General features: G+C 43.1%; 8 protein-coding genes across 8 annotated transcripts; 2 read left to right on the top strand and 6 right to left on the bottom strand.

Annotated features, from left to right (window-relative positions):
* The first annotated feature begins 3,127 nt into the window (after positions 1-3,127).
* Positions 3,128-4,069, top strand: LOC122918045 (olfactory receptor 10Z1). The gene has a single exon (XM_044266203.1). It carries the CDS (start codon positions 3,128-3,130, stop codon positions 4,067-4,069), a length of 942 nt encoding a protein of 313 aa, XP_044122138.1.
* Positions 4,070-7,746: 3,677 nt separating this feature from the next.
* Positions 7,747-70,685, bottom strand: SPTA1 (spectrin alpha, erythrocytic 1). Its single transcript, XM_044266204.1, has 51 exons — positions 70,449-70,685; positions 69,351-69,476; positions 67,501-67,641; positions 66,619-66,765; positions 64,549-64,682; positions 63,855-63,999; positions 61,500-61,654; positions 60,409-60,544; positions 60,202-60,303; positions 59,875-60,012; positions 59,133-59,243; positions 57,581-57,658; positions 57,279-57,434; positions 54,992-55,196; positions 53,206-53,387; positions 51,588-51,831; positions 50,218-50,340; positions 46,456-46,673; positions 45,517-45,609; positions 43,709-43,846; positions 42,609-42,760; positions 41,835-42,021; positions 40,489-40,590; positions 39,432-39,523; positions 38,529-38,673; positions 37,560-37,741; positions 33,948-34,047; positions 33,637-33,834; positions 32,716-32,859; positions 32,010-32,113; positions 31,361-31,523; positions 30,973-31,104; positions 30,327-30,464; positions 30,045-30,149; positions 28,775-28,983; positions 27,166-27,286; positions 26,505-26,626; positions 25,582-25,714; positions 21,446-21,559; positions 20,600-20,762; positions 19,939-20,015; positions 16,644-16,853; positions 14,667-14,963; positions 13,655-13,767; positions 12,538-12,555; positions 12,012-12,063; positions 10,722-10,909; positions 9,757-9,810; positions 9,228-9,374; positions 8,444-8,588; positions 7,747-7,937 (listed from the first exon to the last, which is right to left on the bottom strand). The coding sequence occupies exons 1-51, from the start codon at positions 70,683-70,685 to the stop codon at positions 7,788-7,790; spliced, it is 7,266 nt and encodes a 2,421-aa protein (XP_044122139.1). The 3' UTR covers positions 7,747-7,787.
* An 11,923-nt stretch (positions 70,686-82,608) lies between these two features.
* On the bottom strand, positions 82,609-83,574 carry LOC122918047 (olfactory receptor 6K2). Its single transcript, XM_044266205.1, has one exon. The coding sequence runs from the start codon at positions 83,572-83,574 to the stop codon at positions 82,609-82,611; it is 966 nt and encodes a 321-aa protein (XP_044122140.1).
* A 10,441-nt stretch (positions 83,575-94,015) lies between these two features.
* LOC122918048 (olfactory receptor 6K3-like) lies at positions 94,016-94,987 on the bottom strand. The gene has a single exon (XM_044266206.1). It carries the CDS (start codon positions 94,961-94,963, stop codon positions 94,016-94,018), a length of 948 nt encoding a protein of 315 aa, XP_044122141.1. The 5' UTR covers positions 94,964-94,987.
* A 5,203-nt stretch (positions 94,988-100,190) lies between these two features.
* On the bottom strand, positions 100,191-109,735 carry LOC122918875 (olfactory receptor 6K3-like). Its single transcript, XM_044267800.1, has 5 exons — positions 109,583-109,735; positions 105,560-105,610; positions 104,621-105,502; positions 100,753-100,844; positions 100,191-100,365 (listed from the first exon to the last, which is right to left on the bottom strand). The coding sequence occupies exons 1-5, from the start codon at positions 109,733-109,735 to the stop codon at positions 100,191-100,193; spliced, it is 1,353 nt and encodes a 450-aa protein (XP_044123735.1).
* A 6,524-nt stretch (positions 109,736-116,259) lies between these two features.
* LOC122918876 (olfactory receptor 6K3-like) lies at positions 116,260-117,210 on the bottom strand. The gene has a single exon (XM_044267802.1). It carries the CDS (start codon positions 117,208-117,210, stop codon positions 116,260-116,262), a length of 951 nt encoding a protein of 316 aa, XP_044123737.1.
* A 10,570-nt stretch (positions 117,211-127,780) lies between these two features.
* Positions 127,781-133,845, top strand: LOC122918877 (olfactory receptor 6K6). Its single transcript, XM_044267803.1, is given in 2 exon segments — positions 127,781-128,766; positions 133,805-133,845. Coding segments are annotated over 2 exon segments (966 nt in total). The 5' UTR covers positions 127,781-127,841.
* A 4,545-nt stretch (positions 133,846-138,390) lies between these two features.
* On the bottom strand, positions 138,391-139,329 carry LOC122918049 (olfactory receptor 6N1). The gene has a single exon (XM_044266207.1). It carries the CDS (start codon positions 139,327-139,329, stop codon positions 138,391-138,393), a length of 939 nt encoding a protein of 312 aa, XP_044122142.1.
* Positions 139,330-143,688: the final 4,359 nt, after the last annotated feature.

Consider the following 143,688-nt stretch of genomic DNA (forward strand, 5'->3'; position numbering starts at 1 on the left):
CATCCTTTTCAAATCATTAGATCTTTTATATATTTTTCTCACATTATTACACTGGTTTGGACCTCTAGTACAATGTTGTATAGAGTAGCCAGAGTGCTTATTCTAGGGAAAAGAGTTCAATATTTCACAAAGAGGTATGATAGTGGCTTTAATTTTAAATTGAAACAGAGTTTTTTAAAAAAATCAATGGATATTGATTTTTACCAATAATTTTTACACAAATATTGAGATGAGTAGATTACATTTCTTCACTTATTTGACTGATTTGGTGAATTATGTTAACATTTTCAAATAGTAAATTAGTTCTGCATTCTTGGAATAAATCCCTTTTGTTACGAAATATTATTATTATTATTATTTACATATTGCTGGAATATAGATTTTTCATGAAATAGGCTCAAGAACATTTTGGAGATGATAGAAGAAAGGACTGATGACTTGGGAAATAAATCCATAGAAATAAGTTGATCTGAAGAAGAAAAAAGTTAAAATGAGTCAATTCTGTGAGATTTTCAAGACAATATCAAGTAGTCCAATGATTAGAATATCAGAAGGAAATGAAGAGATAAAGAGAAAAATAAAGATGAAGAAGAAAATATTTTAAGAAATAATAGCTGGAAATTTCCTGTACATGGTGGAAGACAATAATGTACAAAGTCAAGGTGTTCAACAAATCGCAAGGAAGAAACGTACAAAAGCTTGTGCAAACACACCATTCTCAAACTGATGCAAGCCACAGGTAGCGAGAAAGCATTGAAACAGGAGGAATCCGACACGTCACGTGGAGTAATGCGACACCCTTAGTGGCAGCACGGGCATCAGAAACTAGGGAGGACAGAGACTCAGTAAGTGGCATGAGGGAAGATGAAGAGACGTATTTTTTATTCACGAAAACTAAATTCCATAAATAAAGGCAAAATGAAGACATTTTCAGGTAAAGAAACATGAAGATAGTGGCTGGCAAGCATGTGCTTTAAGAAACACTAAGGGAAGGCTGACGGAAAACAAAACCCACGGGGACTTGGATGCACAGGAGGGAACGAAGGACATGGTGGGAACACAGGAAAGAATGAGCTGAACGTGGTGAGCGTGAGGTTAAATAGAGAAGAGTATACACACGTACACAAGTATTCTCTACATTTCCCTGAAAAGAGGCACATGTGCTTGTTTGAAAATTATAAGGACGTTGTTAGTGAACTCAAGTAAACGCAGCTCTGTCGTTGCAACTTCCCTATGTTTTACAGGAAATAATTCAGTATTAAGCTGAAGTGGAGTGCAGTTAACAAGCATGCTGTGATCCTCCACCAACAGGTGAAACAGTGTGCAACGAGATCACTAGGAGGCCAGCGGTCGTGCTGCTGTGAGACGAGCTTCCACATCTCCGCTCCGCTTCGGACGGACGTGGGTCCCCACGAACGGCCCGGGAGTGCAGAGAAGCGGTCCTGAGTCCACGTCTCCTCTCCTTCTCCCTCGCCCGGCTGTGTTTGCTCTCTCTCTCCCCAAAATAAATAACCTTAAAAAAAAAATAAAATACAAAAATGCGTCTGAAAGAAGTGGAATGGACAGACGAGGATGTGGGAAGAGGGTAAGGCTGAGGAAGGAGGGTGCTCTCGGCTTTGAACGTGAGTGCGTGTGCCTTTGAGACAGGGCGCGCCCTGGAAAGGGTCATCTCCGCTCTTGAGACAAAAGCAGGGAAGGCGAATCCCTGTGTTCTTACTGTGCATCTCACCGGGAGACTTTAAAACCATGAATCTGAGTTCTGTGATCTGGGGCCGGCGGGGTGGGGGTCGGGTCACTTAAACTCTATGAGGCTCGGTTTCCTCTTCTATAAAATGCAATTATTCACCCTTTTTTAACCAGGTTATTTTAAGTTTTCAAGGAGATTTAACATGTGAAAATTGCAAATATAATATTTAGTACACAATGGGATTATTGTTTCAATCATGATCGCAGCATCTCTGTGTTCCCATTTCTTCTTCTGCTTACCCCCAAGGAGTACTCACAGGTAATGACAGTTGGAAGTGTGTCCTGAAACAGCGCCCCGGGGACTGGGGTCCCTCAGAGACAGAAGCTGTTCCACGGAAGCAGAGATGATTCACCTCGTGGGGCCACAGGTGCAGAGGCTGTCTTGGTATCACCTGGGAGCATCACCTTTTGCTCAGAGAAGCATCTGAGACGGGTCTCAGGGCTCTTCCCCTGCAGGCAGGGCGGCACCGAGGCATCTGGGGCATGGCTGCTGAGAAGCAGGGTTCTCCTCCCTGTGAGCCTCGTCGGGTGAGTGGAGAGCCTCCCCTTGCCCGGTCTCCCAGCCGCAGCACGGCCTCACAGCGGATCTGTGCACCGAGCGGTCCACCACTTCCCCGAGTCTGATGCTTCTGTCCGCGCTCGGCCTGGACTCACACAGAAGAGGCTCCGGGGAGGGCGGCAGAGAAAAGGGACTGTGACAGAGCTCCGTGTTCATGGGTACGGACGTCCCACAGTGTCAGAGGGTTGTCGTTGTTTGGGGGCTGTAATGTTGGATTAGGAGTCAGCACTTTTTCTCTGGTCCTGTCTCTGTCCCCTGACCTAGAAAACAATATCCCAGAAGCTTCGCTGCCTCCTGTTCTAACAGGGTGAGTCCGTGCCCACGTGTGTATTCTTACGTGGGTGGCTGTAGGATGTCGGTATGAACGGGAGTCCGGGGCACCTCCTGCTTGTTGATGTGCTGTCTCGGAAGGCAGGTGTTGGTAACACGTCTGATGGACTTGTGGGTGACGGACACGGTCATCGGGGAAATACGGGTGCACAGGGTTTTGGACCTGTGAACTGGGCGTGGTTGGGGATGAGTGCTTTACCTGTGGCATGCGTGTCTCTCTGTGTAGTGTGTGTGTGTGGGCGTGTGTGTGCACACTGTGTGTCCTCGTACATGGACACGTACCTGCACGCAAGTGAGAGCGGGTCCGTACATCTCTCTGTCTGGTGCTGTCGATCCCTTCCTGAGGTCTGCTTGCTGTCCCAATGAGAGGTTTCTTTCTGAGTTACAGCAGGCACAAAGAAAGGAGAACCCGCCTCATCCTGCCCTCTAAGGAAACCAGGCACCTGCCGCCCAGGCGGAAGGGGTCAGCACGTTGACCGGGGCCCCCTCAGGATGGGCCAGGCCAATGCAACTGCCTGGAAGGGTTTTGTGTTCCTGGGCTTCTCCAGCTTTGGGGAGCTGCAACTCCTGCTCTTTGCCCTCTTCCTACTTCTGTATCTTGCTACCCTGACTGCCAATGTCTTCATTATCGTGGTCATCAGGCTGGACAGCCACCTGCACACCCCCATGTACCTCTTCCTCTCCTTCCTGTCTTTCTCCGAGACCTGCTACACGTTGGGCATCATTCCTCGGATGCTGTCCAGCCTGGTCATGGGGGGCCAGGCCATCTCCTATGTGGGCTGTGCCGCCCAGATGTTCTTCTCTGCTTCCTGGGCCTGCACCGACTGCTTCCTTCTGGCTGTCATGGGCTTCGACAGGTATGTGGCCATCTGTGTCCCACTGCACTACGCCAGCCGCATGAGCCCTGCCTTCTGCTCCCAGCTGGTCGGCACCTCCTTCCTCAGCGGGTACCTCTTCGGGCTGGGAATGACACTAGTCATTTTCCGCCTCCCGTTCTGCGGCTCCCATGAGATCCAGCATTTTTTCTGTGACACGCCTCCGGTGCTGAGCCTGGCCTGCGGGGACACGGGCCCGAGTGAACTGGGCATCCTCATCCTCAGCCTGCTGGTCCTCCTCGTGTCTTTCGCCCTCATCACCGTCTCCTACGCCCACATTCTGACGGCAATCCTGCGGATCCCGTCGGCCGAGGGCCGGAAGAAGGCCTTCTCCACCTGTGTCTCACACCTCACGGTGGTCATTGTCCACTACGGCTGCGCCTCCTTCATGTACTTGAGGCCCAAAGCCAGCTACTCCCTGGAGCGGGACCAGCTCATCGCGGTCACCTACACCGTGGTGACCCCCCTCCTCAACCCCATCGTTTACAGTCTGAGGAATCGGGCCGTGCAGACGGCCCTGAGAAGCGCCTTCCGAGGGAGACTGCTTCGTAGAGGATGAAGGCTCCCCCAGCGGCACCGTCTCTTCTGCGCAGGCTGGACTGAGACCAGGAACCCAGGAAAATGGGCCAGATGCTCAGGGTCTCAGATCAAAGCCGTCCTCCCCCTGCAACCCTCTGGGAGAGCCCTGCCCTGCTGCCTGCACTTGCCCAGGGCTGCTGGGGAATGTGGAGCGGGGAACCCCCTCAGTTCACTGTGTTTAACTCGCACTGGGCTCGGAATCTGAACTCCCACTGAGCTCGGAATTGGAACTCGCACTTTCTCGCCATCACTGCGGAAGTCCAGCTCCTTAAGAATGTCCCAGCTCTGCTGAACGAGGGGAGAGCAGTTTGGCCTGCTCGAGTTCAGAGCCGCTCTGGCTGGAGTCCGATCCAGGGGTATGGTTCAGAGTTTTAAATTACTGCATAGTTAGACCCACCCATCTCTGATGCTCTTCCAAGATCTGAAACTCGGTGGGAATCCTTCTGAATGACTAGCTTGAATGCTCTGTTAAATGAAAAGGCGGGCTGTTTTCTCTCCGCGTGGGGTTCTTTCCCCTTTATTATTATTTTTGTATCACTGTCCTCTGACTCATTGTCACTTTGTGCTCTTCCTTGTCACTGGCTTTCCCAGTTGGTAGATTGTATCTCAGAGAAGACGTAGATCTCCTGTTTTCTTTGATACTCGTCATTGCTCCGTGACGGCCTCATAATCTTGGGTGTTGAGGACCTCCTCGCTTGTCCCCTCCCTAGCATAGATACCGTCCTGTGGGATCTGCTGTGGACATGCAGATATACAGTGCTGCAATATACAGTGCTCGGCCCCAGTGTGCTTAGGGACCAATGAAAGGGTAATGAAGCCACACGGCTGTCAGGCCCTATAACGTATAGTACGATGCTAGGTCTCTGCCCCCATGTCCTCGTCTGTAAAATGGCTGTAACCTTGCAGTTTTGCATTGATTGCTGAACAGGACCATGCATGCAAAGAATTTAGCACCAGACCTGGATCATAATGATCTTCCAATAGATGTGAGCTGAGTTTACTGTGAACGTGCTAAGCAGAGTGATATTGGCTTTTAGTTTAGGGAGAGGTTAATTGCATGGAGAATCAGAGGCTTCGTGTCTAAGGTAGTACTCGAATGTGTTCCTAACAGGTGGGTAAGTCTTGACTGCAGTTAAGTGGGAAGAGTATATTCCGGAAGAGGGAATAGAGTAACTGAAGCTTTGTGGCGAGAGGCCGTCTAGACCTGCTTCCGAGTGTGGTGAGCTCTCCAGAGGGACTGAAACTTGTCCCAAACGATGCTAAGTTAGTTTGGGTGAAGACTTCTTTGCAGAAAGGAGGTTTAATACCTTGCCTCAGACTTGATCCCTTCATCAGGGAGAGTAAGCCTCTGAGCTGAGATTAGAGTGGCATCTGGGAACCGATTTCGGAAGAATAATCCAGCTGCAGAGAGGATGACAGAGCCCGGCAGAGAGGGAACAGGGGCAGGGATCGGTAAGGAATCCACTGCCGTCGTCCTAAGCAAAGACATGGGGACCAGAACATGGAGAGTGGGGCTGGAAGATGAAGAAAATGACAAACAGAAGAGATTTTGAAAATGCAGGATTCACATAATTCAGCAGTGAGGGAGCACTGGGGCACGATTTGAGAGAGAGAACTTACATTCAGGGGGTATTTTTCTCAAATAGGAATCCATTTTTTTTTCCATGCCCTCAGGGAAGAATCATAGCCTCTAGTTAGAGCTTCATGGAAACTAAATTTGGGAGGAAGGAAGCCAGAGCCCAGAGAAGAGAACAGGTTGGAGAGAGGTAGGGGAGTCAGTCAGATGTCAGAAAGGGCCTGGGTCTCAAGCAGTAGGGATCACGAAAAAACTCAGGGACGTAGCTATAGGGTGGGGGCTTCAACACAGGCTCCAATCTATAGATTGTAAAGGAAAAGAATTAGTAAGAAAAAGTCAGGGGTTCCAGTTTAAAGTAAGTGAACAGAAGGTCAAGGGAAGATGAGTACCGGGAGGAGCTTTATCACAAATCACAAGGAACATTTGATAAAAGTGCTAATTGTTAGAAGTTGAATATTTATAGACCTAACCAAGTTACATGTGCTGCTTCTGCATTTCCATTTCTACTTGCATGCCTAGGTGGTCAGGATCTGACTTCAGAGGGAGCTGTATTTGACACCAACGGTGTCATCTTCTTATGGCATTTCGTTGGTTCTTCAGACAAATATTATCTTCTCTGGCCTTTATACTATTAAATCTCTTTCATAAGATGTTAACAGCCCTTTGCCATAAAGAGCATTTCTTCACCTATCACATGCTTAACAATCTGATTTAGGTCTTGCAGATACTTGGTGGGGGTTGGGAGGAGAACACAACCATATTAACCTTGCCTTGGTTATTACAAGCACAAATTTGTTGGAGTCCCCATACTTCTTGGTAAGTGTGATATCAATGACAATGATTTTTGATGTGTTTTTTTTTTCAAATGCAACCATTCTTGGTAATTCATAACCAAGTTTTTAAAAAATACTTTCAATGGTCATGTTCGATAGGATCCAACTGTTCAAGCAAAAATCAGTAAAAGGCACTTATACATTATTAGCAACAGAGACAGCATTTTAGATTTAACCAAAATTCGTTTGAATGGTTCCTGAAAGAATTTGTCCCTGACTGAGGAAGGACTACCTTTTGCCCAAAGGATGAGATTGAGACAAAGTGGTAGTCAGGGAGCAATATTCATGGGCTGGTGGTGAAGGCAGTGCAGGATACCAGTAGTCTCACACAAGGCAGAGATGTGATGGAAGGGTTCTCACTGGCAGACAACACTTCGACTTTTACAAATCCAGACAGAATGTTGGCATTGGCCTGAACACTCTTTGGAGATAGCACTCCCTTTTCTTGTTTGTTTGTTTTTTTCTTAATTCCTCATTTTGTAAATCTAACTCTTAGTCTAAGAGGAGGCGGAAGTCAATCAAAACCTTCTTTTCATCACATTAAAATGTAAGCATGAGTGTGGGGCCAGGGAGGGCAAAGGAAGCTCTGCCCAGCCACAGCCTCGTCGTTCTGAGATTAATGATCTCCTCTCTAATGCAGAAGTATGGAGAAAGGGCAGGTTGAGAAGAACACAAGCGTTGGTCTTCTTCCTCTTCCATAGATAAAATACTGGGGTTCTCCAGATCATCAGATATCTTTTCAAATGATATATTTTCAAATGTAAGAATTTATATGCATTCCAAACCTCAAGAGGAACCATTTGTGAGTTACAGATGTGAGTCTTAGACTTTATCCATTCCGCCATGACCCTTGTTTGTGGTGTGACTAGCTGTCTGCCTCTAGAGAACAATTACTTCTCAGAAATACTGATGCTCACATGTGTCAGTAACATTTGACTTCACAGTGCCCTATTAAAAAGAAATACTTTAAAAAATGAACTCTTTTTTAAAGGAAATGTTTTATTTCAAAACCAAAACAAAACAAAGGAATACAAATGTGTAGAATCCAATGAAGAAAAAATGGAGAGCTTGTCCCCAGAGTAGTGACAGGTTGCATACAAAATGAGCCTGTGATGCTTCCTCTCCCCCAGCTCTGGGAATGCCTTCTATCCCCCAAGCCTGATATGTGTCCAGGTGTTCTAATAAGTGTAATAAATACACACCCACCCACACACACAAGACGGTCTCACTCCTCCCCCATACTTGTTGTCTCCTTCCTCCCCCAGTACTTCCCACCACACCAAGATTTGCTATGATTCAGGAAAAGCTGCTTCTCCGTTTCCAAAGAAGGAATTGGTGAAACCCACATAGTCATAGCCGGCAAGATGGCTTTTGCCTCGTGGGTCCACATACTGCTGCATATGTGAGGCACAGAACTGCACTTGTTCTGGGGTTAGGGCCTGAAAAAAAGCAGAAAGAGATACAGCCATAGGGATTAAAAACAGCTGGCTCCTTGGAGCTGGCAACATACCCCAAACCTGGTACCCAGGGGACAGAGAGACGGGGAGCAGCAGCCTGCCCTGTTCCCATCACAGACCTTCTCAGAAGTCTATAATTTCTAATGCGTACATCCAGCTCGTCTTCTCAACTTAGCCCTTACCTGAGGAGTCCTATCTCACTTGGTCTACACACTTCATCCCATTCCCTAAATTTAGGTTATTCAAGAAGTAGGAAAAGAAATAGCCTTAAAAATTGAGTTTCAGAATTGGAATTGACCCTTACGGTCATTAGAGAATGACTTTAATTTTCAAGCTGGCACAAAGCAAAATGAAATGGTGAGAGAAGCAAATGGTCACTTATGCAGGACAATGTTCGAGCAACAACAACAAGATGTGTGGGGGAGGGTAGTTGCCAACTACCAGGCCCAAGACAAGTTCAGTGACAGTGGACACAACTGGAATCTGACCTGCTTCATGTCCTCTTTGGTAATATAGGCCTTGCCTTCTGCCAGGGCTTGGAAAGCATTCTCGATTTCATCACTGGACTTGATGTTCTCGGACTCCTTGTCGATCAGGAATGAGGTGTAGTCCTCCAGGGAGACATAGCCCTTCCTGTGGGAGAAATGGTCTCCCCACTCTGAGACTGTGGGCTGCGACCTCTACTTTGACCCCACTCCTCATACCCTTGCAGGAAAGTAAATGCTGCTTCCCAAGCCCCAGCCTCCATGCCCACAAGAGCCCTCTGACTGGACTCTCTACACAGTCTGGGGGTCTCCATCAGCACCCATTCCCAGGCACTTCAAGTTTTTCAAGATTCTGTCATCTTTGGCATTAGAAAGAATTCATCCCTAACAGTGGTGTGATCTCTCCATGACTGTACTCCACCCCCACAGGCACACAACCCCACTCTTGTCAGTCAACCTCCAAATCATGCAGGTCTCCTTACAACCTTACACACATGGAAGGATTCTTCTCTCAAGGTCCATTCTCAGAACAAGGTAAGATTCATAGATCAAGCAGAAAACAGGGACTGAGGAAATGACAGAGGCTGGGCCTGAGTTGGAGTCAGTGCCATGGACTTGTGAGCTAATCCTGCAAGGCATCAAAACCTGCCCAACTCACATAGGATAGTCTGTGTCTTCCTATTCTTGTGATGAGTTGGTACGGCGTTTCTTGGATCATTTTACCCTCTGTACTTGTCCCTCCAAACCCCAACCCCTATGATGGTCTGGCCCTTGGTCTTCTTCTTACCTCCCAGGATCGACGACATCCAAGAACTTCTCAAACTTGGGCTCAGGTTCATCCTCCTCCACCATGGGCAGGTAGTAATTGAGCCCTCTCAAGCAGGACCGGAAATCTTTGTGGCTCAGTCGCCCGGTCAGATTCTCATCAAAATGTCTGAAGAACAAAAACATTTTATCAAGTTCCATAGAGAACCAGGTTAGAACAGAAAAGAACAGTTCTTATTGGGTCAGCTGAGGCTTTAACTCATCACATGTAATCAGAGAATGGAGTGGGGAGCTTGCCCCTGTTTCTGAATTATTTTTAACCCAGTGAATGGAACAAAGACAGTAAAATGTTGAGCATGGGAGAAATGTATTTTCTGAAGGCCAGGAATCTCATAGACCTATTGAAAAGCATGACCTGAAGGTAATTAAGACATCTAGGTTTTCATTTAAGATCCCACACCAGCACTGAGGGGAAAAAAATTACTTATTTGGAAATTCATTCTGAATGGGTTGGAAAATAAAGAACTGACCAGCTATGAAGTTATACTCACTTATATGTTGTGCTAAATTCCTTTAGTGTGTCCTCACTCACGCCTATGGTGTCTCTGAAAGGAAAAACATGCATTAACCCAAGAAATATAACAGAAAAGTAGCAAAAGACATGCCATGTGGAACAGAGAGGGATGCTCGTGGGTATTAGGCTACTCGGTCATCTGATTCAGGGGTTGGCAAACTATAGCCTATGGGCCAAATCTAGTCTGCCACTTGCTTTTGTACAGTTTAGTGAGTTATGAATGGGTTTTTACCTCTTTACATGGTTGGAAATGATCAAAAGAGGAAGTGTTCCATTAAACATAAAAATTGCATGAAATTCAAATTTCAGTGTCCATAAATAGAATTTTACTGAAACATGGACATGCTCATGAATTGGTGGGCTGTCCATAGCCTGTTCTCTCTACGACAGTGAGTGAGTAGTCACAGCAGAGACCACAAGACTCACCACAGTTGACACACTTATGATCAGTCAGTCTCTCTACAGGAAAAGTTTGCCAATCCCCGATCTAGACAATAATGCTGCCATTATTACCAAGACCTAAAGCTGCTTTGATGTAATTAATTTATTTAGAAAACAAAACAAAACACGTGAATTCTGCTCTTCTGGCTCTACACCTTAGATATTTCTTGCATTCTAGGCATTTGAGAGGGACTCTACAAAAGGGATGGTCTCCTGAAGGGACCACCTAAGAGGGAGAAGGGACTCTGAGAACTGGGTGGTGAGTAGCTTCAAGGGGATAGGCACATGGTCTCCTGTTTCATAATAGACTCCCAAATAAAAAAAAAATAGTCATTCTGTGGGACAGAAAAGAGAGAAAGAGAATTTTGATTCTGGAGATAGTTCGTGTCCTATCTCTGAAGCAGCTCTTTCATTCAGCACCCTGATCTCTAGATCCTGGGGCTAAGTTCCAACACCTAATCCCACCCACACCCTGCAACCCTGGTCATGGGTCTGCAGTACTTGGCTTGGATCTGCTGTTCTAGGTTGTGCTGCATCCTCATCCCCAGCTGGTGGAGCTGGTCCCACTGTTGGGCCAGCCCAATAGTGCTGTACTTGATGTCTAGGACCAGTGCCTCCTCCAGGCTGTCTCCCAGATCCTCAATCTTGGTCAGCTGGCGCTTCATGGCCTGGATCTCCTTCTGCTTCCGCTAGAAAAGCCAAGAAGGAGAGACCAGTCATGCAGGGTACTGGCTTCAAACCAAGGGATGGTAGAGAAGAAGCCGATGAGCTTGAGTTTCCTCTAATAGTTTTCTTTCTTTCTTTCTTTCTTTCTTTCTTTCTTTCTTTCTTTCTTTCTTTTAATTATTCTCAGAACTCTTCCTGTCCTCTGTGAAAAATGAACCACTCAGGAAATCCACTTCTTTGTTCCTTGCTTATGCAATGGGGGAAGGTTAGGAGATGTGACCTCAGTCATTCTGGTCATGTGTAATATATAAATCTAAGGGTTAGTAGCTACATCTTGCAGCAGAGAGGAAGTGTACTCCCAGGACACCTGAAAGGCTGGCTCCCAGCGTTCTGCGCCTCAGGTTATCTACACTGGGGACTGGCTAGCTCCAGCCGGCTTCCCTGCCACCACATGGACAGACTTCCACAGGACGTACCTGTCCTTAGGCACATCTGATGCCAACTGCCTGCATCCAGGCCATGCTTTCTCCTGAGCAGGGGAGGCAGGAGGGGTTCTGAGGATGAGGGAGGATGGAGATACTGAGTGTACTACATGGTGCAAAGGCTTGTGACCTTCCAGGGATCAGTCCTACCTGATGGCATCTTACTCTTCATTATCCAAGTCCTTTCATATGGGAGCAATTAGATTTAATTAATTAAATGTTCTCCTTGAGGTAGAGCAAAAATGAAAATAAGGTTAAGAAACACTGTTCTAGCCCGTTGCTTCACTCAGCTGTTGAGAGACCATCTGGATTTAATTATATTATCAAGTGATTGTCAATGATGACAGCTTCTGCACCTGTTTTCTTTCTTAATTATCACAGTGACTGTGACACCTATATTATGAACTCCATTGTATAGACATAGAAGTCGAGGTTACTGAGGTAAACCAAAGGCCGTGCCCAGGGAGCGGCAGTGAGAGGCTAGAACACAAGCCACTGGCAGCGCTGGAACTAGACCCTGAGGCCCCTGACCTTCTGCCTGGGGAGTTTACCTAAAAGTACTACGGGGGTTGCCTTTAAAGCGTTTCCCTTGCACTCCTCATAATTCTGCCCATATCTCAGCTAATAAGCAAATGTTACTTACTTTATTTGCTTCCAGCTGGGATTCCAGAGTTCCTGTTTCTTTGAGCAAAGACCTAGTTATGAACCAGAGGGAAATGTTCATGATATCAGAAGTCAGTATTTCACCCAGACAGACCTATTCCAACACCCTACGTTTCTCTACTTCTGTGTCTATTATACGGCTCCTCTGAATTGAATTTTCACACCAGATTTTCAGGAAACTGAACTGTTTTGCCAACTGGCAGGCTGCTCGATGGATGAGAAGAGAAGCAAGGTCTGCCCTTGTTCTTCATGTCTGCAAGACTTCTGTACCTTCTTCATGGCTCTTACTCGGAACATACCCTGAACCTAATGAGGTTCAGACGCCCCCTAGTGGGATGCAGACAGTCTGACACGCGGCGTTCTCTCTCCACCCCACCCTTTCAGTCCGGCACCCTCTGGGTCCGAGGGTGACGGAGGTGATGACGAAGATGCCTGGGCGCTAAGTCCTCCTCATTATTAGTTTTACAGAATAGAACAAAACAAACATAATAACATAAGATACTGACCCGTCCAGAAAATAAGCCCTGGGCATGGAGGTCCGGACAGGAATCAAATGAGAGAAAAGAGAAATCACACATTAACACAAATTACTTCAATGATCTTCTTTCCCTAGATTAATGAAATATTCTATATCTAATAGGAACCTGCTTCGCACTGCTCCCGGAGTCTCTCCATCTTGGAGGAACTCAGAGCCTCTGTGCAGCTGCTGTGTTAGGATCAAGAGGTCTGGTTTCAGGTGATGTGCTCAGTGCTGGGCACATGCTGCCAGGGGATGGATGAGGGACCAAACCAGAGGGAGAGGAGGATGAGCTGTGCTTCCTCTGCCTTCTGCCCCATGACTTTTAGCCGTGACACGGGTTTTCCTTTTGCTCACCATCTGGTTCTTCTTTGTTGGGTTCATAGGAACAGGATACATCACGGATTGTCTAAACCACCCCTTCAACTCTCAAAAGTCCCCATTTCTGACCCAGCTACTGGATAGGGTCTACCAACTTTGACGTTTATTCTAATGTATTACAACCTTCCAAGTCTCCTCTTTTCCAGGTCATTTGCCCCGGAACATGTGACAAATGCTATTTTTGTGTAGAAGACATTCTGCCTCTAATAAAAGCAATTAGCGTAGAGTATCTCACTGATTCTCACCAGGGCTCCATGATCAGGCAGCATGATAGCTTCACTGCAGGTGCTCACAGTAGGCTCATGCCCATAAATACATATGTGACCTTGAGCGAGTCCATTTGTCTAGGGAACTTCTTACCACACTTGGAGGCAGAGGTAATCACATCTGCTCTGTACAATTTTCAAGGTCGCAGGGAGAGTTAGGGAGGCCATGGGTATAGAGGCACTTTGTAAAGTGCAACCATAAGGGACTATGTTATTTCAGACTTAATCACAGGCAACAGGAATAAAAAATGAGAGTATCTAGGTGGTGGACAATGGGCAGTGACATGACATTCTCTTTTCTTGGTTTTGCAAGGACTGCTTTAGAAAACGATCAGTTCCAACTTGAGAAGCACTGACAGGATATGGTGAATTTAGGACCACGTAAGTGCTGTAGGACCCCTTCCCACTCCCTTCAGGCATGTATTTCATCCCCATGGTGATGCAGGGGTCACTGTGCACCTGGTCTCCAAGATCCACTGAAGGAAGGCGCTGGCGTTCTGCTCAAACTCCTGGCGCATCTCAAAGTTCTTGACCTGTCTCGCTTCTTCCCTTTGCAGCTCCTGCTCCCGTTCCTAAAACCCCGAATCACAAATAGTGGCGTGAACATTGAAGACCTTTCTTTGCAGTAAAGTAGCTGGTTCCTACACGCTCCCCTCCCCCCAGTCTAACACGTCTTCCAGAAGCATGTGCTACCTATGCGCTTGTATTTCCTCCCGCCCACCTCTCCTTGCAAAGCGGCGGGAAGCTCCCCTCACACCCCAAAGTGGTTGCAGGTGTCACTAAGACCAAGCCCAGTAACAAATAAGCTAGTAATAAAGGCAAATCATCCTCTTCTCATGTTTTGTTTTTTTTTTTTTCCCTAGGTGAAATCTTCATTTAAATGAACATAAACACAGCCCTAAAGGGAAAAGTAGCAACAAGCTGCCGCCCCCCACACTTCACCACTGTGGTCTCTCTCTGACAAATAAATAAATAAAATCTTTTTAAAAATAAAATAAAATTGGTGGTAGTTTGGTGACGTTTTTCTTTGTGAAACTTTTTAATGTTTTCCATAGCTTCTATGATGAATAATATTATACACATAAAAATTATACATAAACATTAAAAAGGCACTTTGGAGGTAGGTATAAAATAAGGTTGTAGGGAATCTATAGACTGTGAACTTATACACGAACCTCATGAACTTTCATACCCCATGTTTAGAGCCACCTCCTGGAGCCCATGTTTGCTTCCTTGAATCACTGCTCAACAGCCAGAGGCATGAGAGTGTCTGAATGCTGGGGCCGTAGGGTTGTACCCACCATGAGCATATTTCTGACATTTCCTTAGACATTTCCTATTCGTGACTGCTGATGCAGCATAGTTATTAATTGTGTCCTTTCTTTCTCAAAAGATCCCCCCACAACTTGTATAATACATTGGGTTGTCATGCTCACCACTGTGAAAGAAAGCCTCTGTTGTGTGCCATTACCTTGATGATGTCAGACAGGTTCTTCCAGAACTTCTCTAGCACCTCCATCGTTAACCACGTGTAAGGGCTGGAGGGCACATTTAAGGCCTTAATCTGCTGGTCCAGCTCCAGCAGATTGTTGAAGTCAGATTGGGCCCCGGCCAAGGAGGCCAAGAAGGCTTCATGATCCTTCTGCAGCTGCCGGATCGCGTTCAGTGAGACACAGTGCACAGGCTCCGACAGGTCCTCCTCAGCATTCTCACACCAGTGGTTGAAAGCGGAAGCCTTGTGTGCAAATTCCATGAACAGCTCCTCAGCCTGCAGAGAAAAAAGTCATCTCCATCTTTCCTGATAAAGGCCGTCAGCAAGAGAAAAGACTGAGGATTAAAAAGACCATATTCAAGCATTTTCAGGGTCAGCTCTCCAAGAGGGCAGAACTGAAACTACCGAGGACATGAAATCAGTGGGCACACGGGTGCATCTGAGGCACCACCCAGGTCCTGGTCCCCTGATGTGAAACTAGTCAAGTCTTCAACATCTACAAATAAAGAGGCTGAAGGACCCCTAGAGTTGTTTTAGCACCAAGAGTCCAAACGAAGCAAGGTCCATTTCCAGTGATGAGATTTCACAGTTTCTTATTCTGAAGTGTGTGCCCTCGTTCTTCCTAGCACATGGCAAACATGCAAAAGTAGGCATTAAATGAATGAATGGGTGAATCATTCAATCTGAGATCACTGATGGGCTAGGCCAGTCTCTCCCACTCTGCTGGCTTCTTCTTTCTCTCTTCTGAAGACAACGCCTCTCTGGTGTCTTTTTGTCTGTACCAAGTCCTTTTCTTGCTTTCTTTCCAAAATTTATTCAGGGCTCAGTCCAGTTCCTACCCTCTAAACTGTACCCTTATCCCTCTGTTAAGGTCTGGAGTTATCCAGATGCTCTGAATGACTGAACTGTCTGAATTTCTGAACAAGAGAAATAGTATGGATTGCTCCTAACAGTAGGTGACCAAAAATGGTTTTAGATTAAAATGTGCCATAGACTTAGGGTCAGCAGTTTGTATTTCCCAAGAGATTTATCTAAGGCAAATGTGAAAATGAGTTTTAATTCCCAAATATGGAGGTTAAGGAGGAGAAAATTGGTCCAAATGGAAGAGGGATGTCAAAGGTGTTAGACCATTACATCCTGTACTCCCTTCGGCACTCTCTTTGTAAAATGTAAAATACAGAAATAGTTGATATGGCCCCTACACGGGAAAGACGCAAAAACCTATAAGGTACCTAGTATCACTTCCTTAATATTATGCATTGTCTCTGTATTTTACAAAGATTCTATAAGCAGGAAATCAAATGATAAACCTCTTTGCAGAGGTTGAAAGTTGAGCAAAATAGAATAAATATGTAAAACATCTTTCTATGTAGAACGTATATATGTGTGTAAAGCTGCCCATAAATTTATTTAGTTTTTCACTTAGGACTTATTTCTGTAGGTACCAAGCCCTTCAATAATTAGTTAAAGGTCTAGACTGACTGATTTTTATCTGTGTGCTTGTTTCCTAATTCCCTTTCCCGCCTACCCTGACTTGCTGCCTGATACAAGACTTCTTGTGGTCTAGGAATGCTCAGTAATTTCACTGAGCATCTTGACTTCCTTTTATTATAGATTATTTTTTATGATCATCATCGAACCTTAGCAGCCACCAATAGATAGAACATTGTCATCACATAAGCCTATAGAGAGCTTAGTGCCTTGCACTGCATTCTCAGGTCCATGATCTCTCTCAATGGTTGTAACAGAGACCAGCAGGAGACAGTGGTAATATAGTCATATTTCTCAAATGGAGGAATCAAGGCTCAGAGATGTGAAGTGACATATACAAGGTCTCCCAGCTCAGGGCAACACAAGATGAGAACTCAAGTTTCCCTTGTTGAGTGCTCCTTTCATTTGGTTAGAGGACAATGTAAGGAAAGCCTTTTTTTTTTTTTTTTTTTTTTTTTTTTTTACCTGCTGTAGGGGCAGCTGCTTCTCTAGCAACTTCTCTTTGTGGGCTGCAGAGGCTTCCAGCAGCTGTTCCCAGCGCCTCAGCAGAGCGTCATGGCGCTGCTCAATAGCTTTGGTCTGACTGTGCTGAGCAGCCACCAGTTGGTCCTTTAGGTCAGTTATCTCTGACAGTCTGTCTCGCTGGAAACTCTGCAGGCTGGCATCCAGAGTGTCCTGGGAAAGACCCAAAGAGGAGCTGTGAACAGAGAAACAATGTAGGTTCCCAGGGACCGTTCAAACCTGGGTTCCACCAGATGTTCATCATGGACCAGAGAAGGTCTAGGAAAGAATTAGAGGGAGGGCCAAGCAAAAGGAAACATAACTTAGAGACCTACATGAACATTTGTGGCTGGAGTTATAGCTAAGTTCTGGTGGATGCATGTTTTATAATCAAAGCTTAGGTTAGCTATATAATCAATAATAAAGGAATGTTGCAGCATGATATGATCTTCATTTTTGGAGTCCAAACTAAATGCTCCCCACAGCTCACATCCTTCCTCAGTCTCTTACATCCCCTGTTAGATTTTGTGTTCTGAGAAGTAGCGGTGCACTGCTAGAGATCTTGGAAGTATGCACACTAACAACAGATCCCCTAGAGAGCCCAGTTACACATTTAGTGTGGTGTTGATATCAAAATCACAAAATTCTAGATACTATACTTCCAGCTTTTATACGGTGGCTTGTATTTAAATAATTCTTCCTTTGAGAACAACTTTAATTGTTGGATAAAAGTACGACACGTCAGCTGTTTGAACGAGATTGGTACACAGCTAAGGTCACTACACTTCCAGGAATCAAAACTCTAGAAAGGCGAAATAGTAGTAAAATCAGAGTAATAGTCTCTGTCACCCTTCCCTGTGACACGTGAGCTGCACAGGTCAAGAGACTGAGGGAAAGCAGCTGCTCAGAGCTCTTGATAATTTCATGGGACTAAACAGACAGTTTCTGGGGAACCAGGCAGCCAGGATTGGAGCAGTGGTGGAAAAAATTTGGTTCAATATTCTGCCTGTTTTCCCCTCGAGGCATCCATGGGTTCCTAAACTCTATAGGATAGGAGTCCCAGAAGCCAAGCAGAAAACAGGCGCAAAGAGTCAAAGACGCTAAGTAGAGTCCTCAATGGCATCACAGCACTGAACTGAGGACACAGAGGAGCAGCATCAATAAAAGGGATTTAGTTGAACCCTTAAGAGGCCCTAGAAGTAAGAGCTACCTGAAAAGGTCAAGTCCTAAGGGGGGGAAAAAAAAAAAGTCTCTCTCTCTCCCTCTCTCTCTCTATATATATGTATATATAGGTAGATATATATATATATATATATATAATTCACAAGTTACATGACTTTGAATGTAAATGAACTCACTATTCCAATAAAATGATCAAAGTAGACAAACAACACTCAACCCTGAAATTTTAGGAAGCACATGTAAAATATGAAGACACTCCACGTTTTCGTGTTTATTGCAACATCATTCATATTAGCCGTGATATGGAAACAATCTGTGTGTCCATCAACAAATAAATAGAAGAAGATGTGTTGTGTGTGTATTTGTGTATGTGTGAAATGAAATACTATTCTACTATGAAATGGAAGGAAATCCTGCCATTTGTGACAATTTGCATGAAACTTGAGAGCATATATTAAATGAAACAAGTCAGAGAAGCACAATTGCTGTTGATATCACTCACCAGTGGAATCTAGAAAGGTCAAATGTAGAGAAACAGTAGGCTGGTGGTTGCCAAGGGTTGGAAAGAGGGGGAAATGAGGAGATATTGGTCAAAGAATACAAACTTTCAACTAAAAGAATCACTAATTCTGGGAATCTAATGTATAACATGATTACAGCTCAGAGTCCTGTATGATATACTTGAAACTTGGTAAGAGAGTAGATCTGAAATGTTCTCAAAACAAAAAAGAAGTGGTAATTACATAGTGGAATAGAGGTGTCAGCTACTGCTACAATGGCAATCATTTAGCAGTGTATAAATGTATCAAACCAACAACAAAAATATAGGATATAAAGACATAAATGTGAAGAAATAAAAGAAAACAACCAAAGGATGGAAATTAATATATACTTCAGAAAGAAAATAAAATAAAACAAACAAACAAACAAAAAAACCCTGGTACTCTAGTATGTGAAGAAGAAAACTTTAAATCAAAAAATGTTATTAGAGGGGCACCTGGGTGGCTCAGTGGGTTAAAGCCTCTGTCTTTGGCTCAGGTCATGATCCCAGGGTCCTGGGATAGAGACTCGCATTGGCCTCTCTGCTCAGCAGGGAGCCTGCTTCCCACACCCCCCCCACCTGCCTCTCTGCCTACTTGTGATTTATGTCTGTCAAATAAATAAATAAAATCTTTTAAAAATAATAAAGAAATGTTATTAGAAAGAACATTTCATAATTAAAGGTATCAATTCATTAAGATGCTTTATAATTTGAAATGTCAACACAACTGTGAAACTAGCTTCAAAATATATAAAAATAACAAAGTATTTAAACAACATGATTAACCACCAAAATCTGACAGGTAATATAAACCACTGTAAAACACACACATGATTTTCAACTATACATAGACTATTCACAAACAGGCCATTTGCTGGATGTAACTCAAGCTTCCAGAACAATATAGAATGTGTTTTTAAAATAAAGTGGAATTAAGCTAGCCATATACGTCAAAAAAGAGAAAATTCCCAAATGTTTGGAATTTCAGTGAAATAAACTGTGGAATAACCAACGAGTTAAATAATTAATTAGAAACAACAGAAATATCTAATCTGAGGGATTATAACAGAAGTAACATATGAAATTGTGAGGTGCAGCCAAAGCACTGTTAGAGGGAAATTTATAACCCTAAATTTATAACATCAAAATGCTAAAAAGGAGAATGCCTACATATTTGATGTTCTAAATGTTTACCTCAACAGATTTTTTTAAACAACTTAATCTTAAAGAAAGTAAAATAAAATGATAAAAATGTAAAAAGATATTAATGGAAAATAATAAAAAAACAAAGAAAACTTTTAAAAATTGGTTATTTAATAAAAATCATATACTCTTAGCAACAGCAAGACTGGTAGGAGGGAGAGGGAAGAAAAAACTGCAAGTTACCAATATTGGGAAAGGAAAAAGTAACAATATCTCATATCCTACAGATAAGAAAACCACAGACTTGGGGAACAGGATAATCCTAGTGTTTAACTTCCATGTATGTGGGCCACAGACATGCTTGCACCTGCCCAGAAGCTGCCCTTTTCTCACCTGCTTTGCCAGGAGAGTGAGGGAGGCAGCGAGGTCTGTCCCATTGCCATTGGTCTTCAGACTTGCTTCCTTCTCAGCTAGAGAGCAAAGATGATTGGTTAGAAAGGAAAGGTAGCTGCTCTTGAATCAGCCTTGGTAAGGAGAAAATAAATATTTACCCTAGGTCACAAGAGAGCCCCCTAACTTGGGAGTGGATCATTTACTGGAAGATGGGAGTAGTAGGGGCTGATAGATGGGTTGTTTGGACATGTGCAACATAGAACTGACTGAACAGAGCGAGAGCCAAGGGAACTTCTGAGTATCTTGAGAAAAAAAAAAAAAAAGAAAAAAGAAAATTGCAGATTAAACACAAGTTGGGAGTAATCAAACACACTGCTTTTTAAAGAATGTTTTGCCACAGCTCTATCATTTTGAATATCACAGATAAAATCACCAATTTCCCAAAACTGTGTTTTCTGGAATTCTGGTCTGCAGTCAGCCATCAGCATGTTTTCTGAGGTGTGTGTGTGCACACACAAGCACACAAATGTGAGTGTAATTATGTCCCGAAAGTGTAGGAGTCGGTGAGGAGGGAGGATCTCTCTACCCATGGGAAGTGAAAACATCCCAGCACCTATCGGTGGAACCCACCAGCCCTTCTTCTGTCCCTCACACATCATACCTATCCAGGCCTCCACCACGTCAGCCTTCCAGTTAAACTGCTGAAAGGCGTGATCGTCTTCCAGTTGCAACTTCCAAGCTTTTATTGCCATGGACAGAGAAGGGATCTTTTCTTTGAGAGACTCTATCTTGGCAGAAATCTTCTCCTTTTGCTGACTTTTCTCCTGGGACACCAAGGTGGAAGGGAGAAGAAGAGACAGATACATGGGTGGACATCCAGAGCTAAAAGTTGGAATTCTTTACTATGATAAAAGAGGTGTCATTTCCCCCACTCCAAATATGTAACTACTCTCTTCTGGGTCTAATGCATTTATTTTATTTTTCGTCCATGCGTGGGATGGTTATTTCCACTCTAGCATTTGGGAGAGCTTCGCATTGTTTGTCTACCCGAGTGTGGCCTTCTTAGCTGGAATGCCCTCTGTCTAAGGTTCTTTATGTAGCACTTAATCAGTGAGGATTTGTAAAAGCAAGTATTTAAACAAAAGAATGATTTTCAAGTCACAAGGAGGTTTCAGTCTGGTCCTCCTCCCTAGTGGCGTACAAAGAAACCTCTTTAAATTTTTACAATACTCTATAACCAAATCGTGCCATGAGATCTTTATAAATGCCATGTTCTGCACACAGTGAGTAGGAGGGTCAACAAAGGACTAAAGGAAATCTACAGGATATACTTGAAAACTTGAAAAAAGCATTTATTAAAAGCAGCAACCGAAGAGATAACTATTTGCTCAGAACAAAAACAAGGTAGCTAGGCAGAGAGTATTAAAATTTGATGTGTGAGTTTTAGCACTGCTCAGGATTCTATATTTGAAGCAATCCCTTTTGGAAAATGAGCTTGGCCTGGAACCCCCGAGTTGCTCACCTTATTCAAGATGTCTTCTCCTTGAGCACATATATCTTGCACTCGGGTCTCATGGACAGCAAAGTCACTTTCCAGGGTTTCGTGCTTCTTTAGCAAGCTCTACATAAACGAGTCAGTGAGAATCAATACTTCCAAGCCTGGACAATCTAACCCACCCCCATTCTGACTCCCACTGACGCTCCCCACAGGGACGACTGAGCTACATGGACAGAACAGGGGCGTGTCCACTTCTCCCATCGTACCGCTGAACGCTTCTCCTGAAGCTCTTCACTTGCCAAAAGGGGCAATCTTACCAGAAAAGAAAGAGACAAAGGACTACAGTGATATTCTTTCTAACTTACTGTGTGAACTTCAGCTTTTTTTTGAACTTAGGAATGAAAGTGTGGGTCAAGGTAAAATGTAGGAATTCCACCATCTTGAAATTTATATAATTCCATGAAAAGTTGTATCTAGCATATAGATAATAAGTATCATCTTATACCTAGAACAGACCTAGGAGTGCCTGGGTGGCTCAGTGGGTTAAGCATCTGCCTTTGGCTCAGGTTATGATCCCAAGGTCCTGGAATGGAGCCCCACACCAGGCTCCCTGTCCAGTGGGGAGTCTGAGTTTCCCTCTTCACACTGCTCATGCGCTCTCTCCTGGTCACTCACTCTCTCCCTCTTCCTCTCCCTCTCTCTCTCTCTCAAATAAAGAAATAAAATTTAAAAAATAAGGAAAAGAAAAACTGACCTAAAGGTAGCTAAAGAAACTCTGAACTGTTTTGAACCTCAGCACTGAATTTGTCTATGTCTACCTGCTGCTGGAAGGATGGAGAATGGAGTTAGGACAAAGCCCAGAAACACTGTGTCTCCACCTTCTCAGTGTTCTTCTGAGAGTTATCCAGTCCAGCCTGCTCTGCCCACTGCTACCCCCATCCTGAAAGGCCTGGGCTGCCTCTGCTGCCGTTGCCTCGTCTTGTCACAAAGACACCTGTCCACTTTTCCTTCTACATTGCATACTAACCTGGGCCAAAGGAAGAAACAGATATCGTGTGACTATCCTACTTTTAACTACCACATTTTGAAAATAAAAGGATTTCTGTTGTATGGTGTTTTTAGGCATAAAATAAGATGGTTATTTCTTTAAATACAAGATGGGCTACATGACCTTGTATGATTGTATTATATGTCAACTTGATGCAGAAACCATACATGGAGATTGGACACATGATCCACTGTATAAAATAGACTGATTCAGCTAAGTTTTCACATACACATAATGCATGAAATAAAGTATCTTCAATACCATCACCTTCTGTTTCCAGTGTCTTTTCTGTGCTTACCCTTGGACACCTCAGAAGCTCAGGTACCCCACATCAAACACAAATTTCCTTTAATTAAAATTGGATAGGTGTCCCTCTTTCAAATATATTCCTAGGTAGCCTCCTTAATATTGTGTTAAAAGTTGATAAAGCCAAAGCTTAAAACATATTTTAAATATATCTATTATGTGTCTCATGATTGCAAGAAGTAGATCAGAAACCTATTCTCTTCTCCTGACATGTTAAACAAAAGGAGAAGCTGAGATCCCTGGAAAGAATTTGAAATTCAACAGCAGGTAAACAGCTCCCTTTTCTCTTATTAGCCAGTGCATATGAGCTCAGGAAACCAAACACTCAGAAGGTCAGTTTTTTCTTCATGAAAGATGACATAGAAGGGCTAGGTAGACAGATATCTTAAGGTAATAGAAGGATTAGCAAAAAAAAGCTTCATAGGGCGCCTGGGTGGCTCAGTGGGTTAAGCCGCTGCCTTGTGCTCAGGTCATGATCTCAGGGTCCTGGGATCGAGTCCCACATCGGGCTCTCTGCTCAGTGGGGAGCCTGCTTCCTCCTCTCTCTGTCTGCCGCTCTGCCTACTTGTGATCTCTCTCTGTCAAATAAATAAAATCTTTAAAAAAAAAAAAGCTTCATAAAATCTTTTCCTGGAATTCGTACGTTAGTGCAAAAACTTCTCATTAAAATGAGTTTCTGAATGTGATGGTATAAAAATCCCTATTGAACGATCAGGATTGGCAGAATGGGTTCAAAAATCTGATCCAACCCTCCATTGTCTACAAAACCACGCATTATCTACAGTGGTGTGGGCAGTTGTGAAAGCGGCTGGCCGTAGGGGGCGCTGTGGAACAAAGCACTGGAGCCACTGGACGTTCCCACGCAAAAAGATGAAGGGTGCTCTACCTCTCATCTCAGACAACAGTGAGCTCTAAATGGATTATTAAAATTAAAATTCAAAGCTCTAAACTTTTGGAAAAAGACATAGGAAAAGATCTTCAAGATCCAGGACTAGGCAAAAAAAATTTTTTTTACATTTGACACAAAGCACAGAAGGTCAACAGTTAGAGCAAACAATCATTTGGACCAGAAAACGGGCAACAGAGGAGAGGAGGCATACCGCTGAAGAAAATACAGAGATGGCAAATAAGCACATAAAAAATATGCCATAAAGGAAATTCACATTCAAACCACCATGAGCTACCCTGCGCTCCTAGCAGACTGCCTAAGATAAAGATGATGACGGCCTCCGATCCTGCAACGGTGGGAAGGAAGCCAGGGTCACGCACACCCAGCCAGCCAGTGTACAACATGGTACAGCCACTCCAGAAAGATTTTTTATGTATTTTTTAATTTTTTTATATTTTTATGTATGTATGGTTTTTTTATGTATCTATTAACTACTTTTACAAAACCAAACACGCTGCTAATCTATGACCCAGCTGTTGGACTCCTGGACATTTATTCCCGAGAAATGAAATCCATGTTTATGAGGAAGCTTCTGCATGAATATTAAAGGCAGCTCTACTCCTAACAGCTCACACGGGGAAACTCATACCCTTCAACAGATGAGCAGATTGAACTGGTAGGTCCATCCCATGAAATACCAACCAGCAGTCACGAGAAAGGCACTGAGGTTGCCTGAATCAATTCACACAACTGAATCAATTCAATCAGCAGACGATTATGATGTGTGAGAAGCCGACCCTCCAAAATGACATATCATGTGAACTCATTTACACCACATTCTCGAGATGTCAAAAATTGTGGAGGCGTAGAACAGATTGGTGGTTGCCCAGGGCTAAGGATGGGGTGGGGGCTGGAGGGAAGGGGTGCTCTGTAAATGGGGAGAGAATGATGTGCTGCGTCCTGACTGCATCGGGGTCAGGGTCCCAGCAGATGCTGCCATTGAAGGAACCTGGGTAGATGGTAGCATGGGGCCTCCCTTTATTCTTACAACTGCAATGTCTGTCCCCAATTCTCAAGACCAAAGGTTTCATTTAGAAAGGGGAAGCCTTTGGGAATATTTGAGGTGAAACCTTAAACCATTTAAATGTGTCCCATGGGTGCACATGTCCCAAAAGTCTTTTCAGAAGAAAGGGGTCGGTCATGTGACTTGTACGCTATGCAGGTTTTAACCTTTCTCTTGCCAGTGTGAGCCTTTCCTTATGTCATCACCTAAGAGCGAATTAATCCTCACAGAGAATTCTTGGTAAATCCCTAAGTTGTAAGGCCAGTAGGCACAGAAGTCAAGGTCCTAAAAAACATTATTTTCTTATGACCACTCTCAGAAGCTTTAAAAATCCATATTAACTTGAGATCATGTGAAACCATTTGTTCTTGTCTTTATTGGAAACTCTACACTGTATTTACAAGGATGTCTCTAAATTGTGGAACTGGTGCACCGGCCAGGTAGCCCTGCTAAAACTGTATTTTCTAGAAACCACCACCAATGCCCCGGCATAAGAATCTCTCCTATTCGGTGTAATATTAGTATTTGAGGGAATCTTTAGGGAACCTAGCCCTAGGAGGGAAGGTCTGTAACAATGATGACCTGAAGTCACAGAAAGACCCTAAGTCATGGGACTGAGCTTTGAGTCCTGCCTTCACACCTGACTGATTCCACGATCTTGGGCAAGTTACTTAGATCACTGCATCTTGATTTTTCATATTTAAAACTGGCAGGAGTATCCATATTTCCATCGTCTTTTTCTCCCACCAGAGAGTGCTTCTTTTCATAGATGAAGCGTTGACAACTTAAGAAAAGATTCAAACAAAAGGAAGATACTGGCCGCCCAGCCTCCGGCTCACCTGGGTCATGGCCAGTGTGTCTCCAGAGCCCCCGCGGGTAACCATAGCTTCCTTCTCACTGATCCAAGCTTCCTCCTCCTCCGCATTCTGCAGGAATTCCAAGTACTCCAGGGATTCCTCCAGCCGACGCCCTCTGCAACAGGGCAGGGAGCCTCAGTGAGGACGAGAAGACAGCAGGACTCGGGGGAGAACTGCGAGCAGAATGGCTGCATGAGGCAGCTGCAGTGGCCTGAGCCTCAGAACAGTCTGGCCTGAGCTCCTGTAAATGGGGGAGGCTCTGGCCCCAGAAGTTCTGTTTTCTGGCATCATCTGCTCTCTCGGAATCTTTGTTAGGGGAAGGAAGACTTGTCCCAACACGAGGGCCCCGTATCAGAGTTGGAGGACGGCATCAGTGAAGTAGTGTCTCTTTCCACTCAGAGCACTGTGGTTCCTCTTACATGGTGAAGGCACCTCACAGTGCTAGAAGTTTCCTTGTATTTCCCAGAAAGACATGTCTTCCTGCCACCAGTAGGTATGGAATCCTAGACAGAAACTATTCTCTTTGGCTTTGTGGCTTCAGGGTTCTCAATGGCTATGTGGCTCCCCAGAAGAAAATATATCCCCTTGGTCTTTAGTTCTGAGGGGTACACAGTGCTAAACTTGGGGCGGGGGGTTGTACAAAGTAAGACAGACCCAAGGGTGTGACCTGGTGTGAAGGATTGGCACGTGAGGCCCATAATGATAAAGGACAACAGCAAGTATGCGTGGGAGCAGACGTGTGTTTGGACCATGGACACCATGGTCCTCCATGCCTCTCCCTGCGGTTGTGGGGGCAAGCTTCATGACAGACTGGCATCTGAGCAGGGACTTTGATGATAACCAGAGAAGGGGAGCTGGGGGCCAGCAACCCAGGAAGACAGCTTGGCCCACTATCCCCCACTCACCGAGCGGCAGCCAACTCTTTGAGCTCCTCCCAGTGTTGAAAAAGTTGAGTCAGCCGCTTCTGGATCTCCTCTTGCCCTACAGCAGCCTTATCTCCCAGTCTGTCTGCTGCATCCAGCACACTCTGAAGGACACACACACCCACGTCACCTTACCCAGAGGACCTTCCCCATTTAGTTAGAGTGCCCTGGCAAGGCAGTCAGCCCCTCCTGGCCTCTATGTTATTTATAAACTCTATGGTACTTGGGGTGGTCATGAAAATCTTGGGAGAATGAAGTCACCTGCCATCAGGTTCACCATGCTAAATAGCCCCTCATGCAACTTCAGTGTCTGTACTAGGCTACATTCCGTGACCTGCTTTCTGCATTATTCATGGTCACAGGGCAATGCAGAGCTGTCTTCTTCCCCTGTGGCTCGGCTCAAGTACACCTTTCCCAGATGTCCCAGCCTGCACCAGAGTCAGCAACAACTGTGCCTGCAGTGTTGAAAGTGTCCCTTCCAGGGAAAAGCACAGACCCTGGGCAGAATCCCGCTCACAGGAGACAAGGTGCAGAGGTGGGGAGAATGGCTGTGAGCTCGATGCCTAGCTCCCTGCGGCCCTGCATGCCACCACCCTCTCGTGCAGCATCACCCTACGGATCCACAGACCTCGACCCTTCCTACCTGGATGGTGGGTTCGTGGGCAACCAGCTCCCCCTCGAGGCGCTTCTGCTTCTTCAGCAAGTTCTGAACCCCCTGAAGGTCCCTCCCGTAGTCCTGGGAGCTCACACGTAACAACTTCTCCCTGGGACCAAGGAAGGCAATGGATAGTGCTTTAGACACGCGAGGTCATGCTAGAACACAGGTTTTCTAAGAGTGGGTGTGTGGCTGGGGGTGGGGAGGCAGTAAATTCTGGAACACTCAGGTGTCCGTAACCACAAAGATAATTAGCACCAGAGGTCTTCTGCGAAACTTCTGACAACAAATGAAAATGATATACTGGTCCCCACGTCCCATCCGTTCCCTCGCCTGTCTACCTGTGTGTCTTCTTTGCTCAAGAACATGCATTTCTCTTTGGAAAGAGAAATGATTCTCTTTCCAAACATGTGAAAATTATACACACACACATATAAACGACCCTATGTACACATGTGGCCTTCATGGCCTTCATTATTTTGTCTATTAATATCAATAATGAATTTAGGTAGAATGGATATAAAAAGCTGATATGGTAGGAGCCACGGCTGTTGAGTAGTTTCCGAGTGTAAAACGTTTGACCACCGCCACAAAGCACAGACAAGATTCTGTCATCTCACTGTTTCTGAAGTTCCTGAGATGTCCTCCTTGCTGCCCTAAGCACAAGGCTCCCCTCTAATTCACTGATTACCAGAAAGAATCATCAGGCTTATAGAAGGGGAACACAATGAGGCAGGTTAAATGGGAAGTCGGGAAAATAATAGGATCTACTAAGATTTTCCCAATCACACGTTTTACCACAAAAGCGAAATTACTAATGAAACCATGGCAGGTACTGGGTGATGTCCTGTGTGCAGTCTGGTGGCCTCTCAGATTCCCAGGATGGAGCCAGATGGTATTGTGCTGAGCAAAATAAGTCAGAGAAAGGCAAACATTTCGCTCAGATGTGGAATTTAAGAAACAAAACAGATCAACATGGCAGAAGGGGGAAAAAAGAAAAAGAGGGAGGCAAACTCTTAAAGACAGAGACTCTTAAAGACAGAAAACACACTGAGGATTGATGGAGGGAGGTGTGCGGGAGCTGGGCTAGGTGGGTGATGGAGGTTAAGGAGGGTACCTGTTGTGATGAGCGCTGGGTATTATATGAAAGTCAAGAATCACTGAATTCTGGAAACCAGTGTTGCATTGTATTTTTTTTTTTTGCATGTTAACCAACTAGCGTTTCAATATATTTTTTTTAAATGACAAGGATCTCATCAGTTGAGTACGTTATAAAGGCCCAGCTGTCTCATTCAGACATTACACATTCTATGAACTGTTTAGAACAAGCGAGCATACACGGTTACTTAATTTTGTTCCCAGAGTGTACGTGAATTGCTCTCCACTTCTCTAAGCCTGTCTCCTTCTACCTGCATACAGCAAGGTAATTTGAGAAGAATAAAACCCATGTTAACTTTAGGCTAAGGCAAGCGTGGTTAGAGGTAATACCAACTGTAAGAAACAATTACATATTTCATTTCAGCACCAAATGGGAATGTGTTTGGCAGATCATCTGTTCTCTTTGGTTATTGGTGCAGTGTGAGTCGGCCGTACATACTCTATCCATGATTCCTCATCATCTAGGTCCTGGAAGAACTGGAACAAGGCATAGGCCTCCTTGAGTTTCTCATGGTGTGCAGCTGCCAAATCCTGGACATTCAGGAAGCGCTCGTTGACATTATCCCTTTCCTCCACGATCTGGTCAACATTGAAAGTCCCGCTGGAGAGCAGTTCAGCAGCCAACTCATTCAGATCCTTGAGTGCATCCTAGAAATTCCAGGTGTGCTCAGTGAACAGAACAATGCAGGTATGAAAAACAGCCCTGGACTTTAACCACACTGGTGCAGGTTCAAAGACTGTGTCAAATAGACTCTTTTTGAAGATAGTCAATTGATGATATGCTCTTTTATCTCAGCTCGGATGGGGACAAGATCAGAGAGCACGACGCGTAACGTGACTGTAATACTCAACCTGTCCATTCACCTTCTGACATTCTCTCTTGCTTTTTCCTCCTCTTCCCAACTAGAAAATGAGTGTAAGTGCGTGTCTCCAAACAGGACTCTGTTCCTCACAGTACTGAGTCTGGCACAGATTGATGGATAGAAGTATTCAAGAAGACCTATTCTACCATAACATTTCTAGGGTGGCCACATCCAGAGCACACCCAGGCTCTTCTATCTGTTTTTATTCTAAGTCTGCCCTTCCAGTGTTGTCTTGGGAAATGTCATCAAGTCCTAAAGCTCTGGAACTTAGAAAGCCTTTGACTTCTTGTCCTTTCTGTGTCTACCTCTGCCACCAAGTAAAACTGATAATATAAAATTCTCCAGGATGAAATCAATACCTGCCAACATGTTTATCACTGCTCCCAAGACACATTTCTGCTTGATGTTGGAAGGCAAATGGAATTCTTCAGCGAATTTCCAGAGTGTATGTATAGTTCAACTTCATTGTACATGACATCACACTCCGATTTTTTTTTTTGCTCTCTATAATTATGTAAAATAATTCTTCTTTCAAAGGCCAGATCAAATATGAGCTTTGAAGGATAGTGAGTTTATACGAATGCCTCACTAAGAGGTAGACAAGATAGCTTTAGGACCCCCTTCCTGGATCCTCTTCCTTAGAACTGTAGTTTCACGGTAAGTGGCTAACAGTGAAATGTCACAGCTCTGCAGCTCACGGATTTGATCTGGTTATAATGACTGCTGGCTAAGAATGCTAAGGTCAGTTTTGCAAGAAAATATTTTCAAATGGCCTCCTAAGATGAGAGAGGGCAGTCGGAACCATTTCCATTCTGCCCAGAGGAGTGAGATTCCAACACCGCTTACCTCTCGGGCCAACATCTCTGTTTCCAACAGCTGATGTTTCTTGAGCAAGTTTCCTGCTGAAGCTAAGTCCCTGGCCTGGTCTTTCATGGCCAGCAGCGTCTCTGCCTGCAAATAAAGGAAAATGCAATGAAGCTTCCAGATGAAAACTGCCTTTAAGGAGAACATTAGCAACCATGTCCCCGAACTTTTCCCAAGAAAGTCAAGGAAATTGTTCATGCATAATCCATTTACTGGCACATATTTATTAAGCTCACATGCCCCCACCATTCTGAGTATAATTACCTCTGAGAGCCAGAACTTAAAGTCTTGGATGCCCGTGTTGAACCTCTGTTGGCGACTTGCCTCTTCGAGCTTCTGTCCTTTGTCAATCGTCTTCTCAAGCAGGTGCTTCCAGTGGTCTTCCAGGTTTTTCAGTTGATCCTAACCCAAAGAAATTGGGGGATCACTATGGTCTTTAGGATCCTGAGTCCTGTGACAACTTCGAAGGATACTGGAAGGGGCTAGGAGCTAGGGACTAGCCAAAATCCGCCAACCATTGAATGCCATGCATTTTTAACCAGTTAGTTAGTTAGTCTGGGAAACAATAGGAGGTGTTGGAAGGAAGTTTGAGGAAAGGGTCCTGGGCTGCATAGAGAGACTGGTGCTGGCCTAAGTGCTAAAACTCTTGGCAGTAGGGATAGAAAACATCAAACAAGCATGACAACACTTAGGACTTAGGTCTAAAACTTTCTCAGAGTTCTAGGTACTGAGTGTGACAGAAGTGATAAGCTCTGAGCATCATGGTTTCCTGCCTTCTTTATGTGGCAGCCAGAGGGAAGATCGCTAACCAAAGAACACACTCCACATCCCCACCCACGGAAACGTTGAAGGAAGAGGAGGATTATCCTCGCGTGCCTTTAGCCCAAACCACCCCGAGCAGAATCCCCACCTTCATGGTCTCTTCACTGATGTCACATGCCTTCTGGTCAATCAGAGATTCCCCCAGTCTGAGGACTCCCTCTACCTCATCAGCTCGGCCCAGGACCTCTTTTTCAAAAGCCTGGTGCTTCACGAATTTTCTCTGAAGGGAAAGCAGAAACTAAATTAGCCTGTAATCTAGGGAAGCAAGATAGATAAATTCTGTTTCAAAGAAAAAGTAATGTTCTGCCATAACAAACGGGGGCTTCCGAAGGACCCACCCCTTCACATTAGACTCAGAAGCCCCTGAGGACTGGCAGTGGTCTCAACAGTGAGCAAGAGTTTTGTGTAGGGAAGCAACCCTTCATCCAACAATCTGGATATGCTGGAGTTTTCCAAGATTTCTATTTCGAACTTGCCTGAATGTTGGTGGGATCTTTGTAGGATTCATCGCAGGCTACGGGTAGCATCTCACTGATCCATTCCTCCAGGTCTTCAAGGTCATGGTGGAATTTTTTGAGGTCAGCATAGGCACCAAGTTTTTTCAGCTCAGCAGTCAGCAGTTCTTTGAGAGCATTCCATCTGGAGGAAGAGACTAGATCACTCTCTGCCCTCGACCCTTCCAGCAAGCTTTGATGCCATATCTGCAATCTTCTCATTTGCCAACCTGTCCCTTCTCTCATTCTTTACAGATTTGCATGCTATATATAACGTAGCTATATATTATTTAGTTATATACTATATATTATAATATCACGCAGAGTGTGCCTATACATATTATATAACATATATATTGCATCTAATATTACATATTATGCATATAGGTTTAGTTGCTGCATAATCTCATTATTTTCAAATACAAAAAACACTGGTTAAGTCAGTAATTTTTAAGTTGTATTCCATGCCTTTCATTCTGTGAGTCTAGATCAGGAGTGTTTCCAAGTGTCAAGATAGTCTTACGCATTTAGAAATGCAAAGAACTGAGAATGTGACCTCCGTCCTCCATGCTAGCAAAGAGCCACTCTGCTACATCTTCCGTAGCTCACAAAACACCTGCTCAGGCCTGACCTGTCTTGCACCCGTTGGAACCGAGCAGCAATCTCCTCCTTGGCATAGTGGTCATCCGCTATGAGCCGCTCTGCAACATGGTCTAGCTCAGTGATCTTTTTTTCCTAGATAGAGGAAAAGAAAAAAGCCCAGATGTCTGGAGGTTAGGCCTTCAGTGGAATCCCAGACTCTCTCCTAGAAAAGGACAAAGACACCCTTTGTGGCTTCACAAAGGGGAACAAAACAAGGGCCTGAGAATAAATGCCATGGAATTGGCTTTTAACTCAACAGGAGTAGATACATTAGTAGTGACACTAAGATGGGCTCCTGTGGCGTGTGCTCTTCTGTTAGTGACTCCTACGATACTGAGTTCCTGTGGTACTGAGTTCCTGTGGTACTGACCTCCCTAAAGAACAGACTCCTCCCATGACCATGGCAGAGGGTGACTCCTGCATTGGGTGGGATGTTAGCATAAGCAGTATATAAAGTCACTTCCAATTCTAAAAGTTAACTTGTAAAAGGCTGGGCTGGCAGTAAGTTGGTCCGAGACCATGAGTGACTTGAGTTAAGACTAAGCCACCATGTCAACTGCCCTGTCTGCCTCAGAGTTTTCTCTAAGCAAATGGGAATTAAGATACTTGTAAATCACAAAACCACATACATGTATAGGATCTTTGTTATCATTACTAATATTGGTTATTGGAACTCTTGCATTAGTCGTTATTACCTGGGAAGCGATTGCTTCGTCCAAATCATCCCGTTTCTTCTGCAAGGCCGCTAGAGTGTCTAAGGAACTACGGCCTTCTGACCTCAGGAAATTCTCGCGCGCCAGCATCCAGCTGTCAGCCTGATCACAGTTCCCGTGGAACAACTATGGGAAGTGAAGGTAGAAGTTATATCCAATCCAGGGGACAGAGGAAATGATCTATTTTTCTCCTACAACACTAATATAAGAGATCCCATATGGGTTGCTTCTATTCTTCCAAGAAACATTCACACAGTTGATCTTAGCTATTCTGTACCTTTCACTCTTCCCTGAAAACACACTGCTTCTGTTTAAGCTACACTCCATCCCCTAGTGCATTTCCCATATGCTGCCCCTAGTGGATGCTGGCTGGTTATTGCCTTGGGATCATCATAACCACTACCCTCAGGGTCACCAGTGATCCGCTCGTCTCTTCCATCACTGGCACTAATCACTCAGACTTCTTTAGCCTCAGAATGTTCATCATTTTGTTTTATTAATAATCACTTTCTGTTCCTGAATGGTCTGTCTACACATCTAATTTCACTAAATTTCACATCTAACCATTCACTAAAAGGATGTTATGTTACTAATCTCTGTGTTTCCAGGACTCCACACCCAGCCGGTTCTCAACAAGAATCAATCAACCAAACTCTCAATCAATAAATATATTTGAATCACCCTTTCTTGTGCCACAAGCGGATCCCCACTTTGGTCCTTCTAACAGGGATACGAGCAGAGAACACCACGATGTTGAGAGCAGAATGGCAGAGAGCCAAGAAACGCCCTTGTGCCTCCAGGACGGCAAGCCCGGTGACACGAGCCCCTGTAGGAACTGTGCAAACTTGCCCAGAAGGAACAGACGGAGCTTAATCCTTCTTAACGGGGTCAAGTGTGCTTCACCTGCAACTCCAGACACTGATCCAATATCCTCTTGCGTTGATTCCAGGCTTTCTCCAAGTTGTCCTTCTTCAGCCTGACCTCCTCAAGCTTTTCTTCAATTTCAGGACTGGAACGGTGCCCACTGCTTATAAGTTCTGCACCGAAGTCTTCTAAGGCCTGGAAGGTGGGCGCTTCAGCCTCCATGTCAGCACGACGCTCCTGTGTTGGAAAAAGGAAGAGGCTGGTGGCACCAGGGATATCTCAGCAATGTCGCAACGTGAGGGAAAGGTGGGAGGTCATGTGATCAGTGGCTGTGGATTTTGTAGCCAGACCTGGTGTCGCTCCAGCAGGATCTCCGTGCCGATTAAATCTTCAGCCAGCTCCTCTGAGGACACCAAGCCACCAATGTTACTAATCCAGTTCTCCAGGTCCCTAGAGAAATAGACATACTTGGATTGACAAAAATCCGTGCAGCTTACAACAAGGCTATCCGTCCTTGGCTTTTTCCTCCCTAGAAAATATTTCTGGATTCACACCTTCCATCTGGCTTTATATACTTCACGGACCTTAGGTTTGTTGTTCACACTGGTTTTTGTTTGCTTGTTTTAAAAAGCGAATTTACTATTGTAAATTCATTGCACATGAATCTTCTTGTGTATAAGGAATGAAAATAATCTTTAAAATGAAATAGATAAAAATATAAAATTATAGAGATGAAGACAGACAGATACTTTATCGAATTTGATAACAATGCCTAAGGAAAATTCCAAGTAAAAGGAAAATCAGGAAGAAAACAAGTGTGATAATGATGATTTACTATAAACCAGTTGGAAATGTTTGCTTTTTTTATTTTGACAAGCTGTTATTTTTTTTCAAAGCTTTACATAAATTCTAGTTAGTTAATATTAGAAGGGGTACCTGCACCCCAATGTTTTCAACAGCATTATCAACAATAGCCAAACTACGTAGACAGCCCAAATGTCCATTTACTGATAAATGTGGTGTTTATATACAATGGAATATTACTCAGCCATCAAAAAGAATGAAATCTTCCCATTTGCAATGACATGACTGGAACTAGAGTGTATTATGTTAAGCAAATAAGTCAGAGAAAAACATACACCATATGATTTCACTCATACATGGAATTTAAGAAAGAAAACAGATGAGCATTGCAGGGGGAGGAAAGAAAGAAAGAGGGAAGAAAACTGTGAAAGACTCGCAACTATAAAGAACAAACTGAGGGTTGACAGAGGGAGGTGGGTGGGCGGTGGCTAGATGGAGGGTGGGCGATTGCAATGAGCCCTGGGTGTTGTGTGTAAGTGATGGGTCACTGAGTTCTGTTGTTTACACTCTTTGACTTAATTATGGGAATCCCTTATGTTTGAAAATGTCTTCACACATATTGTCTCTTTCCATTCTTGTAATAATCCAGTAGAGAATTCTGGGAACTCTTCCGTTTTCAGTTTGGAGATGAGGAGGTCAGCCTAGAGAATGTAAGTGATTTGTCCACGTGATAGAAATAAAAACAGACGTCTGGGAAGAACCCGGACACTCGAATCCTCGACCAATACATACTCCATTACTCTAAATGATTCTTGTACATAAGGAGTAAATTCTTGGGTTTAAGGATCCATTCTCTATGGAATCTCAGGAAGGTATGTGTTTATTCTTACTTTGATTCCTAGCATGCGTGCACACATACACAAACACACACGCACACACACTCATGCATGTACACACACATTTATGTAAACTCTCTCTCTCTTTTTCCTCTCTCTCTCTCTCTCCATGCTGTTGATGAGACCAGGGCCCACTTCTTTTTTTTTTTTTTAATTTTATTTATTTATTTATTTATTTATTTATTTATTTATTTGACAGAGAGAGATCACAAGTAGGCAGAGAGGCAGGCAGAGAGAGAGAGGAGGAAGCAGGCTCCCTGCTGAGCAGACACCCCCGATCCGGGACTCGATCCCAGGTCCCTGATATCATGACCTGAGCCGAAGGCAGCGGCTTAACCCACTGAGCCACCCAGGCGCCCCAGGGCCCACTTCTTACCGTCAGCAGCCAAGGGGAATGACAAGGAGAGCTAAGGTCCATGACCCAGAGGATAAATATCAGGTAACAATGCACTCATTTGTAATTCGGTGTGATGCCCATATTAGCATCACATACAGAGACTCTTTCCTCTTGCCGAAGAAAAAACAAACATCTACTCTAGGGCAGAAGGGTCTTTTCTTTTATAAACTCATGTATTCACTTAAACAACTAAGTTTCACTGGGTACTTACTAAGTACCAAACATTGCAGAAGAGCGATTCACACTTTAAAGGAAAAAAAAAAATAAAAGCAAAAAACACAAAAGGCTAAAACAGCCTGGAAAGCAGAGGGTCATAAAAAGAGAAAAGCCAGTGTCAGAGTTGCTCGGATGGAGGGAATATTACTGCTGCATACTGAAGAGTAGAGTTCACAAAGGGAAGGAGGCAGCATCTGACTTGAATCTGAAGTCAGAGCAGAATCTGTATGTCCAGAGAGCTGTGAGCAGGTATGATTTGGGGGGTGGCTGTGGACGCTATTTATTTATATTGTATGAAAAACTACAGCGTCCCAGAGATGCCAAAGTGGGGAGGAGGCTACCAAGAGGAACTGCAATTATTTACCAAAAGTAAATAATTTTTTTTTCCCAAAAGTATAACATTGTGAGGAACTACTTCTTGGATCCTTGATTCCAAATGCTCCTCCCGGCAGACGATGGTGATGGGGCAGAACATGGAAGCTGTTCCACAGATAAAGTGTCTGTTTGCTCCACTGTGATAATGTCTAGGGTCTCTAGCAAGGCAACGGAAGTTCTCAGGATTTTATCTTAACATGTCTAAGCTTATGCCCCAACAGTTGCCTTGAGCCCTCTGATATGCAGACTTGTGCTCCGGCTGCCCCCACTTCCTGAACACACTATAACATTCTTTTTGTTTGTTTGTTTGTTTTTTTCTCCAATTTATTTATTTTCAGAAAAACAGTATCATTATTTTTTCACCACACCCAGTGCTCCATGCAAGCTGTGCCGTCTATAATACCCACCACCTGGTACCCCAACCTCCCACCCCCCCGCCACTTCAAACCCCTCAGATTGTTTTTCAGAGTCCATAGTCTCTCATGGTTCACCTCCCCTTCCAATTTACCCAAAAGCACATACCCTCCCCAATGTCCATAACCCTACCCCCCTTCTCACAACCCCCCTCCCCCCAGCAACCCACAGTTTGTTTCGTGAGATTAAGAGTCACTTATGGTTTGTCTCCCTCCCTATCCCATCTTGTTTCATGGATTCTTCTCCTACCCACTTAAGCCCCCATGTTGCATCACCACTTCCTCATATCAGGGAGATCATATGATAGTTGTCTTTCTCCGCTTGACTTATTTCGCTAAGCATGATACGCTCTAGTTCCACCCATGTTGTCGCAAATGGCAAGATTTCATTTCTTTTGATGGCTGCATAGTATTCCATTGTGTATATATACCACATCTTCTCACACTATACCATTCTTAACCTCCTACCTTTCCATGCTAGTTCTGTGCATTTGTTAGAATGCACATTTGGACTGTATCGCGTTCGACCGTGGGTATCTGTGCTCTTCTCTGTCTTTCCAGTAGGAAGAAAACGCCCGTCATCTACACCACTCCACACAGCACGCTATGTAGCATATGTGCTCTAGGCTGACTGGACTGGCCTCAGTGCTGTCACGTTCGTTCAAACTTGGGTATTCTGTGGCTTGAACTACTGGGGCTGTGCTTTCTGTGCCTCCACCAAGGTATGGTCTAGATGTGGACATACCCTCTAAACCAGGAGTAAAGAGCACTTATATCCAGAGACTGCTCCTTGAAGGTCTGCACGGGGCCAGATGTGACATCGCCCACCCCACCTGGCGGAGCCTGCCTTTGGAGCTTTACCTGGCTCGCATAAGGAAGGTGTAGAATTTCTGGGCCTCATTTAAGTTCTCCTTCCGCTCCTCCGAGTCCTTCAGCAGGCTGTCCCATGCCTCCTTCAGCTCCGTCCCCTGCCTCCGCAGGTCATCAGCGGCATCTGGGTGGGACTCACTGAGCCGCTCTGCTGTCTCCACCAGCATGGTCACCTGAGGAGATGCAAGAGCTCTGAAAATCAGCAGTTAGAACCATACCTAATCTTAGCGAAATACCACTTCTGAGCCTGGCAATGCTCACTCTCAAGTAGATGTCAGGGAGGTAAGAGAACATTTGCCACTTCATAAAATAGTGCCAATCCTTTCAGTACACACGGTAACTCCCTCAAGTAGTCAAACTCGACATTACCAAACTTCTTTTTAAGATGACAGGGTGTTGGGCAGATGGTTAAGTGAACCTGTTGATAAGTGGCAAGGTCAACTTTGCACCCAAAAGTCCTGACTTTTAATGTGAAGACCGTTTCAATACAGATATTTTCTGTGCCCTTTCTGCTCTGCAAGATAATGCCAGGCTGCAGGATGCCCCTGATTTATCCCAGAGTGCATCTGGCAAGTTCCAGAGCTTTCTTGTAAGTCAAGTAGGATTAAGCTCTGTTCCTTATTAAGAAAACTGCAACACACCTGGCCCAGGCCATCGTGGGGGTGGTCAGTACCTCCTGGTCTGAGGCTGCAGGCCTTCTATATGGTTTAGGCACTTGGAAGCCACTAAGAGGGGCTTGGACAGTAGGGGTCATTTCAGGATGTTTTCCCTCCATGTTCTGAGGTCCTGGCCATGTCCTTTGGGTGCCCTCATCTTAGGGACAGATACAAGATCAAGCACGGAGTAAGACAAGGAGAAACTTGAGAGGAGGGACTGGGGGATAGAAACACAGAGGAGGCCACACAGAGGCATCGATGTGAAGAGGGATGTGTTGGAACAGCTTGGGAGCAAATGGCCCACCTTTTCTCCCAGAGGCATGAAGTCTCTCTCAAAGATCTCATGCTGCCGCTGAAGGGCCTGAACGCTGAACAGATCTGAACCGGGATCGGCCACCTGGAGGGCCTGGCGCTTCTTCTCAATCTGCTCCTTCACATCATCTGCTTCTCTGGCTCACGAGAGTGAAGGACTGAGGGTGACAGTGTGTTCCACGGGCAACCCAGCTGACTCCAGGGACATCCTTTCTACTCATCCCCACCCCCTTCCTGATGTGCTAGAACATAGGCTCACCTCATCCTCCCAGCTACGACTTGAGGAGTAGCTACTGTGACCACTTTCCACAGGCAAGACCAGAGCCTTAAGGAGGCTATCTGCTCAAGGTTAGACCACTACTAACTGGTGCAGCCTGTCCAGGCCAGAGGACCTGACTGCCCAGCCAAACTCTGCATCTCTGTTTTCCTGCTCCAAACACTCAACACTATGTTTATACCTGGTGACGGTGTTTGGTTACCATTTGCCTGCTTGCTTGCTTGCTTAGCTAGGTGTATGCAGACACAGATTTGGAATCAGACATAAAAAAAGGTTTGAACCAACCTTTGAAACCAATGTGGTATCTGTGGCTGGCTGCTGTCTATGGCTAGTTCTGAAACAAATTACATAAACCTCTTATCTCTACTCCGAGTTTCATTACCTATCATGAAAATGGCTACTTACACATCAGGATCCAAGACCAGGCACTAGAATATTAGAGCTGGCTGCCTGGAAGGACCCCGTGTGCCGAGTAACAAGTTGCCTACAGAATCACCTGACCTCCGCCGATCTAGTCTCTGCATGTTCTAGTAATAGCGATGAGTCTCCTGCAGCAATCGGACTTGGGTTTTCGAGTGGGTTCTAGAGGAGCACTGCCTGTCAGGGTTGCCCTCTCACCTTTGAAACACCTGGACAGCGTGGGCGCTGCCCAGCAGCTGGCGCTGCTCCTCCGCGAGGCTCTGCAAGGAGTTCCAGCGAGTATTCAACTCCTAGAAGAGGCAGACACAATGGGTGTTGGCTAGCAAGCTAACTCAGGTGGCTCAGTGTTGTCCAAAGACCCAATGATGTTTGAATGCTCATTGTTGTTGTGTGATCTACTTCGGAAACTTCAGTAGGTTTCTTTCCTCTCTGGAGTACTTGGCCCTCATTCACACAGTTGACAAAGGGATGTTTCCCTCCCCAAATGATGTTCTGGAATGGAAACCCAACCCTAGAGCAGTAACTGACATTGACTGCTACAGAGACGACATACCAACCTCCAGAAGATGGGTACAGCATGTTGCCTTGGTAGTTAGCGGCTATTATGTTTATGCATCCTGAATGGACCAAACCAAGCCACCACTTAGAGCTCAACTTTCCGCAGAGAGCACATGCATTATTCCTACGCACATCTTTTCTCCCTCCTACTCCACCTCAACCACCTGAGAAGAGGCAGAGAACTCCTCTTCCCTGGTTTATGACAACTCAGAGAGCTGGACTAGACATCCCACTCATGCTCCTTCTATCTTCCATGGAACGAAGGGTCCCAGTCTAAATCAGGTCTAGAACATCCCACCTCTCCTCCGTACTGACCTGTGTTTTTCTTCTTCTTTCATCAGATTTTATCAGCGCCTGTCTCTTCTAGTCAGCTTTCCTGACCAGCCCCTTTCCACTGCTATAGCTTCTTACCTACATTTTCTTTATATTCGTGTGTATGAGCATGAATTTCCTGTGTCTGTAAGTGAATATGTGGGGAGGAGGGAGATATGTGTTGCAATTTATAGATTTCAGATCAGTTTAAATACATACATGGGTGGACTGCTTGAGCTATCGTCTTTGACCTTTCCTGAAGCCAGCTTTCTATCTTCCGCCTGTCTAGCTGATCTGTGGAACATGAGGTTGAGTGTATCAAAGTGCAATGTGGCCCCCGAGCTCAGTCGGGCAGTGAGGAAACCATGGAAGGAGTTCTACTTACCTGCCGTATTTGAGCTCCTTCTGGTGTTAGAAGCTTTTCGAATAGAAGATCATCGGCCACCTTATTGATATCCCTCAGCCGAGGCTCATTGGTCTTCAAATCCTGGGTGGGAAAATTTGTCCAAAGCAGCATAAATCCCCTTCTCAGGAGTCTTCATACCTGCCTGCCCCTCCTGCCCTAAATATTAATAACATTAACCTCACATGCAAGGCACAAGAAGCCGCCCTCCAATTTGCCACTAAGAAGAGGAGCTTTAAACTCCCTGACCCCAGTGGCTATTGAGAACTTGGCAAGAGAGCTGCCATTTTTCTGGAGTGTGGAGCACATCCAATTTCTGAGATATCTGAAAAATCTCTTCTGATTTACTTAAGCTGCAGCCTGTGCTTTCCTACCAACAGAAACTCCTCTGCCCTCTATAGAATTTCACGGACTAAGTTGTAATCTGTTTGTGTTAAGGCATGTTATAAGAAATAGCTCTGAGGAGCTCATCACGATGCTTATGGGGTTGAGATTACCCATTACATTTTACAAAGTCCTCTAAATGAGCTTCCTCACGGGAGTGTCATTCCTGGTGTTCTTTCATAATTTTGTCCTTGCTTCCCTTTATTTCACTTTCCTCTTTCTTTATATATTCTATATGTGTATATAAAATCCCTATTTACCTATCTCTGTCCATCCATCCATCCATCATCTAAGTATCCATCATCTATCCATCCATCCATCTGTCCATCCATCCATCTATCCATATATCAATCATCTACCATCTCTCTATCCATTCGTTTATCTATCTATCTATTTATGTATCATCTACTCATGTGGGTCTTTGAATTCTATGTAGAAAACTTCATAAGGAAAAGAAAGGAAGGAAGAGGTTTATATTCACTGCTAGCTAACGTATGGTATGAGTCTGTGAGAACGGAGGATGGATGGTTTCAGGCTGGTAGAAACTTAGAAACTAGCTGTCAGTTCTTCGCACCTTCCCATCTCAGCTTCTGTCCCATAATTAAGAGCTTCTGAAGAGTCCCAAAGCCTCCCACCTCAACCTGGGATCCCAGAACGAAGCATAGTGTGGGATGAGTGCTAAAGAGCTCAGGGAAACCACCACTTCCAGGAGGGCCTGGGAGTGGCAGAGACTGTAGGCTGCAGAGCCAAGGCCACTAACCCCTCTGTATTTCCCTTCCACGTCTCATACCCAGAGGGAGATCTGAAATGTGGGACTCTCAGCAGCTCTGGGAAGCATATTTAGCAGATGTGGAGTTGAGGAACCACGTAGGAGAACATATGGGATAAACGGAAGCAGGGTCACTGCCCAAAGCCATCTGGAGGAGAAGGTTGCTCATTCTCACCGTTTGGAACTCGTCGAACTTCTTCTGCAGCTCCCAGACATCCTCCAGCTCCACGCCGGTGTTCTCTGCCTTCTTCTCTTGGATCCACTCCAGCATGTCGCCCGCCTCATAGGCCAGCAAAAACTCGTTGTAGCGTTGCAGCAGACGACGCCTGCGCTCCTCTGCCCTATCAAGGAGGGAGCGGTACCTGTGTGCAGAAACAGAGAGCCTGGGAATGGTGTTGTGAAACATGGAAGAAACACTGAGGAGTGGAAGCAGGGAGAGTAAAAGGAACAAGAAGAAGAGGAGGGAAAATCAAACGAAGAACGGAGGAGAGGAGGAAATAAAGTTAGGAGGAAACAGCATTGAGAGCAGAGAGACAAACGCACAGGGTTCCATTAAAAATAATACAAATGTCAGTGTTCCAACAGTGTGACTGGCATCACACCTCCCCTATTCTATAGACGTGAGATGTTCACGTGCCAGCCAACACCTGGGTGAGAAGCTGGTGGAGTAACCAAGTTCACGTGGAAGTCAGAAGACTTCGATAACCTCAGAACGCTGGGCAGGCAACCAGAAGGAGTCGCTCCATGAAGTGCCTGACCTCAGGCAATTCCCTTAATCATTCTCATACAAAAACTGAAGTTTTTCAAGGACCCAAAGTTGACTTTTAGCTCATAAAATCTGATATTTACAATGGCATCATTAATCTAACAGCAGAGTCATGAGAAGTGTCTTTGCCAATAAGAAATACTTAGCCAAGTGCTGTCCAGTTCTCCTGCTTCTAAAACGTACTGGTTTTCAATCTGTTCCTGGCGCTGGATGATGCTGCTCGGGTCTTCTCGCTGCCGCTGCGGGGGCGTGGGCAGTTCACCCTGAGCCAGTTTCCTGACATAGACAGCAGGCACGAAGCCTTGGTGGTCACCAGATTCCACCTTCCACCAGTCCTGGAGAGAGAGAAAGATCCCCACTCCTTCTTTAGTTCTTGAAAAAACACAAATAGGAGAGGTTTCAACTCTTAGAACTAAGTCTGCAGGCACAGGCCGGACTATGGTGGGCGTGGGCCTCTCCTCTCCACCGCTCCCAGAGCACCTAAAAATTGTGCACGGCCTTAAAATTCGCTCGTGGATGTTTTGTGTTCCAGTATCACCCTGGGCCCCACAGAACAATCGGGGTGTTACTGAACAAACACTCCGGATTCAGTGTCCTTGGGGCACGACGTGACGACAGGGGGAAGGCTGAGCAGGGAGAAGATGGGGACCGGCATGTAGCTTATTTGCTCATGGACCGTCCTTCCTGCCTCTCAAAAATTCGCTCGCCCTAGGACAACAATATCCTGGATGCTCTTCTTTTCTTCCCAATAATTTTTGGAAATTATTGCAATGAAAAAAAAATCATCTGAGCGCTTATGAAGAGAGCCGATATTTTGTCCCTATTCTCCCAGGCTCTTTCACAGACCTGTTCCTCACACGTTAAAGAAAACCGAGTTAACAAAAAACTTCTCTTTTTTCCGGGTTCCTCCTCACCCTGGCCATTGTTGTTCCAGCACTGGGACCATTGGCATGAAGGAGGGACAAGCAGAGATGAGGAGAAAAGGATAAATTAGGATCACGGAATTGCATTCATAGCTTCTGTGTCTTTGGGCAACTTACTTAGGCTTCATGAGTCTTCATTTTTTTTTTTCGCTGTAATTAACAGTATCACCCCAAAGGACATACGCAAGACCTTACAAAATACCCGAAGGAAAGATGCTACTTAATAAATTATGGGGATGTCAGAGAGACAGCCATAGAAAAATGTTCTTCCGGCAAAATCTGGATGTGGGGCAGGGCTGGGAGGGTTGACCATGGAGGGGCTGTCTTGCTGTTCGGAAGAAGGTCAGAAGGGAAGGTCACCTTGTTGATGGAGCTGAGCAGAGTTAAGACGTCGCCTTTCTTCATGGTGACTTCGCGGTTGCTGCGGGCCTGGAAGTCGTACAAAGCCACCACCCTCTGTTCTCCAGCGGCTGCCTCCACGGGCGCGGCCTGCTGCTGCTGAACGAGAGCAGGGGGCAGATCCCGTCAGTCACCGGCTCGGAACACGTCTCTCTCCAGCCCCTCGGTGGGGAGCCGTGCTCGGCTGCCGGGAGAGGCGCGCCTCGGGCGGGGCCGTCCCACGCGGCAGCCAGCCAGGGGGAGATTGCAAGGAACCGTTCTCAGACACACGGCGGCGCCCTGACCCTCGAGCGGACAGAGGGGCCGGGAAGCGTGAACACAGAATGAGTCACTGAGTGTGTAGTTTGTCAGAAACCTAGGGAGTGCTCCGAGCTCCAGGGTGTAAAGCAGGTAATAAGGTTCTACGCCCCAACATTTCAGAAGATTCTTCGAGAAAGTGAAAAACCCACTAACTCTCATGGCCTTCTGCCTTTCCCAGGCCTTCACTGACAACCCTTCCAACCCCTTCACCCTTAAATTATTACATCAGTGAAAAATGGAGTTTTTTTTTAAGAGATAGATGACGTAGAGCACAGGAAAGCCCACAGGATTGTAAAAACTGACACCGTAAACTGAGATCAGAGATCTTGGACCTCTCTTTAGCAAGCAACCTGCTCTCCAAGGTGCAGCCTTCTCTGATTTATACTTTATGCAAATGTCAGACCTCTGAGAGAATGAACGGAGTACGACACGCCTCTGTAAGCCATGGCCCATGCCTGCTTCCCCTCAGAGTGGAAGATGTGTGCCTCCCTTATAGACCCTCCTGATTTTATATCCTTGGAACACCGTGTTTCCTCACCAGGCACAAGGCACTCTCCCACCTGTTCCTGAGGAAGGCACGGCACACAGGCTCTGTGCCCGCATGGTGACCTGGCCTGTCCTGCCCACGTCTGCTGTCTACTCCCAGAGTATGAGCCCAGAGCCTCTCTCTTTCCTTCCGCTACCGCAAGGAGGCGTCCCGTCACTCAGTGGGTCCCAGCCTCGCTGCGGTTCGGGACAAGCCCCGAGCGCGGGCTCGTTCCTGACCATCTTCACATTCTCCGGCACTCGCAGGACCCATTTCCCCAACGCACCTGAGTATTCTGGCCTTTAGTGTCTTCGCACTCAAATCTTATTGACTAGAAAAGCCCTTCTCATCTACATGGTAAACCATCTTAAAAAACAACCCAGATAAACTGGTTCACCTCAGCTGTGAGGATCCTCCTACTTTCCAATGGTTTTATTTCTGGTGAGGGGAACTCCTTTCCCTGAGACCCTTCCTCCTGTCCGTATGTCTGTCATGTGCTCTTATTTGCCGAACTTTCGGATCTCCTAATAGACTGGAGTCTTCCTGCAGTCGGGATTCTGCTTCATTCGAGGTTGTGCACGGTCGACGTTTCACAAGTTACACAAACAACCAGGAAGGGAGACGAGGAATCAGGAGGGACTGTGAGAAGGAGAGGTGTGCGTAACGGGGGTGGGCAGGAAAGAAGCAGGAATGGAAATATCAAAGGAAGGAAGGTGGAAAGCAAGAGCACATCCATGGACGTGTGACTGCGTTCACTGAGAGCCCCTTGCAAACTAGGTCTGTGAACGCTACCGAGAGGCTACCATTCCTGCTTAGAAGGCCCAGAGAACTTAGGATTTCCTTTGCAGTTGCTTCCTGGGTTATTGGACGTACAAGCCAGTAAGAAAGAGAATCCTCTCTCGTCAGGCAGGGAGTGTGGCTCCTGGCATCTCCACCTTCTCACCTGGCAAGCCGCCGCCTGGTCCCGCAGGGCTTGCATGCTGTTCCCAAAGGCACTCAGGTCCACCAGGAAGGCCTCGTGCTTCTTCAGAAGAGCCTGGATTTGTTGATGAGGAGCCATTAGAAGTGAGCAGGGGAAGAGCCCTAAGCATTCTGGGGAGTCGTTCGGGTATTATTTGGATTGTATCAATTGTCCTAATTCCTGGTAAGAGACACTCTCCATCTATAATAAAGAGAGGTTTTTGTTTGTTTGTTTGTTTGTTTAACTCTAAATTTGCAAGTATTGGGAAGCTAGGAATTAAATGATCGACAATTTCAATATATTCACCACTTTCGCTTTAATGAAAATGAAGTCAAAATTGTGCAAGTGTTTTATTGACCCACACCACAGCTAGAAGAGGTGCAGAGAATGGTGTCAGTTTTTGGTATTAAATACTAGCATGACTTTAGACGCCCACCACAATTACTTCTAGTGCTGAAGTTACGTTAAACACTAGGCCGGCTTATCATGAGACAATGAACAAAACAAGAAGCAGACATAGAGGGTAATTATGACCTTTGAGGTTCTTGTCCCAACATGTCTGCCTGATTTTATGTCAATAAAGTAATCAAACTGTATATATCTTAGAACCATGGTTGGTTTGTGAAAGCCCAAGGTTATTCTGGGAAATTTAGGATGGACCAAGACAGGCATGGATCTTCGGCCATGCCCTTTGGGGTTTAGATAATCTTTAAGGAAACTATAAACCTCTGTGGGATCAGGAAAATGTAGTGTACATTTTAGGATTTGTGTCAACTCCAAGGTTATCCCAACCAAAGCAAGGCCAAAGATTATCATTCTGGAAACACCCAAATAATCTCACAAGAACCTATAGCCATCTCACAGTCTAATTCGGTACCATTTGGTGAGAACTAGGCAATGTCTACCTCCATGCCCCCTTACCCCAGCTGCTTCTTCATCAGCCCCATAGTTAGTGTTGTCTACGATAGGTTCCTTCTCTTGAATCCATGCTTCTGCTTCATTCAGGTCAGCCAGATACTGCTGGAACTGGACATTGGCCTCAAGATCATTCCGCCGTCTGCTGGCCCGAGCCTGGAGAGACTCCATATTGTCATTCAAACTCTTGACCCTGGAGGCCACATCCTCTGCAGCAAAGTGCCCTGTGGAGGAGTTAGAGAAAGGATGAGTATTGCCCTCAGTAACATCACTTTCCTTTAGTCCTCTTGGTGACCTGGGAGAGAGAAAGGAAGGCATGAGACTCCTGCTTTATGCTGTCAGTGTAGCAATTCACCTAAATTCCTGGGAGTTAGAATGTTCCGAGACGGAACGTCGGGAGGTGGTCAGGGAGGATGGGTGTGTCTGTGTGGTGGAGAAGGGTGTGGCATAGTCTGTGGTACGCAGACTTGAAAACAGAAGACTTCGTGTGGGTCCTGCCCAGGGTTCCAAAAACATGTATTTTCTGGAATAAACAGAAAATCCAACAGATTGCCAGTTCTGCCCAGAAGGGATTTATCATCACACGACCAGTTCTCTCACCCTGACAACTAGAAAACAAGACAGACTGCAACATATGTCGACGCCCAGACCACAGGCAGAAGACTGAGACTCTTCAGAGAAGGAAAGGAAATGAGATGTGCCCCCACGTGCAGGGCAGTCTCTGGGCTATAGGGCCGGGGTGACGCCACACAAAACCAGCTGGTACACTGAGCTGAGCAGGCAGAGTGAGCAGGGCGGGCAAGACCACCCAAGCTCGAGGAGCAGGGGCCAAGGAGGACACCACACACAGACAGAGCCCTGGAGATGTACAGGGGGGTTTCCCCGCATGTTTGAGACTTACAGGCCCATGTCAGGAGACTCCTCAAGGTTAGGACAAGGGGGTGAAAAAACAGGAGGCCCAAATCCCTAAGGCTCAACATAGGGCTGCAAGTAGTTAACATCAGTTCCCACCAAAGTGGACCAGAAGAACGACGCCTCAGTATTGGCCCCATCGTTAAATCAGTTCCAGCTTAAGAGTTGCTCCCTGGAGGTTCCAAGAGCCTCAGTGACCACAAGCTTAACAAGCAAAGACAAGCACATCAAGTTCTACTGTAATCAAATTTCTGAAAGCCAGTGATAAAAAGCTTAAAAGAGTAATAGGGTAAAGAGGATTTTACACAGGGAGGAGCAGAGACAGTAGTGGGAGCGGACTCCACATCAGAAGCCTCACAAGTCGACAGACAAAGCAGCAGCATCATTAATTCCAGAAAGAAACTGTCAACCAAGAATTTGTGTCAGCTAAAAATGTGCTTCAGAATGAAGTCGTTCAGACCAACAAAAGCTTAGAGGATGTGGGGTTCGCAGACCTGCACTACAAGAGCTATTAGGGAAAGCTCTCCATGTAGAAGAAAAATTATGGGGTAAAAATATCAGTGTAGTCAAAGGAACAAAGAACAAAATATGTGAATGTATGTGAATACATATAGAATAAATATAAAAAGGGTTTTTTATTCCATTCTTCCTCTTAAAGCTGATTGACTGGTAGGCAAAATCAGCAACAATCTACAGGGGGATTTATAATGTATGTAAAATTAAAATGTGTGACATCGATATACAAAGGAGAAAATAGGAGAAATGGAAACATACTGCTTACGGATCTTATTCTACACATGAAAGAGTATGCTTTTATGAAGTTAGGATGTGATACATTAAAGATCTATGTATTTAAATCCCAGAACAGTGGCTCTTAAATTTTTGCTCCCAGAATCCTGCTATATTTTTTTAAATTCATTTCGAGTTTTTATTTAAATTCTAGTTAGTTAACATACATGGTAAAATTGGGTTCTAAAATTAGTTTCTTGTGTAGAATTCAGTGGTTCATCACTTATATATAACACCTAGGGCTCATCACAAGTGGCCTCCTTAATCCCCATCATCCATCTAGCCCATCTCCTGCCCACTTCTCTCCAGCAAGTCTTAGCTCATTCCCTATAGTTAAGAATCCCCTTATAATTTCAAAAATTATTGAGGACCCCTAAGAGCTTTTATTCATATGGTGATATCTATTAATAGTCACCATATCAGAAATTGAAACAAAAATTTTTAAAACAAAAGAATATCCAATTTTATTATTCACTAGAGCAAAGGCATTATCAAACATCATGTAGAAAATTTCACTGTGCACTTACAAAAGAATAAATATAAAAAAGGCAAATAATGTCTTAGCATTATCAAAACCATAATTGGAGAATCACTACTCTAGAATAAACACATATGCACACAACTCCCATAGACATGTACCCCACAGAACTATATCTAACAAATATGGAGATAAAATGGAATTGTAGTAAATGCATCATTAATCCAAAGAAAGTGGAAACTGATGGACAAAGAAAAATGAATAACAAGATGTTAGATTTAAGCTTAACCATATTAATAATTGCCTTAAAATTAAATGGTCTAAACAATCCCATAAAAGAGAGAGATTACCGGATTGCATAACATAAAAGTGAAGCCTAACTCTATGCTTTCTATAAGAAATTTGCTTTAAACATAAAGAAATGGACTACAACCAAAAAGATGGAGAAACATATATTGTGCAAACATGAATCAAAGACAGCTGGCATGCGGTACTGATGTAGCACCAAGTAGCTTTCAGGGTATGACCAGGGATAAAGAGGGCTATCTATCGTAATGTGAAAGATTTTAATTCATTAAGAAGACACAACAAGCCTAAAGATGTACGCACACAAAAATACAGTTTCAAAATACATGAAACAAAAACTGATAGAACTGAATGAAATAGATGAAATCCACAATTACAGTTCAAGGAAAGAAATAAGATAGTAAAATAGGAACTGTAAATAGTAAAATAGGAACTATTTTACTATAGTAAAATAGGAACTGTAAATAAACATTTTTCGTTTGAATCCCTCAGTTGAGATCTGAATTTTTCGTCAACAATGTGAATTTTACACTATACTTTTGATAGCTGGACGCTGGCTGGCAACACTTTACTCTTTTCCTTCTTTTCCTCCTACCCTCCCCCTCCCCCTCCTCCTCCTTCTTCTTCTTTTGTTGGCAACAAATTATTCTTGAATCAAAGCAGAGATGATCCAATGTAATCTATGTTGCTTATAGTACAGCCAGAACTTGATGTTTTGATGTTCAGTTTCAAACATCATCTTTAAGCAGTAGGGGGTTTTTAAAGACAAGAAGCCAGGTGGAGGAGAGATCCTGAGACTATACAAATAAGGAATTTAAAGAAATGGTACTAGTAACTATCCAGACTATAACTGCTTTAAATGTAAATGATCAAAATAAATAAATGCAAATGATCTGAGGCAAGTCTTCACAGATCCAGAAATTCCCATGTGGGAAACGGACCTGATTTGTTTTCTGGGGCTTTGTAACTTAAATTCTAAATTCTAAAACTTCTACAGAAGATCATATTGATTATTAGCATAAAAATATTTTATTTAATAATTTTGGCTTAACTGAAGAATACAAATGGTTGATTTATGAGGTAGGGAGTTTCCTGCTATTGGATTATATAAGCAATATTGTATCATCATTGTGTCTGTCAGAAATGCCCAAGGGGAATTTCTGCATTAAAAGGGAATGTGAGTCAGATATCTTTAAATTCCCTTAAAGCCCTAAAACTGAGCAAACTTCTTCCTTTAAGTTTAGCATGTGATTATTGACCAGTTCAACCTGAACCATACATACCTTCCTCTACCATTTTGTTTCCCTTCTCTGTTATCGCTTGGATGCTTGGCTCATGGCTGGCAATGTTATCCTGGATAACTTGGTGTCTGTTCAGAAGCTTCTTGGAGACAATCAGGTCCTTGCCTACAGAGAAAAATAATTCTAAGGTCAGGTATTGTTCTAGTGCATGAAATAAGAAGAGGCTACTCTACTTTTTATTACTCTTGGACCTACAAGTTTTTCCCTTTGAGGCTGTAGTCTCTGTCTGGACTTCCTGAAATTTATATCATTTGTCTGAATTAACTCTGCTCACTGTTGTTCCCCTTGTCTCTTTGTACTGAGAAAGTTCAACTCATTATTTTACAAAAGATAATAAATAAGTCACTATATAGGCAGAAAGGCAAGTAACTCTTCAACCAGAAATTTCAATAGCAGGCAACCAATTTTGTTTCAGCATATTATGGTGTAAAAAGCAGACTCTTCCACTTACTAATTCTTATGGATGTCAGAACGTTATCAAATCCTTGAGCTTCGGTGTTTTTCACCATGAAAATGACGTGTTATATGTTTTAAAGTTTTCTTTGTAAAGATTAGAAATAACATAAAAATATGCCTCCCTTGCTGCTAGCATTAACAAGCACCAACTAAATGCTGTACATCGCTAATTCCCTCCAGTTTCTCAGCACCCCAGTTCCAGATGTCAACTACCTATCTCCCATCCACACGTTCCCCCTCTTCCCTTCAAAAATCCCTTCCCTGTACTTCCCACTAAATGACTTTCCAGAAGCTCTCCATGCCTGTCCACCCTTCAAAATGTCTTTTCTCTTCTAGAAGTTCTCCCAGGCTGGCCCCTCCACTGTCACCATCATCAACACCTCATAGATGCTCCCACTATTGGGTATAAAGTTTGAATTCCGCTTGTACCCCAGCACTGACAATGATGGACAGCTCCCGAAGGAGAGGAAGGTATGTGCTTTTCTCTGCTGTCCTACCACTTTTCTCTTTCCCGTAGCTCAGATCTTCACAGAAGGAGGCACTGACACTATGGACAAAATTATTTGGGACCTCGAGCACCAACCATGATGGCTCAGCCAAGGGCCTTGGCAGTAACTTAAGTTAGAGCAAGTAGCAAATGCTTGAGTCCTCTGGCTCTTCTCAGAGGCCTTCAGTTCATGGCATTGTTCATGGCTTAAATTAGGAGGTAATCTGTTCGGTATGAATTTTAACAAAATCTTCTATGGAAGATGGAAAAATTGTTCCTGAGTGTGAGAGGGAAGAACTGAGAGCAAACTGCATCCCCCACAACTGTGTCTCAGGCTGTCCCAGATCTCTCTGAGAGTCTGCACACCTTGGTCTTCTATGGCTCAACCCACGCATGCTCAGGAACTAACCAAGGTAGGTGGAAGCCACTGAGGGCTCAGTCTCCTGGATCCAGGCTTCCTCATCCTCCGTGTCCCTGCAGATCTGGTGCAGGAGGAGATGGTCAATAAGCGTCTTTTTCCGGGCGCTTAGTGGTTCCTTCAGAGCTTCAAACCGGGAAACTAGGGACTCCTGCCTTGCTTTTATGTCTCCAGCATCGGGATGGTCTATTTTTTCAAAATATACTGCCAGGTCTGTGAGGGTGTCCACCTGATCCTGAGGGAGAGACAGAATAGGTGTCAGGAAATGCCATCGTTTAGTAGAAAGAGGGGGGTGGGGTTCAGCATGAGGAGGCTTTGGGGAGAATCAGCTCCCCCCAGTACTGTGTGATGACTTCTAACCAAATCCATGAGACAGAGTGACAGGGGATGCTGAGCCGAGGGCCACAGCATCACCCAAGAGCTATTTATAGGAAAGTAATTCCTAAACATTTCAGAAAAACATAATATACAGAGAGTGTGCCAAGGAAATTAGGGAAACCACAGACACAGCGCCTTAACTATTAGGAGTATTAATAAACCACAAGTAACTGTCAGAGAGTGTTAATAAACCATGGCCTGGAGGAAAACGGGGGGGGGGGCACTTTCTGTCCGATTCCCCTCCCACACTCCTCCCTTGCATATGAGCTGCAGGTGTGACTAACACGGAAACTCCCCAGGCTGAAGTTTGTGGCATCCCAGGAACAATGCCCAGGAGATGAAATGGGGTGTTTCCAAAAAGAAACTCATTATTTTGTTACCTTGTTTGCACCCTCATCAAGCCATGCCTGGAGTTATCTAAGAGACTTGCCTTGTTTCCTGTTTTCTGTTTCCTGTAGATTATTCTGTCTTTCCCATTTAACCCAAGAAGCAGGCATCATAAAAGTGGATTTTAACAAGATAGATCAGTAGGACTTTCTAGGGAACAACAGAGTCATCCTTAAGTACAAGCTAGGAGCCCGTGGATGAGAAAGTGAGTCAGCTGGAAGTGTGTTCTCCAGAAAATCACCCAGTGTCCACAGTCTCACAACTGACTAGATAAACTCAATCTGGTGGGATGCTGCACTCCAGAGTGCACATCCTACACATCCACATCCTAGTCCTCGCCCTGCTGCCCATTCTTTCTGTGACCTCATGGAAGTCACTTCACAGCTATGGGCTTCAATGTTCTTAACCAAAAAATAAAGCAGTAGGATTAAAGATAATTGCAAGCTTTGACCCATGGAATGCCAGGACAGGAAGAGGCCATGTTGTGCAAACTTTGCAGTACAGATGAGCATATAGAGATGTGAGAAGGTGAAAAGATGCATCAAAGGTCACATCAGCAGCAGGTGACGAGCAGGAATACAAGTCCAAGTTTCTGGAGTCAGAGTGCGACACCAGATACAGGGGAGCCCACAAAGATCCCCTGGCCATGGGGTTCCGACAACCACACCCAGGACAATGACTGCACCACAGAAGGTCTTAGGAAGGGACAGCTGACTAACTAAAATTCTGGAAGTTTTGCCTTCGATCCCTTGCTCTCTTTTTCTGTCAGTAGTTACTTATTACAAGTGTGCTCAGAGCATGGGCGGGAGCTCGGTCTACCATGGCCAGAGAGCTGGCAACCGACCTGATGGGCTCCCACAGCAGACACCAGGAAGCCGTGTTTCCTGAGTAGGTTCTGTACATCAGACAGGCCTTTCCCGTAGTCCTCGGAGGCCACCTGCTGCTCCGCGTCCCCCAGCCAGCGCTCCAGGTCTTCTGCGGTGTTCTTGAACTGCAGCTCCTGGTTGGCTTCGTGCAGCTGGTTCCCTGGAGTGAGGCAGTAAGAATGCGACAGACACCGTGACCCTTCCTCACTACGCAGTAATACACCTTCCGTAAGACTTAAGGGGAAATACAATATTTTGATATCCGAATGAGAAAAAATATCCATTCCATATGTGATTATACAAAAAAATCTTAAATTTGTGCAATTTAGATGGTATCTGTTTTTAAATATAGTAACTTTCATTCCCAAAACAAAGATAAATAATGTTTATTCTCTGCTGAGGAGGTATAGTCCTATTGTGTAAGATCTGACCATCTTGGGTGTTTAATATGTCAACCGTAACTCTCTATCAAGACCTCCTTTTCAAAGGGATTCAAACCCAAACTCTGCATTTCCCAAGAGAAGTATAAAAATCAGGATGGGTTTCCATTTGAAATTTTGAATTACCTTTTTACAAATGTCTTTCTCAGAACATTACCAGCCCTTCCTGGAACCTGCCCTTCATCAGCAGCCCTGCCTCACAATTTTCCACCATTCTCAGCTAAATTCTTTATTCTTTGAATGATCATTTATATTATTTCTGCTAAGTAATTGCTGTATCTCCTGATACTGGGAAGTAGCAGTACCACCTTATTGTTACTGTAAATTTGGATTTTGTTTTCCTAAACCCCAAATTGGGTTGATATCTAAAGGAATCAGCATGGTATATCTATTCTATAACCAGGCCAAAGTTGTGTCTATAAATGGAGTCTCTGTCTCACAAGAAGAATATTGACAGGAAGACCTCATTATTTGTGTTAATTACCACAACTAACTGATTTTCCAGAGAGGGGAGGTTACATGGAAGTAGAGGTTATTCAAGCAGACATGTGGGGATTTTTTTAAGAGCTTACAGCAGGGCCTGAACACTTTTAGATATGTGGGAAAAAAGCATCATCAATCTCCATTTATAAGAATAAAAGTTTGTTTTTTTTTTAATGGGATTGGGAGAGAAGTAAACCATAAGAGACTCTTAATCTCACAAAACAAACTGAGGGTTGCGGGGGGTGAGGGGCAGGGATAGGGTGGCTGGGGGATGGACAGTGGGGATGGTATGTGCTATGGTGAGTGCTGTGAAATGTGTAAGCCTGATGATTCACAGACCTGTACCCTTGGGGCAAATAATACATTATATGTTAATAAAAATAATCTTTAAAAAGAATAAACTATTGTAAGAACATCACATGTGGTGCTGACAATCTTGTGATGTCTACTTTAATAACCTGGGGCAAAATATCTTGTCTCATCTATAGAACCCAAGTAAGGAAAATCTAACTTAAGAACACCAGTTTCAGGTGCATAGCCAATACTGGATTCATGGTTCTGGAATATTTGTTAAGGAGACAGAAAAAAAAAAAAAAGTGGGAGCAAAGTGAAGAAAACGGAAGTAATTTCACTTAAACCTATGTGCCTGAAGAAAACATAAAATTGTATGTGTATAATGTGGTAAACTTATATTAAGTTACAAAAATTCTGTTCAATACAGGAAGAAATGAGTAGCCTCACTTCTTATGGAGGTCACCAGGAAAATTCAAAGTGGTAGAGATTAAAATGCTAGGTTTCAGAACTTAGGAGATAGACGTTCACCAAAACCTCTGCTTCTCACCTTTCTGCTCTGTAGCTGCCAGCAGCTCCTTCCAGAGGCTGATCACCTCGTCCATACGCTCGGCCACCTTGTCCGAGGCGTAGTGATCAGCCTCAATCATCTCCTGGCCAGTTTTCTCCAGTGTGTCGAGCAGGCGTTGATAATCTTCCAATTCATTTTTAAACTCCTCCTGCTTTTGAACGCGGCTCTTCAAGTTCTGTATGTCCTAAATCCAAATGATAAAGGAAACTTATCCGAAGAATGGGGAGCAGAAATTTTGAGGATTGGGGTTACTTCTCACTATAAATACAACTGCATTAAGGAGAGGAAACAAAGGAACTATCCTAGTTCAACTACTGAGCCAGAGAACATGAACAAACTCATGTGGCGAACCCCTCCTTCTAGCCACATATCACACATGGCTAATGGATTCGTGCAGCCTAGACAGCTCCTAAAGATCATTTTGAATATGGCACCCCATGCAAGAATTAACAACCAGACATGATCAACAATAGCCAAACTACAGGGAGAACCCGATATCCATCGTCTGATGAATGGATAAGTAACAGGTGGTATATATAAGCAATGGAATATTACTCAGCCATCAAAAAGAATGACATCTTGCCATTGGCAATGACATGGATGGATCTAGAGTGTAGTATGCTAAAAGGAATAAATCTCTCAGAGATAGACAAGTACCATATGATCTCATTCATATATATGGAATTTAGGAAACAAAAACAGATACACATGGGGGGGCAGGAAGAGGAAGGCAAACCATAAGGAGACCCTTAATGATAGAGAACAAACTGAGGGATGATGAAGGGACGTGGGCAGGGGGAAGGGCGAGAAGGGGAATGGGGATAAAGGAGGGCACTTGCGATGAGCAGTAGGTGTTATAGGAAAGTGATTGCCCTCTACTCCTGGAACCCATTTTACCACATAGGTTCATTAATTAAATTTTAAATAAAAATTTGAAATTTAAAAAAAGAAGGAAAAACAAAAACAGGGAGCTGTCATGAATGATGACAAATTTTTTCCCATTTCTGTCCTGATGCATGATCTCTTCCTCTAGAGAAGATCTGTATACCTTCTGTACGCAGGAACCACACCTCCTCCCAAGAACACAAACACATATTTCCAAGTTTAACAAGATGAAAGGTACAGATAAGGTGCCCATAGCTCTATAAAGATATGAAACAAAAGTAAATATTGTGAATACGTATTGGCCTCGAAATTAGGAGACTCATTCTAGCCTCAACTAAGTGTGAAAGTGTATGAGCGTATATATGTGGGTATAATAGTTTGTAGTATGTAACACTTGTGAATGAAACACCCATGTTTTACACAACCCCAAGGTAGAGAAATCTATGACTTAGAGAGAAGTCAAGGGTTTCCCAAAGTCACATAAATAAGACAGAACTAAGAGAATTCAAGCCCAGGTTCACCTTCTCCAGAATTCATGCTCTAACACTTATGTTAAACTGCCTTCCAAATAACTGAGTAACTCACCACAAGTCACTTCCCAATTCAAATCCTTGGTTTCCTCATCAATAAAATGAGGGGTTGTTCCCTTCTAGCTACAAAACTGTGTAACTCTGCATTATGTCAAACCTTGAGGTTACCTTTGGGTTCCGAGGAGCTTTGAGTAAATTTGAACCTACAACGGGATCAGACATAATGTTTTTCTATTATGAGGTAGAGAGGGAAGCAGCAGAGGTGGTGGAGGGACAAGAAGCAGCTAAATAAGGAGCCATGCCTCCCTTCCCCCCCTGTTATAAAACGTTAGAAGTTGTGCTGGAGAAGGGTGCCTGGATGCACTAGTCAGTTAAGAGTCTGTCTTTGGTTTAGGTCCTGATTCCAGGATCCTGGGATCAAGCCCCTGTGCCAGGCTCCCTGCTCAGTGGGGAGTCTGCTTCTCCTTCTCCCACTGCCCACCCCCTCATTTTCTCTCTCTTTCAAATAAATAAATAAAATTTTAAAAAAGAAAAAGAAAAGGGATAAAGGAAAAAAAGAGAAAAGAAAAAAAGAAAGGAAAGGAAAGGGAAGGGAAGGGAAGGGAAGGGAAGTAAAGGAAAGGAAAGGGAAAAGAGAATTTGTGCTGAAGAAAATAAATGAGAGGTTGTGGGACACAGAAATCCAGAAACCAGATTCTTTGCTTTTAACCAAGTATCGTGCCTTGAGGGGCTCAGGGCAAGAGGTTCACCAGTCTTTTCTATAAAGAGGTTCACCGGTCCCTTCAGCTCTAGGACTCCAGTCCCCTGAAACAGTCCTGATGAGTGTGCCCAGGGTCCAAAAACCCGCTTACTTTGTAATCTTCATCGTCTGCCAACTTCTTCTTCTTATTGATCCAGTTCTTCAGGTCATCTGAATCTTCATAGAGTTTCTGCAGAAGCCAGGAATCCTCCAGGAGTTTGCGTCGAGTGGCCGCCTTCTCACGTAGGGCATCCCGCCGGGCCAAGAGCTGCAAAATCCAAGATGAAACTCATAGTCATCAAAGCCAAGTATGAACACATGAGATTCTCTGCCCAGCTCAGTCCCTGGGCCCCCCCTCCTCCCCGGGCCCCAGGGCACAGACGGGCAGACACGCATCCGGGGCTTCCGACATACGCTATCCCGCAGAGCAGCAATGTTCTCAGAGTCGTAATGGCCACCATTGATCAGCTTCGTGGCATTGTTGTCTACGGTCTGAAAAACAAAACAACAAAAACTGGAGTGGGTTTCCCTCAGTGTCCCCTGAGTAAGTGGCCACCACTGGGTTAGCTGCTGAAAGAGAAAGCATGGCAATGTGGGAAGTGAACAACTCTCAGGTCGGACATCTGGGACCTAGTTCCGATTTCTATTACAAACTCCGTCTCAGAATGTATAGTTGAGTTAATGACTCTCTTTGATGCCATAATATTTTTAAGATCGAGGTTATAGTAAATGAATTTTGATGTCACTTGAAGGTGAATATTTGATTTATTCTTAGTTCTTTTTTAAGACTCTATTTATTTATTTATTAGAGAGAGTGAGCATGTGTTCAAGTTGGGGGAGAGAATCCCAAGCAGACTCCATGCTGAACACAGAGCCCTGCTCAGGGCTTGATCTCACGACCAGGAGATCAGGTCCTGAGCTGAAACTTAGAGTCAAAGGCTTAACAGACTGAAGCCCCCAGGTGCTCCTGTTCCTAAGTTTTCAAGAGGAAGCACTGTGGATATAGTCTTGTGCAGTGGCCAGCCTCTCGCTCTCCCTCCCTCCCTCTCTCTTCTGCCCGATTCTATGTATTCATATCTCTAGCCTCACAGAAGAAGGGCTAGAATTTTTTACTCATATTCTTACATGAACTTCTCAAATTGTTAGAACGCAGGGTGCATTAAGTGATAAAGAATGGGAAAATAATCTAAAACACATGATAACATTTTATAAATAACAACTTAGTTTATACTGTTTGTTAGTTTTTACCAATAAAAATCAACAGAACAAGCATATGGACGGATAAGGACCATATTAATCCCCGTATTGACTTGGAATTCTTTTGTTCTGGTTGCTGCTGTTGCCAGTGGTAGGATGTATGGGTTAAAAGCCAGAACCGGCCGAGGGGACCGCCAAAGACATATAGTACATTGGACCAATAAAATCCTCCCACACTTGTGTGAGCCCGGCTTATACATTGACCAGTTTCTGGGGCATCGTAGTGTAGGGTTCACAGGAAAGCTGTGGTCACTTTGGAGAACACAAAGCTGAAGATGTACAGGAAAAGAAGAGTGTTGCTTAGACATCTAGATTTTACTAGAGAAAACTAAATGGAGACATTACTGGAGAGGAAAAAATACTGAAAAAGTAAATAATACACTTTAAACTTCCAAGTCATGATTCTGTGTCAGATATGGATCTAATAGTATCTATTTATGCTGCAGAAAAAATAAAACAATCATCAGGTCATTGGGAAAACATAAGTGGCTAAAAAAATTCCTCTTTAAAAATTTTCTAAATATGCTTTGTGGAATAAAAAAAGGGATGGTAAAAATTGGTATGATTACTTTTCTGAATATTTTCTCTTTTGAAAAGAACCCTCATGTTGTGTCTGAAAGTGACAAGTGGTTCTCTCTAAAGATGGGTGTTGTATGAAGTGACACAAACAAACACAGAGCAGGTGCCCACTCCAGAGCCCGCATCTCACTGTGATCTTCTCCTCCTGGGCGGTGAAGGCCTCTTCAAAGTCATCATGCTTCTCAAGAAGGGCTTCCACACTGCCCAGGGAGTTCCCCAAGTCCTCATTCTCCAGGAAGGCCTGTAGAAGACAGAGACACATCTCAGCTCTTCCTCATTGGTGAGAAACGTTGCTTTTGGAGCATCTCTGAGACAAGGACTAAGGATGGAGAGGAGACAATGGGAGAGCAATGTGGGATATGGTGGGATGGTGGGTAGGGGCCAACCTTGAGCAGCAGGAACTTCAGACTCCTCCCCAATCCTCTCACACAACTTGATCACCTTTGTTTCTGGTTCTGTCCACATAGAGTTGTCCTAGCCAATCCCTGCTCCATTCTGACTTCCCAACACTCCCCCAAGAGAACCAGTCACCTCCTCCAGGAAATCTCTGGTTGATGTTCCCTGACTCATCACAACTTTCTATTCCTGATCCCTCAGCAATGTGATATTCATCTGGCCTTATGTTCAGTGGAAGTTAACGCTCCTCTGCTGTGTATGTAGGTATTCTTCTAGTCATCTGTTCATGAGGGGATTGGAAGAGCCTCAAAGAAGGGGCCAACCTCATCTTCTTCCTGTAGATCACCCTCTACTTCCTAAGACAATCTCCAGCCCACAGAAGTGGTTGTGAGGGAGCTGACAGTAGTCATAGGATAAATGAGGGGTGGGGGAAATGGCTTCTGGACACTCGTTTGGCCCTTCTCCCCCCCCATTACCTCTTGTCTGCTCATCCAGCTGTCCACCTGCTCGCTGTCACGATAGAAGAGGTGCAGGTACAGGCACTGCAGGTACTGAAGCTGCCGCTGGTCCCACAGCCCCAGCAGGGCCGCCCAGCTGTTGGCAAGTGCTGTCATCTTTGGAAAGGAAGAGACAACATGAGCATCTAGTAAGTGCGAGGCCTTTGGAAGGATGCACACATGGACAAGAAGTGGGCTTTTCTCTCACAACTTCAAGGTCTGAGTGGGTAGCATGCTTCATATTATGATGAGATTAAGTGGAGCTAAATATGTATCAAAATTCCACCCACTGTTCAACTGGGTTACCTTTTCCCGAACTTCTTCAGAGGCTTCATGACCAGCATCTAGCAGAGCCTGACCAGTCTCATCGACAGATTGGAATCGCTCATCGTAAGAGTCAATCTCGTGCTGTGGCCACAAGACAAAATGTCTTAAAATGCAGCAAGAAACCTTCTGGCACTCCGGCCCCTCCCTCTTCCTCCCCCTGGGTGGCGGGGGGCTCATCCTGTCTACCTTGTGTTGTCGATGCCTGTCCAACAAGGCCTCCCCGCTAGCCACGTCTGTGGGCAGCTCATCAGCACTGATCAGAGCGGCCTTCTCCTTCATCCAGCCTGAGAGCTCCTCATAGTCAGATAAGAACCTCTGGTACCTGCAGGAAAGGTAAGGTAAAGGACAGGAAGGAGAAACCAGGTGTACGTGGACCGAGTCAAGAGTTAAGGTTGGGTTGAGCTGAGATATGCAGTCCTAATCCTACCCCTTCCTACCCCTGCCCTCCCCCTGATGGGCTTCCTGTTCCTTTAGTGGGGCACGTCGGGCAGGTTGTCCTTCACTCCAGGTTGCTGACTCCTGGGATGGGTGTGTCATTGTGTGATGACACATCTGCGCCTTGCTTCTCCAACATCACAAGGTCACACCACCCCAGAGGCCCATGAACTGAAGTCAAGTCCTCCCAATGAGGCCAATAACTAAGACATGACACATGAATAACACAGGGCACCTGGCAGGAAAGGGGACCAGTGTTAAGGTCAGGAGTCCTTGCACACCTTAGCTCACCCTTAACCCTATGACTAAAAACAAGACACTAAAACGTTTACCTATTCAAATAATTAAATGCTCACCAGTTAATTTGGAATTGCAAAAGTAAGATAAACACTGCTCTCTGGTGTTTTGGTGACTAACTATAAACATTAACTACTGAAATGATGCCCAACATTTTGGCAAGCTAACCTACATTCAGGAAGTAATTCTAGATTTATTTTTACACTGTTCAGCTTGGAAATATACTTCAGTTCCTGAGCTAGGGCTGGGGATTTTGATGCTTCTCCAGCTGCTTCTCCAGGTGCGTGGGCCATTTGATAGCATTCTACAGTTTCTAAGTAGAGGAAGACCAATGGGGTACAGTGCGGGGAGGAGCCGCTCTGGGTGTTACGTCTGCCAGCAGAGGGCTTCCCTTAACAAATAAAGCTTCCTTTGCCTCCACCACCAGCAGGCAGGAGGGCTGGGTCCCTCATTATTCGATTCTTTTCACTCTTTATTTCTGCTTTTGATGTCATATCTGAACCCTGTAGAGATAGTCAGAGCAACAGAGAGGAGGGATTTCTGACCCATAAGAAGCCTCCAGCTTCGCATATCTGTTGGTAGCCAAGGCTCGAATGTGCCCCCAGTTGGAGACTAGGTCCTCTTTCATCTGCTGGATCTGAGATGCCTCTGGAGGATGGGAAAGCATCAGCTTGTCTGCTCTGGCACATAACTCCTTCACCTTTGGGATGAAAAAGAAACCTAATGGGAAATCCAAGCATTGTGATTCATCCTGACGAAGTCTTATGGGAGGGATCTTACAAAACAACTAATAACTATTGATAACAGTAACATACTTATTAAATTAAAATAAATAAAGATATTAAATAAAATACATAATAAATATAAAAATAACAAATAGTAAATTAAAATGTTAAAATAATTTTATTTATTTTTTATTGTGTTATGTTAGTCACCATGAAATACATCATTAGTTTTTGATGCAGTGTTCCAAGATTCGTTGTTGATGCACCACACCCAGTGCTCCATGCAATACCTTCCCTCCATAATACCCACTACCAGGCTCACCCAATCCCCCAACCCCCTCCCCTCCAAAACCTTCAGTTTGTTTCTCAGAGTCCACAGTCTCTCCTGTTTCATCTTCCCCTCCAATTTTGCCCAATTCACTTTTCCTTTCCTTCTCCTAATGTCCTCCATGTTATTCCTAATGCTCCACAAGTAAGTGAAACCATATGATACTTGACTCTCTCTGCTTGATTTATTTCACTTAGCATAATCTCCTCCAGTCCCATCCATGTTGATATAAAAGCTGGGTATTCATCCTTTCTGATGGAGGCATAATGCTCCATAGTGTATATGGACCATATCTTCCATATGCATTCGTCTGTTGAAGGGCATCTTGGTTCTTTCCACTGTTTGGTGACTGTGTCCATTGCTGCTATGAACATTGGGGCCTTCTTTTCACTACATCTGTATCTTTGGGGTAAATACCCAATAGTGCAATGGCAGGGCCATAGGGAAGCTCTGTTTTTAATTTTTTCAGGAATCTCCACACTGTTTTCCGAGGATAGTTCTGTATGAATACGCTAACATACTACATCAGCAACAATAATGTACCAACCACTTATGTCTCTTATCGAGTGCTTACTGCTCAGCACTGAACATGCACTCACTTATTGTCTTTTTAAAATAACACTCAGAAGCAGAAACTATTTTTATTTCCTCCTTCACATGAAAACTGAGAGGTAAAGTATTTTATTTGGTCAAGGTCATTCAGCTACTAAGTGTCAGAAGCAAGCTTGGACCTCAGACTGTTCTTCACCACACTCTATACTGTCTCATAAATACTGTGGTGAGAATCAGAGAGTCACGTTTGCCCAGGAGAATTTCTGCCAAGAATTCTCGCAGTGCCAGACCATTCTGTGAACAATTCCTAAAGAGCAAGGCCATTGGGTCAAAAATGTGAGTATGGGTGACTTTCCCACTTGCTACCATTAGTGCTTACATTATATTTAACTACAATCAGGTGTTGTCTAGGATTTAAAATTTCATTATCATTATGCATCAAATCATGGGATTTTAGTATTCATTATAAGGGGAAAAAGTCAAAATACAAAAATGGAGCAAGAATGAAAGAAATAGAATAATGGAATAGTTTTCGGAAACTGGTTCTAGAGACAAAGCTATGGTCGGGGGCAGCACGTGGGGACCTTCAGGGCTGACTCCACTGTACACACTCTGGAGGAGTTGGTTGAGGTTATGGGTAATGTTGTAAGGGGAAGAAGCAAGGATGGGAGCCTTTCAGGGGTAGGGGCTTACTCCAAGTTCAAACCTGCCTCTGTCTCCTCCTCTAGAGATAGGGACCAGGGTCTTCCAGCTTTCAGAAGAGAACAGAAAAGTGGATCTAGTAACATGCTTTAGGGGTCCCTGAGTTTATTTGAAGGGAGAAGATAAGAAAGAAGAAGGAAGGAAGGAAGGAAGGAAGGAAGGAAGGAAGGAAGGAAGGAAGCAGATGGGGAGGAGGAGGAGGGTGAGAAGATGAAGAAGAAGAAGGAGAAATTTCTTCCCTTATCTACTGAAAGAAGGACAAAAAGAAACAGGATTCAGCTGGAACTGACAGAAATGTGGTTTGACAAAAGGAAAGATTCTTGACTGCAGGTCCTGAATAAGATTAGGAAACCATTCCTGGAGGTAGCTTTTTTGTTTTTAAATCATGAAGTACATTACACACACACACACACACACACGAGTATATAAAAAACTCCATGGAAAAGTTATGAACTAGAACAAGGAAGTGTATTCAGGGATAAGGAATTTCTCTTTATCAAAATAGTGAATTTACTGTGTCCTCTGGAGGCAAGGTATCCACCAAATGCCTCTCCCAGGCCAAGAGACCAGCCAGGCTTCCAACAGGGGCTTACCTTGTCCTCCATGACTGCAAGGTTCCTCTCAAGGCCCTTGTGACTATGAAACAGGGCCTCAGAGGTAACAAGGTCTTTGCCATAGTCCTCAGAGGTGACTTGAGGCTCCTTCTCCTTGATCCACTGAATGGCTTCAGTCACATCCCTGCCAGAGAGCCACAGGAGTCCCAACAAGTCAATGGCAGGCATTCCAGGGCAAACAACATACACGGCAAGGACCACCCTGGTTCACTCACTTAGCAATTACCTTGAGTGCCTAATCACTAGCAAAAAGGAATGTAAGAGTTCCTGCTTGTAATGGTTTCCTTTGAGATTAGAGGCCTGAGCGTTATCTGGTCCTTGGGCCTCTAGATATACTTCCCATATCTGGGTCAGCTCTTACTGTCTTTTTTCTTCCCACTCAACCTTCCACTCCCATCCAGGTCCTGATACACATTCCTCACCTCACAGCACTTCCATCACTAATTCACCTGTGTCAGATTCATTGCTCCGGGCTCCGGTCACCACACACTTGGCTGTGTGGTGGGTCACAGTTGCCGTAACTACACTCTCCCTTGCTGCCTCAGGTGCAAGCACATGATTTACTCTGGTTTGAGATACTGGCCATTAATTGCTAACTGTAGCCAGGAGCTAGCACAAGCACAAAGACGGTGCTGTTGCAGAGTTTCCCATAATGTGTTGGCCAGATTCGTACCTTCTGAACCGCTGGAGGTCTGCAGCACTGGACAGCGTTTCCTGCCGCTGCAGGGCCAGATTGAGGAGACGTTCCCAGGCTTCGTTCACCTCATCCTGCTTCAGCTTGATCAAGGGCAGCTCAGGATGGTTCTCCTGGAAGGAAACCAGGGCTGGGGATAGGCAAAGGTGAGCCTATTCCAAAAATCATTGTACACTTCTCATTCCACACTGGTTCCTACTTTGCCAGGCATAGAGAAAGATCATCTAGCCAGATGCCAGTCTTCACCATAGCCCCGTGCCCTAGTTTTACCAAGATCCAGAAGCCAACCCGCCAGATACTCTATCTTTGCTCACGACCCTGGGAAAGACTATTAACAGATTGCCCAGCCATGAAGTTATTTTCAGAATTCCACCTTGTTGATGCCTGCCAAGTCCCCAGAAAACACAGGAAGAAAAAATTCCCTCTGTGAACTAGGACACTTTATTTTCCAAAACTCTACTACTGTGGTTCTTAACTCCTTTGGGGTCCCAACACCTTTGAGAATCTAATGAGAGATGTTTCCCTCTTCCCAGAATTACATGCACACACATTTAATTTTGCAGAAAATCTCATACATTGTTGCAAACCATCTGAAGCACTGAGATGTATGTTTACTAGATCAAGTTAACGGCATCAGCCTATTTGGACACTTGGCAATCTGGAGCAGTTCCTATGCATCCAAGTCTTCCTACTCCCTCTGTCCCTGTCTCTAGGAATTTCCATCCCCATTCTGAATCCTCTCCAGATGGAATTGTCTACATTCCCCTTCCTGAATGTATGGCCTTTGTATTTGTAGCTGTGTGTGGGTCCCACTCCACAAGAGCAGAGGCCACAGTCTGTAAGAATCAATCCGTCCTATGGTCGACTAGACAAAACGGCCATGTTATTTTGCCATGAAGTCCTCCTTGCAAGAAGGGAAGTCCATTTCCTCAGGCTTTGGGTCTGGGTTGGCCTAGGCCTGGGTTACCATAGAATGTGTCTGGCATGATCCAAGCTCCTGCCCCTTGGTCTCAAGAGACCCTTCAGCTTCTGTTCTTACCTTCGGGCCACTGACATATACACAAAGCATGCACTCCTGGAAAGTGAGAGCCAAGGACCCAGACATGGGGGCAAGGCCATTTTAGACCCTCCACCCCAGCTGTAGCCCTTGAGGTGGGATCAGGAGAATTGCTTAGCCAGGCAGCTGAATCACCAAATTGGGGAAAAAGAACATGTTTGTTGTTTGAAGTTTGGGGACAGTGTTTTAGATAGCACTGAATAACCAAGTAACTTCCACAATGAGACAAAGGTGGCGGAGAGAGAAAGTTTAGAGATTAGAAACGTGACCTGAAAAAAAAAATTGAGATGCATTTTACTTCCTGTACTCCAATACCCATTCAGCCTGAAGTCTCGGTTCTGTTACTACAGAAGGAGTGTCCCTGTACAAGAGCTGAGACAATGAAGAAACCAAATGGACAGGCACAGCAGCCAACGGTCAGAGTTTCTAGTTCCCTCTCAGCACATGAAATCAGACGGGCTCCCCAGTCTTCCCGCATATCCTAATATTATTTATGCCCACACCAAATTGTTTGCTCAGATGCTGAAAATCTGTTTAAACACTCTCTTGAGTGAATGAAGGTAAAACTGCCTCCCTTCTTCCCCCTCTCACAAAAACATCATGTATAATGACATCGTATACATTATGAGAGCGCACTGTTACTTTATATCCTTTGCTACTTTATTCTGGTTCTTCTTCATGAGGAAAAGGTACAGCAGGGATGTGGGTGATGGGCCTTCTGCCCAGGAGTGACCTCGCTGTGGTCTAGGACCTCTACATGCATGCGTGTGTGCACACATACACTGGCTCACCCGCTCACGCCTCTATTTCCGTGGACGGGCAAGAGATGGACCCAGACAGGAGAGGAAATTGCCCCTGGCATGTTGCCACAGGGTCATGCATCCCTGTTTTCTCACAATGTCCCACGTCCTTCTTAGCTCATCTACTGATGGCTGGAAGGTTTTGGACACCGGAACCTTTCCCCCACACTGACCCTTTGCTCCCCACCTCACCTCGGCGGACTCTCTGGCATACTTGTTTATTTCTTCCACTTTCTCCCGTCGAGCTTCCAGGTCTGCCTGGAACTCCTCAAACTTCTTATGCAGAGCCTCGGTGCGCTCCCAGTCCTCACCCAGCTCCACGGACGTCACTATCGTCTCCTGTGGGTAAAGGCAGGCTGTTGAGTCACTAGCAAGTAGTTTTTGCAGTTCAAATGCCCAAAACCATTGCGCACCCTCCCAGGAGAGCTCAGAAGGAGTGGCTGGTGGAGCCTGGGAGAGGCCGTTCAGGAGAGAGCCAGAGCCAGGAGTGTATTTCCTGAGGGAGTATCCTGGTCCCAGGGACATTGCTGTTTGGGGTAACCCTTCAGAAAGATCAGGAACATTGTTGGTCAAGGCTCCTGGAAGTGCCCTTGTGTGTTCTGGAACATGAAAAATAAATTCATCTTGATTCTACTCAGTTCAACCCACTGGTATCTGCAAAAGCCCTGGACTGAGCCCTCACGTAAGTGCCTCTTCAGTCCTAACTCTAGGCCTATCCATCAGGTACTCAGAAAATAGAAACCTCCTTAGTTATATGTACTGAGAGGCAGCCCTTAGGAGAGGAGCTAGCAACACCTTCAGCCTGAACCCAGAGTAAGAGCAAAACTTAGGAGGAGGAGCGGAGGTCGGTGGGAGGGAGACAGGGACAAGCCCAGGGCACTTTTCCCCACACACAAGGTCACTAATCTCCGGGATACCCCTAAATCTTTGCCAGAATGGCTTCTTTCAAGGAACAAAATCCAGAAACAGACACCCAGACTGCTTTCCCAGCAGCCTGCATTAGATTGCCGGGGGTCGGGGGTGGTGCCTGGGGCAGGGATGGAAAGTCCTGCTTGTGTCCTGTGGGTCCCATACCTTGTCTCCGATCCACTCCAGGATGTCAGCGCACTCCTGCAGGTACTGCTGAAGCTTCAGGGCCCGCAGCAGCAGGACGCCCCTCTCCTGAGTCAGCTCTAGCAGCAGGTCCCATAGTCTGTGCAGTTCTTCCAGATGGGCCTTTGGGAGGAGACACAAAACTGCTCAGGCACCGCACCTACTGAGGAGCGGCAAGATGGAGATATGTGCAGAGAGGGCCCTGGATAAAAATTGCATTCTCTCGTGCATTAATTGCTCAACAGATATTTAAAGGAGGAAATCGATGTGCCTCGGAATAGATGTTAAATCAAGCCACACGTGATCTGCCACACGAGAAAAAAAATGTAAAAATGCTTTGAGGTTTTAGAGGATAAAAGGGTCATAAATAATGAGACAGGATGGAATAAGGATTCACATAACAGTACTCGATTTGAATTGAAGCTTGAGAAGCAGATAGGACTTTGACAGGTAGGGGACAGGCAGAGGATGTTCTAAGTACGGGCAAGTCATGGAAGAAATTTAGCATGAGCTGTTTGCCAGGAACAGTAAGAGCTACAATGTTGCTAATTTATAATGGAAATTACTGGCACCAAAGCAGTGAGAGAATTTAAGACTATGTAATTGCAGGCTTTGATGCCAGGTTAGCTTAGAAGATCACAGATTATATAATTTATCAAATTCAAGGTACTGTCTATGTCATGTCCTCAGAAATCTGGAATTTTTCAACTACGCCATTGTTTACAGTAGCCAGGAGATCACATTTCTTTCTGAATTCTCCAGTGCTGTGGTCTGATGGAGCTCATTGAGTCTGATAGTTGTGAAGATGTCTCAAACATGTCTTAACTATTTTAATTAATGTAGGTGATTAGTGGCACACAAAGCTGTGAGTAATATAGAAAAAAAATCTATTTTATATCAACACATAATTTTTGAGGTTTTTCTTGTTACGGATTATCCTTTTCAATAAGGATACTTCTTTTTTTTTTTTTTTTCCCAATTTATTTATTTTCAGAAAAACAGGATACTTCTTTAACTTCTGTTAAGTCCGTGTTCTCCGACCATATTTTGTTGACAGTAAAATGAACTACAATTTGTATGAAGTGTAGAAAGACCATGTCACATAAATTCGGTGTGACAATTTCAAACAAACTTCAACAGTAAAAACAAATCCACTTGTGCACGAGAGATCCTGAACTGACTCTATCAACACAAATGTGTTGGAAGAGCATGCAAATTGTCAGGAAAGAATTGATACATTAGTGATGAATTCCAAAGTGATGGTGGTCTTCAGTCCTCAGGGTTCAGGGAAGATTTTCTGAAGAGAAGGGATTTTAGAAGCTTTTCAAAATGAGCAGAAGAGTGGAATTTGAGAACTATAATATTAGTCACAGCATGTGGGCTGTGAAGAGAGGGAGGTATCACAGACTAGGGAGAGGTATCTCAGAGAAGACTCACATGACACCGCATCGCTTGTTTGGAGAGTGTGAGGGACAAGGACTCTGAGGTCAGAAGAAATCGTTAGAAATGGCATTTGGGAAAGCCAGTTCATCAGAGACACATGCAACCAGGTTAAAGAGGGCTTGATCTTAAGCGAAGTTTTCTTCCGGTAGCCAAGGAGGAATGCGATGCCATCCCAGGATCTGTTTTGTATCATTGCTCTCTTCTTCCTGCCCCAGGGGACATGAAGACGTCCACCATCTTCCCTGCCGCACCCCAGTGGAAGATAAGAGGCAGGAACCCTGGTTCCAAACCCCCTATATCAAGCTTTAGACCTGGCATAATAACTTAAAACTCTGCTAACATAATCAACAATTGGAAACATCTCTTATAGAGCCCTACCATACATTTACCTTGGTGTCCTCGTGGGCAAAATGCCCCTCAGCAAATCGGGTTTCCCTGATTTCTTCCAGTTCAGGAATGACCCCTGATTTTGCTTGTACTTCTGCCTCGAAGGACTCATGCTTCAGATACTTGGCCTGAAGTTTAGAAATCAGAAGTTAAGGCTAATGAACCCTAGTATGCCTAGAGTATGAAGTTCCTTTTCTTACTTTTGGGCAGAACAACTTGTTTCACAACCTAGATAAAGAGATGACCGATGACCAGAGCTGGAGAAGTCACATCCTAAAAGAAATGACCACTTGAGGCCAATCCAGGCACAAGGTTAGGGGACCCAGGAAAATGTTCTGTCCTGTCCGCATTGACTCTGGGGAGTTTCCAGTAATTACCCTGTTATTTTTAAGTCTCACTTGCTTTTAGTGAGAATGAAAAGATGTCCCATATTTGTTCCTCTTCAGAATAGAGGAAGTAAGTGCTATGGAAAGCTGAACACAATGATGAAAATGATCATTAATATAATGGCTTTTTTTTTTAATTGAGAGGTTTCTGCTTCTCAGTTAATACTCTTGTTGTCATACGTATATCAATCTTTTTTAATAAATATCACTCTGTTCTTGATCCAGGTGCTTCCCCTCCAACATCAACTACCCCTTTTAGGTAGGTAACCCTTTCTTCTGGTCATGACTCTGTCACATGCTGTGATAGAAGAAGGGAGAGGCGCCTCCTCCTGACACCTGTCACGTAGACTGGGCAAGGGCATGGATAGCCTCTTGGGAGGAACCTGGGGAAAATCTCCCAGCAGAGTGGAAGCCCTGACTTTTCATAACCTTGAAATATTAAAGTTTCCTGATATGTCATAACATCCTCGAACTCCCAGTCACTGTTATGCCCATAGCAGAACTTCAGACCAGAATTACTTCCATAGGGTGAGCTTCCTCTGTACATAAGACATGGGCTTAAGAAGTTAAGGACACAGGCCATTTAGTGACAGAATTATGAGCCCTAACAGGAAGTCTGAACTTTCTATGACATCATGCCCTTATAGTTAAATACCCACTTATATTACAAGAATGTTTCCCTCCCTGGAGATCTTAGAGTCTGCTCTGAAGTACCTGTATATTCGTCGGGTCTTCATAGCTCTTATCATCTGCAATCTTGAGTTTCTCCAAGATCCACTTCTCCAGGTCTTCTGCATCCCGTCTGAAAACTTGGTATTGATAGGAATCTTCAAGCTTCTGACCCCTCTCAGCAACCAGATCCTTGAACCTTTTGTAGCGAGTTAACACCTCTTGACGCCTTTCCTGGATCTGCTCTGCTGTTTCCAGCACCTTTGGTCCACCACTCTCCATAGCCTGAAAGTTAGAAATTTTCTATCTCTTGCTGGTTCTCAAATCTCTGTGATGTCCCTTTCTGTGTTCCAAGGTGTTTTCACAGGTTGAACTTACATTCAGATGTCTTGAAGCCTGTAAAAACCTGTTGTCACAAGACACTAGGATATTTACATAATTTCAACCATATGCAGCTACCCTTTAGGATAGTAATTCTTTATCAGTGATTACATTTTCCCAACTTTTCACATAAATATCTGCCACCATTTATTAAGTCCTATAAATAGAATTAATTTGGATTAATGATGGAGACAAGTTTAAATTAGCAAAATCACACATCTCAGAGGGATGAAAAGAGTTGTAGTTTTATTTTCTTTACAGAGGCTAGAAAAGTGTTGACTTGTACTGATCATTCTGAATTTAATCTAATGAATAATTAAACATGGTTTGCAATAAACTTGATGATTGACATACACAAACGTTTGGAAATGTTTGTTTTTTTCACACAAAGTATAGCCCATATATGTTTATCTTTTCTATTTGCTTTATTCACAAACACTACAGATAAAAAGTTCAGCACATCCTTTAGCAATTATCATAAATTTCAAGTTATTAACCTCTCGGTAATTGGCTTTTGCAATGTAAAATGTTACACTGTGAAACAACACAAGTGGGATCCAACCTATTTGAGACAATAGCCGGCAAAATCTCTGTAGAGTTTACCTTCTTTCATCTGGATATGGGCACAGTTTTCCCTAGCTTACCTCAGTCAGAACATTGAACACCAATTTCAAATTTTTAATCTTCTTCCTCCCAAAATATAATTGCTACTTGGTGGATGTCCTTTAGTAGTTTGGCTACAGAATCAAATGGTTCTGGAGACCCCAATCTTTCTTGTGTATTATTTTGCTCCAAGTTATCTACTTGTTTTCTCTATGACCCCATGTAATCAGGTCATTGCTACGAGCTATGAGCTCAAGATCATTGTTTAAAGTGAGATATTCACAGAAAGAGTTAAAATTAAGCTTCTCTACTTCTTAAAAGCCAGGAAACAATCCTTACAGATTCTATCAAACACAGTGCAGAAATTTCAAAAGAGACAGCTTTCCTGATTATATTGGTGACAAACTGTACGAGGAAGAATTCTGTACTCACGGTTTCCTTTGGAAAGTGTTTCACTTTTCTGGAAGGTCAAGAACCTGGCAAGATAAATTGTATCCAAAAGAGAGAGGAAGAAGACAAAGGGAGAGAAAGACAGACAATTCTCAAAAAGCTGTCTAGTCTTCTTCAGATAAAGATGAAAGAAACGTTACATATGTGGAAGAGTAAAAGAAAAAATAAAAAAAAAAGTAACCTTGGGCCCCAAATCCCGCCAGCTGTAGTCCACGTTATCTTCAGGACACAGGTTCAGCTGAGGGAGCTGCTAACTTGAGCAGACGCTGGGTGACTCAGCGCTTCAGAGAGACTGTGGCTCCAGAAGTTTCTCAGTAGGACTTTGTAAAACATAAATGTGTTATGAACATAAAGTCAGGTTTCTGAGTGAAAAATTAAAAAGAAAAAAACAGTTAATAGATGTAAGATAAAAAGGTTGTGTTAAAATTTTGTTGTGTTTCTTTGATTAGTCTTAGATTCCATGTAAGTCAGGATGGAATTCTGGACCATCCAATCTTTGGACTCCAGAATGACAGGAACTCAGGATATGCATAGTTTTTTGTTTGTTTGTTTGTTTTTTTGTGTGTTTTTTTTCTCCCAATGTATCTCTAGGAAATATAACTCAACAATTTCATGAAAACCCAGGTGCAGATTTCTAACAGTCTTGAAATTAACAAGATAGCCTAATTCTCTCTGTAGAGTCTTTGTCAAAATAGGAAGAAAATTTTATTCCTAGCTTCATAGATTGGGTTTTTAAAAATCTGATTTAGCTGTACTCTTAGTCATTTAAATGGAAGGGATGAAGGAAGTGAGATGTATGTGTGTTTACTTTTATTTCATGAAGCAAAAATTAGGATACCTCATTGAACAAACTAATGAAATCACTTTTTTTTTAAATGGTTTATAGTTCTAAAATGTGGATAAAAGTCAACCTGTATTTTTGGCGGAGAGAAAGAGAAACAGAAATTCTTCTCCAAAGGCATACTTCTTTTTGGCAACTTTACAAAAGTAAAACAAACAAAAAGAAAATAGTATAATGGCTTCAGACCCTTCTACAAAGCAGGGAACTCCCTGAGCTAGATATGCTGCCCACACTTCATTCTAGTGTGATTCCAACCTAAATATCCTAGCTTATTGTTCTACTGGAGTAGAGCGAGGTTCTACACTTCTGGTTTCCCCTCTTTCCTCTCCTTCAACTGAGAGAGCTTAAAATTATCTTCTTGAAAGTCTAGTACTGTTTTACTTTTCCATATCATTTCATTATATTCAAATATATAACAGCATTAAAGGCAGAAACACAACTCAGGCAATGAATTATATCCACACACCAAGGAACCTCTGATGGAATTAGAGTGGGGAGAAAACACTCTAAAACCTTTACCTAGGAGAGGGGCACCTGGGTGGCCCAGTTGGTTGAGCATCTGCCTTCAGCTCTGCTCATGATCCCAGAGTCCTGGGGTCAAGCTCTCTTTTCAGCAGGGAGCCTACTTCTCCCTCTCCCTCTGCCCCTCTCCTCAAATAAAAAATTAAGACCTTAAAAAAATCTTTAAGATTTTTAAGATTTTTAATCTTTAAGAGTTAAGAACCACCATCAATTATCTTAATGTACATATAACTTACATGTTGACATGATTAATTCACATTACTTTCTGATCTTTAGACAATTCTGTGAAGCAGGTATTATCACCATCCTATTTTTATTTGAGAACAGAAGTAGTGTCTGAGAAGTGTCCTATCCGATGGCTTTTGGTTGTACGTGTGCAGAGTCAAGTCCCTGTGAGTGTCGCCGCCATACCACCCTGCCCTTTGTCTGTTGTAGCTAAGCTTCTCTTAATCCATCAACATTTCTGGTTATCCTGTTCCAGAAACTTCTCACCAGTGGTACCAACCCTGGGATAAGCTTATGTCCCAAGAAATAATAGGGCAGGATTGGTCACTATGAAATAATATAATAAAAGAGGGTAAGAGCAATAGTCTTGGGGTGCTTCGAGGCTCAGTGTGTGAAGCATCTGCCTTTGGCTCAGGTCATGATCTCAGGGTCCTGGGATGGAGTCCTGCATCGGGCTCCCTGCTCAGTGGGGAGCCTGCTTCTTTTCCTCTCTCTCAAGTAAATAAATTTAAAAAGTCTTTTAAAAATATGATTATTAAAAAAAAAGAACTCTTTAGAGCAGGGAGCAATGTGGAAGTGTGCAAGACTTGGGGACGAGGTTTCATGCATCATAACCAGTGTTCTTTGGGTTTTCAGCCTTTGAAGCCAGGAGAGGATCGTAGAGCAAGCTTCTCTTACTGCTCTGGCCCCTGCCTGTGAGGCTCAGCCCTGCCCCATCTTCTCAGTCCATCTAGACTGACCGAGTCACTGCAGTCCCCTTAGCACCACCATTGTTGGGGCGAGGATCAGGGTGACTTGAGGATTACTGGAGGGACAGGATGAGAAGATCTTAAATCTTGGTAGTTTAACACTTGGACCCCTGACTCTCTTGCTACTTTTACAGTTTTCTGAGAATGCTCATTGGCTCTGAGGCCATCGAGACTGACCAGAACACAAAGGAGGTTTAGAGCCCCGTACTGTCTTTCAGGTGGCATGCCGCTCTTAGATGAGTGAGCACCGGTGGCTGCAGAGGAAGCTGGAGTGCATCCCAGACAGCTTCATGAGAGAGGAGTCTTACCTTCCACTTTGCAAGGGCAAAAATAATTTGCAGGGTTCTTGTATGGGTCAAGGTTATCGGCACTAGGCAGATCTGTGCTTCCCATACCCATTTAATCAGCTCTGTCCAGCTTGCCTGCAGCCTCCCCTCAATTATCAGATCTTTTCCTGGGCCCAGAAGCTCCAAGAGATGCTCTCTACCTCAAATTTTGGAGTAGCCCCAGCTTGCAGCACTAACATTGATATCACACTTACTGGGTATATTCTGGAGTCCCACTTTCTTGGCTCATAAACCAACAAGGAAATGATATTAATTTTAACATAAAACCATTTCTTTCCCATGGGATAAAGGTCATAATTATTTTATTATTTTAAATTTTTTAATTTTTGCTTCTCCAGAATTAGTTCTTGTTTTAAAATGTCTCCAATTTTTGCCTCTTAAGTGGGTTAGAATATTACGTAACATAATTCAAAAACATGAAGTGATCTTTTTTAGAGTTAAATGTATTGATGTTCATTCTTAACACTTCAGGTCCTTTAAAGTTATTTGTGCCTTAACTCTTTTTTTTTTTTTTTTGTGCCTTAACTCTATTCAGAATATATATTATTCAAGTTTGCAATCCTATCATTAAAAAATATAGCTCTTTTGCTCCCTACTATAATCTTCTCTCAGTCTCTCTTATTTTTTTTTAATTTTTAAAATATTTTCCTTATCCATTCATCCGTTGAAGGGCATCTTGGTTCTTTCCATAGTTTGGCGACCGTGGCCATTGCTGCTATAAACATTGGGGTACAGATGGCCCTTCTTTTCACGACATCTGTGTCTTTGGGGTAAATACCCAGGAGTGCAATTGCAGGGTCATAGGGAAGCTCTATTTTTAATTTCTTGAGGAATCTCCACACTGTTCTCCAAAGAGGCTGCACCAACTTGCATTCCCACCAACAGTGGAAGAGGGTTCCCCTTTCTCCACATCCTCTCCAACACATGTTGTTTCCTGTTTTGTTAATTTTGGCCATTCTAACTGGTGTAAGGTGATATCTCAATGTGGTTTTAATTTGAATCTCCCTGAGGGCTAATGATGATGAGCATTTTTTCATGTGTCTGATAGCCATTTGTATGTCTTGATTGGAGAAGTGTCTGTTCATATCTTCTGCCCATTTTTTGATGTGTTTGTCTGTTTCATGTGGGTTGAGTTTGAGGAGTTCATTATAGATCCTGGATATCAACCTTTTGTCTGTACTGTCATTTGCAAATATCTTCTCCCATTCCGTGGGTTGCCTCTTTGTTTTTTTGACTGTTTCCTTTGCTGTGCAGAAGCTTTTGATTTTGATGAAGTCCCAGAAGTTTATTTTCGCTTTTGTTTCCTTTGCCTTTGGAGACGTATCTTGAAAGAAGTTGCTGTGGCTGATATCAAAGAGATTACTGCCTATGTTCTCCTCTAAGATTTTGATGGATTCCTGTCTCACGTTGAGGTCTTTTATCCATTTTGAGTTGATCTTTGTGTACGGTGTATGAGAATGGTCGAGTTTCATTCTTCTACATATAGCTGTCCAGTTTTCCCAGCACCATTTATTGAAGAGATTGTCTTTTTTCCACTGTATATTTTTTCCTGTTTTGTCAAAGATTAGTTGACCATAGAGCTGAGGGTCCATATCTGGGCTCTCTACTCTGTTCCACTGGTCTATGTGTCTGTTTTTATGCCAGTACCATGCTGTCTTGGTGATCACAGCTTTGTAATAAAGCTTGAAATCAGGTAAGGTGATGCCGCCAGCTTTATTTTTGTTTTTCAACATTTCCTTAGCGATTCGGGGTCTCTTCTGATTCCATACAAATTTTAGGATTATTTGCTCCAGCTCTTTGAAGAATGCCAGTGGAATTTTGATCGGAATGGCATTAAAAGTATAGATTGCTCTAGGCAGTATAGACATTTTAACAATGTTTATTCTTCCGATCCAAGAGCATGGAATGGTCTTCCATCTATTTGTGTCTTCTTCAATTTCTTTCATGAGTGTTCTGTAGTTCCTCAAGTACAGATCCTTTACCTCTTAAATATTTTTTTATTTAGTATCAATGCACTGAATAAGAAAAAGCAAAACCCATGATATTTGCTTTATACAGCGAACCAAGTGATTGAGGCGGAAGGAGAGGCAGGGATAATGGCAAGTACACTGGACCGTCAGTTAAAAGGCTTGATTCCTCCATTTAACAACCACATGAGCATTAGAAATTTGCTTTAATTTTGTTAAGTACATAATGGGGGTAGTAATGACCAATCTACCTGTTTCATAGAATTGTTATATGGCTCACTTTATATTTTAGTTACAAGCCATACATTTTATTCTGAATCATTAATTTTGAAAATCAGAATGAAAAGGTCTGGGATCTGCTTTGGAATAATTCTTCGTAAAGCTAAGGCTGTATTTTTTAAAGAATGATTTGCAACGCATCATTTAAAAATCTCACATAAAATTGCTTGATGTTCCCATCCACTAATGATTTTCTTTGAGTACAGCCGTGCTGAAGGAAACTATAGAAGCTTCAGTTCTTATAAACCTTATAAAAATAGCAAGTTTGGTGCCATGGTCCCACTCAGGGAAAAAAGAGTTCAACTGAAAAATATTATTTCTCATTAAAATAAAGTAAAGGAGGAGCCAAGGGCCAGGACTGAACACATTATCTCCTTCCTAGCCATGATTAAACCATGAAGTTTAGTTCTTGTATTTAAGGGACTAGAGTCCCACAATGTCAGTGAAAGTTCTATTTAACATCTATGGCAGTCATCGAAATGTACGTGGATTATCTGTGACGTGGCTGCATTCCACTGTTACAGTGGCTGCATGTGCAGCTGCAAACAGACCAGATATCGTGCCTTTCCCATTATCTCCCTCCCCTGTCCTTCTCTGGGGATGTGGGAAAAGCCTGAGTTTTTCTACAACTTAATTTTTTATCACTTGTAATTTGTCAAGAAACATAGACTACCTCTATTCTAAAACTTGATTCTTTCAGCAAACTACTATTGAGCATTTCCAGGGATAAAGAATTCTCACAGACATTGGGAACACAGAGGTGAACACGGCAAGATGCCTATTCTCGAGGAGTTTACAAAATATCCCATCCCATATATAATAAGAATATGCTAATGGCCCCCGTGCTTACAGTTGGCTCCATGCAAACTGTACATATATGTACGTGTATGTATACATACGTACACATATATATGCACCAAGCAAACTGACATCAGTAACATTAGATTTTTCTCATGAAAACAATGGTTTCTAAAAGGTAGAGGAATGGTTTGTTATTTGCAAATATAAGTCACTTGAACCAGGACATTTGTCAATCCGTCACTAAAAAACGAGACATTTTCAAGTCTACATCGAAAGTTCCGTTATACCATCTTCTCTGCTTTCCAGAAACAATAGACGGTCACACTGCACTTTGATGAATTCGTGTTGTAGGATTCGGAGGAATATCAGTGAAGAGAATTCCAGCTCTATTTCTGAGGTGACTTTGAAGAAAATTAGTACTGCCTTATGGTCTTTCAGAAACTGTCCAGAGATGAGACTTCTCACTGCAAATGTCACGTGGGTGTACACAAGGGAAAGTGACCCGGGGCATTAGGAGAAAGGTGAGGGGAGATGAAGCATGAGAATGTGGCCTCTGAGAGACAAACCGAGGGTTTTGGAGGGGAGGGGGATGAGGGGATGGGTGAGCCCGGTGGTGGGTACTATGGAGGGTACATATTGCGTGGAGCACTGGGTGTGGTGCAGAAACAATGAATCTTAAAACACTGAAAGAATAAAAATAAATTAAACTAAATTTTTAAAAAAGAGAGAGAGAGAACGGTAGGGATAGCCAGAGTCTTCAAAACAAAATGAAATGATTTTCTGGGCATCTTATTATATCTTACTATCAAGAGGAAAACACCTTATAAGACCTGTGATAAATGTCTACCTCAAGGTGCAAGAACCAATCCTTATTTAGTAGACAGTTGGGCTCCTGGGTGGCTCAGTCTGTTAAGCATTGGACTTTGGCTAAGGTCATGATCTTAGGATCCTGGGATCAAGTCCCACATGGGGTTTCCTGCTCAGCAGGGAACCTGCTTCTCCCTCTCTCTCTGCCCCACACCCCACTCATGCTCTCTCTCTCTCTTTTTAAATAAATAAATAAACAAACAAATAAAATCTTTAAAAAATAGATAATAGACATATGATAAATCTTTTCTAAACTAAAGAATGAAAGAGCAAAAATAACTTTAAATGTCAAAAGTTTAATTGCAAACAATTTTTAAAGCTCATTTACCTCAAATTACTTTCTGAATGTGTCAGCTCTTGGTTTTACTTGGAATAAATACTTCCACTACATAGGAAGAAGCTTTTAGTCCTTCCAGCAAAAATTCTATCTCGCCATTATCGAGGATAAAAGAGTAAGGTATTCCTTAAAAGTGGTCTACTGCCTGTCCTTAGTTTGTGTCAAGAAATCTCCTAAATTAAATCGGGGTGGAGATCTATGGGTAAACAACCAATGCAAAGAAACAGTAAAGGTTCTTCATGTCTCAGAAGAAATAAATTTCTCTTTGAAGTTTTTCTTGACTCACCAAGAATAGATACTAAGTCTGCTATGATTTTGTGAGTGTTTTTATTACTTTTTGTATAGTACTTTCATAAGTTTCTCTCCAGTTGTCCTGTGGAAACTCTTTTCCAGAACCTATCAGTGCCTGATACATAGAAATTATTGGGCTATGATGTGGCAGGTTGGTTCATAATTGTGGAAGAAAAATCCACAGGTCCACAGAAGAAGCAGCCACATAATGGAACTATGAAGCCATGAATGTTGCCCAGGATGGGGGACGTGGCCTTCATGCCCATTGTGACCTATTCTGAGATTCCAAGTATTTGGGGGAAAAAAAAAAGCATTTTCAGGATAAATTCTACAGCATCCTTTTGTTGGTTTACAAGCTCTTCTGAACCTTTCCAGGTGTAATCTGAAACCAGTCTCCATATTTGGAGGGCAGTGAGACACCCAAAAAAAGGCAGGCCACTCCAGATTGGTAGATGGCAGGTTTAATAAGCAAAGGGAACTTGCATACAAGGTGTCTTGGGTGACCACAGGATGCATGGGTCCTCACACCCAATCACCAGAGTCTTAAAAGTTTATATAGGGGCATTAATGGGGTTCAGTAGTGTATGCTGCCCAGATTCTGTGAGCACCTCATCAACACGTCAAGACTCTGTCCTTGGAGCAGCCCCTGAAGGGGGGAAGACAAGCAGAACCCACGTTCCAAGGACAACGGCAGGGGTGTAGACCTCCCATCACCCGGATCCAGCTCCTGGGTCAACTGATGTCAGCTCTGGTCCCAGACTGTGAGTTTCTGCACATCAGAGAATGGGCCTTACAGCACCATCATTCCAACACCTAGCACTTTCCTCTGTATATAGTGATACATTTTTAAAGTTTCTTGAAGAAATAGCTGAGCTATTTCAATAGAATTAACAAGAACCTCAGGAATGGCCTATGTTATCGCCTCTGAGAAGAGAGTCCTCCTCACCTCTCTGTTTCCTCAAGAATATCAGCACAATGTTAGGAATGTAGGAATGTTAGGTGGTTAAGTGCAAGGCTTTCGGAGTAAAAGCGAATGGAGTTCGAATCACAGCCCAGCCTCTTCCTAAATGCATGGCCTCAGACAAGTCATTTAACCCTTAGAAGTCACAGTTTTCTCAATTACACAATAAGAATGATAATAATACCTATTTCTTAGGATTGTTATCAAGTAACATATATACAGGAGACATTTATTACAATATCTTCTATACAGTCCATGCCCAATAAGGAGAAAATTGTATTTTTGTTATCAATAAATATAATTGCAGTTGTGAATATAAAAATGTTATTTTATTACAAGAAGCAAAACTATGATTAATAAATGCAGTAGAGTTGTTGATAAAATACATCTAAAATTAAGAAGAATGAGTTAGGTTCTCCCGTGCTCACCAAGTCCAGAGGCCACACATTTCCTTAATCCTATGCATTTACTAAGGGCATAGTAAGAAAGTCATGCATGGATGTCAACACACCATGAACTTTCTTTTCTGTTTCCTTTGCTTTTACTTTTCCTCAGCTTGGAATTGTTTTTGCTCAACACACACACATACAGACACACACACAGACACACACACACGTTGTCTAGTAAAATTCCATTCACAGAGTAGGGTAGGTTTAATCATAGGTTTTTAAGCAAAGTAACAAAGTGATCAGATCTAAGTTTTAAGAAATAATTCAGCCTCAGTTGGGAAAACAGCTTGAAGGTGGAAGTGTATGGATGTGAGAGAAGTAGTTTTAGCTATATGAAGTTCTAGGGACACTGATAATTTCTAGGAAAGGATTATATAATACAGAAAGTGGAGAGAAGAGATAAAAAAAAGTATGAACCCTTTCCCCTGCTGGAGGTTCATGCATATCAGTTCTCTAACGATATTACCCTTGGGGAAAGTACAGTTAAAATAACTAGTCAGTCAATCAGTGAAGTAATTCCTTCCTCATTTCTCTGGAAGAACAGGAGACATTGCCACACTCCTCAAACCCAGCAACACTGCTGGTCTCCCTGTTCCTCTCTTCCCTCGTTTTCCCTTATTATCACCTACCAAGTATATGCTGAAGACTTTCTTTGTTGGGACATCTCCACCCACAGCCTATGGGTTTTCTCTCATTTACCTTCCCTTCTCTAGCTAAGATTGTTGTTAGATCATACTAGCTTCTTCTTATCAGCCTTTCCCCCTTACTCCTGTCTTTCCATCTGGTGTCATCACATTAAGGAGTGAGGATGAGGGCGTGGCTGTGGCACAGTCACGGGAAAATGAGGCTGACAATCACAGGACTTGTGTGGGTGGGCTATGGAGGAGGGGAAATTTCCTAGCATTTACATTGTAGTAAATGTAAATTTACCCTTTATTACATCTTAATTGGGGTGTGAGCCCTGGAGAAAATCACCCTTTATGAAGCATGTATAAAAAGACTCAGTAAGAGAAAGAGCCCTCAAACAAAATAGGACAAGGATTCCAGCATCTTCAAAGCCAAGGGAAAAGGGAAGAGTCACTCAGTACTGTTGGATGCCAGCTGGAACAGTCAGAACGCAGCGTGGCTATGCTGGTTTACTCGTGCAATGGGGATTTAATGATGTCATCACTTAATTCACAATATCTTTAATTGCATTGAACACAAAGATTAAGATTTCATTGATGGTTATATTGCTTTATTTTTTTTAAGACTAAGTTTTAAATTTTGTTTTTGCGCTTATAGTATTATTCAGTGATCTTCTTGGCCTAAGATTCTTTGCCATAGTCTTTAACTACTGCACAATTGCAGCTAATGGCCTTGTCAGGCTTCCTCCCCTGTCCCTATTACAGAGGCCTACCCATGGTCCTAGCTTCTTACAGTCACCAGCAATAATGAAATGGATTGAGTCTTGAGCAAAACGGCCTCCACTCACTTCACACATTATAGTTGTGATGGCCTTGGCTCGTTACTGATCCAGACATGGGACTCATGTTGTACAGTACTGCTAAGGTGCGAATGGAACAGGTGAGCCGTAGGAGAACCTGCTGAAACATGTCTATACAGATATTCGTCAATAATGAGTACTGGGTGTTATTCACAACCGATAAGTTATTGAACACTACCTCAGAGACTATGTACTGTATGCTGGCTAATTGAATTTAAATTAAGAAAACAGTAAATACTTAATTTAGGAATTAGGGTTATTTTTCAACTATATCCATTAGTGGTACCACAGAGGGAACTTTGTCTTATGAAGATGAGTTTTCAATTACCATATCTGACAAACATTTTGACAATGTTAAAATTAAATATTGACCCAGATCATTTCCATAATATGAATTTTTCTTGACTGAATTGAGTGGCAGGAAGCTGATTTAACAAAGTCAGATCCAACCATATGCAGGTTGGATAAAGAGTGAAAGAAACTATTGCATACACTAAACTCACTAAAACTATTACATATCTAGTTTTAGTGAATTTTGTTCTTGGTGACCTCCGGAAGACCAGTTTCAGTAAAAGCTGGTGGGAAAAGATCACAGAGAGCTGAGAATGAGAAGTCACCAAGAACTATGTAGACTTCCAATAATTAGATCTTACTTGAGGTGCTTGGTCTTATGAAAAAAGATTTTAACTTGACCCCAGTGTTTTTTTATAGCTTCCTTTATTTCTTTATTCCTCAGACTATAGATTATGGGGTTAAAGAAGGGGGACAAAACTGCAAAGGCCAAAGCAATGACTGTATCCCAGAATAAGGAGTAGGTGGCAGAGAAGCGGAGGTACATGAGGGCCACACTGCCAAAGAAGAGCAGAAAGACAGTGAGGTGGGAAACACACGTGGAAAATGCCTTGCGCCGGCCATCAGCTGACCGAATACGTAGAATTACAGTCACAATACCAACATAGGACATGAAAATGAGCATCACGGCTATAATAATCTCCACTGCATGGACAATATCCACCACCTGAATCATGACGATGGCTTGTGGGTCTGTGCAAGCCAAGCGTAGCACAGGGAGGAAGTCACAGAAGATATGCTCAAGGTGATTAGAGCCACAAAACGGCAGTGTGGAGATCCAGGCAATCTCAGGGAGGGGTGTGATAAAGCCACAAACGCAGCAACTCAAAGTCAGTTGGACACACAGCCTGGGGGTCATGATAGTGGGATAATGAAGAGGGTTACAGATGGCCAGGTAGCGGTCAAAGGCCATAGCTGTCAAGAGACAAACCTCACTGATGCCAGTGGAGTGGAAGAAATACATCTGCAGGAGACAGCCATTCAAGGAAATGCTCTTCTTCTCACTCAGCAGGCTGGTGAGCATCTTCGGTATGGTCGATGTGGTGTACCAGATCTCCAGGAAAGAAAGGGCGCTGATGAAGAAGTACATGGGAGTGTGGAGGTGAGCGTTCAGCTGGACCACTGTGATGATGACCAGGTTTCCAAAGACAATGAAAGTGTAAATGAAGAGCAGTGGAACAAAACAGATGACAGAACCTTCCCAGGAATAAGGGAAGGCAGAGAAGATGAATTCCTGATTGGTGCTTTGATTGGGGCTCTCCATTTTCTAGTTGAAAACAAGGACTTCCAACTTCCAGTGCACTCAACCTTGTAGGAGATGTCTACTATTGGTGAGAGAGTAAATATTCTTACCAAATGCCAGCTCTGTGTAGATCCCTGCACTGGGGATGTGGAGGAAGACAAAGAAAGAAGGAAATAGTCCATACCCCACAGACGCTCACAACTAAAGTTATAGTATGGGACAATCTTCAGTCACAAAGTATAGTCAATATTTTAAACCAATGATTCCCTAATTTTCACATCTTCAGAACCATATGGAGGCATTGTTAAAACTCAAATTGCTGTTCCCTATCCTGAGAGTTTCTAATTCAGTAGATCTGGGGTAAGGCCAAACAATTTGCATGCCTAACACATTTCTAATTATTCTAATCTTACTGGTTAAGGGAACCCCATTTTAAAACCATGTGTTTAGACAAAGAAAAAACTAGACAAGGCAGTGAAGGAACAGTAGGTGAGTTTTTTCCCCTCATTCAAGTCTTACTGATTCCCTAACGATCTCCCCACAATGATTTCAGAATTCTTTCCTCAGGCTTCCAGTTCCTCATCTGATTCTTGGCATGTGATTTAATTGAATATTTTAATGGCAAAGACAAACCATCACTGGCGAATTTCACCCTCTTCCTTCCCTGTTTCTGACATATCCTCTATCTCCATATATACATATAATATACATAACATATATAAGCAATCATTATTCAGAGAATGTTCAGAGGAGACCAATGATAACAATGTTTATGTGTTATTTTTCTTTAAAAAAAAAAAAAAGATGGGCCATTCTAACTTCTCCAGTTCCTTCTCTCCTCCCTCTTGTAGGAAAATGGATCTCAAATATGTTTTGTGCCAAAAGGCTTTGGTCAAATGCCATAATTAATAGGAAGTTACTACGTGGAGCCATAAATGCAGAGCTGCTCTATCTAGTGGGAGCTGGGGTGGAGAGAGAGTCTGTAGGCTCCATGGAATGCAATGGAAACATCACATTGCAGGATATGGTCCTATTAATTTATTCCCTTTTCAGAATCATTTATTTGATTCTTTCTTTTCTGTTATCAAATGTGCACAAATCTTAAGAGAGAAGTCCTGTCTCTAAACAGATGATTTCTCTCCTCTTTACCAACATCATTTTTCCCTAATGCGTGAATATGTATTTATTGTCTTCATTCCCTCCTGAATCCCTTTGAATCAATGATCTGATCTCAATGCTCCATATGACTTTTCTTAAAGTATATCAGTGGCTTTCTGATTAAAATTTCAATGGCCTCCCTCTGTCCTCATTGCCGCTAACCTCTAAAGCTCAATCACCTGATCCTTGGAAGTCCTTCCTTTTCTGCCTTTTGACACCACAGTACCCTGGTTCCCCTCATTGGCTATTCTGTATTCCACCTCCCAAATTTCTTTCTTTGTTCTTTGTTTCTAACTCCATATTTTTTTATGAAAAGATCTTATTTATTCAAGACTTTTTATCAGTTTCTATAGGCCTCCTACTCTTATTAACTAATGTGACTCCAGAATTCTTATTTTGCATCTCTTTCTTGAGCCCCACATTTTCTTCAGAACCCTCCCACTTAGAGGTCTCACCTTCACCCAAACGTGTTGTCTCCACCTGTTACAAGCTGAAATCTGTCCTCCCAAAGTTCACATGTTGAAGTTCTAACCCCTGGAACCTCAGAATGTGACTCTGCTTGAAGAAAGGGTCCATAAGGAGATAATGAAATCAAAATGAGGACACTAGGGTAGACCTTAATCAGATATGACCAGTGGACTTCTAAGGAGAGGAAATGTGGACACAGCTTCAGAGGGAGGACCTTAGGAAGACTCAGGGAGAAGGCAGTCACATACAAACCATGGAGAAAGGCCTCAGAAGAAAGCAATTCTGTCCAAACGTGGATCGCAGACACCTAGCTCCTAGAATTGAAAGAAAATAAATTCCTGTTGTTGAAGCTGAAGACTCAGGTGGTGATAATTTTTTATTGTGCCCCCATCCTCATCCACAGCACACCACCAGAGCCCCTTAGTGAATTTCTTACTTTTGTTCATCTAGATACCAGCATTAGTCATTTTATATCCATCGTGGCCTCACTTCTCAAACCCAATGAACCATCCGGTTATGCTTAACTTCCCATTTTTCTTGCTCTATCATCAGTATCTTTTATCTTCATTGCCTTCATCGAATTTGATGCCTACTCATAAGCCTTACACCACTGTAAAAGTTTCCAGAGGTCTTACTTTTCGATACAAGCTTCCATTCCCTCAAAGTCTGTCTTGCTAGATTATCAGTTTACACACGTGACCTCCTTCCATCCTCTACGAGAGTTTCACATTCTCTCCATTCCCTTCTTCTGAGGTGTCTCTGCTTTAAAAAGGGAACAGCTCAAGTCCTCTAGGATAACACTCTCTTAATCACTGGAACAGGAAGTCATAAACCCCCTTTGTTTTCTGTCATTCAGTAGGTTCTAGCTTTGTGTATGAATTAGAAAATGGCATTTTATTACAGTTTCTTACTTATACTAGCTACAGATGTGTTTGTCCACTGATTATGTAATTAAGACCCATCAAATTCCTACACCATCTACTACATCATCTTCCTTTAATGTACAGACTTTTTTTTTATTTATTAAAAAAAAAAACCATATCTCCTGTTGTTATGGCAAGTTATTAATCACCAATCCCCAGTTCAGTAAACCTGTAGTTATTCCAAACATGTCAGTTTCATTTTCTGGTCTCCGAACATTACCTTAAAGTAAATCTTTCCTACCTGAAATATCCTCATCTTCCTTCAAACCTCTAACATTTTTTTAAACCTCACTAATTTCTACGTGTGTCTTTTCTAGTTTCAACAAGTTAATCCCACATGTCTTGAATCTTTCTCTTCCTATTCCCTGTGAACTAGATCTACCTATCATCTACCATCTATCCATCTGTTATCTATAACTATGTCTAACTATCTACCTAGTATCTATTTATCTCTCTCTATTCATGACTATTGATCATCTATCATCTATATCTACCATATATATACCTATTCCTTTTAAAACATTTTTTTTAAGTTCTCTTGATTTTTCATATACATACCTGTTCTTCCCCATACGTCTTGATCTCCCCAGTGGTAGTCACCACATCTTCTAACTACGGCTCTCAGGCAAGGGTTTTACAAATTGAACCAAGCTACTAGTTGAAGAAGGTGCCTCCCAGCAGACCCAGACCTAATACCCTAATCTCCCGAAGAAATGCAGTCAGTTCAAAAAAGGTATAAGGAAGATCTGAACCTGAAAGAAGAACCATTAGACTTTTCCCACTGAACTCTCCTCTATCTAAAACTTAGTAATTGTAAATCTAGTGCAAACATTAGTGATGTTTATGTCAAACAGCTAACTGGAAATCTCACTTGATTCCTGAAACATTGATTCCTAAAACATTTCAGAGATCGCTTACAAGGCTCATTTGTGGCTTTAAAGCAATCATTTGAGCCTTGGCCCCATTTCCTGGGAAACTGTAATATTTAAAACATTTATGCTTTGTACTAACTTGTCCTACAGTATTATTTTTCCTAACTCCTCTTTGTTCAGAATCTTATCAACAGTTATTCATGGTATCTGCATGAACACTGGGTTATCTATTCATATGCAGGTGGCTCATTTTTCCTTCAGATATCTCCAGTTCCCCAAAATTAGTTAATTCACTGACCTTGCTGCTGTTGGCTTCCAAAGTTGGACAAATCTAGATGAAGACTCTAACTTTCCCTACCCTGATGTGGCCACCATCAACTTCCTTCACTCTTGTGCTATGTCCCTACCCCGAGTCCTCCATCTAAACTCTATCTCCTTCACCGGGCAATGAAATATGGATCTGACGCTCCCTGTAGAGCTCTCTCCCTCCTTCTTATATGTGTGTATCTTTTTCTGAGCATAACTTGAGTAGGAAGATAGACTCTCTTGGGAATTTTACATAAACTAATTAAGACAAGAAAACAGTCATTCCCGCAATGGCTCTAATTAGGAAAAACAGTTCAGCCTGACAATTAGGAGAACCCCAGTTCTGGGGAACTTCAATCCAGAACCAATGAGACAGTCTGGGAGCCTGAGGCTTTGGAATGAATTGTTTTTATAAACTTCCTTTTTCTGTGGTACTTCTGGTGAGATTGGCTTTTAATAGACTCAAAATGCTGAAAATCCAAGACTCAGATTTGAAGGAAGCAGACACAGCAAAGGGGAAGAGATTGGTGGAAAACAAAAACCAAGACCCGAACTTACATCCTGATTACTTATTTCCAGGACAGTAAGCCAAATTTAGGAAAACGCAACCTTGCTTTTAGGCCTTAAAATATGCCATTCTCTCTCTGAATTTCTCCCTCCCTGTTTTATGGAATAAGCAGCTCTTCTTTAAAAAAAAAAGTTCTAGTTTTGGGGTGCCTGGGTGGCTCCGTGGATTAAAGACTCTGTCCTTGGCTTGGGTCATGATCTCAGGGTCCTGGGATCGAGCCCCACATCTGGCTCTCTGCTCAGCAGGAAGCCTGCTTCCCTTCCTCTCTCTCTCTGCCTGCCTCTCTGCCCACTTGTGATCTCTGATGGTCAAATAAATAAATAAAATCTTAAAAAAAAATAAAAAGTTCTAGTTTTGTTATTGTAAACAGCTATTAGAAACCCAAATCTGAATTTTTAGGAAATTACATTTTTTGGGTTTTAGTATATTTTACATGGGAATTGTATTTTCCTACAGATTGCATGATCACATGGACAAGTTCAACTTGATGCTAACATTGTACTCCAAAAGATGACTGCTCATTGATTCTTATTTCATAATTAAATAATAACTTATATTTGTTATCAGTTAGGAATGTTCCTTTCTTATTTAATCCCAAATTGACAAGTCATTCTCTTGGACTTTTCCTTATGGTTGCAAAGTAGATCTCTAAGTACCAGGCATCCTTTGTCCTGCATCAGGGCAGAAAACTGTGGCCTGAGAGCCCATCAGCAAAAGCTCTCCCAGAAATCCTGGCAAACTGTTGCCAATATCTCTATGGTGAGACCCCCCTTATCAGAGGTGGGCGAAGAATAATAGGTTTCGCACAATTGACCCAACAGTATCTCTTCTGACTTCAAAATATTACTCTGAAAATTAATTTGGAATTTAAAATCCTACGTGATTTTAAGCATTGTATTTATTTTATGAGACTCCATGAAAGGCATTGACTATTACTTAGAAACCCACAATGACATTTAATCCTGTACCATCATTCCAAATTCAGATAATGGTTGCTTCAGATAGTATATGAAACCATGTCTAAAAAACTTATTTAGTTCCAGCCATCTTAGATTTACTGAAAAAAAAAAAAAAACAAACACTGTTTTTGTAAATTATATGAAATTGTAATGTGAAAGTTTTTTAAATTTTCTAAAACAAAAGTCTCAATAGAAAAATGTCAACACATAATAATCAGGAATTAAAGAGGCAACAGAAAAGAGCTGCTCTGCTTGTTAAATATTAATAAATTGTTAAATAAATTATTCTGGTGACTTAAATGTATGTCTTCATTTATTTCGTTTTGTTTTGTTTCCTTACGCTGGCAAAGAATACAACAAATAATATACATTGCATGGGGTAATGTGTTGAAATATAAGCCCTCAATGTTGCAGGTTATATAGATTTTTACAGTGTTTAGGATGGTGATTTGGCATTATCTATTTCATTTTTAAATCTTGACTACTATTGAATATTGCAGTTATATTTCCAGAATTAATCTTACAACAATATTGCAACGTGCAGTATGTGGTTTCATACTATGGCCTTGTTTATGAATAAAAGTGATTAAAATAAACTCAAATTTACAGCAATAGGGATTATGATACAAACTATTATGTAGTAGTTATTTTACGTGGAAATCATAGATCTCTGTGCTGTGACTTGGAGAGACATAAACAAATGTATTGTTAACTCAGAAAACTTAACTCAGAAAATGTAACACTAATGGGTGTGATCCATTTTGTTAAAAAAAAAAAGGATTACATCTAAATGTATATTGAAATTTATTCTAATTTTTTCCTTTATTTTCATTCTTCCTCTTATTTTCTCCCTATAAAGCTATTTTGATTTATTTTAACTTTAATTTTAAGATGTCTTCTGTATGTATGTTTTCTTACAAAAGATGCATTTGTGTTTTACCTACAAGTACTCTCCGTTTATATCAATTGTATTCAATTGATTTCATTGCACTATTGTTTTTTTTTCCAGTCAGCATTATTTTTCAGTTATTTATGTTTCTTTGTGTTCATTAAGTTTATGGGATCTAACACCTCTCTGACCCTCTGAAGTATTCATTCATCATATTTTAGGTATCCCTTTTAGCCATAATAGATCACAGATTGCTTCCAACTTCCCAATACCCAAACAACATCTTCACACGTGTGGGTTTATTAACAAGTGTGGAATGTCCTTGGGACACATTCCTAGGAGGAGGATTACTAAGACAGGATACACTTCAGTGTAATTTAAGTTCTACCAGATTTTTCTGCAGAATGTCTACACCGGTTTATATTCGTAGCCGAGTGTGTGTGTTTCTTTGTGTCCACACCCCCTCCAACCAGTGACTTAATAAAGAGTTCAAGCATCTTTTTATGTAATTATGAGCCTTATAATATGAGCCTCATCTTCTCTTAAATTACTGACCTAGATCAGTTGTTGCTGTTTTCTTTTCTTTTTTTTTAAAGAAGTCTTTTCCTTAAGTATAATGATTTTCTCTCCCAAAATAAGCAATAAGGAATGGTATTATGGCTTCAGACAAAGACACACCGATTTACCTAACACAGCAGTTTCTAGCTAGAGACTATCACAGAGAATTCGTATGAATTTTATGCTATGTTTGGACTAACACAGAACATTGTGCTTCTGTGCACCCACCAAGCAGTAAGAATAAAGAAGGGGAATGTCTACAACGTTTCACTATGTTGCACATTTCTTATTTTCACATAAGATTTTGTACTGAACGTTTACTCTACCTTAAAAGATTTTTAAGGCTATGACTTTAATTTCATTCGCTGTTCAAGTGCAGGATGACTATAAGCCACAAAAATGATGAAAACAACAGTATAGGAAAGATAATGTAACTTCCAAAGAGCAACTCTCTTAAGTCTCTTTACCCCACCCCCTGCCTTCACAGGTTCAGGTCTTTAGCACCTGCTTTGTTTCTAAGTGATCAAAAATCCCTTTAATGTGTAAAATTTCTTTCAAACACAGACACAGACACACACACGCACACACACACACACACACACACACAGGCACCATGGTTAAGTAACTACACATTTGATATGAGTAATCGTTCTGAAAATAATAGAATATTTTTTTAAATTTATTTTCATCGTAACAGTATTCACTGTTTTTGCACCACACCCAGTGCTCCATGCAATCTGTGCCCTCTCTAATGCCCACCACCTGGTTCCCCCAACCTCCCACCCCCCCCCGCCCCTTTAAACCCCTCAGATTGTTTTTCAGAGTCCATAGTCTCTCATGGTTCATCTCCCCTTCCAATTTCCCCCAACTCCCTTCTCCTCTCTAACTCCCCTTGTCCTCCATGCTATTTGTTATGCTCCACAAATAAGTGAAACCATATGATAATTGACTCTCTCTGCTTGACTTATTTCACTCAGCATAATCTCTTCCAGTCCTGTCCATGTTGCTACAAAAGTTGGGTATTCATCCTCTCTGATGGAGGCATAATACTCCATAGTGTATATGGACCACATCTTCCTTATCCATTCGTCCTTTGAAGGGCATCTTGGTTCTTTCCACAGTTTGGCGACCGTGGCCATTGCTGCTATAAACATTGGGGTACAGATGGCCCTTCTTTTCACGACATCTGTATCTTTGGGGTAAATACCCAGTAGTGCAATGGCAGGGTCATAGGGAAGCTCTATTTTAAATTTTTTGAGGAATCTCCACACTGTTCTCCAAAGTGGCTGCACCAACTTGCATTCCCACCAACAGTGGAAGAGGGTTCCCCTTTCTCCACATCCTCTCCAACACATGTTGTTTCCTGTCTTGTTAATTTTGGCCATTCTAATTGGTGTAAGGTGATATCTCAATGTGGTTTTAATTTGAATCTCCCTGATGGCTAGTGATGATGAACATTTTTTCATGTGTCTGATAGCTATTTGTATGTCTTCATTGGAGAAGTGTCTGTTCATATCTTCTGCCCATTTTTTTATATGATTATCTGTTTTGTGTGTGTTGAGTTTGAAGAGTTCTTTATAGATCCTGGATATCAACCTTTTGTCTGTACTGTCATTTGCAAATATCTTCCCCCATTCCGTGGATTGATTCTTTGTTTTGCTGACTGTTTCCTTTGCTGTGCAGAAGCTTTTGATTTTGGTGAAGTCCCAAAAGTTCATTTTCGCTTTTTAAAATTAGCAATACAATTCTAAAATACTTACGACCTAAAAGAACATCTTAAGATTCGATAATAAGCACTAGTTATTAAATTTCTGCCATCCCAGGCTGGTGCTATGTCAGACAAAGCCCATGCACAGCAGATAGTAAAACAATAATCATTTAGCCTCACACTCGCGAGTCTGTTCATCAGTTGCAACAAGGGGAGTTAGGCTGGACGCCCGGCTCTGGGCTCTGGTTCTGGGCTCCAGACACCAGGCCTAGGCAGGTTGGGTTCAGGTCAGCTCCAAGTGTCTCGCATTCTCTGAACCAGGGATTCTCAGGCACATGGACTCATGCGTCCAACGCTGAAAGGGAAGCAGCTGCTGGGAGCAAATCCAACTGCAAAGGCACAGATTTGATCTCAGGAATGCTCACAGACATCCCAATCATCAAATAATTAAAAAGGCTTATCCAAAGTTGAGGGGCAGGGAAGTATACACCACCCACCATGAATTCACTCATTGCAAATTTGTGGTTATTCTTCTGTTCCAGGGATGTGAAGAACCAGGACTAATAACTCAATTTACCACTGAAATCTATCACTCTAATGTAGTCCTCCTGCAAATTCAACTTGTCAGTGATAGAAAGGACAGCTCCACAGAATAACCAGACTTCTTTAATCATATTAGTTGCTATTGAAGTTATACTTGAAGTACCACATTCATGCATTACTAGTGCAACCTTCACAAAAACAGTACCTTTACCCACAACTATAAACTTATCTGCACATTTTACTTTAATAGGTCAGTTTATTAAAATCCATCTTAAAATCCATGGAGAGAATTTTATGCAAAAAAGTGGTATTTGCCACATTTATAAGAATGGTGATAGTGAGGAAACAATATAGAGGTTCAAAATAGAGAAATAATTTTTATACCCAATCCGTGAAATGTTTTGCCATATTTAAACTGAATTGGTATAAGTACATTGTGGAAACATCAATAGATTTTAGCATATAATTTTGAGTTCTAATATATTTATTACCAAGTCACATAGTATCATATTAAAACTGCTACACAAATTATATGTCTTAGCACTGATATGTAGGGAAATATGGTAGGGGAAATAGACAATTTCTTAGAGAGGTTAATTAAATAATCAATAAATGTCATTGACTATAAATGTAAATGTAGGCATTTATTATGTCTTAACATTCTCACACTGATCCTACATAAGGTGGTAAGTTCTCATGGGCAGGTGTCTGACTTACTCAACTTCTCTTTATAGTAGTTAACATAATACCAAATACAGTCTGTGATGCCTGGGTTCATGACATCATCACATGCTGAGAACGCCAGCACATAGGTCTCCAAATACTAGCAAGGCTGACTAGAGAGGAAAAAAGATACGGGATTAGGTTTATCCTCTGTATACCAGGAACTCTTGCTTCTACTTAATATCCAGTGACTTCTTGAAAGAAGTAGGACTAGTCACCTTAGTGTCATGGGGAGTGAGCTACATGGGTTCCATCAGGTCACCGGGAGCTCGGTAAAGAGATAGTATCGTAAAAGTCAAGATCTGTATTATCAATATTTATATAATCGATCATTTTAAAGTAAAAGAGTAAATTAAAATCAAACAAACATGGGGTGCCCCAAGCGGTTCAGTCAGTTAAGTGTCTGACTCTTGGTTTCAGATGGGGCCATGGTCTTGGGGTGTGAGATTGAGCCCAGCATGGGGCTCTGCACTCCGTGGGGAGTCTGCTTCTCTCCCTCTCTGCTCTCTCTGTTCTTCCTCCTGTGCTCTCTCTTTCTCTTAAAAAAAAAATTAAATTAAACAAAATGGGAGATACAGGAAAGAAAACAGTCTGCTGATTCTAAAAAACAAGGAGAGGAATTGGTATGTTGATCTTCTCTGTAAGTCCTCAGAGAACATCATCAACCTACTCATCGGCACATGGAGAAGAAATTGGGATGAACTGCATAATTACTTTGAGTTCTAGCGTTTGTGGGGGTCTATAACTTGTGAGGAAGTTCCATGTATACAGGGCACTCCTGCCTAAATCACCTACCAAGGAAATTAAACATCTTGTGAGGGCAGAGGAGTTTCTTAATAGCATCTTTCATATCCTTATTCCTCAGACTGTATATTATGGGATTGAAAAAAGGAGCAAGGACAGAGAAGGTCAGAGCGATGGCAGCATCCCAGAATGGTGTATACACGGCAGAGAATCTAAGATACATGAGGCCCACACTGCCAAAAAACAGCAGGAAGACAGCAATATGGGCAGCACAGGTGGAGAAGGCCTTTTTACGGCCCTCCCCTGAAGGGATACCCAGGATCACAACGACAATTCTGATGTAAGAAAGAGAAATAATCAGGCCTGTTATCAGAATGGCCAGAGCATGAATCACATCTTGCACTAAGATCACGGAGGCATCCGTACAGGCTAAATGTAATAATGGTGTGAAATCACAGAAGATCTGGTGGATTTGATTGGGGCCACAGAAAGGCAGGGTAGAAATCCACACAATCTCAGGTAGAAGGATGAGGAAGCCAAAGACACAAGAACCCGCAGAAATCTGTGCGCACCGTCGGGGGGTCATCATGGTCGGGTAGCGCAGGGGGCTGCAGATGGCGAGGTACCTGTCAATGGCCATGACAGTCAGCAAGGCTCCCTCAGTGTTTCCCAGTGAGTGGAAGAAATACATCTGCAAGAGGCAACCGATAAAAGAGATGGTCTTTTGACGGCTGACCAGGTTGGAGAGCATCTTAGGGATGGTGGCTGTGGTATACCAGATCTCTAGAAACGAGAAGATGCTGATGAAATTATACATGGGATTGTGGAGACGGGTGTCCAGCCTCACAGCAAAGACGATCAATAGGTTCCCAATGACAATAAAGGTGTAGATGAAAAGTAGAGGAAAAAAGTACAGAAGGCCACCATCTTGGAGCTGGGAGAACCCAGTGAAGATAAATTCAGTCACTGTGGATAGATTTGCACTCTTCATATGCCCAGGAGGGCTACCTGTGAATGAGGGAGAGGTTATACCCAACCAACGGAGAAGGAAATCAAAGCAGTGTGAACATAAATACTATTTTGTTCCTTGGTATTTTGTGTTTTGACATTTCCCAGGTTCAAAATAACAAGTGACTTGCCTGTATCTGTAATCCTTTTTATTTGGGAGACAGTATAGCATTAATATTAATAGCATGGGTTCCGATCAAACATACTGGACCTGAATTCTCATCCTGCCACCTATTATTTGGAGGATAATGGGCTGAGACTCAGCAACTTCTTCTGTCATTGAAAATATGTCAGTGTGTCAGTGTGATCAGAGTTGTGAGTGTTAAGTGAATTAATGTCTCCAAGTCCATGGAATCCTTCCCTATCCGTTATCATTTCTTTCCCAGATCAACTTTCCAAGAGTAATACTAACATCTTAGTTAGTTATAATACTTAGTTAGTTAGTAATACTAACATGACCATACTTGTGCCACAGAAACTCCTGATCACCACTACTTGAAGATTTTCTCCCTTGGCTTTCCTGAAAACCCTCTGCAGGTTTGCCTGTTCCTATATGGAAGCTTCCCCCCGGGTGTGTGTTATATCACCATTTCCTTATTTTACACATTATGAACCCGTCTTCTCCACCTGGCTCATGGCTGCATAGAGAATGTTCCTGTGGTGGTTGCTAAATCATGTTCTTCTGCACTGTCTGTTGATGAGCAGCGCATAGTCATCAAACATCTGTCTCCAGCACAGGTGTGTTTCCTGGAATTTACACCCAAAGACCCAGAATCCCCACCTGCTGCTCTCTCCTGCTGCACTATGGCAGTTTTCAGGGCTCACCACCATTTCCCTGGGATGGCTTGGTGAATATCAACCCTTGTCTTGGACGGCCTTTGGACTCACTTTCCTTCACTGGAATACTCCCGGGCTTCCTTCAGGTTTCAACTCAGCCACTTCATTTTCTCAGAAGCTTCACGAAGTTGCTGTGCTCTCATCTCCTTCCCAACATTCACACATATGTGCACGTGCACACACACACGCATCCGTGTCCACACACGAGCACACACGCATCTCAGTTATTCTCATCCATGGGTTCTCCACAGGTCCTTCGATCAGGGCAGGATCATCTTTTTGTCTTTCATACCCCCTGGTATGTCTTAAACACTTGAAAGTCGCTTCTTTTATAAGGCATAGGTTTGGAGCAGACCTGCAAACGTCATTAAAGCCAGAAAAATCCAGAAGCAAAGAAGGTGGGAAGGAAAGTATAAGCATTCATAATGTAGACCATCACGTGGTCTAGATGACTGGGTGTAATATCTGATTGAAAAAATGCAGAGCCCAGAGCTCCAAAGATGGACGTTTCTCAGAAGCCCTAGGGCAGTGACCAAATTCAAGCCTCCCCAAATCTTCACTGAGTCTTTACGTTGTGTTTCATCCCACAGGTAGGAAATGGATGCTTTCTCCCCAGACCTCAGTGACCATAAACTCACCTCTGCCAAATGTGGGAGGACTCTCCTTTTCCCTGGGTCTCTGCATGTCCAAACATCCTTTCCCCCTCCCAGGTAGGGTTGTTATAGTCATCCTGCAGGACACACTAGAGGGGAAATGAGCTCCAGTGAGGCTTTCTCCCCTGCTAATAAGTAGGAAGCAATCTTTTTCCTCATGAGGTCAATTATCAGAGCCCCCTGCACTTTCTTTTCATTAGATCTCCAGGTCAAAGGGAAGTCAGTACTACGAGGAAGACTCATGGATTCTGGTGACGATTGTCACTGCCTTGTCCTTTTATCATTATGATTCAACCAGTCTCCATCTTGGTATGGAATTGGGAGGGTTCCATACAAAGAACATCTTGGTAGGACCCCATCCTTACAAAAAAAACACAAGAAATAAAACAGTGTTGAAGGTCTTTTTTGGGGCATGTTAAGTATTATGAATAAATTAATGAAAACAAAATAGAACAATTTCTGTGAAAACACATCACTTGGAAAAATGAACCAGTACGAAAGAAGACGATGAAAGAACATCCACTTTTTCCTTCCAATAACATACAAGGTTCTTCAAATTATTCCCATTGATTCTGATGAACTCTTTAAATTTCTTATTTTTCTCCACAAAATATTTGATCGATTGGTCTATAATTCTTGTATACCATTTTATTTATAGTGTGTTACAAACATTGTAAAATAAAACATTTATATTAACTTTTTCTCATCATTCTCATAGAAAATATCTTAGAAGTTTTTTGATACAATAACATAACAATAGGGTTGCATCCTTCGTGTGGAAGTGATTCGTGAGAGTGGCTCAAGGATGTGCAGTGTTAGGAAGAAGGGAGTTGGTGACTTAGAATACTTTATAAAAATAAACTCATATTAACTACCATTGCACAAGATACATTTATTCTTAACCACCGAAAAGAATCAGGGAAGATCTTTTTCCTTCGTGTTTCTCTCTCAAGTGTAGTAATACTACAGAAATTTACTGCTAAGAACTATTATATATGCTCTTTTGAATATGCAATTTCATCTAGATTATCTACTAAAAACTAATCTGTTTTTAGTATCAGCAACATTTGGCAAATTTGCTTTTCAGATATAATCTGTGGTTCATCTGTTCACTGTTTCTAGAAATAAAATTATTTCTATGAGAAAATGCATAAATTAACAAGAAAAGAGAGTGACTTAATCTGCTTTAAGAAAAAGAAATGCTTCCTTAATCTGTATTTGTCCCCATCCAGGTGTTAGGACATCTAGAGTTTGAAAGGGTTGAATGGCAATAGTGCCCCCTCTTTAATCTAGCAGCTGCAGCTGTGGGCGTGAATCCTGGCATCCACCCTCCACACACCCCGGCTCCATGTAACTCAAGGGAGTGTCTGATTGGCAGATGGGTACCCGTGGCAGCAATATAGAAGGACATATTTGCACAGGCTCTTTGTTCTCTAATTCCAGTAAGTTTGTTGCTTTCAGAAACAAGAAAAAATGTCTTCTCCTCACTCTTGTTTCAAAAGCATCGCAAGAAAAGTATAAACAGTTGAGCTATAGCAAACCTTTCCTGACACTTGGAGAAATCAGTACCCTTTTAGATTAACAGAATCATTTCTAAATCTTTTGGTTTGTTTTCCTTCAGTATGAGAAGTTACATAATAATTAACTGACAATAGCTAGTGTTTGCATGGGGGAGCATAGCTCGAAAGCATTATGCATATACCACGGTCTTTCTGTGGATTCTCCTGCTCCCGTGGTGCATTTGTCTTTCCAACACCTGCTGCTGCAGACTTAAGAATGCTGACATGACCATGAGAATTCTGGTTGTCCATGGAGCAAGAACCCACATTTTCTTTCTTTTTTTTTTAATATTATATTTATTTATTTGACAGACAGAGATCACAAAGAGGCAGAGAGGCAGACAGCGGAGGGGAGGGGGAAGCAGGCTCCCCACCGAGCAGAGAGCCTGATGCGGGGCTTAATCCCAGGACCCTGGGATCATGACCTGAGGTGAAGGCAGAGGCTTTAACCCACTGAGCCACCCAGGTGCCACAAGAATCCAGATTTTCTGATGAGGGTACCATGAAGCCTTCAGTGTGGTGCCAGACTTAGTCAGTTAGAGGTTTTGTTGGATAGTTTTTTGTTTCCTTATATAGTTTTGTTTGTTTTCTTTATTTTTCAAAATCACTGTGTAGAGCTTAGGATACTGTGTAGGACCAAAGTTTGTTCCTTGTATCCAAAGCCTCCTCTCCACTCCCAGGGGCCTGTCACAGTGGCCCTTTCATTTTAATGGTTTCCTTGGTAGGACTCAGAACTCTAATTCTTATGGCAGATGTAGCTGTAGACCAGATCTTTTACAAGTAGTCACTAATGGGCCCTTTTCTTTGTTGATTGTGGCATCCTAAACTCAGACTTTTGAGGCAAAGATGTCCCAACTTTACTTAACGCCATCCACCAAAGATATTTTTACTTGCATTTTATAAAGATAATTAAAATGATTGTGCATAAATGATGATAGAAACTTAAGGCAATAATATTGGATAGAGCAAAGAGAGGAAAGTTTTCAGAGCTTTCCATTAAGAAGTCAAATGAATCATATTTTAATTAAGGCTGCCATTTTATGGATGCACAGGAGACTTTTCTGCTAAAGAAAATAAAGATGCTTACCCCGGGAGGCAAGCAATGACTAAGATCCTCATCTGTGTGTATCTGTGTGCACTGAAGTGTGTTGATGTAAATAGTGCCCCACACTGTGGTTTCTTTATGAACTGGTCTGGCAATAGTAATAATTTAGTCTTACTAAATGTATATACTTATTATTCTAATGAAGATCAAAATACACTACTAAAAATAAAAGTATAATTTACCTTCTTAAGTATCATTTTTTGCTTTTTTTAAGATATCTGCTTCTGACAAACCTTATCACATAATCCTGATCCGTAATGAAATAGAAAAGTTCCCTGAGATCTATTACCTGAAGCACATGGCCAGCTTTTGAAGTGGTGAGTGAGTTTGCCTTTAATTACAACACTTCAGAAGAAAATAAGCAAAGTCTTCAACCCCATAATAAAAAAAAAAAATCTTGACCATATATACATCAGGTTTTATAGCTATGACAGAGTACAAATGTGTTTTCCTAGATAGAAGGGAAAGTAATCAGGAGAACAGACAGAAAGTTCAGTGACAAAGAAATAGGCATAGAGTAGTTTTATTCTTCAATCTGTTAGAGACACAGAGAACAGTGGAAGGGGACCTGCAGCTTGGAATTAACCTCCAGATGTGCTCAAGGTTGTGCATTTGTATTTGACACGCTTTCTCACTTCTTCAGAGGCACGATCACAGAAACAGGTGTCTTCAAGTGTGTTTAATGGTGCAATTATGTTCAGCTTAACCTGTAAAACAACTATTTGCATTTATAAGCTGCACACACTATATTATTATCTAATAATTCAGGTGTCATAATTCAGATCTAATAAATATATATATATATTCCTCTGTGGAGATTTCTGTTCTAGGGGATTAGAACATAGGCCCAGGGTCTGCTCTGAAACCCTGACTGGGTCTCTTACTATCTACATGTCTTTTGGCAAACTACGTAATCTTTCAGGCTCAAGTACTCATTTGCAAAAATGAGGTTAAAAATAGTACCTATCTAAGAGGGAACCTGAAGATTAAGTAAATATCTGCACGGGACATAAGCAACTTCTTGAAAGGGTGGTAAAACCCAGCTCCTTGCTCCTCTCATGTTCCCACAACACTGCTGGGAGCTTCCGCCCTGAAGTTTCTTCCCTCGAAGCTTAGCTTAGCGATGCCCTGTCCGCCTGTGGTAATGGGGACTCTGCAGTCCTCTAGCTGATGCTGATCCTCTAGCATCACTGCTACCGAGGCTTTCCTCCCCACCGCTGTGATTCCATCCCTACGAGTAAGGGTGTGGGTAAAAACAAATGGTACAGGGGCTGCAGCACACATGCCCAGTGGCTCTCAGAGGTGGTTCTGGTCTGGGCCTTTTCTTTTGTTCCATTAGTTGAATTCGTTCTGTCCTCCCTACTCTTCTGCTTCTCTCTCTCCTATTAACACGACCGCTTTTCTTAAACTCTTCCCCAGGTGCCCATTTCCCTCCCGCTCTCTGCACTCCGTAATTGCGTTTGCTCCTGCAGTGATCTCATCCACGTACAAGATCTCAACTATTACTACTTCAGGCGTTTTTCCACAGTGGGTCCATGCGCTCCAGACCCACACATCTGACTGGGAACTCACCTCAGCTTCTCCTGCTAGCCTCCCAGGGCTCTTCCCTCATGCACACCCCTTTGCAGGATCACCACAGTCTCCTGAGTCCATCACGTCCTCGGACAGCGAGGCAGCCGCCGCTGCCCCACTCCTCACCCTGCCCCTCTCCTGGCACAAAAGCAAAGCATAACACTGATCAAAAGTCTGAAAAACAGTCTGAGGGGTTTGAAGTAGCGGGGGGGTGGGAGGTTGGGGTACCAGGTGGTGGATATTATAGAGGGCACGGCTTGCATGAAGCACTGGGTGTGGTGAAAAAATAATGAATACTGTTTTTCTGAAAATAAATAAATTGGGGAAAATAAATAAATAAATAAAAGTCTGCATATTGGAAATAGGTTCTCTCCACTGCTGACAACCCCCGACCTATCTCAAGTCATTTAGCCTTTCTATGCCTTTAATTCTTCTTCTGTAGGATGCAGAAAATACTAATACTGGCACACAAGGCTTCGGGAATAGGTAGACACTTTTAATAGCAGTAAGAGCACTGTGTAGTGCGGTGGGGTATGGAGTCATGTTCTGCGGCAAGCACTGCCCCAAGCACAAGCTGTATTTCTTACTGAGTCTCTAGTGAAGTAAGATCACCCTCATTTTACAGAAGAAACACTGCCCAGTGAGTCTCAGCCGAAGTCAGAATACAAACCCACGCACTCATTCTCCCGTGACTCCAGCCCAGACACTCGACTGCCCCCACCAATATGTGTAAACATATTTTCAGTGCTTTAGAGTAGTGCCAGGAATATAGTAAACACTCCAGGATGTTGGGCACTAGTACTCTGGGGTTTCTGTAGTGTATGTGTCACGTGTCATAATAATCTTCAACGGCTTATTTTTCCTTGTCTAGACCAGGCTCCTCCTTCAGGGCAGTAAACTAGAACAGGGTTGACATGTAAAAAATGGCTGGCGTCAAATAAATTAACTTGGAGCCAAGCGACTGGGTGAAATTATAATTTAGCCCACGAGATAGCTGTGGGGACACGTGAACAAAGATAATTAGGGACTGTCTGAAAAGGAAGTATGACAATTTCCTTTGAGTGACAATCCTAATCAAGTCTGGAAAAAATGACCTCTTGAAAGATGGCATCAAAATGGAGTATCTTGTTTCATATATACCCGTGCCCCGCACAGGCTCCCCCTAAACTCGTCACTGCCCTCCACCAACATTCAAAGCTTCTGAGTCTTCTGGTTATGATGTTCTTATTCTTATGCGTGCTAAGTGAATTCTTTCTCAAGACATCCACCTGCACTCACCTCTACCAAAGACCACAGGGACTGCTCTGCCTGTGTGGGTCTCTGGATCCTTGATATTCCTCCAGATGTTGTTATATTATACAAATAATATAATATAATGTAATATATATTTTATAACACACACATAATATAATATATTTTATAACACACAACACACACACATACATATATATACACATACATACATATATACACATACATACATATATATATATAAATAAATATATATACATATATATATATTTTTTAACAGGCATCCCAGGGAAGAGCAGGAAGGGGATGTGGATGTCATAGGGGATTCCTGCCCTGCACCACAGTGGAGAGCATCACTTTCCCTCGTGGGTTTAATTAGCAGAAAGATCCTCTCTGTACTCTTGTCTCATTAGATTTTAAGATCAAAGTTGTCACCAAGTATTTTTTCCTGACTGTACTTATCACTCTGAACACGGCGACCACTTTCTCCAGGTACGTGCGTCTATCAGGGCATCATGCCAAGAGTGTGTTTGTGCTGGTCCTGCTCTTCTCACATGAACAAACACGTGCGGACAGTCTTGAAGGAGATATACTGAAACCAGAAAAAAAGCTTGAAAGAATATTTAATAGAAAATAAGATCATTTCCTAATAGGCATGTCATTGGGGTCTGTGCCAGTATTGAAGTGAGGGGAAAATGTCACTTTTTTCTCCTGCTGCAAATGAATGTGGATCTCTCTGGCCCTGAACAATTTACGTTGGCCCAGCTCACCTCTCTGCTGACAGTGTCTCCCCCTTTTTCATGGGATTATTCTGTGCTCCATATGCTCAATCCACTGCTCTGTTGAAAACCCAGATTTCTTCCCCTCCTCCTCCTCCTCCTCCTCCTTCCCCTCTCCTCTCACCCCTCCCCCTTCTTCTTCTTCTTCTTCTTCTTCTTCTCCTTCTCCTTCTCCTTCTCCTTCTCCTTCTCCTTCTCCTCCTCCTCCTCCTCCTCCTCCTCCTCCTCCTCCTCCTCCTTCTCCTTCTTCTTCTTCTTCTTCTTCTTCTTCTTCTCTTTCTTCTTCTTCTTCTTCTCTACAACCTGTTAGCTTTTATTACGTAATCTTCTTGGAAATACGTACGGGATTTTTGATGAGAACACATACTTTCTTTCTCTTTTGAGTTTTGTCTAACATTTCTTCCTGTGACTTGGGGGCCTATTTTCCTTGTCTAACTTCTTGTAATATTTTCCCTTGAATTTCAAAAATAATAAGCCATGGGAATAAAAGGCACAGTATAGGGAACAAAGTGATGTTGTGATAGTGTTGTGTGGTGACAGATGGTAGCCACACTTGTGGCCATAAACAGAAGCTGAATCACTATATTGTATACCGGAAGCTAATGTAACATTGTGTGCTAACTGTGCTCAAGTTAAAGATAGAAAAAATCACATGAGGGATCTGAAAAAATTTAACTGGCAAAATTGTATTTCTGATGATATAGCATAGTGTGAACTGGTCTATTTCATTTGAACAACTTTATTGAGATATAATTTGTATCCAGAGACCATATGTAATGTATACAATGTGATGAATGTGAACACACACAAACACCACACATAATCACCACAGTGAGGTAACAGATGTATCCAGCTCCTCCCAGAGCTGGTTCATGTTTCAGGTCACAATGCTTGTATGGATTAAAGTATGAACCTTCACCTCCTCTACAGATCTTACACTCTTAACCACTCTATTTTGTAATCTGTACTTGTTACTAATGCCTTTGGAATAATAGTAATAACAATAATAATACTTACATAGTAACAATAAAATTAATGTCTCAAAATCTATTTTAATGGCTTAAACATCATATTTCCTTTCTCTTATCTCTCAATCTTTGTGAATCTGATACATTAAATGTGTATAAATAGAATAAATGTGTGAAATGAAATAAGTGGAAGCTATCAGTGTGTCAGTGGATGAATTATATGTTAGTTTTTTGGTTTTTTTTCTTTTTTTACAATTGTATTTATTTGACAGAGAGATCACAGAGACGCTAGGGCGTGGGGAGGAAGCAGGATCCCTGCTGAGCAAAGAGCCCAATCTGGGGCTTGATCCCAGGACCCTGAGATCATGACCTGAGCCGAAGACAGAGGATTAACCCCCTGAGCCACCCAGGTGCCCCTATATGTTAGTTTTATGGTTTAGTATGTCAGGGTAACATTCAAAATCAGAGGGGCTAAGAGCTAGCTAGCATCAACTTGCAGATGCAATGAACACTTTCTGAAGGCAGAGAAGCTTCTTTTTTTTTTTTTTTAAGATATTATATATTTATTTAAGAAAAAGAGAGAGCATGAGTGGGGTGGGCAGAGGGAGAGGAAAAATGCAGACTTCCCACCGAGCAGGAAACCTGATTTGGAGCTTGACCCAGGACCTGGGATCATGACCCGAGCCAAAGGCAGATGTGTAATGGACTGAGCCACCCAGGCGACCCAGGACAGAGAAGCTTCTTTTTTTTTTTTAAAGATTCTTATTTATTTGACAGACAGACCACAAGTAGGCAGAGAGGCAGGCAGAAAGAGAGAGGAGGAGGAGGAGGCAGGCTCCCTGCTGAGCAGAGAGCCTGATGCGAGGCTCGATCCCAGGACTCCGGGATCATGACCTGAGCCTAAGGCAGAGGCTTTAACCACTGGGCCACCCAGGCGCCCCCAGAGAAGCTTCTTGATTGCAGCCTTCATATCCTTGTTTCTCAAGCTGTAGATGACAGGGTTGAAAAAGGGTGCAAGAACGGCAAACATCAGTGCAATAACTGTGTCCAAAATGGGTGGGAAAGTCGCAGTAAACCGCAGGTACATGAGGGACACGCTGCCATAGAACATCAAAAAGACACCAAGGTGAGACGCACAGGTGGAAAAGGCCTTTTGGCGGCCTTCAACAGAAGGGATCTTCAGGATCACAGTGATGATTCTGATATAAGAGAGAGCAATAATCAGGACAGAGAAGATGATGGCCACAGCGTGGATCACATCCTCAATCAGAATCACTGACGTGTCTGTACAGGCCAAGTGCAGCACAGGCTCAAAGTCACAGAATATCTGATGGATCTTGTTGGGTCCACAGAAGGGCAGTGTGGAAATCCACACAATCTCTGGGAGCAACACAAGAAAGCCAAAGATGCAAGAGCCTGCAGAGAGCTGAGCACAGAGCCGGGGGGTCATAATGGTCGGGTAACGGAGAGGGTTGCAGATGGCTACATACCTGTCAATGGCCATGGTGGTCAACAAGATGCCCTCTGAATTTCCAAGTGAATGGAAGAAGTACATCTGCAAGAGGCAGCCAGTAATGGAGATGGTCTTCTTCTCACTGATGAGGTTGGAGAGCATCTTGGGAATGGTGGTTGTGGTATACCAGATCTCCAGAAATGAGAAGAGGCTGATGAAATTGTACATGGGGTTGTGGAGACGGGTGTCCATCCTGACTGCAAAAAATACAGTGAGATTCCCGATAACAATAAATGTGTAGATGATGAGCAGAGGAATGAAGAGGAGGAGGCTACCATCTTCAAACTGGGGGAATCCAGAGAAGAGAAACTCTGTCACTGTCGAGGTTCGGTTCGTTCTTACCATGATCTCAGCGGCTTTAATTGTCACAGGTAGAAAGACACAGCTCCCTCCCTAGATGAAACATAAAGAGTTGGATCTCTTGGCTCATGTAAGAGTCAAAGGAAGAAAAGCTGTAGGTAGATGATCTATCTCCATCATTCTTGGATTAATTAAGCAGATATCCATTTAGTCTCTATTACATGCCAAATACAAATACAAATACACTCGTATTTTAATTTGGTAGTAAAGAAAGCACTCTGTATTCATGGAGCTGATATTCCAATATAGGAGGCAAATAATAATAAATAAGATATTAACAATGTCATGTTTATAAGCTACAATAACTAAAATAAAGTAGAATATTAGGGATACTAAAAATAATCACCTTTTATAAGAATTCCCCTAAATTATTGTGAATCACACTAGTTAAATTCTCTAATGTTTCCTGACTATGGATTAGACATTGCAAATTTATATTCTGCACTTTCTGAAAAATCCCGTTTTCACTATTTTGCTCCTTTTTCAGACCACAGTGTGGTTAGAGAAGAGGGAAAATTTTTTAGGCAAATATATCGAGGTTAAACTATGGTAGGAAATTATTTCCAGCAACAAAAAAATATAGCTCGTGGAGACTGTCCAGCACAGAGGGAAGATCTGGGAGGAACTGAGCTTTAGGGTTCTGGAAGAAGAAAGAAGCCTCAGTGGGTGAATCGAGCTCCCTCTTTAGAACCTCCTTGAAATCTTTCAGTCAGACTTCTAGATGTCAGTCCATCAGATATATTGAAAAGGAGCAGTGTCTTATGGAGATAGCTAAGTCTTCCCACACAGAACATTTATAGCTTAACAAAGACCATCAAAAAATGAGAAAGTTGGGGCCAAAATGTGAGAGTCCAGGACAATTTACATCCCTTGAAAGTGTCAAGAAGCATGAAGAGGTCTCTAAAGTCAGTACAAGGAAACTCATCAGGTGAACCTGGGACTCTTCCTCCCCTGGCAATTCAGAAACCTGGTCTATCAGAGACAGAAAATCAGTTGAAGAGAAATGTTGAGAACACCAAGGAAGTTGAAAGTTAAGTTCTCTTTGGAGATAATGTTGAGCCATTTAAAAATGAGCTCCTCATATGATTAAATTAGAGCACTTGATTATGCTGTATGCCAATATTCCCTGGGAAGACAGCCAAATAGTTCCCCCGAGCTGATACTATTTGAAAAATTACCCATAAGCAGAACCAATGTAAAGCTTACAACTTTACTGAAGAGTGGCATCTGAAACTCCAAATTAACATGAGGCATTTGAAACATAGATGGACCCAAAGAAAAAAATCTTTGGCTCATTCTGAGATGTTTTTCAGAGATCTCATTACAAAATTGAATATATATATTTTTGAAAAAGATCTTTTAAGAACTGCTTTATGTAGAACTAAATTTGACAAATATCGGTTGCAGCTTCTAGAAAACCAAGTGCCCACAGAAAATTAGGAAATGTTGCTTACACGTATACGTGAAAATCCCTCAGATTTCATAAAATATTATGTTAAGTGTTTTTCTATAGTTATCAATTGTCATTATTTTTTCTGCTCATTATAGAGAATCTGATACATGAATATTCATATATAAGAATGTATACATTACATATAAAATATAGATTCATTCAATGCAATCTCACTTAAAATCCAAGTAGGGTGTTTTTTATAGATATTAAGAAGCTAACTCTAAAATATATATGAAAATACAAGGGACTAGGGAAAACATTGTGAAAAAAAGAGAACAAACCTAGAGGACAAAACTGCTGATAACATTTCCAGATTCACTATAATGCTAAAAAAAATCAAGATAGTGTAGTACTGTCAAGGGAATAGACACCTTGATCAATGGAACTAAATATATAGAGTATAAAAATAGACATTCATACAAATGATCAAGCCAGAGAGAAAAAAGCATTTTTGGAAAATTGTACTGGGAAAACTGGAAACAAATGTGCTCAAAAAAAGTTTTGCATCATATACAAGAATTAACACAAAATGGATCATAGAACTAAATGTAAAACCAAAAACCATAAAATATCTCCCAGAAACTAGAACAGAACATCTTTATGGCCTTTGGTTCAACAAAAATGTATATGCCAGGGATGCCTGAGTGGCTCAGTGGGTTAAAGTCTCTGCCTTCAGCTCAGGGTCCTGGGATCAAGCCCCGCATCCGGCTCTCTGCTCAGCAGGAAGCCTGCTTCCCTTCCTCTCTCTCCGCCTGCCTCTCTGCCTACTTGTGATCTCTCTCTCTGTCAAATAAATAAATAAAATCTTTTAAAAAAAATGTATATGCCAGAACATCAAAAGCACAGTATGTAAAAGAAGAAAAAAAAAAAAAAACCTGACAAATTGAGTTTCACCAAAATTGATTGCTCTGCAAACCACATTATTAGGGGAATGAAAAGAAAAGCCATTCTGGGAGAAAGTGTTTGTGAGACATGTATCCAACAGAAGACATATCCAAAATACATGAAAACTCAAAAACTCTTAAAGCCACAGTGAGACACATCACCGTAACACATCTATAAGAACAATCACATTTTTTTAAAGCAAAACAGCTGGTGAGGCCAAAGGCCAGGGGAAGTATAGAGCGACTAGATTGCTCCTATAGCGCTGGTAGGAATGCAAAATGGTGCGACCACGAGGGTGGATTTCGGCGGTTTCCTATGAAGTCAAACATACATTCAACATGTCACCCGGCAATTCCACTCCTAAGTATTAACCCAAAAGAAATGAAAACTTGTTTATATCACTAAATTCGACACTTGAAACCTATTTTAGCATACATGTTAGCTAATTAGAGTTTAAATAGAAGCTTGGGAAAAAATGGAAGTTTATGATCACACCAACACCTGTAAGCAAATATTTATCGAGGCTTTATTTATAAAAGTGCAAGCAACCCTAATGGTCTCTAACTGGTAAAGGGATACACGAACTTGGCATATCCATGCAAAGAATTACCCCTTAGCAATGAAAATGAGTAACATGTACACAACGCAGATTAATCTCTAATGCATGGTAATAAGAGAAAAAAAGCCGAAGTCTGCATATTGCATGATTCCATTTATATGACTATTGTGGACTGAATATTTTTGGTCCCTGCCCCTCTCATTCCTGTGTTGAAACCTCACTTCCCAAAGTGATAGTACTAGGAGATGGGGCTTTGGGAAGGGAATAAGAACTAGATGAGCTCATGAGTGGCATTAGTTCCCTTCTAAGGGTCTGCAGAGAACATCTTTGATCTGCTGCCTGCAGGAGCAGACACAGAGAGAAGCAGTCATCTACAAAGCAGACAGCAAGTCTTCCTGACCTGGGCCTCAGAGTTCCGGGCTGCAGAGCTGCTACATATCACTGTCTTGTGTAAGCCACCCTATCTCTGGTACTTCTGCTACAGCAGCATGAACAAATTAAGACAGAAATTGATACCAAGAAGGAGGGATACTACTCGAATGAATACCTCAAAATGTGAATGCAGCCTTGGAACTGGGCAATAGGCAGAGGCCAGAAGAGTTTAAGAAAAGTATTTTGCGCCCGAGAAAAGGTCAGTCCCAGGTGGATGGAATGTGGTAGTACCCTACATCTGTAGGAGATCATTAGTGATAACTTGGACTCATCACTCCGGTCCTGCCAAGCCCAACTCCAAGCAGATCAGGAGAGCAGTGTGGGCCCATGGGAGTCCACGGGAACAGACTTGCACTTCCTGGTCTTCTGGACTCTGCAAAGCTTAAAACAGTTGAATGGAGGGGCTTGGAGAAACCCAGGAAAGGACAGAAGACCAGGGCTGTCCTGAAATCTGCAGAAATGTTAGGCTGACCAAAGCCCCAGGTGGATGGAATCAACTTGTGATTGACAAAGGGACGGTATTTAAGTTATGCAAAAGTTTTTGAATAAAGGACTTGATTGTCCAAGACACAGTTATAAAATAATAAGGGGACAGGAGATTTCGCCTACTCTACCCTCCACCTCAAATATGTACACACACTGAGGAGCCAAGGTGAACCCTGTGTGGTTTTCAGACCTGACTGCAGGTGATTACAAAGGCTTTCCCGCGCAGGCTCCCAGGGAAAGCCACCCCCCGGCACTTGGTGGCAGCCCATGCACCATAACCTCTAAGAGAATTGCAGCAAGGACTGGGGTCCTCTGGCCGCTTGTACCCCTTGCGTGTCACCATTTACCCTAGCAATTACACCCCTACAGCTCTGTTTGCAGCCTTGGGCCAAGGTCCTCTTCAGGTACTCCTTCCCAGGCTTCTTTAGGGGATGAGAGAGAGAAACCCCGGGGTCCCTCTGTATCCTCCTCTCCATCCCAGAGTCCATAAAACTGCTGGAGCCTTTTGTGCAGAGCTCTGTCAACAGTGGAATGATGCTCCTGTTTGCACGGATGCCCTGACACTTGATCCGTGACAGTTTTCTCAGGGAATATGACAGGGGCTGGAGGAGGCACTTTCTCTGCTTTCCACCTTTTGCTCACACTGTCGATCTAAAGCTTCATGGTTACTTTCATTTGGGCTCAGTGTTTTTTGAATCCCCTACTCTGACACTTGCCTGTTCAATTCTCTCTTAGTTCAGCTGAACCCCGACACACCCGAGATTCAGGGAAGGGGCAGAGCAGCTGCAAATCGGTGTGAAGATGTCTACAACTATCACCTTAGAACTGAGGTATTTTGGACCCCAAAGGCAGTCAGAGTTATTGTCTTACCGTGTTTCTGGCACCTCTATTTCCCCTAAGTGAGTGATATTAATCTTTTAATAGAATCTGGGATGCTTATGTTTAAGCAAAATCAATGTCCTACTCTACAGAAAATGTGTCAATTCAAAATGTACCCATTGGAGACTGGAAGGAGAGAAACGAGCTGACCCAGTCCCACTTGGAGAAAGGAAGGTGAATATAAAAATAAGTCTGGGGGTACAGACCATGCTCAATTTGACTCAATTCCTTGGAATAAGTTTTTCAGGAATAGGCTCTTCAGATGCATCTGACCTCTTTACTCATCACCCTATTTGGTTTATAGCCACATGACTAGGGACAGAAACCAGTATGTAAAATGGTGTCCTCCTGGATCAGAATTAATTTAGAGAAAGTCTGAGGCTGTGAAAGCAGAGGAACAGTCTGATTATTAGGGAAAAAGTCTTATGATTCCATCATCACACCCCAGGAAAAAACATAACATCATCACTAATTTCTAGTCCCACAAGTGTCTCTCTTCCCCCTGAGCCTAATTCCACTCAGCCACTCACGCAATCTCGAACATGCCTGTAGATACCGTCATTTAAGTCAGTAGAAGGAGCCCCAGCTGAATGTCCTTTTCCTCTACACAGGACAAGCTTACATCTTGGACTCATGAGTCTTCTCCTCTTACCTCCTGCTGAGACAAAAGGGATCCTTTCCCTGGGTTTATGCAGCTAAAGCCCCTTCAGTTTATCAGGTGGACCATTGTGCCTGTTCCTACAGCCTTCTTGGGAAGATTTCTCTACTGGAGATTTCCCTAATGACCAGAGAGAAATATCAGTTCCATTTCCCTACAGATTAATTAATGAACGCTTCTGTGATCTTTCCTCATTAGCTCTCCTTAGTGAGAGGAACTCCAAGGGTCCTTTTAAAGTATGAGTCCCCTTTGGAAGATTTGCTGAGAATAAATAGATTAAATAAATACACATTTTTTTTTCAAGTTTTGAGGAAAAAATGACATGCATCACTGTATTTACATACAGCATGATGGTTTGATTTACATCTATTGTGAAATGATTATAATAGGTTAAGCTAACATCCACCTTCCCATGTTGATATAATGCAAAGAAAAAAGGAAAAAAATTTTCCCACTGTGATGAGAAGTCCTATAATTTCCTCTCTTAACAACTTCCCTATCTACCATACAACAGCATTAGCTCTGATCATTATGTCATTATATCTCTAGGACTTATTTATGTTATAACTGAAAGTTTGTACATTCTGACCACCTTCCTTCAGTTCCCCCTGCCCTCCCCACCACCTCTACTAGAGTCAGATCTTTTTCTGTGAGTTTTACTTTTTAAAATTCCACATGTAAGTGAGATCATATAGTATTTGTCTTTCTCTGTTTGACTTATTTCACTTAGAATAATGTCCTCAAGCTCCTTCCATGTTGTGGCAAATGGCAGAATTTCCTTTTTTATGGCTGAATAATATTCCCCTAGATCTAGAGCTCTGGACTTAGACCTCTAGATCTAGTTCTGGTGGACTATTACATATACATATATATACGTATATTGTATGTATACATATAAATGTATGCAGTAGAATATTGTACACATATACAGTGGAATATTTTATATATATTACATTTTCCTTATTCATGCTTCCATTGATGGACACTTAAGTTGTTCCCATGGGGTGGCTATTGTAAATAATACGGCTGTGAACATGGGAGTTGTGAACATGGGAGTGAAGATATATTTTCAAGTTGGTGTTTTCATTTTCTTTGGATATAGTCTCAGAGGTAGAGTTGCTGAATCATACGGTGTTTCTATTTTTAATTTTTTTTGAGGAACCTCTATACCGTTTTGCCCAGTGGCTGCACCAATTTACATTCCCACCAACAGGGCACAAAAGTTCTCTTTTTTTCCAAACCTTGCTAACACTTGTTATCTCTTGTCTTTTTGATCAGGAATGTTCTAATGGGTTTGAGACTATAGCTCATTGTGATTTTGATGTGCATTTTCCTAATGACTAGTGATGTTGAGCCCCTTTTCATGTGTGTGGTGTCCTTCCACGTATCTTCTTTGGAGAAATATCTATTTAGGTCCTTTACTCATTTAATTGGGTTGTGGATTTGTTCTTCAGTTGGATGAGTTCTTTATATATTTTTGGACATAATATCCAAATATATATAATGTATTTATATTGGATATAATATCCACCTTATCATATATATGGTTTGCAATCTTTTCCCCCATCCCATAGGTTATCTTTTCATTTTGTTGATAGTTTCTTTTGCTGGTTGTGTCCCTCCCTCCCCTAACCCAGGTTCTTTTTTCACACTGGAGGAACCCGAGGCTCAGTGGAAACCTCTCCATGTGCTGGCCTGGAGGAAGGGTGATGGGTCAACTTATAGCCACTTCTCTTCCCCTTCTACAGCAGTCTGTCCTGTTCTCTGTGGTGCAGGGTGCTTTAGTCTTACTCATGAGTTCTATGGTTCTCTCAGTGTGTCCTAGTTTTGAATAGTTTTTTTTTTTTTTTTTCCCTTCTCTACTCTCTGAAAAGATGGTGGTGTTTTTCAAGGTCTGTTGAGTTTTCCTGAAACACAATTTCCATTGCAATAACTTTGTTGACTATGTTAGAGGCTATGAAAGTTTTGTTTACTTTACTGAAGATACTCCTTTACCACCAGTTCCAAATACAGACTGTTCATTACCCAACTCTGTGAGCCCATACACATGTTTAGTTCCCGTGGTTTCATTGAAGAATTCGGCACAATGTGAGGACACCAGTAATCTCTATATTGCAAAGGAAATGGCACAATCCTAACACCTCTTTGCATCCGAGCCCCTTACAAGGTGATTTCACAGCTTTTACCATCAAGAGGTGAAGTCTCATTCCCTCCTCTGAGTCCCTCTTGTGATACGATTTAGCCTCTAAATGCAATAGATGTCATGTGTCATGCAAGACGTCATGTGCCAGTTCTGAGCCTAGTGCTCAGGAAGCCCTAGATACTGAGGCTAGATACTTAGTGTCCAGGCCCATACCAGCCACTGTGTGAACAAGACAGACCAGCCTGTGGCAGGGGAAGCGACAGAGGGAAGAGAGCACAGCTGTCTTACCTACTGCCACCCTGGTTCAGCCAGCTGTGGACCCTGGATACACGAACGGACCAGGACAAGAAGAACCACCTCTTTCGTTCCAGCCCAACCTGTCAACCCACAAATTATGAGACAAATAGTTTCTGTCTCAAGTTGCTAATTCTTTTAGCGACTAATTTTTTTAGCGACTTTTTGGTGACTTCGCTGTTTTTCTCTGTAGCGAAAGATAATGCTGCCAGGACTGTTGTCCCTCCACATATCTGTATGACTGAGTCCTTGTCCAAATGTGACTTTCTAAGTGAGGTCCAACACAACCACGGAACTTAAAATTGTGATCTCCTAACTCACCCCAGACCCTCTTTTCCTGAAACATTTTCTCTTCTATTTCCCACAGAACACAGTTTCATATAATTTGTTAGTTTTCTGGTTTATCGTGAATATGTATTTTCAACAATATCTTCCCTCAACATAGTGTTAGCTACATAAAGGCAGGGAATTTTTCTCAATTGTATCCCGAGCACCAGAAACAGTGCTTAACTTAGTAGCCTCAGTAAAGTATTTGTTCCAGAGATAGGTCACATAATAACTGCTGCAGTGGTTTAGCATCTTTTAAACTCAGCAAGATTTTAGAGCTAACTACTGAAATAGGTAATAGAATCAAAAACTATTATTTGTACTTCGTTCTAAGGAATTTATATGTATTTATATTTTATGTCCCATTATTTAAGACAGTTTGACCTTTTAGAACACCAAATCTAACTTGTAATTCCAACTTTAAATTTGTAATATGGCAAATAATTTATACTTTAAAAAAATATTTTATTTATTTATTTGAGAGAGAGAGACAGTGAGAGACAGCATGAGAGAGGAGAAGGTCAGAGGGAGAAGCAGACTCCCTGTGGAGCTGGGAGCCCAATGCAGGACTCGATCCTGGGTCTCCAGGATCGTGACCTGAGCCGAAGGCAGTTCTTAACCAACTGAGCCACCCAGGCACCCTAATTTATACTTTTTAACAATCAACTTTATTGGGGTGCCTGGATGGCTTAGTGGGTTAAAGCCTCTGCCTTCGACTCAGGTCATGATCTCAGGGTCCCGGGATCAAGCCCCACATCAGGCTCTCTGCTCAGCAGGGAGCCTGCTTCCTCCTCTCTCTGCCTGCCTCTCTGCCTACTTGTGATCTCTGTCTGTCAAATAAATAAGTAAATAAATAATCAACTTCATTGAGATAAAATTTATAGTTAATAAAATTCAAAATTTTTGGTTTGTTATTTAAAACTGAAATTTTACCATGTCTGTCACAGTATGGAAACATTTGAAAGGACTTGGGATTAGTTGTATTTATAATTTTTGTTTCTTCTCTTTATATTATAGAGGCTGTTTTTAAAACCTGTGGAGACTTTATTAAGTGAGAAAATTGAGATGCTTTTAAAAAAAAAGTGTATATCATATTCAAATGTAGTTTAAAAGGATTTAATTGCCAAGTTTATAAATCAGACCAAATATTTGTTAAACATCTTTAATAGAAAATGATAAAAATCTATATATTTATAAATGGAATATTAAGATTTTTAAGCATGAATTCAAATATCAAAGAACGAGATTCCTTAATATTTACATCAAATAAATTTAGCTTGATTTCATAACCAAAGAAACTTCAGTATAATTTTCTTCACACAGAAATTGTCTTTCTTAAGTTTCAAAAAGCTCATAAAAATACAGGAGAGGATTTGTGTGTCTGGGTGTGAGGGGATAAAAGATGCTGCTGGTCCCCCCAGGGTCCAGCTGGCCCTTCTTTCAAGGCAACACTCCCAAACGGATCCAAGAATTTATCCAGCTGCCTGGCCAGAGCTGACTGAGGCCGGTTTCTTGGGTCCTATACTATTGATATTTCCATTCTGGACACCGTCTCTTCTACCCTCACCTTCTGGCTGAGTTCTTACTCCATGAAGCCATCGACAATTCCCCCATGTTCTTGGTTTGTTTCCCAGGGGAGCTGAGCCAACATTTCTTTTTCTACAGACATTTTACTCAGCCCCCAAGACTACTAATGTAGTTTGAGAGGAAGGCAGAGACCTTTGTCCCAGAGGATAGAATGTGTGTGATTTTTTACATGTAGGCTCCAAGGCAGAGAAGGAGCCGGGGAGAAACGATCTGGAGCAACAAAGCAAGAAGAAGAGAGACACCAAGGTGAGACCGATGTGGCACTTTAATACAACCTAACACAACACAGCATTTTAATATAGTGATGTTAATTTTAAAAATGGGCATGTATATATCTTTGCATAATTTCCATGTTTCTGTTTTGACCCCAAGCCTATATATCTCATCTATTTAATCTTTAAGTTTCCCAGAGTGTCTGCTCCGGAATCTTTAAGACAACATGAAACATAACCACGCGGGTGTCGGTGGCAGCAGGAGGGCCCTGACGTCACGAAGCCGGTAGCTGCACGTGCTACTTTGTTGCTGTCATGAGTCAGGCCACAATCTGGGATGAGTCTTGGGAATCAGGGCTCCTCGTGAAGGCTGAAACCATCTCACTGATGCACAGCTTGTTAAGTTTCTAAATTGAAAAAAGAAAACTAACATAAGAGTATTGTGACTATAGAACAGAAGAGCAGGGAAGGAGTGTTTCGATGTGTGAGAAGTGTGATTACTGTTCAGGCTGGTAGTCTCCACTGGTTTGCAGAAGGTGATACCATCGTGCATGGAGCTACAAAGGGGGAAAGTCCGAATCATGATTCCAAGATGGGTGAATCACAGAAGAGCTCTCCCATCAGATCAAACAGTAATTCTTAGCTTAGAAAGTTGGGGAAAAATACCCAAACAGCAGCATGAAAAGTGTAGAAGGTAATTTCAGGAACCAATCTGTTAGCATGTTAAACTTGCAGAGATATTTCTTTGAACAGATGTGCGTGATCTCTCACAGACTACCGGAGACATTGGACCTTTCCTGGAAACAGAGAACTCTCCTGATGGCATCTTTCATGTCCTTGTTCCTCAGACTGTAGATTATTGGGTTGAAAAGTGGGGCAAAGACAGCAAACATTAGGGCGGTGGCCTTGTCCAGCAGAGGTGGGAACGTGACAGAGAAACGCAGGTACATGAGGCCCACGCTACCAAAAAACAGCAAGAAAATAGTAATGTGGGCCGCACAGGTGGAGAACGCCTTCTGACGGCTGTCTCCTGAAGGAATCCTCAGGATCACAGCGATGATTCTCAAATATGAAAGGGTGATGATAGACACAGACGTCAGGATAGAAATAGCATGGATCACGTCTTCAACCAGAATCACGGACGTGTCTGCACAGGCCAAGCGCAACACAGGTTCAAAGTCACAAAAGAGTTGATGGATTTGGTTGGGGCCGCAGAAGGGAAGAGTGGAAATCCACACTGTCTCTGGGAGCAGCATAAGGAAGCCAAAGAGGCAAGAGCCGGTGGAGAGCCGGATGCACAGCCGAGGGGTCATGATGACTGCGTAGCGGAGGGGGTTGCAGATGGCCACGTACCTGTCGATGGCCATCGCGGTGAGGACCAGGGCTTCTGTGACTCCGAGCGAGTGGAAAAAATACATCTGCAGGAGGCAGCCAACGAAAGAGATGGTCTTCTGTTCACTGACCAGGTTGGAGAGCATCTTGGGGATGGTCACTGTGGTGTACCAGATCTCCAGGAAGGAGAACATGCCGATGAAATTGTACATGGGATTGTGGAGACGTGTATCCAACCGGATAGCACAGAAGATAGTGAAATTTCCAACAATAATAAACAGGTAAATAAACAGCAGGGGAACAAAAAGTAAGAGGCTGCTGTTCTCAAATGGAGGGAAATCGGAGAAATAGAACTCGGCCACCACTGTCTGGTTCTTCTGACCCATGCTTCCAGCAGGTTTGCTTGTCTGCTGATGAATCAAATACAGACAGTCAGAACCCTGCCTGCATTCAAGTAACAAATAGAACCTTTCTTTTCAAGCAGCTCAACTGCCTTGACATGAGGTTCATTAAGTAAAACATGTACGTGGGTTGCTTTGCAAACTATAGTGTGATCCTATCTAACTTGCAAATACTTATCAGTAATTATATCTTACATTATCACCTATTCTGTTGGCTAAGCAAATAATTTTGCTATTTGGACCTTTAAGTTGGTACAAATTCTTCCAAGTGGCATTTTGGCCATTTTTATTGCGACTTTTGAAACTGTTTACAACCTGCCTTTCGCCATATAGCATAAGGAAAGTATTTTGAATACTCAAACATTATGTATAAAGATTTATTGGAATATTTATTATAATAGTAAACTAGAAACAACTTAGGTAGGTAGGCATTTTTACTGTTTGAGATGAGATGTTAGAGGCACAAAATGAGTTGTGAAAAAATGATGCCCTCTGTGGGTAAGAATAAGACGATTTAAACTGGGTGTCTTACACACAGAAATACTGGTACAGACTTCCCTTGATCAGAATCCTTATCAACCAAGGAGCAAAAAGATAAAGCCAAATATTATACTACATTTAATCTGCATTAACATATAACAGCTTAGAACCATGTGATAGAGCTGTGTGTACAAATTCATCTTAACCTGTACCAAAGAGGAGTAGTTAATAGCTGAAGTATACAAATCTAGAAATCAACCCCTAGGCAGGGTTCAGCGACATTTGAAAGACCCAGCAGCAGCCTCTACCCAACAGCAGGTCTGGCAAGAGCTTCAGGTATCCACGGCTGTAACCACGCCATCAGGTTCACCAAGGAGCACTGAGCAGGGCTTCTCCAGAAACTGACATTTGGACCAGGTAATTCTTTGCTGGGGGTGGGGATGAAAGTGAGAAGCTTTCCTGTCCATTGTAGGATATTTAGCAGCAATGCTGACCTCTACGTACAGAGGGATCAGTGGCAAAGATCCAGTCACGATCACCAGCATGCCTATAGACGTGCCAAATGTCGCTGCAGGGGAGGAGGGAGTGAAGTTGCCCCACTTGAGAACCAGTGGCATACAGAACATTTGAACTCCTCCCCTAAAGTGATAAATAAAAGTGAGCCAAGCCACCTCTAATGCTTGGCGGTCCCAATAGGTCCATAACTCATTTGTTCCTGTGCTCCCCCTAAACAGAGTGCGCATCACCTGCTGCCCAGCACCTGATCTCCAGCACCTGACCTCCTTGAGATTTGCATGAGCTTCTGCAAACTGCTGTGGTGATGTTCTCTGTGTCTGCTTACTCATAAACGGTTTATGCATGAGGCTGAATTCTGACACTGCCTCCACTGTAGGAAACGACCTAGGGGTGACGTTGTTGGAGACGGACCTCCACATCCGTGTGACGGGAACCACACTGCAGTATACAAGCCCAGCTGGTCCAAGTTTGAGGCACACCTCAAACTTACGCAGTGTTAAATGTCGATTATATCTCATTTTTTTAAATTAAAATACATAAATGGAGAAAGCTACTGATACCAACAGAAAGAGTCAGATAATTGTGAACTGGCAAAAGATATAAAAAGTAGATAAAGTTCTTTTGAAACCAGAATACCAGAGGATTTAAACAAACAGAAAGTCAGCTTGGTATATGACAACCAAATATTTTTAATTTCTTTTGTTCTTGCTTTTTATCAATACGTTAGACTACTACATCTGTGTTCAAACAGGAGAAATATAAGACAAAATTTCCCTTTGCTTTTCTTTAGGAAAACTTCTACCTAAAAAAATAGATTCACAAGAAAACATAGTGTATGCCCTGATGGTTTCTTGCCTTTATTACTCTTACCTAAAATCATTTTTTTTAAACTTGATTTGTCCTGATCTACCATCCACCTAGCTTCCGGAATAATCTTTCTTAAATACAAAGCTGTCAGCACTATGTCAGAAAACAGACCTAGAAGTGGATTGCACATGCTTCCAAACAAAACCCGAACTTCGTAGCATGATAAATAATATAACTGTATGTGAGATTTTTCAATCATGTTGACATCCCAGGATCTCTTGGTTCTATTACCACCTGCCTGATTTCCTCCTATGGCGGAAGTTAACACCGTTCTAACGTTCTTGCTTCTTCCAGAGGCAGTCAGGAGATAAATAGGGAAATTAGCATTGTGCTCAGTGGTTGTACTTTTAGGAATTAGGAAATCAAAACCCAGAAAAAGAAAAAATTGGCAGGTCTTCAGAAACCTGTGTCTCTCAGAAGGAAAGAACATACACCTAGGAAGGTGATTTGAAGTAGATACTTGGGCCTTGAACCGTATCAAACTGGACCCATATATTTTCTGGAAGAATCCAGAATTGAGCCCAGAATCTCAACTAGCAAGCTCCACTGTTGCCACAGCATTGCCTTGTCTTAAGAGCATTTTCTGACTAGACTGAACCAGATGCAAGCATCCTACATCAGAATTTAACCCAGAAATCAGTGGAGATGAAAAGACTCGTAGAGCAAATTGCTCAGACAAAATGTAATAGCTGTTTGCTATAGCCGTCAGTAGTCCTGGGACACAAACCCACCAACCGCCTCATCCCTGAGCCACGGTCTTTCTCCCACCTCACGTGTCTGCAAAACCTCAATGAAGTTTCCACAGGTCTTCATTGAAAACCAACCAAAAAAGAATTGGTGTCCTGTGGCAGTCCTCCCCAATATATAACCAAAAGTGCACCCATGCTCCCTCCAAAGAACAGAGCCCACCCCTCCCTCATCCCATAGCTACCTCTTTCAGAACCTAGGGGGCCACCTCTGTTCCCCAAACATCTTCCTCTCCATTGTTCTGCAGTCCAACAAACAGGACTGTTATAAGAGGAACCACGACGCTGGGTGTCTCAGGGATTCATCCTATGGGAGAAAGACTTTCTTTAGGAAGGTTCTCCCCAGTCCCTGGGAAAACAACTCCACGTCCCAAAGGGTTAATCAGGGAACACTTGTTGCCATGCTTGCCTTTGCGAGGTGGCCGCACCTTCAGGAAGCCAGCTCTGTGAGTCAGGCTAGACCTCAGATGGAGAGACCCCTGGTTTTCTCTTCTGTTCAAGGGGTGAGAAAATGGGTCCTATATCAAGTATCCTCTGAGACAGAAGAAGGATAAGGAACAAGAGGAGCTGAGCTAACAAAATGTGATTTGAAGGCAGAAGGTTTCCTCCACTTCGCAATGAAACAGCAATTCAGGGACATACAGCAACTCTGAGGCGCATCACTGAAGACTCTGTCAGCAGCTCCCAGCATGGCTCCACAGAACTTCTCAGAGGGGTCCAGGGGTCACAGCCATTAGCGGTAGTGGCAGGAATGAGGGGTCCCATCCACGATGTGTCACATGTTTTGGTGGTCCCCGTGGCGGGTTTCCCCAAAGAGCTAGAAAGGAAAGGGTTTGAGGACAGACTTTCTTGCTCCAGAAAGGACGTATGAATGAACACATACAAGCTAGCCTTGGAGAGACCTGGGGTGCAACAAGCCCCCCATGTAATGAGTGAGGGATACAATCAGGAGGATTTATTCCTGCCTCCCTCCCTCCCTCCTTCCCACCTTCCTCCCTCCCTTCCTTCCTGCCTCTCCCTCCCTCCCACTCACTCTTTCTTTCTTTCTTTCTCTCTCTCTCTTTCTTTTTTTTCTTTCTTTCTTTCCTTCTATCCCTTTTTTAAAATAAATCTTGATCCTAAAATTAACTTCCAGGTGAGCAATCACAAGATGGTTTTTATCGTTTTATAAGAAGAGATACAAAACAGGCATGAAATGTTAAATATTGAATCGTCTGGTAGCAATGGATATAAAAGGAAACAATTTAAAAATGGATTTGGGTTAAAAACAACAACCACAACAAAACAAAACAAAATCCTGATAGGAAACAGATACACATAGTGGCACAGACTCCACTGACTCAATGACTAGTTTTTAAGAAGTGGTGCTTTATTTTATTTTATTTTTAAAGATTTTATTTATTTATTTGACAGAGAGAAAGGGGGAGAGAAGAAACACGAGCAGGAGGAGTGGGAGAGGGAGAAGCAAGCTTCCCGAGGAGCAGGGAGCCCCATGTGGGGCCCGATCCCAAGACCATGAGATCATGACCTGAGCTGAAGGCAGATGCTTAAGGACTGAGCACCCGAGCGCCCCTATTTTACTTTATTTTATTTTTATACAATGCAGAGTTAATTAGGCACTTGCTCTTTGCAATAGAAACCATCTTATTAAGGTGTCCCCCATTAATTATAACAAAATCATTCATTCATTCACCAAATACTTGCATGTAAAAAGCTGGTATTTTAAAACAGACCCTTGAAAAGCATTTGAGAAAATGGATCCATGATTACATAAATAATTGGGTGAAAGAGTGAATTAACTAATTTTAAGAATCAAATAGTGAGTGAGCCAGTGGGCTGGTCTGCAGTCTCTCTCATGCTTCCCTGCTCCGCTCGGTCTCCCTGAGAGCAGCTTCCCAGCGAGGACACGTGGCTCCCCACGCGTCCTGAAGCTCTGACGTCATGGCTCCCCACGCACCCTGACGTCATCTCGGCCGGGGATGTTGCTTTTCCAGTCATCCTACATCTCTATACGTGTTCAATTCTTCCTCTCTGCCCTCTGCTCCTTCTGCTTATAAATATGCTCGAATGTATGCACCTTAAGATAGATACTTGTCCTGTATTCACGCTGCTTTCGCGGCCACCACAATGCCTCTATTCTTCCCTTCCTTATTTTCTTTGGAGAATGGTTTACACTTCTAGGCCGATTTCTGCTTGTATTTTTTTTTTCCTTTTTTTTTTTTTTTTTTTACCTCTCATTGATATGGACCCATAACCCCAGTGAAGAAATAAAATATGATCAAAAACTTGGAAGGCCACTAACTGCTCCTCCTCAGTCCGGTCCTTTCCCCCAAAGGGCACATCACCACTGACCTGCCCGTCCTGTTCATTATTCTGTTAAGCACCTAGGTTGACTGCCAAGAATAGCATCGTGTCTGGTTTTGCCTATTTAACTCTATGTAAATTGAATTATAATTTAGGTATGATTGTACCACTTGCTCACTCACTCAACATATTCTTGAGAATCATTTATATCAATGCATCTATCTACAGCTTTGAAAGAAAATCGCTTTCATCTCGTCTTAATGTGACACAAATTAATCATTCATTAGGCGCGGACATTTTGTATTATGGAGCTTTTGCATCTTCAGCTCTAGGAGAGACTGCCACATTTGTTTTTCAAGGTCTGTATCCTGTCAACAAAGCATGGATGTCTACTGTTGCACATCTTTTCTTTCTTTCTTTTTTTTTTTTAAGATTTTATTTATTTATTTGACAGAGAGAAATCACAAGTAGATGGAGAGGCAGGCAGAGAGAGAGAGGGAAGCAGGCTCCCTGCTGAGCAGAGAGCCCGACGCGGGACTCGATCCCAGGACCCTGAGATCATGACCTGAGCCGAAGGCAGCGGCTTAACCCACTGAGCCACCCAGGCGCCCGTTGCACATCTTTTCTAACATTATATGTGGTCACATTTGTTGCTATTTGGTTGGATGTGTAAGTAATACGTTATTTCGATTTGCATCCCCCTGATAATCAGGGAGGCTGAGTGCACAAGTGTGTTTGGTGCATATATTATGTGTATGTGTGTACGGGTTTTTTTCACCTGATTTTTTAAAATCATTTTCTTTTTAATTTGCAGGAGCTCTTTATATATTCTGAGTAATATTTGTTTTCAGTTATATAATTTATAAATACAGACTCCTAGTGTGTGGTTTATCTTTTTACTTTCTTTATGGTACCATTTGGTAAATGGAAATACTAATGTACCTGAATTCAATGATCTTTTCCTTTATTGTTTAAGATTTCTTACCTATTTGAAGTGATTAAAAAATACCCTCTAAGGGGCGCCTAGGTGGCTCAGTGGGTTAAAGCCTCTGCCTTCGGCTCAGGTCATGATCTCAGGGTCCTGGGATCGAGTCCCACATCGGGCTCTCTGCTCAGCAGGGAGCTTGCTTCCTCCTCTCTCTCTGCCTGCCTCTCTGCCTACTTGTGTTCTCCATCTGTCAAATAAAAAAAAAAAATCTTTAAAAAAAAATACCCTCTAAAATTTTATTTTAAAGTGTTACAATTTTAATAATAAAATGTTAGGGAAAAAAATAGGGGGAGCCTGGCTGACTCGGTTGGTAGAGCATGGCACTCTTGGTCTCGGGCTGTGAGTTTGAGCCCCATCCTGGGTGTACAGATAACTTAAAAATAAAATCTTAAAAAAAAATAAAGTATTGAAGTTGACTTTCACGCTCTCTGTGGAATTGAGGGAATGTAATGAGGTCAGGACAAATTTTATTTTATGTTTCTCATATGCTTAAATAGAGGTTCTGGGACCATCAGAAAGGGACAATCAGCCCTTTCTCCACAGACCCAATGTGCCCGCTCTGCCCATCGTCCCTCCACGTTCTGCTGCTCCAGTTGGGCCATCGTCAAAGCTCCACCCTGGGCCTGTCTGCTTCGTGACTTCCGTCAGCTTGTTCCACTGCTCTGTCATAACCTCTGATGGACAGTAGGACAAGCCTTACCATTTTACTCTGCTCTTTTAAAATATGTCTTGTCCCTCACCTTGACACATTCCACTCCCCAAAAGGAATTTTGATAGAAGTTGCATTGAAGTAATAGATTTGTGTAGTTTTGGCATCTTTCTGTAACTGAAACATCTATTCATAAGACATCATATCAGCCCATTCACTGAGGTGTTGGATGTCTCCCAACCAGTTAATTAAGTACTGCATTTATGTGTCAGCGTCCTTTATAGTGGCTTGTTTTGTTGACATTCAAAATGACTTACTATCATCATCATCATCATCATCATCATTTTTAGAACAGCAGAAGGAATGGAAGGCAAGTGGAAGTTGAGTGGACGGTTGAGAACAAGGCAGTGCTCCCCAAATGTTCCTTTCCTGAGTGTTTCCGGAGCCGCGTGGTCCCGACGGGTCTGTTCTGACACCCATGGCTTCCCCGCCCCAGGGCCCACCTCTATGCTCCCTGTGACAGCCAAGGCTATCTGGGCCTTTGGGACTTGACCCTGGGGAATATTTAATCATTATGTGACACTTTTCCCTTAATTTATCCCTCAGAGAGGAGAGTGCAATTCACGCCTTTCCTTAAGATCCTGCATCACCTAAGAGAAAGTCCCAGGAAAGGACTTTTCCACTCAGGAAATTCCCCAAAGAGCCTTCTAAGACATCAATATCCTTGTCGGCAAACTGGCAGAGGGGCCGGTTCCCGCAGAGACTCTGAGGAATGTCGCCGTGGTCTCAGGCAAGGTCAGTATGAAAGACTGTTGAGAGGAAGTCCTCCTACGGCACACCGGCCTCTCCTCCTGCTTCTGCTGCTCTCTACTTTCCTTGCATCCTTAACTCCTCCAGACCCAGTCCTCATCTTCTGGGTAAAGGTTCCTCAATGCATGGGCTAAAACTTCATAATTTTAGAACTTGATTACATGACTGAAAAATTTAAGAATAATGAGACGTGAACTCTAGAAGAGCCATTAGAAGAAACATAGTGCAGCTAACTGGTGAAGGTCTTCCCAACACTAACATTTTGTTGAAGCCCAAAGAGTTAAGAATTCCTGGGGAGTCACAGAGAAATTTACTGCTTCCCTTCCCCAGGAGTAAAATATATATATATTTTTAAGATCTTATTTATTTATTTGACAGAGAGACAGCTAAATAGAGAGCACAAGCAGGGGAAGTGGGAGAAGGAGAAGCAGGCTTCCCACTGAGCAGGAAGCCCAAGGCGGGGCTCAATCCCCGGACCCTGGGATCACGACCTGATCCGAAGACAGACGCTTAACAACTGAGCCCCCAGGCATCTCAGAGTAAAATCTATTTCGAGTCTCTTTTTACTGTACTATACAACGAATATCTGTAGGGTGAGCTCTTTGGGCACAGCTAATTATCTGTCATTCTAGGAATCTTAGAAGTGTTCTTTACATGTTTCAGGGGCAAGAATGTTTGATCCACCTTCAGGTAGCCCTGGAATCTAGAGCAGTGACTGGCACGGGGAGAGGCCAGTCGCTCCGTGCCTGCGCGTTAACTGAACAAAGATGTAGCCCTGAGCCTGCTCAGTCCTCCCAGGGAGAAGGGCCTCGCCGCGGGCAGCAAAGTAGACGCTCTGTTGCCTTTTATGAGCCAACTTGTGCCGAACTTGCTTGCCTTTTCTTACAACCCATAGCCTCCTGCTTTGTCCAGCCACGCCCTGCATTAGGACCGCTCAGCACGATCATTCTCTGTGCTTCAGGTGGAGAAAGGACGGAGACGTGGCTTCTTTGGCAGGGGAGCACTCCCATCTCTCTCCGTCCCCACGCAGGCTCTGCCCTTCTGCCCGGCACTGACGCTTCCTCCTCCCGAAAGCCTTCCTGCAGGATTAAGGCTTAAGGCAAGAGGCATTTTATAGGAATTCATTGTCCTAATCTGCAGTGCATTTATTTGAGCCTGCTTGGGACCTGAAAAAAACAAACCAAACAGAAAATACCTCCGCTCTGATTTCACACTCAGGACAGACTGAGGATGAGGCGGTGTTCGGAGTAGGAAGCAGACAGGGTGATAGGTGACTCCCGACCTAAACTTCCCACCGTGATACAAAACACAATGGTGGAACTTAAATAAACAAAATAATTAATAATAATAATAGTGGAATTTTAAAGCCTATAGACCAGGCTTCCAGTTTTGTTTTACACCCCAGAAATGTGGATTTGAGCAAGCTATTTCTCCCCTCTGGTTCTCAATTTTTCCACTTATAAAACAGTAATACTCTCCCTGCCACAGGTAGAAATAATTGAGATGAAATACGTAAAGTCTGGTGGCACGACTGTCACCAGGCAACTCTTCGCTACGACTATTTATTCCTTGTGATTCCTCCGTGGAGCTTTCTGTCCACCTGCGGAGGTGGACACCACTGATATACAAATACTTAGAGTGTAGGAAACCTGTGTTCCGCGTCATGAAAGCGGAGAATCCCCAGCACGCGTGCGGATCGGAGGAGAGAGGGCTCACGTCCAGCCGTGCAGATCACTGAGGATGACGGGAGGGTCTGCTGGACCCTGGCAACTAGGATTCCGAGAGGAAGACAGCAAGAAAATGAAAGGAAGGAAGGACATAAGCAAACACAGAAGCACAAGAATTTCATCCAATGTGGCTGAGCTGATGAGTACGTAGAACAATATTCGTCTCTAAAATTTGATGGGAACCAGATCAGAGAAGATAATGAGTTTGGGGTAAGATCCGTGGTGCTTATCTTGGAGTCATTTTGAAAAGAACAGGGACATGAAAAGCCATACTTAGGCACATTCATCTGCAGAATGACTTGTTGGAGGTAAAAGATGTTAAAATAGTCCAGGTGGGGGGTAATGCACATCACTGTCAGGAACTTGAATTAGCCTCACAGAAAGTCTAGTCGCCTTCCCGCTACCAAGTAGGTGGGGGTCTGATTTCTGTTGCAGCTGGATTTGTGACAATTCCTTCCCTAGACAGCCATAGTGAGGTGAGGAGGGATTTTTTTATTTGACAACTCTTAGATGCAGCCTAGGAGAGGTGGGATGTGCAAAGTGCCGTGATACGCGTGTCCAACCTTCAGTGACCCGGAGGGACAAGGTGGTTGTCGAGAGACTCCTGGGCTGAGCGACTGTCAGCGTCAACTACTGAGAGAGAAGGGGAAGAAGCGAAGGAGTGTGAGGGGGAGTGTTTCCTGAGATCTGGGCACGTAGCACCTGAGGAGGAACAGGTGTCTCCATGAAAGAAACAGAAACAAGGCAGAGATGAAGACGGCCATCCAGCCAGCCCCAGATTAGGGATCAGGGCCAGAAAGGATGGGGGAGCCACGTGAGCAACCTGTGAGCCCAGGGCTCCTGACCACACCTCTGTTTGTTTGTTTGTTTGGTTCGGTTTGGTTTGTTTTTTGTTTCCTGTTTTTTTTTAATCACTCTCTGAAGAACAGGAGTGAAAAACAGAAAGAGAGGTACACATTTTGGGGGCGCCTGGGTGGCTCAGTTGGTTCAGCGTCTGCCTTCAGCTCAGGTCATGATCTCAGGGTGCTGAGATAGAGCCCCGCATCAGGTTCCTTGCTCAGTGGGGAGCCTGCTTCTCCCTCTTCCTCTGCTCCGCTCCTGCTTGTGATCTCTTGCACACATGCGCTCTCTCTCTCTCTCTCTCGCGTAAGTAAAAAAAAATCTTTAAAAAAAGGGGGAGGGGAGTACACATTTTAAAGCTAAACACAGAGGGCAGAGAGTGAGAGGAAGAACCAAGAACTTAAAGAAGTGACTGAGCCTCCAGAAAATATTTCCAGAGAATTAATCTCTGTGTCACTTTGTGTTTCCTTGGCATCGGTCGGAGATGTTTATAAAAGATGCATTAAGGGGTCCAAAAGCAAACACTGCAGGTGTTTCTGGTGTGGAGATACGGCTTCGAGATATTCCTCACTGGCCTGTCTGGGGTCCCAGAGTCAGCTTAAGGAACTGACCAGAGGAAGGAGTGGAGTGGCGCTCAGTGGGCGGTGCGCACTCCCACTGCAGGAGTTTTTCTCCTTTCTCCCTCGCAGATGACACGGCTGGTGACCGCTGAGAATCAGACCATGGTGACCGAGTTCCTTTTCTCTGTGTTCCCACCTCTGCATCAAGGCGGCCTCTTGTTCTTCATCCCCCTGCTTCTCGTCTACGCATTCATCATAACCGGGAACCTGATGATAATCATCGCCGTCCAGCTGGACGCGACCCTGCACACGCCCATGTACTTCTTCATCAGCGTCCTGTCCTTCCTGGAGATCTGGTACACCACGACCACCATCCCCAAGATGCTCTCCAGCCTCGTCAGTGAGCAGAAGACCATCTCTCTGGCGGGCTGTCTCCTGCAGATGTACTTCTTCCACTCACTGGGCATCACGGAGGGCTGCGTCCTGACCGCCATGGCCGTTGACAGGTACGTCGCTATCTGCAGTCCTCTCCGTTACCCGACCATCATGACCCCCAAGCTTTGCGTCCAGTTAACCGCCGGGTCCTGCCTCTGTGGCTTCCTCCTCGTGCTCCCGGAGATCGCGTGGATCGCCACCCTGCCTTTCTGTGGCTCCAACCAGATCCAGCAGATCTTCTGTGACTTTGCCCCTGTGCTGAGCTTGGCCTGCACAGACACATCACGGGTGGTCATTGTGGACGCCATCCATGCAGTGGAGATCCTGGCCTCCTTCCTGGCCATCGCTCTGTCCTACGTGCGGATCATCGTGGTGATTCTGGGGATGCCCTCGGCCGAGGGCCGCCACAAGGCCTTCTCCACCTGTGCCGCCCACCTGGCTGTGTTTCTGCTGTTTTTTGGCAGCGTGTCTGTCATGTACCTACGATTCTCAGCCTCCTACTCCGTGTTTTGGGACACGGCGATTGCGGTCACCTTTGTTATCCTCGCTCCCTTCCTCAACCCCATTATCTACAGCCTGAGAAACAAGGACATGAAAGATGCTCTCGGCAGGCTTCTCTGCCGTGGGAGGAGGGCCGGCGGGGTCCTGAGATAGATCCGGAGGCGGGACTCGGAGAAACGTCCCCAAGCTCAGCATTTCATTTCTTGACTTGTTCATGAGGGTGGTCTCTGTCTGTCGTAGGAATAGAGTTCTGCTGGCCCTATTATTACACACAAGAACAAAAACTGCCGTGTCCAGGTCATGGGTGGCAATGCCCTGGCCCGTTTGCGTGGATGCCCCGCTGTGTGTGTGTCGCCAAAGCAGCACGCACGGACCCCGCTGCCGCTCGGCACAGCTTCCTCCATGCCGCCCAGCTGGGCTCCTGCCCTTGTCCTCTGCAGCCCCACATGCCACACGCAGGTGAGGCCAGACAGCAGGAGGGAAGGGACATGAAAATCATTGTAGCTCTGACAATTGCTACTGTCACTTGTCCGCAGTCCCCTCTCCCTTCCTGAATCCCCTGCTGCTCATCACCCTGCCTAAATAAAAAATTTCCTGACACTAAGGAGACACTAGGTCCATCCTTAGCTTCTTTAACCCATAAACTCATGTCAGCCTCTGTGCCCTGGTCACGCACACCAGGCATGACAGAATTTGAAGCCCGGTAGAGTGACATACAAATGAGGAGCGGAGACTTGAGCAATCTGCCGTCGGAAATACCCTCACTCGGATGAGTCCTTTTTAAATTTAAGATATCCTAAAGTGATTAGGTCAGAAAGCACCATTATTGACACGTTAGAGCTGACGCCCAGAGAAGTTTACCGACGTCCCTGAGGTCACACAGGAGCTTAGCGACGCAGCCGGTCCCCACCTGAGGGCTCTACTTCACCCTCTGTCCCCAGGAAATACATACGTTTGTTCCATGTATTTGGCGTTCAAGAAATGAAATCAGACCCCAGGCGCCTGGGTCGCTCAGTCAGTTAGGCGTCCAACTCTTGTTTTTCCTCAGCTCATGATCTCAGGGTCACCGGATCGAGCCCCACGTCAGGCTCTGTGCTCAGGGAGTCTGCTTGGGATTCTTACCCCTCTGCCCTCCCCCAAGCTCATGCTCTCTCTCTTTCTCTCTCAAATAAATAAATAAGTCATTTTAAAAAGAAAAAAGAAAACAAACAAACAAACAAACAAAAAAAAACAAATGAAATTATACCAACATTTTCCCCCAAAAGTTTCATGAACCCCACCAGTCTCCGAGGAGCTGTAGGAGTCATGGTCTCCGTCCTGCACGAGCTTCCGGCCCTCACTGGGGGTCTGTGGAGTCCCAGAAACACTCTCCTTCACACCAGAGTTTATACCTTGCTTTGCCACTATGTTGTGCTGTTTCTGTAGCTGTAAAACCTTCGGCTGGATCAGATCAGCAACTCCCCCAAACCAACTGGTCACCCGAACGTAAGGGTTAGAAAACCTAAAAGGGAAGCCGAGACATGAACCTGCCCTTCTGGAAAGCTGACCGAACCTTCCGAGGACGGCTCAGCGTGGAGAGCAGCTGCATTAGACGGTCGCTAAGATCATCGCCAGCCCTGGGCCCCTTTGATATTTATAAGGGTTGACATTTTTTAATAACATCTGGGCTTGGGGCGAGTACCTTACCTGTCCTGTCTCATTTATACTCACAGCACTTCTGTGGAAGCAATATTAGCCCCAATTGTTCCAAATGAGAAATGCAAAGCACAGAATTTCAATAACTGGTCCCAAGGCACGGGGTTCATGATTAGGAATCCAGGGCAGAAACACAATCCCGTCTGCTCCCAGAGCTGGGACCTGGTCACCAAGACCTGTGCCTGCTATGTGCAGCTGTCATCCTAAGGCCAGTCGTGAAACCCAGGAGAAGCTCCAGAGGAAACGTGGTCATCACTAAACTATTACACAGTAAGTGCTGAAAGGGTTTGTTCCTCCAGATTTCAAGATTGGGTCATTAAAAAATGTTTAAGTAGCAATTCTATGTCAGGTCCTGTGTTAGGGGCCAAGGATTCACTCAGCGACCGTCACACCGGTGGTGTGGCCTTTGGGGACCTGGGAGTCTAGGGAGTCATGAGCTGCTCTTAATAAGAATGTCACTGTCTGTTGAATTTGCGGGTTTTCTCGGCACAAAATGCAACAGTCCCTGTGCACTCATTGTTCTCAGCCATTACGTGACTTTATTTCCTTTGAATCTTCCCAGATGTGCTATTTGTGTGACACACCTCTTAGAATGCACACCTTCTTGTGCATTTTCCCTCAACTCTGCACACTGATTCTTTTCATGAGGACATCCTAACCTTTAGGATTAAAGCTCGTGGTGGTTATTTTTGCCCCTGCTGTCCCTCCTTCCCAACATTACTTCGAATTACTTGAAGCTTCAAGAAAGACCCCACACACTGATATCACTCCCACTGGTGTCAGGACCAACCCGGGCCCTTGTTTGGACGTGACCTGATTCTGTCTTTCTGCTTCTCTCTGATTTCCTGCTTGCCGCGCCCCCCCCCAACTCCTATGGGAGTAAGGGCACACAGACAGCAGGAAGAAGGTTCCGTCATCCTTAACACCACAGCCTTCAGCACAGGGTTCTGTCGACGGGCTGCCAACCAGCCAAGCTTTGTTCTTGACGTGGGGACCAACTAGTCTTATGGGTGGATCGATGCCTGTAAGAGCAGGGCCTTGGTGACAATGACAGGCCGTTCCTGTATCTGCCCAAGGGAGCAGAAGGAGAAGCAGCACAGGAGGGAGAGTCTGTCGTCTGTGTGTGCCTAAAGTATTTTTAAAATATTAATTATTATTTAATGCTTCTGTTACTTTTATTATTTTTCTGAGCTGAAAATTACTTCCTCATGTGGTACAACTCCAGGGGACATCACTCAGTCTTTCTGCTTTTGGGATCCCAGTAGCAGATGCTGAATCCCGTAGGTTTCACAGGGCCAAAAATGGTCATTGTTGTATGATTTTTGGCACGAAACGGAAGAGCACCTTGCATGTGTAGATAACAGTCAGTCCTGTTTAGATGTGTTTCCCCGTGTTGGACATTTACTATCTTTCATAAGACAGAGTTTTTTTGATTTTGGAAGTGGGAAATGATCGGACTTCAAACTAAATCCCTTAGCAAAAGGGTGGGATATTCGTAGAGCGTGCGATGAAACACTGCTGGTCCCAGACAGGGATAGGAGAGTCTCATCCCCTCCAACATGAGCTGAAACCCCAGGGAACAAAGCACCAAGCCTGCTTCAGGCACGTGGGCTGGCCACGCAGACCCCTGGTTGGGTCAGTTTAACAGTTGATATCCCTCAGCAGCAGGCATACTTTTTCTATGAAAAAAATAAAAAGTTTTATTCCTTGTTTTGCTGCACTGGATCTCCTTCCATGTGTCTTACATCTTTGGACTAAACAATTCCCATGTTTGGCAAAGTATAATAATCATGAAGATAACAGTGATTTTGATGTATTTTTCTCCTTTAAAAAATCTCTTTCCAACCCATCCCCTTCATCCACCCAAAATCATTATGTTCAGAGAAAGTAGTCACTAAAATATCTGTATTTCTTTTTTTTAAATCTCGTATTTATTTATTTGACAGAGAGACATCACAAGTAGGCAGAGGCAGGCAGAGAGAGAGGAGGAAGCAGGCTCCCTGCTGAGCAGAGAGCCCTATGCGGGGCTTGATCCCAGGACCCTGGTATCATGACCTGAGCCGAAGGCAGAGGCTTAACCCACTAGACCCCCAGGTGCTCCTAAGATATCCATATTTCAAAATAGAATTTCTTTACAAGTCATGGCAACTCTATAGATGCTCCATACGTGTGTGTATTTCCTCTGAATGTTTGATATGTGGGACCCATTTATTTATATACACACACGTACACATAGAATTTAAGAATTTTATAACTATATATATATACATAACTTGTATATTATATTTGTGTATAGAACTTATATGTTACATATAACTAAAGTTTAATTATATATCTTTAGTTTAATTTTTATATATCCTTACTTATTATTTCCTGGTATAATTATTTTCACTTCTTTCAGAGAGATGTCAAAAAGCTTTAGTTCCCTCCCATATTTTTATCATTTTTTTATATGCTTCGAAGCTATGGTGTTAGATGTAACCCAGATAAGAATGTTATGTTTGGGGTGGAATTTTCCTTATCATATCTTAAGAGTTCCTCTCCATATCGCTGCTAATATGTCTTTGTCATAAATTCTATTTTGTTATTAATATTGCTGCACCAAACATATTCTCTTTCTATCTTGTCTCTGTTTGTACATTTAGATCGATTCTCTTATAAGCGGCAAACAGCTAGATTAAAAAGATCTAGTATGATAAGCTTTCTATTATAGTAGGTGAGCTTAACCATTTACATGTTTTGTGGTCTAAATAAGTTTGGAAATGTTTCTACCAAAATATGTGTTTCCTCTTTTCTTTATTCATCTCTCTCAAAATTTTTGTTTCCTTTCTTTTTCTAGTTGAAATGATAGAATTTCTTATATTTTTCACTATAAACTTTTTTCTCTGCTACTTTGAAGATGCAGATAATAATTCTCCTTTTAATGATTATCCTTTTTCCTTATTTATTTATTTTAAAGATAGATTTTAGAAAGAGAAAGAGAACCTGCAAGTGAGGAGAGGGACGCAGAGAGAGGGAGAGAACCTCAAGCAGACACCACATTGAGCATAAAACCTACCATGTGGGGACTCCACCCCACAACCCTGAGATCATGACCAGAGCCTAAAAATCAAGAGTCAGACGCTTAATGGGCTGAGCCACTCGGTACCATTTTTTTTAATGTTTTATTATGCAATATTTGCAAATATTCATGAAACTATAGAATATATTAAGCCCATAGATCCCAAGTAATAATATATAATATTCTGTCATTTTTACCTCATCCCTTTTTTAAAAACATATTTTTTAAAGATTTTATTTATTGATTTGATGCAGAGACAGAGTGAGAGAGCGCAGGCAGGCAGAGGGAGAGGGACAAGCAGGCTCCTGCTGAGCTGGGAGTCTGACACGGGGATCCATCCAAGGACCCTGGGATCGTGACCTGAACCAAAGACAGACACTTAACCAACTGAGCCACCCAGGTACCCCCAAAATATCTTAAAATAAATCCCAAAGATGTTGACATTTCCTCCTAAACACATTTTCTTCACTAACCACAATACACTGCCACATTCTAAAGATTCAATAATTTCTCAATAGCGCATGAAACTTGGTCCGTGGCCGAGTGACTCCATCCACCCCATAATTCATGTCCTTTCACATTTGGTTTATCTGGATCAAGATGCATGTGACTTTGGTTGTTGTGTCTTCTAAGTCTTTTTTAAAATAGTGCTTACTCACCCTCCACCCCTCACCCCTTCCCCACTTCGTGTCTCTCTCTCTCTTGTCTCCCTAAATCTAAAAATCATGTCTCAAGGCATCTGCCCTGTGGAGACATCCAGAACGAAGTCCAGTCAACAAGCCAGTGGACAGCGTGGCCATGACCCCATGAGACTGTGTTCGTGCACCTGTTAAGCCCCGAGTTCCCACCAGACTCCAACCAGGGCACTGCAGTCAGTTTTAAAGCAAATATTTATCAAGTTAGCCAAATTTCAACCCTACTTTTTAAAACAGCTTTATTGAGAAGCACTTTATAAACCATACAGTTCACCCATTTAAAGTGTGCAATAGAATGGCTTTTACTATATTAACAGACGCCTGCAACCGACTCCACAGTGAACTTCAGAACTTTTTAAACACCCAAAAAGAAACTCTGTATCTTTTTTTTTTTTTTTTTAGGTTAGAGCCTTCTTTTTAGATTTTATTTAAATTCAAATTGGTTAACATATAGTGCATTATGATTTTCAGGGATAGAATTCACTGATTCATCAGAAACACTGTATCCTTTGGCCCTCCTGACTCCCAACCCAGGTGTGCCCCCGACACACTTCCTCCACTAATCCAGTTTTTGTTGTATAGATTTTTCTATTCCAGATATTGTGTATGAATGACATCATAGGGTACATGGCTTTTTTTGTGTCTGCCTTCTTTGGTGCAGAACAATACTTGCAAGGTCCATCCATGCTGTGGTAGGTATGAAGACCCCATTGCTTGCTCTGCATGAATATACTCGAGTGTTTGGATAGGTACAAGCTTAGTTCATTTGGTTTTCCATCAGTGGACCTCTGGATGTTCTCTATGTTTTAGCTACAATGAATAGCGCTGCCATCAATATTCACGTACAAGTATTTGTATGGACATATACTTTCATTTCTCTTGGATATACACCTAGGAGTACAATTGCCAGGTCACGTGACAACTCTACTTTTAATCTTTTGAGGAAATGCCAGGCTGTCTTCCAAAGTGGCTGCGTTGTTTTGCATTAAACATAGGGTCCTGATGATGAGCATTTTTTCATGTGTCTGATAGCCATTTGTATGTCTTCATTGGAGAAGTGTCTGTTCATATCTTCTGCCCATTTTTTTTTATATGATTGTCTGTTTTGTGTGTGTTGAGTTTGAGGAGTTCTTTACAGATCCTGGATATCAACCTTTTGTCTGTACTGTTATTTACAAATATCTTCTCCCATTCCGTGGGTTGCCTCTTTGTTTTGTTGACTGTTTCCTTTGTTGTGCAGAAGCTTTTGATCTTGATGAAGTCCCAAAAGTTCATCTTTGCTTTTGTTTCTTTTGCCTTTGGAGACATATCTTGAAAGAAGTTGCTGTGGCTGATATCGAAGAGGTTACTGCCTATATTTTCCTCTAGGATTCTGATGTGTGCAAAAACAATGAATACTCTTACGCTGAAAAGAAATAAAAATAAAACAAACAAACAAACAAACAAAAACACATAGGTTCCTGGTTCCCTGCCACCACCACCGCCGGCGTATGTGACTATTGAGCCCTGTGATGCTAGCCATCCCATGACATGTGAAATGCAGACCCACCATGGGCTGGATTTGCATTTCCCAACAACTAATGATGCTGACCATCTCTACATGTGCTTATTGGCCACTTGCATATCTTCTTTGAATAAGTGTCTGCTCATACCCTTTGTTCATTTTTCAGTTGTGTTATTTGCTTTTTTATTATTGAGCTGTAAGAGTGCTTAATATATGATAGCTGTAAGTCCCTTACCATATACAGGGTTAGCAAATAATTTGTCTTATTCTGTGAGTTGTCCTCTGCAAGTGTTCAGATTCCAGTGCCCTGGCTGCCATGGTCTGCTTGTTTCCAGACCCATAACCTAGCTATCCATCTTTTTTCTCCTTTATCCTGTGCTTTCCTGGCCCTTTTTAAGACAAGAGGGACCCTGCCGGGAGGCTAAAGCTTTTGTTTTTTGTTTTTTTTTTTTTTAAAGATTTTATTTATTTATTTGACAGAGATCACAAGTAGGCAGAGAGGCAGGCAGAGAGAGAGAGGAAGGGAAGCAGGCTCCCTGCTGAGCAGAGAGCCCGATGTGGGGCTCGATCCCAGGACCCTGAGATCATGACCTGAGCCGAAGGCAGCGGCTTAACCCACTGAGCCACCCAGGCGCCCCAGCTTTTGTTTTCTTAATCAGAGTCCCTGGCTGACTTGTTCTGTAGTGTTGACAAGTTGTTCCACCTCCCTGGGTTTGAATCTCCAATTTTATGAAATAGATACAATCATTGCTTTCATAAAATAGCTGATTCTGATGTATCCTTTAGTTTTTCAGCTTCAATGTAACTTCCTCCAGAAGAAAGAGGTAGGTGTGTGTGCGTGTGTTTTATAACTAGTTACCACAATTTTTATTAACTTGTTGTAACTAAGTATAAATTAATTACAATGTTAATATCTGTATTCTCAATTCTTCCCAACCAGCTTAAGGCCAGGTACTGGACAGAGTTTATTGTGTTCATCCTTTTATGCAGGCCTTAATAAGGCACCAGACACAGTTAGAGCTGAATAAACATGTGCTTACTGGACTGGATGGGTGGGTGGATGAGTGTTTGTTTGTTTGTTTGTTTGTTTCTTTTTTAGGTTTTTTTTGTTTTTGTTTTTAAGATTTTATTTATTTGACAGAGAACACAAGTAGCAGAGAGGCAGGCAGAGAGAGAGAGAGAGAGAAGCAGGCTCTGCACTGAGCAGAGAGCTTGATGCGGGGCTCAATCCCAGGGTCCTGGGATCATGACCTGGGCCGAAGGCAGAGGCTTTAACCCGCTGAGCCACCCAGGCGCCCCATGGATGGGTGTTTTTAAGGGGGTTGCAATATAAACACTTGAGGATTTCCATAGAAAATTCTATAAAATTGCAGTTTTCTTACAGCCAGTGTATGCATAATAAACCCTAATACCAGCTAATAATGAAATCACCACATTTCTCATATGTAAGCTATAGGATTATTTTTCACATATTTTCATATGTTTAAGGAAATAATTAGCTTGAAACAGAATAAAGAAGTAGGCCTATGTAAAGAGTAATCTTATCCTGGCTTGACTCCTGCACTCTCACTGGGAATGGATGTCAAGGCCACCAAGACTGACAAGCACAACTGGCCAGAACCCCAGGGCCACCAGCTGGCTCAGCTCTCGCACATGCCCTCTGGCTCCTTTACTCCTTTCCTCTAGGGAACAGTATCTGGGAATTTTTTTTTTTTTGCATTTTTTTTTTTTTTGCATAATTACATTTTCCTGGATGTTGTTCTAAGGCTCAGTGTAATGATGAGAGGTTTGGGGCAGAATAAAATCTATATCTATATCTATAGCTATAGCTATAGCTATATCTACATCTATATTTAGATGTAGATATAGATATATAATTTTTTTGCTATCAGTTACATGCCAGACACTTTGTGCTGTATAGACCTTAACACTAATTCTTTTTAAAAATATTTTATTTATTTATTTATTTATCTATTTGACAGACAGAGATCACAAGTAGGCAGAGAGGCAGGCAGAGAGAGAGGAGGAAGCAGGCTCCCCGCTGAGCAGAGAGCCCGATGTGGGGCTCAATCACAAGACCCTGGGATCACGACCTGAGCCGAAGGCAGAGGCTTAACTCACTGAGCCACCCAGGCGCCCTGACCTTAACACTAATTCTTAAAACAACCTTCAAGAAAATATTTTTAACAGATGGTGAAATTAAGCGTGATATTTTGAATTACTTTCTAAAGATTATGTAATTAATAAGTAACTGAATGGACTAGCATCTAAACCCAGATGTATGTTGTTAGAATGCTTTCCTCTACTATGCCGGTGTTTTTCATTTTAATACATAAACAATCAGTATACATGAAATACCATTTAAGGGTAAGTGATACAAGGAAAACCAGTTGTTTTTGTTCTAAAATTTATTTTGCAAATATGATTGTTTAGAATATGACTAAATGCATGTATATTAAATATACAACGAATTTACTGTGTGTGTGTGTGTGTGTGTGTGTGTATTCATAGTAGTTAAGGCGCAGAGCTGACAAAAATCCCATATGTACCATTCAAACATCTGAGATTTGAAAATCGCCGCGCTGTACCATCTTCCTGTCTGGCCGCTAGCTGTGTGTGGCTCTAGCAGACCGAATGTTTGTCTTGGCACTGGGAGCCAGACCATCCTCGCCCCAGCGCTGCATCCTGTACAGGAAAGCTCTGAAGGCTCAACTTCTCATTGGTGGTGACTGAAGACCCCCAGCATCACCGTATGTCAGCCTCCCACATGGCCTGTCCTGCCCACCTTCATCCCAGTATCCCTGACCTCGTTAACTGCCTCCTGACGGCCTCCTTGATATCCTTGTTGCGAAAGCTGTAGATGAAGGGGTTGAGGAAGGGCGTGAGCACCGAGTAGACCACTGCCAGGGCACGGTCGTAGTCCAGGGAGTAGCTCTTCTTCAGCCGCACGTACATGAAGAGGATGCTGCCGTAGAAGATGAGGACCACAGTCAGGTGGGAGGCGCAGGTGGAGAAGGCCTTCCTCTTGCCCGCAGCTGAAGGGATGCTGAGCACCGTGTGGATGATCTGGACGTAGGAGCTGAGGATCAGCAGGAAGGTGGCCAGGATCTTGCAGGAGTTGATAACGAAGTCCACGAGGACGTTGATGGAAGTGTCCGTACAAGCCAAGCTCAGCACAGGAGGGAAATCGCAAAAGATGTGCTGAATGCGATTGGGGCCACAGAAAGGGAGACGGGACACTAAGGAAATTTCAACCACCGGCCCAGCCAGGCCTCCCAACCAACAGCCAACAGCAATCTTGGCACAGAGTTCTGGGGTCATGAGGGTGGGATAGTGGAGGGGCCGGCAGATGGCTAAGTACCTGTCATAAGCCATAGCTGTGAGGAGGTAGCACTCAGCAGCCCCAAGAGAGTGAAAGAAATAGATTTGCAGGAGGCATCCGGAGAAAGAAATGGTCTTCTCCACACTGAGCAGGTTCGACAGCATCTTGGGGATGGTGGCTGCGGTGTAGCCGAGCTCCAGCAGGGAGAGAGCGCTGAGAAAGTGGTACATGGGTGTGTGGAGACGGGAGTCCAGGCGCACCACCAGGAATATCAGCAGGTTTCCCAGGACGGTGGTGAGGTAGATTAGAAGCAACAAGACAAAGAGGTACGCCTGGACCCCCTGAAGATGGGGAAAGCCCAGGATGATGAACTCTGTCACCTGGCTCCAGTTGCCGGGGTCCATGGCTCTCAAGTCATGGCCCTAGATGTGAGGCACAGGAGGATGAGGAAGAATGAGCAGACGTGAGCAAGAAGCCCCCACCCCCTGCAGAGTACGGTGCTCCCAGTGAAGGCTTTCAGAGGCCAGGAATCGATCCCTGCCAGCAGCCTCCTTCAGCGTCCACTCTGGTCATCAGACTTTAAGCACTCTGGTCTCACAGCTCATTTTGTGGTCCCCATAATCCGCTCTGTAACCCAATTATCTTGCTTAATGGAAACCATATAGGTTTTAGAAACTTAAATATTCCTCATCAAGGGTTTCTCTTATTATTTATCTACATACCTTGTCTTAGGTATAAACCATCCTTTATACGGATAAAATATTGGTCGTGTAATGGACCAAGATTACATCCCTTCAATTGCATATATTTATTTGTAATTTCAGCTGATTTTCTTCTTCAACTTCTGGATACCAAGGAATCTGCCCTTGCATCCTGGGCCCCCTCCCTCATCCTAACAGAGACCCAGCTCTAGCAGTACCCTCTAGGAGCGTGGAGGTCAGAGTTTCAGTCTTCTGGACACTGACGTGAATCTCAGTCAATGCAAAAGGGGGTAGAGTAAATATGCGAGTCACAGAAAACAAGGAGGCAAATCTCTCTCTTTGCATTTCTATTCCATACTGTGGCCACGTCCCTCTACTCTCCACCTTGACCAACCTCAGGCACACTTTGCAGATTTATTGCTTCACAGATGGTAAATATTTACATTGTACACTGAGGTCAATGTAATAAAAATTTATTAAATGTTTTTTGTATGGAAAGCATTATTCGTAGAACAGGAGCTAAACAAATACATAATAGAGGCGACCCTGAAGTCAGGAAACGAATATTCTAATAGAGAAAATAGAGAAGCAACTAATTGTGAACCAACTGTGTGTGTGTTGGGACATTCCCTCGTCATAGAAACATGCTCCTATTCTTACTTACTCTACAATTAAACGACAAACCCCCCAAATTCCTTCTCCTGACTCACTTATCCCACAGCCACTGGTCTGCTTCCTCCCCTGTTCCCTCAACAATGTTCCCCCAAGGATTTAGCTTTCTCTTAAAGCATTGCAGTCAGACCCTCACCCCTGCCCCCTCCTCACTCCCACCAGTTATGTAAGAGCCACCAGTTACCGGTCTTTGGGTTGCCTGGGCTGTTGGCCAGCCTTGACCAGGGACTCGGTCCTGCCCTTCAATAGGCTCTCCTCGTTGGTTCTCCGGGTGCCATCCTCCGGAGTTTTCCTACCAGGGTGGCCTCTCCTCAGTCGCCCTTGCCAGTTCTTTCTCTCTGTCCTACCTTTCTAATTCACAGAGCTCAGTGTTGATTCTTCCTTCTTCTCTGTTTTGTGAACTCCCTGCTTTGCCAATGCCATCCAATGTCCTGGCCAAAATCACCAAATAGGTTGAAGACTTTCCAAATCAAATCTCAGCCAACACTGTGTCCCAAATTCCAGACTCAACACCCTGGTCCCACCTCCCTTGGGACGACTAACAGCCATCTCAAACCTCACTCCCATGGGCGCTTCCCATGGAGGCCTCCCCTCTCCAGCCTGGGCAGTCATGGTCTTGTGGCTCACGCGCCCAAATCCTCACTGTGCTCCTTGTTTCTGTCTTTCTCTCAAATCCAGGATCGATTTTCACTGGGTTCCAGCCGGGACATCTCTCACCGCTGTCACTATAATCGACTCCTACCAGATCCTTCGTGTTTATCTGTCTGTTGCCCGATCTTGGGTTTCACTGGATCATTAAAAATCTTTTAAGTATAACAGAGAGTCCCATCAATTCATAAAAATAAAAGATTGTTTCAAACCACCACCAAAAAAAAAAAAAGAAAAAAAAGGAAAGGAAGAGAAAAGAAAAAGAAAAAGGAAGAAAAAAGAAAGGGAAGGGAAGCTCCTTGCTCCATAAGACAATTCTCTCTGTCGTTGAAGAACCTCCATGATAAACTGAATCCCCTCATTGACCTGACATCTGAGTTTCACCCACTATCCCCAGCACTGCTCTGTGGAAAATCCCTGTTGTTCTGGTCCAGATTCATGCTTTAAACACTGTCTTCACCATCATCACAGAAATTTCAGTTTGCCAAATTGGTCCCTGTGTTTAGTCTTGACCCTTCTGTTGGCAGCCTACCCTCCTGAGAACACAATTCCTCCCAAATCCGCACATAGACATCTCATAACTGGGGGGCTCAAGTTCCCCACTTTCTTTCCCTGTCCGCAGCGAACACCAACCTTTCCCACATCTGAATTCCCAGCCATCCTTCCTCAATTTGCTTCCACCTTTAACCCATCATGAGCTGCAATATTTTCCTTTCATAAGTCCTGTCATTCCAAAGCAACTTTCTGTGAGGTTTCTGAAATTAAAATCTCACTTTATGGCCCACCTCCCAGAGTGCGTGGCACATGTCTGATGCCTCAGAGTTGTGGCAAAAAATTAAAAAACTGATGATAACCAGGATGAGTAGTTCAGACCCTTAGTTCACCAGCTGCTCAACTTCTCCCATGGGTCTCCTGATATTGGAATCAGGACTCTTATAAAACCTAACACATGTATAAATTAACATCCATCTTACTTGGGTCCTTTGCAACAATACTAAGTCCCTTTACTGCAAAACACTTTGAGAGCAAATCTTTTTCATTTATTTTCTAGTTCTCACCACTGCATTATCCATACCACCTAATTATTTAGGAATAGAACCAAAGACCTGGGTTAAGAGGGGATGCAATTTTAGATCATCTCGTTCTATGTCTTCATTGTGCAAAAGAGGAAACCAGGACCCAGACGGGGCAAATGGTTTGCTCAGGATCAAGCAGGTTAAAACACGGCCAACTTGCTGATTCTGCACCCAGACTGTATGATAGCATCAAGAAAGCAGAATATCTTTGCATTTTATTTAAAAAAAATGTTTGTGTGTTCTGAATGATATGCCTGTGGACCCTGATTATTCTATACCCCTCCCTATTTTTGAACGCCCCATTTCTTCCCAGTGCTCCAACCAGCAAAAAACAGGAGAATAAAATGCCAGAGAATAAAATGCCAGTAAAAGGACAGAGGGTAAGCGTCCTTACCCAGAGCTCAATGGTGGGGAGGGCTCAGCGGGCCTTACGCTGGGGAGTCCAATCACCGCTCAGAGTCTGGAGCTGCAAGAGCTCCCTGCTCACTTCTCCCCCTCATCTACAGTTACAGGGGCACCCCTGGGGCAGGAAGGGAGTGCAACACTTTGACGGAGCCCCTGGGGTTCAGTCACACCATGAGAGCCTCCTCTCTCGTGGCCTGTGTCCTTGTTAGGTCCTCATAGAGGCAGAAGCCCCTGGGCCTTTGGAGCAGCCCTCCCAGAGTTGCCAAAGTGCTCTCTCAGGGAGGGGACCGAGACACAGGAAGTTCATCAGCCAGTGGTCCTTCGTACCTGTGAGTTCACCTCAGTAATAGTAACGACCTGCCCAGGTTGAAATAGAACACCTCTCAGGGCAATGATTTTTTTTCAGCACAACACAGTTGTTGGGGTGGGAGCCTGAGTTTCAAATGGGTTCCTGTGTTGTGAGACCTGTGAGAAAGCATACACCTTCCAATGATAATAGCATCTTTCTAAAATGTGACTGGCCTCTTGGACCCCGAGTGAGGACAGGGACAAGCCGGCCCACAACACTGTTAATACAGATTCCTGATCCTACCTGTTGCGCCTTCCTACAATGGTTTTATCTTCTCTCACACACAGGACCCTCCCCTTTCCTCTCCTGTTCTCTTGGCTTGAAAAGAGCCCTGACTCAGGACTTTGGATGTAAGTCTGGGTTGCTCTCCCAGCCATTTATGTGACACTGGATGCCAAATGGACTGTTAGGTTTCCCGGATCTCCTACGGACAGGCTACTCCTTCCGTCATAGGACTCCTCACACTCACTGAGATGACCAGGATCAAAGGACGGACAGTAGAGGGAAGGATACAAAATACAGGACCCCGGTACTGCTGATGAGAATGTAAAATGGTGCAGTCATTTTGGAAACCAGTTTAACCGTTTCTCAAGAGTTTAAACCTACCATCACCAGACGACCCAGCAATTCCACTCCTACGTATGTCTACCCAAGAGAATGGAAGAAGAACTCGTAGATGGAAGCCCTGATTGTAATAGTCATAAAGCGGAAATGACCGAATTGTCCATCAATGGACAAATGGATAAATAGAATGGAGTATTATTTAGTACTAAATGTGAACATTTAACATAAGTATTGATGTGGTTGGATTAAAATCTATGCTACAGTATGGATAAACTTTGAACTCATGCTAAATGACAGACGCTAGTTGAAAAAAAAAAACATATTGTATGATTCCATGTATATGCAATG

The sequence above is a fragment of the Neovison vison genome, chromosome 10 (assembly GCF_020171115.1).
Source record: "Neovison vison isolate M4711 chromosome 10, ASM_NN_V1, whole genome shotgun sequence".
Taxonomy (NCBI): domain Eukaryota; kingdom Metazoa; phylum Chordata; class Mammalia; order Carnivora; family Mustelidae; genus Neogale; species Neogale vison.

What these genes read in the sequence shown, in the direction of transcription:
- LOC122918045 (XM_044266203.1), top strand. Translation starts at nt 3,128, where the DNA reads ATGGGCCAGGCCAATGCAACTGCCTGGAAGGGTTTTGTGTTCCTGGGC.
- SPTA1 (XM_044266204.1), bottom strand. Translation starts at nt 70,685, where the DNA reads ATGGAGAGTGGTGGACCAAAGGTGCTGGAAACAGCAGAGCAGATCCAG. An exon ending in TGCTCAGCTCCATCAACAAG is followed by an intron (nt 42,761 to 43,708) that starts GTGACCTTCCCT and finishes CTCTCTCTCCAG; the next exon opens with GACTGGTGGAAGGTGGAATC. An exon ending in ATAAGGTGAGCAACTCGGGG is followed by an intron (nt 20,763 to 21,445) that starts GTTCCAGGCCAA and finishes TTGGTGTCCCAG; the next exon opens with GAGAAAAGTCAGCAAAAGGA.
- LOC122918047 (XM_044266205.1), bottom strand. Translation starts at nt 83,574, where the DNA reads ATGGAGAGCCCCAATCAAAGCACCAATCAGGAATTCATCTTCTCTGCC.
- LOC122918048 (XM_044266206.1), bottom strand. Translation starts at nt 94,963, where the DNA reads ATGAAGAGTGCAAATCTATCCACAGTGACTGAATTTATCTTCACTGGG.
- LOC122918875 (XM_044267800.1), bottom strand. Translation starts at nt 109,735, where the DNA reads ATGGTGACACGCAAGGGGTACAAGCGGCCAGAGGACCCCAGTCCTTGC. An exon ending in TTGTAATCACCTGCAGTCAG is followed by an intron (nt 105,611 to 109,582) that starts GTCTGAAAACCA and finishes TGTTTCATCTAG; the next exon opens with GGAGGGAGCTGTGTCTTTCT. An exon ending in TTAAAGCCGCTGAGATCATG is followed by an intron (nt 105,503 to 105,559) that starts GTAAGAACGAAC and finishes GGATTCCCCCAG; the next exon opens with TTTGAAGATGGTAGCCTCCT.
- LOC122918876 (XM_044267802.1), bottom strand. Translation starts at nt 117,210, where the DNA reads ATGGGTCAGAAGAACCAGACAGTGGTGGCCGAGTTCTATTTCTCCGAT.
- LOC122918049 (XM_044266207.1), bottom strand. Translation starts at nt 139,329, where the DNA reads ATGGACCCCGGCAACTGGAGCCAGGTGACAGAGTTCATCATCCTGGGC.